The following is a 121,324-nucleotide window of genomic DNA, read 5'->3' as shown; positions in this document are numbered from 1 at the left end:
TCAAACACCAGTTTTGTTTAAGAAAAGAACCGCCCCCCCCCCCCCCAAAAAAAAAAAAAAAAAATCTAGACGCGAAGGACAGGGGGTAGGTGTTGTAATTGCAGCTCTCTGCAGAACAGGATCTGCAGCTTGGCACACACAAGTCTGTCATGGTGAGCAATTCTGAATGCAGCTCTTGAACTGGCGAATAAGGTTTGGTTTTCTGTCAGTTGGGTGTATAAAACTTGTTTCTGCTCATTGTTGGGTTAAGAGCCCTACTAGCAACAATACTTTAAGACATTTCATATAATTTGGCAGCCTCAAGTGGAGAATGTGGAAAGGAGAGTATGGATGGTCTATCTAAAAAAAAAACAAAAATTAAGTGATGGAGTCTCAGAAACATTAGGTTGAAGCTTTCAAGCTTGGCTGGACACTGTGGGTTTGTGTTGTGCACTGAGGCTGAGTGTGCTCATTTACATCTGTATGAGTTGAAACTATCTGGATGGGTTATGAACTCTTGTCTAGGTAAGAAAATCTCTTCCCAGAGAGCTTGCAGGTGTCTTGAGGTGTCTGCATCTGAACACAACTATATAGTTGTACGCAGCTGCAAGGCTTCAGAAAGGAATCCTACACTGAATGTCTCGTGTCCCTTTCCATGTAGGGTTCTTTCCTGTGACAAAGAAGTAATTTTATATTCTTCTGGCACAGGACTGATGGTAAGACACTGAATTCAGAGATAGAAACACTTGTTTTTCTTTCAACTTTCTGCTATTAAAAAAAAACCAAACCACCACCAAAAACCCCCTTGTTTGCTATACAGCAACCTTTGGGTTTTTCCAGTTTGTGCAGGAATAATAGTCTTCTGGGAGAGGATGACTAGACTGCAGTCTAACTGGCTTAATAGTTGAAAACTTTCCTGCTAGCGAGCCAAAACTACCTTGCTTGGTTTTGTTCTGTTCCTTTTCCAGTTCCTCTGTCTCCAAGCCTGTCCACAATGACTTTCCTCGCAGGTCAGGTTTCTAAGAAACTGTAATCATTTTATTGTTCACTCTCAGGATCCTATTTAGCTCTGCCAACAACCTTGGAGTGAGTGATTCCAACTGCAGGCTTTAAACCTATCTGCCTAGTGCTCCATGATGAGCAACAGAGCCAAATTATTAAAATGCTGACTGTTAATGCTAAGCTGCTTGATTATGGATATGAACGGGACAAACGTAAGCCACAAAAGGGGAGCCGTAAAACATGGCAAAATCTTGCAGTCTACTGGAAGTTTTCATGGAACAGTTTCTCCTTTGTAGACAGGCAGGTGATTTCAAGCTTGTTACTTGGGTACCAAATGCTTAAGAGTTTCCCTTTCTGCCTTGCAAAGACTGAAAAGAAAGCTACAAGCCTCCAGATCACTCTGAAACAGTTTACCCCTTTTTACAAAGGGTTGTAGAAAGCAGATTTAATCATCTCACAGTTGGACTAGATGATCATAGTAGGTCCCTTCCAACTGAAAATATTCTGTTCTGTCTCAAGAATGGCTTGTCCAACTGTTTATTCTTTCTTCCCTCCCATGGGAAATGGAGGTGTGTGGTGTTAAAGAGGGAGGAGGGGGAAAAAAAACCAAACCACACAACCAGTGAGGTGGTGTTTGGTGGTGGAGAAGGTGCAGATGGTTGTGCCCCAGCCTCAGCTAGGTAGAGCTGTTTGCGGACCTTCTGAGCTCCTGCAGAAGGTCTCTTGGCCTTGCTGGCAAGAAAGCTACGGCTTAACAGTTAGGAAAGCCCTGGTTCAACACATAGCTTGCGGTGGGATGGTGGGCTGAAATGCAAGGTCAAGAAGGAAGGCCCTGAGCTTTGAGTTAATGCCACCTACGCTTAAAATACAGCCTCGCAGCATGACTACTTGCATTAACCAACAGAAGAGAAATGCAAGTGTGTGCTTAAACAAGATGGCTATGTGTAATGCTTTCAGGCTCTTTCCTGCTTGGCCTTACGCTTTGTCACTATTCACAGAGGGAGTAGATAAGTCCCTGATGGCATCAGTAGTCTATGGCATTTAATGCAAAAATATAATTATATGCGTACTGAGCTGCTTCATAATAGCATCAAGGGCTTTATTTATCCTGTTCTCTAGGTGGTGGGAATGCTACTGGTCCAAACTAGTTTTAAGAACAAGTGTTATCTAATAGTGTGCATATTTGAGTCAGCTGATTTTTAACATGAAAAGAGCTTGGTTTTGTGTAGTTTAATGGTAGTAGGGAGAGGAACTCTCACTGTCTAGGAGGTGGATTACAAAATCTTGAATTTGCTGTTGAGAGGTGCTACTAGTGTTTAGGTTGGAGTGATGGCGAGGTCTGCGTACCAGTGTCCTAAACCATGCTAGGTGATGGTCCCTCTGCAACCACATCACCTACTGGCGTGTGGAAATGAGGCAAAACTGTGGCTGTATCTTCAGGCAGTGGCTCCTGCAGTCTATTATGCCACTTATCATCAAGCAGCTGATTAAGTTTTTGATTAACGAGAGCACTATTTAAGTGGTCTGTGCTTCAGTGTGCGCATACCCAGCTACTGTTTTTCATGCCCTAATTAGCCCTGAAAGGCTCACTCATAAATGGGAAAACTTCTATCCCATATCTGTAGGGCTGGAATAGGATGAAAGTCTTTTTGAATTATGAAACTTGAGTGATTTGGGTTTTTTTCTGAGATAAATGCTGCCTGGCTGCTCTGTGCTAGAGCATTTCTTACCAAGGAAAGTGGTGAAGGTGGCTAACACCTCCTTAGATGTGTCCTGTAAATGACCAAAGCGTGTTCCTCCATTCCCTAGTAGGGGTAAGGGACTGCAAGCTAGACAGCTCTACACATGTCCCTTGATGCCCCCAACCAAACTGAAACAGCTCTTAAAAGGGTTTTGTCCTTTCTGGGCCATTGGGGCACACTGGTATCTACTATGGGCTTTTACTTAAAAGTGAGAAAACGGATGCCCTCGTTGCTTCCTTACCGCAGACTGGAAGTTGTGTTTGTGCTACTGGTGGGGAGGTGAAGCCATGAAGCATTGCTTGGCTTAATCTGAGCATCTATTTCCAAGCTTAGTTCTAACATAACTTTATTGCTGGTGGGGCCTTCAGCTCACCATAAACTTCTGTATCTGGCTGGCCAAGAGGGTCTCCAGTCCCCAGAGGGACCAGGTATTGGCATCAGCATTCCCTTCCTAACAGATGAGCCGAGTCCGAAGTGTTGTTCCACTTTTGGGTTGTGCTGTTGCATTAGCTTTTACTGTCACTCTACTCATTTCAGAGGGCAGGTATCTCCTTAAAATTGATGTTGTTTTAAAGTGATGGGCTCTCGAACCTGAGCAGATGTGATAACCCATGGGTACGTGGAGACTGCTCTCGGTGAATCCACAGAGGGATAGCAATGCCTCTCCTCTAAGAGGACCTGAATAAGGATGCTGCATTTCTCAAACTCAACTCCAATTCTTTGCCGGCTACTGGGATTTGACAGGTTTCTTGAAATGCCTCTTCTACTGCATCTTCTTACCAAATATCCAGGTCTGATCCCGGTCTGCAGCATCAAAGCTAGAGGTATCTAATAGTAATCACTTAACATGGAAAACCAGTGCATCCCTGCTACTGGTACCCTACTGTCCCATTGCTGGGGGAGGGTGGCACTTCAAGGAGAGAAAAGCGAGAGGCTTTTCATGCAACTCCAAGTTAAACAAGCATAGCAAGCTGTGAATCCGTTTTAGCAGTGAATAAACCACTATGGGCTTTGAAGCTTGTTGTGGAGCTTGAGGGGCTTTTTTCTGTTCTTGCGTATTTGCTGCCAGCAATTTTATCTGCTCAGCGAGATGAAAGTCATCATCCCAAAGTGTGAAGAATCTTTACAAGCGCATCCCAGAATATGATCCCTTTTTGTGTTAGAAGTGGGGGGGTTTAGCTTGTGTGGAAACTGTTAAGAGTTGCTCCCAACTACCAGCTTCTCTGTGCAGCAAGTTCTCGTGAACCTGCTGCTGAGTCTGTTTAAAAACTACTCTTTGCCTGGAAAATGTTGGTCTTCATTAGGCTTGTTTTCACCTCTGCTGCTTCCTGTGTGTTTTTGCTTGGTATGAAACTGCACTGCTGCCTGGTGCCCTCCTCTTCTTGGTCATGAAGGTTTCAGGTAAATATTTATCTCCATGGATGTTGTGTGATCTAACTGGATGTGTTAGGCAAGGGGCTTCATAAGTATGCAGAGCTAAGATTTAAGGTTATTCCTTATTACATCTTTAGATGTTGCTGAGCGTTCCTGTTTTTATCTGTTGCCTTCAGTTGTGTAATTCTTTATTGCTCTATTACATGACATCATCTGGATCTGCTGCTCCAGTCTGTTCTTTGAGCACGTTCAGCTGAGTCTTGGGTAAGGACCATCACTTATTTCTAAATCCATTAGCATTCTGAAAATAAATAAATGCCATGCTAAACTCCTTATCGCCAGCACGCTGCCTCCAGCAGCAGTGAAAATATTCGCATTGTTTGAGTCGCTGCTAACTGAAGAAGAGGGGCTGGGTTGCCAGTGGCTGGACTAGTTACCGAGGTTTTTCCTTTAAATTGTACTCTTGCACAAAAAAAGGCTTGGAAGCGTGTTCTCTACTGGAATCAACAATCTCTTAATGCTCTGAGGCTAAACTAAGGCTGAAGTCAGCTATACAGCTGTGGCTCTGTGCAAATCTATTGTGTGTTTATCTCTACCTGAGACCTACTCATTAGGCTGGCAGGACTCTGTATAGCTGTAACATCGTTTTAGGATAGGCTTTTCCCGTGATCTTACCCATACAGAAACCAAAGTGATGGAAAACAGTGTTTTGCTGAATGTCACCTCTTGGGTGACTTCAGTGGCGCGGCTGGGTCTCGGCAGTCCTGCTGTACCGGTGTATGCTGTGTCCTGTAACGATGAGATGTGTTGGTTCTCAGGCACATGCTGACAGGAGGGAGATGGAGCCTGGGCTCTCTGGTCCTTGGTCGGCTGCCGCTACAGGGTCCAGGGAGCAACAATACAGGCAGAGAAACTGTGTCCTGTTGTTAATGAGCCATGAAATGGAGCCGTGCTTTGACGGGCTCCATGGAGATGTCCTCTGTTTAATTGTTGCAGAAAGGTAAACTGACACTCGGGTGTTAAAGTGGCAGGCTAGGGTTTAATCCATCTTTTTGGGGGATGGATTTCCATACCACACTCTCTTAGAAGTAACTTTTTCCTTTATACCAAAATAACCTTGAGCAATATTCCTTCAAACTCTGGTTCAAATCCTGCCCTTGGGTGGAATGTGCTCAGGAGCCTGAGGACAGAGCGTAGCTGTAAGAGCGATGAAGTCCACGTCCTATCACTCCTCTCTTGAGTTGCTCTCTCCACATCATCTCCCTTCTCTCTCTTCAGGTCCCCTACTCTATTCAGGTGTGACGCACCTCTCCTTTCCTACAAGAGGTGGGAAAGCTTGAGAAGGCATTTGGTGTGCTGCAGGACTCCAAGGTGTGGGTCAGATTTAGATTAGGCTTTGTGTTGGCACTTTCCTGGGGAAATCCCTCTCTCCTGCTTTCCACACCTACCTTGCAGGGATCCTGGGAGACCCTGGGATGGGCCGTACTGCACAGGATGCTTTAATCGGTCACCCAAGGCGAGTACGTGGGGTTGTGCTGTCTCGTGGAAGCTTTCAGTGGCCACAAGTCTGTGCCAAACTTACAGCTCGCTGGTTGCAGCCTGGAGAGACCTCCAGACAAATCTTCTGCAACTTAAGTTTTCAGCAGACCACCAAATGTCCCTCTTACTCCCTTTGTTTCCAAGATAAGCCCAGCTAGCAGGGACCTAAGTCTGACCAAGTCTTGTCTTGGTGTGTTGTGACACCACCTTTCTAGTAAGGTGTGACTTTGGCCAGTCTCAGACTGCCTGATCTCAAATGTTACTTGTGAAATGTCTGGTGAAAATAGATGGCTGGATGAGGAGCAACTCTTTTAATGTCCCTACTGAGGGGAAAGCCTGAGCATCTCCTGTTCCTGGACACGTGGGAAGGGTATGGCTTTCTCGCCCTGTGGTTTAGGCGGCTTCCAGGGATGGCCAAGTAGTCTCCGGTTAATGTTTTGGTCCTTAGGGCCCCAGACAAGAAGAACAGGGTTCATTCATTCCCTTCTAACCAACGTGGTCAGGAGACAAAAGTCTGGGCAGCATTGCTGTCCATCACACAAACCACAGCTTAGTATTGCAGGCGTCCAGCCGTGCTGGCTCCTGCTCTGCTGGCAGGTGGGATCTTCACCCTTAGGCATCGTGTCTGGAAGGTCTTTTAGCTTTTGCACAAGTTGGCTGCGTGGTCCTAGCCTAAAAAAACCTGCACGCTGGCGTGACTTTTGCCAGGAAGTTTCTGTCTCTAGCTCTGGCAGAGCACACCAAAGAGACTGCTTGCTTTCCCCAACTCCTACTGGTGCCAGGAGGAAATCACCGTCTGGGTGCAATCTGCACCTAAAGGACTCCGACCTGCCCAGCAGCCCTTGGTCTGAGCACCAGTCCTGGTCCTTGCTGGCCCTGCATAGCTCCAAGCAGCCGTGGGAGAGAGCCAGCAGTGCTTGAGGAGCTGTGGGAAGCTGTAGGTTAAAAAAAAAAGTCTACAGGAGGGAGACAAAGGAATGAGTATTTATGTGCCTCTTAATCAAATACAACTAATCTGTCCTTTTGTCAGACACGGCCAGCTCTCCCCTTCTTAGTTGTGAACATGAACAATGAGAAGCAGAATGTTGTCTTTGCCTTAAAGCATCAGGATTCTGGGTCAGCTCCTTGTGCTGCTGCCTCTTAAACTCCCCTGACCCCCCCCTTGTGCTAAAGGGACCGTTGTGCCTTTTCTTGGAGTTGTTTTGTGACTGTTTCTGTGGTCTTCTCTCTTATTTGGATGAGTTTCTTGGGTGGAGGACAACCCTAAAACATTTGACTCTTAAAGGGTAACTCAAGATGTGCTTCCTTGCATCTGGATGGACTGATACTGTGCTGTCTAATACTTATTTGTGCTTTTGCTGTGGGCTGGAGTACAGGCACCAAAAAAAAGGGGACAGTTGCTAAACTCACCCCAATGTCTCAATCTGCAGGCTCCAGCTGCTCAAATTGCAAGCTCACTAGTTACCTTGGTCTCTAATACTGAATTTACTTGATTCATAAAAGCAAATCTGGTGCCCCAAACTAGCCTGGGTCTCTGAAGAGCAACTTCTAATGCATGTCTTGAAATGGGATCCTTAGTGCTGTGGTTGAGACCTGTGGGATTCCACTTCAGGGGTAAGACCAAAGACCACTGAAGCAAATGGTGGGGGGATAAACAGTTAAACCCTTTCCAAATGACCAAAAAAAAAAAAAAAAAAAAAAAGAGTTGTTATCTGGTGGTTCCTCCCCCGGGAGGGGGGGTTCCCAGCAGGACACTGCTCCCTCTGCTGTGCTGCAGCATTTATTGCACTGTCCTGCAAACGGAGAGGGCTTCCTACAGCTGCTAGCACAAAGCAGGCTGTGCAACAGGAGCTGGATTTGGGAAGCAAACTGATGTTTCACTTGAGTTGCAGTCAAAGCAGCAGGAGGCAGGGGGGATTTAAGGAGTTCAGGGCGTGATTAAAACAGAATAAAACTGACTGCAGGTATGGTAGTACTTAATTTTTATTTTTTTTTTATCCCATGAACAACTTTGCTTTTGTTTAAAGTCTTGGCTGTGTCACAGGCATGGGAATCCCAGCAGTACTTCATGCATGAATATTGGAGAAGAGTTTCTCTGCAATGCTTGGGTCCACCTAGTGTTTCTTTCTGGGCTCCAAACTCTTGCAGTCTTCAGTGCTAGCCCACCTGAAAAATCAAGGTCTTGGCAAAAGTGTCCTGCTAAAAAGCAAATATACCTGGTATCTGTTCCTGGCTTGGAGGAAACCCAAGTATCTTCTGCTCAGGTACATGGCTGATCCTGATGGACCAGGCAATCGGGTCCTGTATGACCTGGATGTGAAGGCAAGCAAAAATCCACTTCCCGCTGGTTTCAAGCCACAAAACAGTCTAGGTACAAAGAGCTACTTAATGCCAGTCAGACAGTCGATAAGAAATAACTTGCGAAGAGAGGTTAATGAACATCTGCCTTGAAGGGAGGTTGTCTTTGTGCGTAAAGTTAGTAACCTGCTGGTGGGGAATACTCAGATGAGGGTCCTCAGAAGCTAAAGGGCTTTGGGTAGGGGGTAACTCCTGCTTCTTGGATCCAGCTCCTTCTGGGTGGCTGTGCTTAGCTGAGCCAGTGGAGACTGCTTGCAAAGAGCAGCTCTGGAGACACTGGGATAGACCAGATAGCGCCAGACAGAAGGCGATATCTTCTCTGGTGCCTGGCATCGTATCAGATAAGCTGATACCTTCCTGAAAACTGTATTGGTAGTGGGGCTAATATTTCTAGCAAGGGAGATCTCCTGCTATAGTATTTCTTCATCATCATAGTTTGGTTTGATGTATAAAAGGAGATTAATATGGGGCCTGGTGTTCCACCATTAGCTGTGTGCCCACAGGATGTAGGTCTTGAAGGAATCCTGCAAACCCCTGTAGGAGACTTGTATGAAATACAGTCCTGCAAAGCTGTCCTTGCATGCTCTCGCATGTATTCCCATAGTCCGCTTCTTTCAGGAGAAGCTGGCAAGGTCAGCACGTGAGAGACTGGGCTCCCATCATCTCATGTAACTGGATGCCACGCGTTCAACTTGTGCGAGGAGTTAGCCGTTGTATTAAATGTGTACAGTTTAAACCATTACAACAAGTATTAACTTCTGCAATGTATGCATCTTCCAAGGCAACGCAATCAGATTAAAACCAGATCTCCCCACTCTTCCCGTGATGATTTTTGGGTGGGAATGGGTTTCTCTTGTGAGCTAAAGGAGATGGTACTTAGCATTTGGAACTGGAAAACGAGTTGATTCCTTGAAATTAATATAGGTGCTAAACAAGGATGAATGCTCTTTTCTCCAGCACTTGCTGGATCTATACAGCAGTTTAAGCCTTCAGGTCTTGGCAGGGGGTTTCCCACCTCCAGCTGGAATGGTGTCAAATGGTTTTCTAGGTGTGTTTTTCTGGATGTGGTTTGCCGATTTAGAGGATGGAGAAGGTTCACAATGGATATGCTGCCTTGAGACCAAGATCTGTAGCAATCAAAAGCTAAGATGTCTTTAAGACTTCTTTAAACCCCCTTTACCCCTAACTTCCAAATTTCACAAACTGCTTTCTGCAGCTGGATCAGCTCAGAACCTTCTGGAGGAATGAAAGATTGGGAAATGGAGAAACAAAGCAGTCCAGCCTTTATGGTAGTATGGGTGTTTATCCTAATATGACACTGTATACACACTGGAGAAAATGCAAATATCCTCTTGCCAGGCTCTAATTGCTACCTTGCTTTTATTTCAGCAGGGGAGTATTAAGCTTCATTCATCACTTCCCCAACTGCTTTGTGTTCAGTGCTCTTGGTGTCGGTACCTACCTTGGTCTGAGGAGAGTGATTTGAGCAGGGAAGCAAAAAAAACCACCAAGGCTTGCTCAGGTTGTGAGCAAACAAGGTAGCAGCAGCTGGGGAAAACTCACCAAACAAAAAAAGGGGCAATGTTTGTAGGAACTTAAGAAATGTGCCTGTTTTTTCTTAAAGGAAAAGCTGCAGGTTGGGGACCATCACTCTGCACCTGCTTTTAAAATCTTTGTTCTTGTTGCTGCTTGATTTAGTAAAGAAACTCGAGGTATGTCAGTGTGCCGTGCCTGGGGGATTTCTTTTGAGTCCCAGCTGGCTGCTCTTGACTCAAACGTGTCTGTGCCAGGTTATTTCAGAGGAAGTTTCGAAGGGGCAGAGAAAACCAGTCTGGATGATGGGACCCTGTGGCGTACATCAGCGCGCTTCATGGGAGAAGCAAGACTTGTCAGCTCGATGCTTTTTCCCAGCTCTGAAGTTACTAGCAGCATCTCACCTGCCAATGCTTCTAGTAGCCTGGCGTCCCTAGAAAAGTGAAAACAGACTTTTTTTTTTTTTAATTGAAGCGACGGGCCTCAATATAGGTGCGCTGGGCAGGGGCTGCGGGGAGGGCGCTAGGACCCGGGCGGGGGTGTGACACCGCTCCGTCCCTTCCCCTCCCAGCCCGCACTCCTGCACGGCGAGTTGGGTTTATTTATTTATATACAATTTTTTTTTTTTTAGCTGAGCTGTGTCTCCTGTTTAGGTTTTGTGGGGTTTTTTTGGTTCGGTGGGGTTTTTTTTTGGATTTGTTTTTTTTTTTTTGGCGGAGGTGGGGGGGGCCCGAGGAAAAGAAAGAAATCAATAGAAACCCCTCGAAACCACAAGAAAGCCCGAAAAGTGTCGAAATGAAGACGGGATGAGAGGAAAAACCGAGGCAGCCATGGCAGCGAGACGGGTGTTTCACCTCCAGCCATGCGGTGAGAGGCAAAGCTGGCAGGGGGCCCGCGGGGGGGGGGGGGCACAAGTGTGATGAGTTTTGTCGGTACTTTGCGGGGTCTCAGCTTTGCCTTTTTGCAGGAGAAGAAGGGTCGGGGTTGGCGATGGGATGCGATGAAGAGGAGGGTGGTCTGGAGAGGGGATGAGGATGTATTCTGCTTTCCCTTCTTTGAGGGGTGAGGGTGCAGAAATCTGGGAAAACGCGGGGTTTGCATCATCGCTCAAGGGGTTTTGCTGGGTGTCTGCGGGGAGGTGGTGACCCCCCCCCAAAAAAAAGTCTTGGGCTCCTTGGGCAGCAGTGGGATGTTTCAGCCCAGGGAGCGCAAATGCAGTGTGGAAGAAGTACCAGGGGATGAAGGAGCGATGGCAGCTTCATGGCTGCTTGTTCTGGGGGTGTTTTTTCCCCTTACACCTCCCTTCTGGTACTTGTTTATACCTAATTATTGTCTCTATCTAATTAAGGGAGGAGGGCATGAGGTGGTGGTTAGCTCCGCTCCGGCGCTTTGCTTGCGGATGCGGTTGCCTGACTTCATGTTGATAATGGTGTAAAAGCTGCAATAAAAAGGAGGAAAAAAAAAAAAAAGGTGAAACTATATGGCTCAAGCTGAACTAGCGTAAAGGGCTCGGGCAGGGGTGTGCGTTGGCAAAAACCCCCACGATGTGGGTTGTTTTGCAAGGCAGGGAGAGGATGGGTTTAAATGTATTTTGTGGTTTACCCTAAACTTTAAAAGTTTGGGTATTTTTCTGAAGCTGTTTCCCCCCCTGCCTTACCAAAGGAAGCACTTCCTTAATCAGCATGGCTGCGTTAGCTCTGGTTTTGACACTAAATTAAATGACAGGGACTTGGGTTCGTGTAGGAAAGTTTTTTTTGTTCTGGAGTAAAAGCAACTGTAGGTGGCACAACAGCTTTGCTGCCTGCAAAACAGTGAGCGGGAGGTTGGTCCTCAAACTTCTGCGGATCTCTTCTTGAGGAGGATTGTGCCCGTGTTGGTTTGGGGTTTTTCCCCCCCCGCTTCCTCTCGGTTTAATTAAAGTTTGCTTCAGATCTGATGTTCTTCCTCAAAGCTGCTGGTTTTCATGTCCAGGACTGTCATTCTTCTTGAGACCTGATGGTGCAGGCTGGCTGTCCATCAGCAATATGCACGTCAACAATCTACTGGGAACATAAAACTTTTTTCCCCCCAAGTTGTTGCAGTGTGCAATGTTTGCAGGACTTCTCGTGTGGGTTTTTTCTAGGTGTGAACATAGCCTCGTCCCTCCCGTGAGGAGTTACTGCCCCTCAAACGCTGAAGCGTGGGATAAACTGCTTGACCCAGGGCTGGATAAATCCAGTGGTATTGCAGCTTTCTCACCTGGGTTGCTGTTGTTGGTTTTGTGGCTTGTCTTTTTTCTTTTTGGAGGCTGGAAGGAAACAGTGATGCAACTCTTGAGTCCTGTCTACGCTGCGACCTCAGTCATTGCAACCACCCCGTGAGCCGCGCGTCGCCGTTTCCCTGCTATAATCAAGATGTGTTGGCTAATCCATCTCTGTCGGAGCCCTCTAGTTTTGAAATATCTGTGGCTTTTATACAGTTACCACTCTGTAAGAATTATGTACCGCAGAGGAAGTTTCTCTCTGGCTCTCATGTTGTTCCTTGGCAATTGGAATGTTTCAGCTTGTTTAAATGAAGGCAGCTAAAAATACAAGTTGGGCTTTTGAGCGGAGCACTTGCTTGACTCCCCCAGTGGTATAAGATATCTGTATGTGAACTCGTAGTGCCTTGACTTCTAGTAAAGCTATAGTAAATCATTTAAGGCTGTAAACAGTTGTGACAGCAAGCTTTTGTTTTTATGTTGAGTCAATGTGGGGAAAAAAGATGTCCTGGTTTGAAAAGCACAAGGATTTGAAATGGAAGCTTGCTATATTGTCTTAAAAAAGTGTCAGTGAAAAATTTGATATTTCTTGCAGAAGGGAGCTTGAGGTTAGCTGCAAAGGTGGTGTTTTTTAGTCCACAGTTGGCTGACTTAGCCTGGTGCTGTTTTATTTGCCTCTCTAAGACTAAAAACTCAAACCTTGTCCCTGTGGAACCACAGCGATGCACCGCATATGTACTGTATGCCTAAAGGCATGTGCTAAATCACATCACCTGGGGGGAAAGCTGCTGTTCTTTTTAGTGAGTAATTCTGATGCTGTGATCTAGGTGTCTCTGGGAAGCCACAGCGATTGCTATCCCAGAGCTTTCTATTGCTGTAGTTTGGGTGGCAACTGAGTTACCTCGTCCTAATGCAAAACCACTTCTAGAAAAGTCCCGTTTCCTTATGTAGGATTTCTCTGGGAGTAAACAACTCTGGGACACTGTAATGACTCATCATCATGAAACTGTCATCTACCCTTGAAATATGCAAATTACTGCCAGGCACACCAGCAGATATCCAGCATATGTTAAATCCACGCTACCTTTGCCGCTAGCAGCAGCTGAGGCATGGCGTGGTGCCGTCGCTGCCGAAGGGGGTTAAGGAGTCCACTGTGAAAGATGCGGCGCAGTAAGGTTAAAAACTGGGAATGCTGAGGCAATTCCTTGAAGTTTGTGCTAATTTGAGTCTGAGCAGTGTTTTGTGATTGTGAAGTCTGCAAAGCAGGTCCTTCAGGAGTTTGTGCTGGGACCTGGTGAAACTGAAAAACTATTTTTATTTTTTTTAATGTAATATAACTTTCTAAATATGATCTAGTATAAACTCCCCGTAAAGCCTTTCTGCAGAGCATGGTGACATGCTGTCCTGGAGCAGAGCACTGCAGGCTTCTGCATCTGTCAGTGCTGGCTTTGATATCAAAGCACTTAGCTGTCACTTATAACTTCATGGGTTTTTCTGTTTCCCCTTTCTAAATTCATCCCTGGCTCTGACTTGCAATTTAAAAAAAGAAAAAGCAGTACGAAGGGCTTCAGTCTAACTCTGTTATTGAAGAAGGGTCTGCAAGCTCTGATGGACCCATGGGAGCTGTGATTTGGGTAGGGCACGGAGAGAATAGACTCTGATTTCATTCTTCATAAATGTCCTGCTGAGAAACTGCAAGAAGATGGGAAGAAAAGCATGAAAACCTGATACAAGCCACTGGAGTGCGTAACACTGACTTTATACTTGTGTTGAGCAGGAACTTTCTTCCCCACGGGTGCTCTTCAGCTCCTGAAGTTTGAAGGACCTGATGCAAACTGCAGGAGAAGGGCTCATGGGGCTGGGGCTGCCCTGGGGCCATCCCTGCAGCCATACCATGGTGGGATGGATGGATGGAGACTAGTGACAATGTGGGCTGTGGCAGGGGCAAAAACTCTGATTTGAAGCTGGTGGAGAGATGATGGCAGCTGGTCAGCGCTTGGAGCTGGGCAACCTTTGTTTCGAGATGCTGCGGGTGGGTTTTGAACAGCAAAGGCGATGGAGTGAGTTATTACTGGGTGCTACCCACTCACGGGGGCAGATAAAGAGTGGAAAACTAGGAGAACAGGGCAATCTGGGGGCTGAGGATGAAGTGGCCTTCCTCCCCTTCTGGTGTTGGGGCAGGTGCTGGCACCCTGCAGCGGTGGGAGCTGTTACTTGGGCTCACCCCTCTGGGGAAAAAGCACCCCACAGAGCACAGGGTCGGGCATCAGGTTTATTCTCCTTTTCCTCTCACCCGCTGCCATCTCCTTCTCCAGGAGTTAAATGCCTCTTCCCCCTGCTCTAAGCCTAATTGCGTCCCCAGGGTTTAACACGCGTGTGTTTGTTTTATTCAACGTGTTGGCTGTTCCCACCGGAACAGGCTGATTTTTTTATTTTTTTTTTTTAGGGATTGGGCTTTTTTTTTTGCTTATTGTGCACAACGAGCTACTGCACAAGATATTCGTTGGTGGGGGAGGAACTGTAGTAATGCCAATACTTCTTGAATATTATAAACCTGGCTTATCAGCCCGACGCAGAGCTGGAATTTGTCTCTTCCTGTGCTGCATCTCTGCTTTCTGAGAGGGGCGTTTAAATACAGGCTGGAGACGCAGCCTTTCCAGTGTGCTCTGCTGGGCTGTGACAGCAGCAGCGGGGCTGCTTGAGCAGCTTTTTCTTTTTCTTTTTTTTTTTTTTTTGCACTAATTCCTCTCCAAAAAGAAACTTCTTGGGGAGAAGGCTCCTGAGACTGCATGTCCCAACAGTACCCGCTGAAGGAGGTGAAGGGAGACACGGTTTGCTTCGTACCTGGCTCTCCTATCTTCTCTGTCCTAATGGAGCCGGCTTCTTTTTGTTACCCCCGGCTCACCTTTCTCCGCTCGCCTTATGGCCAGTTCGGGGCAAGCGCTGGCTCTTCGCAGGATTTGGCCCCGTGGCCGCAACGTTTGGTGACGCAGAGGTGGACCGGGCCAGTGGACGGTGCGTGACCGGGGACGAGAGGGTTGGGGACCGCAGAGGGGTGGTATATGGGGTAGTAGAGAAGCCCACCGAGATTTCGGGGGGTGGCTTTGGAGATGGTGGGTGAAGAGGGAGGCAACGCAGGTGGATGCATTGGCGTGGTTGTGTTGATGGACCTTCTTCTCCGACCTCTCCTGGTGGTGTTTGCTTGGCCGCCGTCGTCTCCACCAAGGTCCCTGCTACACCCTCACACCCAGGCAGGCTGGCCAGGGAGAGCTGATAAACAACCTCAGCATGGGAAAAAAAAATAAAAATAGAAACTGATCTTAGCCAGTCTTTTGTTTCATAAGCTCGTTCGCTTGCTGAAATGAATCCGGCAGTGTTTGAAACCTGAAATACCTGCTGGAGGCTAGGCAGGCTCGTTTCACCTTTAGGTTTGTGATGCTGTCAGCTCTGTCCTTTAAACTGTTATTAAAGGTATCAAGTGTGGGAATAGGGGAATGTATTAAGATTCTCTATATTGCAGATTTGTCTTGCTGTAAGGAAGTACCTTAAACGCGTCAGCTTGGTTCAAAATTTTACTTTTTTGCTTTACCCCAAAGAATCTGTATGGGGAATCTGAGTAAATCCTGCTGGTTTAGGAGCTGAGCTCTGCTGTAACTGCTGATTCCAAGGACAGCAGTCTTGACTTTCTGTAAAACTTTTTTGGGGAAGGTTTTGGGCTTGATGAGATGAGGTCCTGAGCAGGCTGATTTAGCTTTGAAGGTGGTCCAGCAAGGAGCAGGGCTAGAGACCTCCAAGCTTCTCTTCCATCCTCAAATACTTTATGAACCGTGGTATACTTGCTTTACATCTCCTTAACAGTCTGAATATGATGCGCCGTACCTGGGAAAGCTCGTCAGGTGGCATGCAAAAAAAAAAAAAAATGGAGACTGGATGAGCAGTCTCGGCAGAGAAAATGCGTAGGAGGTGTTTAAAAACATGCATTGCCTGTGGTTTCATGCAGCGGAAACAAGTCTGTAGCAGGGACCGAAAACGGGGGTATGTGGCTCTGACTGAAGCCCTCTGCTAAAAGTGATGCCTCTTCCCGAGCCGTGCCTTGCCTTGCCTTGCTTTGCACTGGGAAACATTTGCTGCCTCCTGGTAAATATGATTGCTGAGAAATTTTTACTTAAGTCACGGTAATTGTCAGAGTTACTGTAGGGGAGTGACCCAGTCTTGCCAGCATTTGGATAACTCGCTGTTCGTTTCTGTCTTTTTTTTTTTTTAAGGGTTCTGCCTTTTCTAAGGCTGAATTGATGTTGCTTTGGGGAGCTAGGGTTTTTTCTTTTTTTTTTTTTCTTTTTGGCTAGCATAGATCATTCCTCTGGGCTTTAAATATCCAGCTGGGGGAGACTTGGCTTATTGTTATGAAAATCTGAAATTGTAAGGAAAGTGAAGGAGTAGAATAGGCTGGAGGGGGGGGAGAGGATGTGGCATCTTCCCTCCAAAGCTTTTTAGGCACTGCGTGGTCGAGCGCTGGGCAGACAGGCTTGGATATAAGTCTCCTCGGATGAGGTGAGGTCTCTTCAGCTCTATTTTCTGCAACTTGCTGTTAGAACACAGACTTACTGCCCTGTTTCTCATTCCCTTATGCAGGCTCCTCGTTGCATGCATGTGTTAACCCTTGCACTGCTGCTGAACTGTCATGCTGGGTGGCGTGGAAAACCCATCAGAGCTCAGCCCTGCAATCGGGCAGGCACCGTGCTCGCAGAGCACAGCAGCTATATCTTTAAGAAATTTTGTTATCTACTTCTCAGCAGCAGGGTGTTTTCTTTTTTTCCCTCCCTCTCTTCTTCCTGCATCTTCACATCCTCTTGTTTTCCCTGTACTTCTGTCTGTAAGGTACAGTGTCTTCTCACTTCAGTTAAGCCTGGCTGCCACAAAGCTTTTCTTTTTTTTTTTTTTTTTTTAAGGAGGCACACAGGCTTTCTCGGTACAGCATCCAGCAAAACCCTCCCGCTCCGAAGCGCAGGGTCACTTTAATTCTTCTATTTTTCCTCCTTGCTACCAAAGGCAAATAGCTCCGAGAGGCAGGGAGATCTGGGTGGCTGGAGGAGACAACCCAAACCCCAGCCTCGGAGGGGCCGTGGCAGCATGCAGAGCGATGCTTCGTAGGTGCGAAGTTAGCGGCACGCCAGCATCGCTGCTCCGGTTGGGAGAACTGGGTTGGAAGTACCCATCTGGGAGCTAATGGGTCCCGCTCTCACTCCACCCATTTGCCACTCACCAATTGGAAGTGAGGGAGAAAGATGCTCTGGATGGATTAATATTGGAGCCGTTGAAAAAGCACGAGCCATTGCTGCCTCGGCCACCTGAGCGAAGCGGCATTTGGGAACACGAGTGTGGTGGTGGCTCGGGGGGAGCAGCCGGGAGGGGAGCGGAGGCTGTTTGAACAGCATCTCTATTAAAGAAGTAGTGCAGGTAAGTTGTGGTCTTCAAAAAAAAAAAAACAACCAACCCAAAAAACCAAACCCCAAACTGAAGCACTACTGTTGCTGGGCAATGCATTTGGACAGGAAATCTAGAAAACCAGCTCTGCCAGCTCTTTAATTATTTAATTCACTAAAGTAAGGCAGTACTTGATGTATTTTTCAATGGGCTTTGCTGCTTAGTGATGATATCTATTGCCTGTGCCGGATGTCTCTGTGCTGTTGTGTTTAAGGATGGAGAATACCTTTTGAATTCAATTTACATTAACCAGAGTGCTACCTTTCAGGGTTTGAATTTGGTTTCAAGATATGCATGGGGAGATGAGCACAACAGATCTTACCTGTTCTGGTTTTTCTCTAATTAATGGTAAAACATCCTAACAGCCTGTCTGTGAGGCTTTACATACTGATGTTTCACATGGGGAAAGTGGAGTGCTGAGTGAAAACAAAATGCATACATGTAATCTGTCTAAAATGCTAGCAAACATCATCCCTGTTGCTGTAGCCATGGAAGCCATGTAGACGAACCATAAACAGTGTCCTAATGAATAACACTCTATCATGGATTGTCAGTCTGCAATTATTTCACCACCGGACCAGGGCATTTTTATTTTGATGATGGTTGATGATGGACAGCAAAATCAGACCTGGTGCTGCTGGCTCTCCCCCCACCCGTGGTGGTGTCGCTGCTGTTGTTTCGTGGTTCCTCGACATAGAAACTGTATGAGGTGATTTGTGTTAGCCTGCCAAGCCTGTCGTGATCCGAAATCCCCGTTTCTGGGGGGGATGGTTGAGGCTGCGGAGGGCGGCTGGGCTGCCATTTGGGTATCCTTTGGACTCTTTTCACTTTGAATGGCAGGGGGGAGGTTTTGCTTTCTGTGTCTTGGCTGGAACCACAACTGAAAATGTGTTTGGTGATCAGGTGGCTGGGTTCACTGCTCTACTTCTGTGTCTTTCCATGTTTCCAGTACAGATCTCATTTTTGACCTAACTTCTGGTTTTGTGCAAATTAGAGCTGCTCTCATGTTCCATCCAGATGCCTTTTGGGGGGGATGTGTGGGAAGGGGTGCAAAAGCTTGGTCCAGCTGCTGCTGCTTCTTTAGCAGCTGTTTTCATCTCTGGTGGCAGTAAGATAGAGGATGAGAACTTTACAGCAACATACTTTGTTCTAAAACGTGATCCTGGTACCCTGGGGGGATGCTGTAATGTGAAACTGGTGGTGTTGGAGCATCTCTTCCACCTAACCCCAAAGAGGTCTTATAGTTATTAGTTTACACCTTGCTGCTGCTTAATTTAACACGGTTGAACCACTGCAGGGAACCGCTCCCTTCCTCTGAATAGCCACAAGCAAGTGAAATGTTGAGAGACTGTCTCTTAAGTATTTTTGCATGTTTTACACAGTACCACTGCAGATAAGTGGCAGGTGGTGGCCTCTGGAAGACCTGCCTGTACAAGGAAAGCATTTCAGCAAAGAAAAATATCTCGGGTCCCTTTTTGAATCCACATTCAGCCCTGACCAAGATTTGGGGCCAGTATCTTTTCTTTTTTGATTAAGAGTTATGGGGTTTTTGATAGGGCCCTGCAAGTGAAAGAGCTGTCTGAAAAGCTGTCAGTAAGAGTTAATGCTTTCTAAATTATTTAAATGTTTCAGGAAAAGTCTACTGAAAAGCCTCAACTGGTCTGTTCTTGGGCCTTTGCCAGCTTGTGGGATCTCTGGAGGTATTTGCTTTCGCTCCTCTCCATGTAGCACTTATGCAAGAAATCCTTGCAAGTCTTAAATCACTTTTTTTTTTTCAGAGGGGCCAACAAAATGAAATGTCCCCCTTCAACCTGGGGGGGGAAGGGGGAAGGCAAACAGCCCAAATTCTCTGTCCGTCAGCCAAATCCCAAAGTGTTGTCGTTCCCCTCCTTCTCAGCTTGTCCTGCTCACCTACAAAATGCTGGCCAAGAAACCCGGTGGAGGAGGAAAAGAGATCCTGTTAGCAAAGCAGCTGCATGGCTCTCAATTTACAGGGTCGCTTCGTCTTGCGGCTCACCTCTGGGAGGCACCCTTGGATATTAATTGCTTGGGTGGGCTAAATTGTGATGAGTCAACCTGGACAGTCTGGTGCTGCCGGTAAATCCAAGCACTGCTGACACCAACCTTTAGAGTGCATGGGTTGTTTTTTTTTTGGTTTAGGGGGGGGGGGGGGGTGTGGGTCTCTGGTAGCTGTCACTGCTGCAGCCAGTGATCTTCTATGAGATGGTTTTATTGCGATGGGTGTTCTGGAGGAAGATGGGGAGGGGATGAAGAGCGGAATTGTTCAATGCAGTGAGGAAAATGCTTTTAAAGCAGACATGTCTGATCCCTGAGCTTGTGTGTGGGTGTGTGTTTGCCTGGGACTGAGCAGACAGGAGGATGCTTCCTGCTTTATTCTTTCAATATGATGCTTTCTACTTTCATAGCCAGCAACTGTGAAAATTAGTTTTGGGGTTTTGTTTACCAGGGTGACCGTGGTATGCTTTAAGACCTTTTCACACCATTTCCCTTCATCAGAAGAATATCTAGCTCCTTGCATATAATCCCCGATTCAATACTTTAGTGCTTGCTAAGCCACGAAGCTATAAAGTTGTGTTTTCTGCCTGGATTGGGACTGGCATGATGGTCGCACTGTGATGGAGGACGCTGTTTAGATAGATCCATGGAGCAAAGCTTTTTGTCTAAGTGACTAATGCACCATCGATAGCCTGGGAAATGTCAGAGGGCTTGTTGCGTTCTCCAAAAATCAGAGAAATGGAACACTTCCCAGGAGTGTTAGAGATGTTTAGTTTTGGTAATCCAGACCTCTTCGTCCTAAAAAAACCCAGGAATTTTGGGGGAAATGAAACCCTTGTGGAAGCAATGAGATGGTGAAAATCTTTTAGGGTTACTTCTAGTAGGGGGGCAGAGGAGACAAGTGATGCATCTACGCAATTCTGTGGCAAGAAGAGTATGTTAAACGTACATAACTTTTTAAAAGTGTTCTTCACTAACAGAAACATCCTCTCCTGTAAGGATTGCTAGAGGACTTGCCTGTGTCTACACATAAGGAGGGCAAACTTGTGTCCCTGCAGGTCTGAGTCTCTTGGCTAAAGCAGCAATTTACCATTGGATTGGGCTACTTAAAAGCACCTTCCTTCTTGGTGTCTGCTCTGGCCAATGCTTTCTCATTTTCTAAAACCTTACCAAGGTGAAGGGGTTTGGAGTAGATTTAAATCTTCCTGGGTCACGGATGTCTTCTAGACTGTTTTCAAGACCTCAAAAGTTCACTTCTTGTAGGCGTTTGTGTGCAGACGATGTTTTAATCAACCCATTTAGGTAAAGGTCTCCAACAAAAGTCCCTGCTTTATTACATAGTGGTGCCAACGCCTGCTGGTACACCGTACTGCTGTCTGCATTGTCCCCACGTGGCATGCCTAGAGGTTTGAGTCCCTCATCTGTTCTTTGGTGTCTGGCTGTGTTTTTCAAAGGCTTGACAGCTTCACGAGGAGGAGGAGAAGCTGAGAAGGAAAGTGCGGGGCAGCAGCGCAGAAGGGGAACGTAGATAGAGGGGAGCCTGCCCTTTCCGTGGGTACTGGCTGGAGCGTACCCTTAGGCTTTCACTGTGATGACTGGTATGTTGCTAACTCTTTAAAAAGTGCTGGAGAAAGCAGTATTAGGAAGATATTTAGACATGAGCGATGGGCATGTGGATATAGCCGGGGGGAGGAGGAACACAGCTGGTCCGTTGTGGGGCTGGGTAGCTTGTTGTAAGGGCTGTGCGTAGCCCTTCCCTGCAGCTACGCCACTGGGATGAATAAAGGATAAGTTGAGGAGGGATAGGGCTCTGGTGTGCCTTGTGAAACAAAGGTTTATCCCCCTCAGGCTCTTCTGGGGATGAAATGTGGATGGATGTGTGTCCACACTGAGAAAGTACGTGTGGTACTTGCAGGGGGAGCGAGGCGGAAAAGCTGCAGTGAAGAAGAGTCCTTTAGTTGATCTTGACTCTTACGCCTTCAAGATAAAACTCCCTGCAACACAGCAGTCCTGGTATTTCCCACTTAATGACTTACAAAAGGTTTTTTTACTCCACTTGAGTTTTTTCTATTATGTTTTCCTTTGCCTCTATTGATGCAACCTTGTGCTTTTTGGGGAAAGGACGACATTTGGGCTTGCCACAGCCAGTTTTGCTCATAGACCCTATCTACCGGGCATTTTCCTGTCCAAGTATTAACAAGCATGCCTGACTTGTCTTACACTTCCTTGAATTACGGTGATTGGTTTTGCAACCCTGACTCGTGTGGTTTGTTTGGTTTTTTTGTCACACCTCTCTAGGTGTAGAGAAAAGCAAGTAAAATATTAAGCTTTTGTCCTGTATGTCAATTGTTGCTGCCCAGAACAGCAGCATAGGGGCATGCTTTTCATCTCTGATTCTGCCAGTATGAGCTGTGCTTTCCCCAGTGTTTTCCAGTTGAAGTATGCAGGGCTGGGGGAAGGGATCAGCTGCTTATGTAGCTAAGAAATGAAAAGTGGTAACTTAAGGCAAAATAGCGTTTTGCGTGCTGCTGTCCATTCATTCTTGCTGACTTGGATGGTTTTAAATAATTTGCAGCTAATGTCTCCACCAGGAGACCTTGCTGCTTGGTTCTTCCCTGAACACTGCCAAAATGGCATGTTTTAAGAGCACAAGCGATGCTCTGTGGGAGAATCCTGCAATATTGATATATTTGGAACTGATCAGCTAGTCAGTGTGATCAGATTTGCTGCCTGTTGAGCTCTTTCCCTATTCTTCTGCGGCGTGCAGTTGTGTTACAAAAGGAGTCTGAGGCTTCCTCATCCTCCTGCTGTTGAGCTCTTGCTGCGTACAGAGACTTTTAAACTCTCAGTTGCAGGGTCCTGTCAGTCAATGCTCCATGTAATTAGAAAGAAAAAAAAAAAAAGTCCTCTCCTGCAGGTTTCCCTTGGGATATTATCCCTTGTGTGTGTGGTTTTTCTCTTAAGTCAGTCTGGTTTTCTGCTGCCTTAGGGTGGAGGAGGGGAGCAGGATTGTTTGGTTATTAGGTATTTGAAGCACATAAATTGGCTCTCTCCCTGCCCCAAATGGCATGAACCTGGGTGCAGCTCCCTGGTCACTTGTGCAGCTGTGGACTCCCTTGTCCTGTGATGTTAATTCACGGTGGAGCAGAGAGAACAAAGAATAAGAAGCGAGCTCAACATTGAACACCAGGTCTGTTGGAGCCTTGGATAGGGCTAGCTTTGTCATCTTCCCCCAGATCTAAGCCTTAGATGAGACAATACATTTGTTCAATCTGGATTTGGCCGCAGATCTGTTTGAGGCGGTGCAACTAACTGCGATGTTCCCCATCATGTAGGGAAGCTGGTATCCAACTATTTAATCAACTTTAATGGTACTGATGGACGCTTTTAGCATTGACTGAGGAACTCTTGGAAGTAGCTTGAGATGGCCAAAACTTTGCTTCAAAGCTAAAACCCTATGTGTTATCTGGAAAGTAGATTTCTTTCCAGATAACTGGGCAGTCCAGTCTGTCACACTGAGAATTGGTAATTCCTCCTGGGAGGAAATTGGGAAAGTCTAAAGGCTTTTTCAGCTGAACAAGTGATTTTTGTTGTAACTTCTTGCTCAGAGCCTGAAGTGTTTTGCTTTATCAACTTTAAGGCAAAACACTGTATGTGCTGAGGAGTTTCAGAAATGTTCTTAAAACTCCAGCAAAACAGTGTTGAAGGCGATGGAAACTGGGATATTGGAGGACACCCTGAGTAAAAGGTGATGAAGGTACCTAATTTTTTCTGATCGATACTTACGGGGTAACTAAATGCTCCAGATGCACAGGCTGTCTGTGTTCAGAGACAACGCAAGAGCAGCCAATAATGAAGGGGCCTGTAAATGAAAAAGTACCTCTCCAGTAACTCTTTCAAAATGGTGTTGTCTCAAAGTAAACTCCAATTAAATATCAACACTAGAACTTGGAGAGATTTACTGGAGGGAAGTCATAAAAGCCAAAGTCTGCAGTACCACTTGTAGAAAGCTTGTTAGAGCTATGTTTTGCTTCAATATAAGGCATGTGCTGCAGAGGGCTGTTTACTTGGAAGATGCCAGCAGCAGAACATGGTAATTGAGTTACCGAAGTATCCAGAGAATGTGTTTTTATTCATAATCCACTAATATTGCAAGGCTCAAGAGAACTTATTACTAACCTTAAAACAAGAGAGTTAAAATGGGTTATTAGATCTGAGACACGTTTCCCACAGGAATTTAATAATGGAGGATGGCATGGTAGGGTTTTGTCTGTTTTTGTTGTTAAAGGTAAATGTAAAAATGGTAAGAATGTCAGAAATCGGGAAGTATACCCACTTCTTGTCTGTTCTTTGCACTGTGGATCATCTGATTTGTCCTAGTCCTAAGACCAAGCACCTTAAACTACACCAAACTTTTGACTGTCCCGCCAGTTAAGAAGTAAATGTCACATACCTCCCCCTTGGTGGCTTTAGGAGTCACTGCAGTTGCTTCAAAGTCAAAGGGCAGTGGCTTCTGAAATCGTAAGCTGTGTTCCGGAGTCTAGAGAAATAGGCTTTGTTTTCCATTTCGCAGCACTTCAGTGCTTCAGCTCTTCACTGTTACCGTTTGGATTCAATGATCATAAAGGGATGAGAAACTAGTCAGAAGATTTCCTTTGAAAAAGCAGCTAAGTGGTGACACTTTTAATGGCTGTCCAATTTGGTCTCATCTAATAGACATCCCTGTAGGGAATAAGGTGGGGTGGCAGTAGAAACTTATTTGCTGGAGTAAAATAACTCTTAAAAATGAAGAACACTGCTTAAATTGTCCAAAGAGCTATACCACGTGCTTTTTGGCAGATAATGGAAGATGCCATCTTGTTCTGCCTTTGGAAAGGGAGAGCAGTTGCGGAGTTTGCTTGTCCTTGTAGGTGTTGGATGAGAAAGCAGAGTCTGGGGAGTGGGGACATGGACCTCTCGGTGAGAGATACTAGAGGCATGAGAGTCAATTGCTGTGTTGTGTATCTTAGCTCCTTGGGGTTAATGCTTTCTAGCTCCGTCTCCAGAAGCCTGACCTCGTGTCTTGCTGAAATTGCTTTGCTTGGATTTTTTAATTGCTGAAGTCTCTGAAAGAAGAGCTGGGGGGAAGGAACTAGCAGCATGGGTTTGGTGGATCCGAGGGAAGTAGCCTGCTGGTGTGGAGAGGGGGAGCTCCCACCCTGTGGTAGGTAATAAAGTGCTCCCCAGCCTGTAGGTCTTTTCCTCCACCCTGCAAAGGCTGTGCGGGGACTGCTTTATACTTCATGGAAACACTTCTGCAACTTCAGGCAAACTCTGGAGCATTGTAATGTTGATCTCTAACATATTTGGAGACTCACATTCCTGCCCAGGCTTCCCTAAGCTAAACACTTGCATTGGTTACTGCAGTGTTTTATAACTGCCCCTTGGTTGAGCTCTTTTAATTTCAAGAGTGGAGGTGAGATGGGGAGAGGAGATGCAGGTCGGCGTGTGTGCGTCAGGCTGTGGGTATGTACCTTATTGCTAGAGAAAAGAGGACTCTGCCTTGCTGTCAGTTCTGCACAACTCGAACCCATTGGTCCTGTCTTCGGCAAAACGTGACTAAGGAGCCGAGACCCTGGATATTGAAATCCCATCAGCCTTGTGGAAGGAGAGGCACGTGGAGCCTGCTGATACGTTTGCCTTGCTGACCGCTGCTGAGTGTGCACTTAAGCACAGTCTAGCTGACCTTGTCCTTAGCTAGCATCCCATAAACACAAGTTATGCTTGCTTGTGCTGAACCGATTGGGGAAATATGGGGAAGAAGGGGGCTGATGCATAAGGAGGAAAGATACTCATCGCTTTCTCTCCCAAATCTCTCTCCTTTGTTGTGCTCAGTTAAAAAATCAGGTGGATGCTGCTTTCTCTAGATTCTCAGAGATGCAGATGATGTAGCCCCCAACTTACCCTTCCTACCTCCACTTTTGCTAATGCGTTGACCTTTAAGCTAGTCCCATAGCTCTGTGCTTGTGTCTGGACTTGTGTAAACACCCCATCACCTTTTACCGCCTGGGCATGTTACGCACCGTTCCTGATGTTAATGTGCGTAGCCCCTTCCGTGGGGGTTGCAACAACTTTTCAAAAGGCTCCAATGAGACTGTTTTGAAGTCTGAATCCCGTTGGTGCTATGGGACAGCTTTATGTAGGGAGAAGACAAATTACCAGGGCTGGACTTTAGCCAGGACATAATAGGGTGAACGCCTGACTTTTTTTCTTTTTTCCCAAACGTGCCATTGCATCTTTAATTACAAGGTTAAGACCTCTGTTTTATGACTCATCTGAAAAAACAGCACCTCCAACATAACTGCCTGAGCGTGTTGCCTAGGGGACTATTGCTCATTAGTGACTCAGAGGAACGAGTGCCACCTAATGAAATGGCACTGCCTGCTGTAATACCCCAGCCTTGCCCTTTTCATGCCTAGTCCAAGCAGTGGCCAAACCAGAGTCTCCCATAAAGGTGTGATGTCAACCCAGGTAATGCTGGAGTTAGAGGGTACTTCTAATGAAGAAACCAACTGACTCTGAATTCCCGTTCATTAGGCATTATCAACCCATAGAAATAGGTGTGTTCAGTTAAACAAAAAGCAAACAGTGTCTCATTTTGCCTAGTGAAGGATGAACATGTTCCTTCAGGCTCCCTCAGAAGCCATAACAGAAATGAGAAATTGATACACCATCCTGGTGGGAATGTCAGTTCCTTGGGTAATCCATCTGCCTAGGCGTATTTTGTTTGTTTCTCTGAAATACGTAAATGCAATCATTACACAATAAAAGCCTCTTTAAAAACCTTTCCTTTGATCATTAACATGCTAATCAGTCTGGATGGATCTTCTCCTTCCCTTCCAGGTGGTGGGAAACAATTGACTCGTGTAATGGGTGCCCCTTGGCCACTGTGCGTTTGTTCCTCCAACCCATTGTTCTGGGATGAACTCGGAACATCGTGTTTCTCTCTTGGACCAGACGCTTGAATTGCCCTTGGGTTTGTGTGGGTTTTTAAATGGTCATCAGGGTGTCCCTCCAGGAACCTGTGCAGCCAAATGCTGTCTGCGCTGAAAGGAGGTCTAAGCCATACCGGGCTGTGACAAACGTTAGGGCTGGAAGGTGCTGCCGTCACTGGTGTGACTGGTATCCGTCTGACGTGCAAAGGCTTCCGGTAGACCAGGATGAATTATGATGCTTGAAAACATGGCACACTGTAATGGGAAAAAAAAAAAAAGCACATAACCTGTAAGCCAAAATTTATGGGGTAGAGAAAGGGTCTTTGGGAAACAGTCTCACACCTCAAACGAAAAGCAGGAAGCCTAATCTGTAGAACAATAAAGCAGGCAAACCCTCTTTCCTTGTTGGCCCAAATTCATCCCAGGCTTGCGTAGGTAATGTTTGATTAGCCTAATGAAGTGGGGAAAGACAGAGCAAATCTATTCCTCTTTCTGATTGCATTTTGGCTGTGAAGAAGCATATAAAGAGGCAGCACCTAGTGACAGCTTTCTAAGGGACTGCTTGGGTGACTCTTGTTCAAGGCTTGGAATAAAGAGCTCTGTTAGCTCACTGTAAAATGGGGCCACACACCTGTATGGAAAAACTGGTGCTTCTAGCCCATGCAGTCCGAACTGTCAAATACTGGTAGTATTAAGAACAGCCAGGCTGGGTTTGGGTACCAGCCTTGGATCACACCTGAAAGCAGGTGCTCCTATGCTGTTTGAACATCTCTTTGCATGGTAAACATCCAGTTTGCCAGCAGTCAACTGTAGAAGTGACTCGCTAACAGATACAGTATGTTCCGTCATGAATTGTGGGGGTTCGGTCCTGGTGCTGCTGTGTTTGTGGGTTCGCTCTCGGTCAGCGTCATTTCCCATTTGTGGCTTCCTCGGGAGACCCAGTTGGTGCGGATGGTGTTTGCTGCAGGACCCCAGCTCAGGAAGCGGGCCAAGACAGGCTACAGTGTTCTGGGGCTTATCTTCAAGTGCCAAGCACTGTTTTGGGATATCCTAGTGATTAGGAGCAGCAGAATAGGATGTGAAATCCCCTTCTCGTCTAAATTAAGTTGTTTTTTTCTAAATTAAACTGGCTCTTTTTATCCAAGTATAAGCTGCAACCTGGATTTCATTACAGGTTTTTTTTTTATAAAAGCCTTGTAGATGCTCAGCTTGTATTATTTTTGGATGCACTTGTTCAGGTTTCATAGGTCACTGAGATGATAGTTCTTGTCCTGATCTTTAGACTTGCCGTTTTGTGGTCCCAGCCCAGGCCTAACTTTCTTCAAGCAGTGACGGTGTAGGATATTCTGATAAATGCTAAAGTCAATAAACAAAAGGTTAAAGTTGCCATGTTCAGGAGAATCTGATGCCTGCAGGATTTTGGGATTGGCTTTCTGCTGTAATCCAGGTTTACAGTGAGTTTAGCAGTAAGGTGAAGACATTCAGCGTCTTGATTCCCATGTTTCCTTTTTTCTCTCTTTTAGAGTCTCCACCAGCAGCGATGTCAAGAAATGGATACTTCTTTGAAGAGAGTGGCAAGTATTATTTGACTTCTTTGTGCATAGTATCACCTTATTGGAGGGAGAGCTGTGCTACGGGGTTAGCTGAGAACCTGAAACAGGTGATAAAAAATCCATTTAGCTTAAGCAGCATGCGAAGACAGTCTTGCATGGTGGTTGTGTAATCTTGTACTGCAAGCAGGCTCTGTGTTTTTAAATCCTGTAGATGTTCTAGATATCCAAAGCAGTAAATAATCATCTTCACGTTGTCATCAGTGACTATTCTGGGTGGCTCCTTGTTTTTCAAGTTCTTTCACGATGTTTTCCTGTAATACAGGCTGACAGGTGTATTTGCTTGTCTTTTTCCGGAGTGGAGATCGTGTGTAGGTGTCAGATCCCTTTGGAGACATCCTGCCAAGAGCATCAGGCAAATGTCGGATGGCTCTGGTAAACGCATTTTTTTAGTGCAAAATGCTCTGTAAGATTTTTCTTTGAAGCAAGATTGAGTTGTGGCATTTGAAAGCTCGTATCATCTGCCTCAACAAAGGTGGCTGAGCTCTCAAGATACTGTGCTGATAAAGGGCCAAGGTATTGTACAACCAAACTCGAGGTGCGGTGAAGTCCCAATGTCTCTACTAGTTTTGGAGAAATACCATGTGTGGGGTTGTTAGGGAGAGATCATACTGAGAGTGCAACTCAAGACCAGCCTCTTGAGGATGTAGTCTTGAAGGGCCTGGGGTTTCTTGCCCTAGAGAAGGTGGAATGCTTGGAGTATTCAGGACTTCCAAATGGTGAGAGTAGAAGCCTAAAATGCTCCAATTATTTAGGCCTGTAGATGCTTGTAGCTGTCACAAGGCTCATTTTTCTTGTTCCAGGGGGCCAGGTCTTAAGTTAACATCTGGGAAGGGGAAGTGGAATGTCTGCCAGATGTCAGCTGCAGTAGATCCAGCACTGCTATTGACAGTGCTTCCCTTGGCACTGGCTCGCTTGTCTTCTCTGGAAGTGTTATATGGAGCCAGTTTCTAGGAGTAAAAGGATGAAACTGGGAGCAAGTACTCTCATCTCTAGTAAGAGGTCTTTTCTAAAGGCCGGGTTGAGTTGCAGAAGGGCAGAAATTAATGCCTGACCTCAGGGAGGTTTTCTGAGGGCATGTGGGGCATGAGATCTGGGTAGCCCAGCTCTTACCTTCCCTGGCTTGCTTGTGGCCCCTTGGGATGTGGTTGGTGCTTTCATGAGGACTGGGAATGGAAGCAGGTGATCTAGTTTGGGATCTCAAGAGATGGCTAAGCCTCCAGCTTCTGGCTGATAGCAGTGTAAGGGCTTGGAGAAATGTTGCTGTATGAGTTGGAGGAAGGAAAAAGGTGGTTTGTCTTCTGGAGCCACCTACTTCATCCCAAGCCCACCTGCCACAGGGAACACCAGCACAGCTGTCTGTCCTAGTAGCTTGTGTGGAAAGGCTCTACATGCCCCCTTCCAGGACTCAATGTCTTGTCCTCCTCCAACTGTCCAAACAAAAAAAACAGATCTCCGGATGTTTTTAGAGCACGTGTTTCTAGTTGTGACATTCTCGGTGCGAAGCTCTGCTGTGAGATGTGCAACTTGGTGCCATGGCAGCGAGTGTTTATTTCTGCCCCGTTTGTGTTACTATTCGGCTTCCTCCTTTGTCTTAAGGAGATGGCACCTTAGAGCTACCATTAAGGACTTCATGAAACTGTGTATGCTTCTTTCCTGTTATGCTTCTGCATGGTTTGGGGGAAGGAGGGGAGGTTGCTTGCAAGTTCCTCTTCAGCCTGTGCGCGGTATTGAATGCTGTACTAATCGTGATTGAAAATAACAGCGGATTTCTCGGTTATTTCATACTCAAATCTGCTGCCATTCTTGTTCCTCATTACAAACTGACCTTTTTTAAAAGTTCAGTTGCTGTTGAGTGATGAGTCACCTCCTACCGCCTGATTTAACTGAGGGCTTGTGTGTTTTTGCACAGAATATACGGACAGCACATCTCGGGGGGGTGCCAGTGTGAATATTCACATCCCTCTGAGGCAGTGCTTTGGCTTTCTCTGTACAGAAGTTTCATGCGCTCAGATTCTCGAAGGCTTACCCAAAATCTTAATCAGGGCTGGAGGAAACCACAGAGAAAGAAGCTACCTTTTCACATAGTTTCAAAACTGCTTGTTTTGAAATGGAGCCACATAATCATTAAGCTGTTCCTTGGCACCACTTGTTTGGATCTGCCAGTTCATTATGGCGACCAAGAGATGCTCTTGCCCCACCTTGAAAATAAAAAAGCCAAACCACTAAGCTGTGTGTTGGGGAGGGAGCAAAGAAAAAAATCAAAACTCTTCCTTTGATTCCCTCAGCACTTACATTTTTCCCCTTTCTCAGTAGAGAAACATCTTTTGATACTATTGCTCTTTGCAGAGGATGAGCTTTTTCCTTATCTCCTCCTGAGATCTTGCATATACATATGGTTTTCTGTATCCTTAGTAATTAAGATGTTTTTGTTTCTGACTGTATCAGAGGCTCTGTTCAGTGACTGTGTCTGTCTTTGCCAGCTAACTTTTTTCTTACCCTTGTGTTCTCAATGGCAGCTGCAGCAATGTTAAAAGTTGAGATTTCAGTTTTAGTTCAAACTGTTGTAGTGAGGGTAATCTTGGCTGCAGCACCAAAGCAGTGTTTTGCAAGAAGTCTCCTGGATATTTACTGTTCATAAAAACTTACTGAAGTATTTAATAATTTGTAGCTCTGTTAATTATTGAGGAGCTGAGGAAAGCCCAGGAAGGATTTTCTAGTGAATGGATGCCAATATGTAACTACTCTGGAAGTTCAGAGGGTTGTTATGGTCCCAAACATGTAACAGATTATTTGATAACTTCTTAACTGGCTAAAAATCTGGAAAGTTAATCAAAGGAGCCCATGTCTTTAGCTACAAGTTCTAGTTTCCAGCATACTCTTGAGTTACCCCTATTGCTGGAAAAACTTGACTGAAAGCCACTTCTGTGGCCTTTAGTGCATTGCAGAAGGTAAATGCACATAGTATGACTGGGGGGGGAAAAAATCTGTTTAGTAGTTTGCTCTGTAGAGGCAACATTAAGAGGAAAAATAAGGAAATGAGTTTGTGCCTGCCTGGTGAGAAGTTTTTGATGAAGAGTGTGGTGGCAGCAGGTATGATGGCAGCTGTTGGCCATGTTCTGTTTTCAATCCATGTATATTGCCAGTTTTAATAGCTGTCCTCTGACACATCTTGCTGATGAAAATCCACGTGGTTTACTCCTTTTGAGTCTGTGGAACAAGCCACTTGCACAAGCAAATGAACAAAATCTGGCATGGCGCAGTAATACTTGGTGTCCCTCTACCTGCCCCATGAGCAGGCTGTGTGTTTAAGTCACTTGAATCTTCAGCCAGGTTGTGTAGTCAAATGAGTTTTCTTCCTGGCAGATTTAAGTGACTGAGATGACTGTGTAGACCCAATCCAAACCTGAAGATAATTGGAGTCCTGATGAAATGCAGCTGGCCATCAATGTTCAGAATAATTACTCATCGTTGTCTCTTGGCTGTCAGCCTCCTGTACCCTCCTCGGTGGTGGTGGGGAGTATCCAGTGCCTGCTACAAGTGGATTGGCTCTAAAGGCATTCGAATTAGCTGCAAGTGATGAAATTTTGCCAGTGGATAGTGAGCTTTTTAATTGACACAAGAACTTGCCCTGATAAGACATAAAACCAGAGGCTTTCTAGTTCCTCTTGCAAAATCCAAAGGAGGGAGTCCCAGTATAGCACTGGGGATATCTGAATTGTTGCATTGTTTTAGAGCTGGCTCAACAGATATTGCAGCATAAATTTTTGTCTTCCAGAGCAGATCCCTCACTACTTGGTCTCCTCTGACTTATTAATTGGTTTTGCTGGCACAATAAATTGTAGTTGTGTTGAAGGGCCCCAAGGCCCCAGTCTGGCTTGGGATCTTTGGATATATTTTATCTGCTTGTTTTTGTTGTTCAGTTTGGTATGTGTGCTGTGGGGTTTTTTCTTTTTTTAAATTTGTCTTTCTCTGTCTTGGAATTCTTTGCCTAACTAGGAGATTAATCTAAATGTCTTTGTGAAACAAATTCTTTTGCAATGGGTTTCCCCCATCGAGATGCCCAGTCTACCAGCAGGAGATGCACTACTGCTACCTATGGAGAGCTGGAGAGGGTGGCTTGCAGGTCTCTTGCAGGTTTTTATTTTGAAGAACTGTCTGTCAGGAGGCCTATGATAAAATGAACACTCCTGATTTCTGTGGGTTCTGGTGCAGAACTAAAATTCCACGTGCTGCTGTGTTTTGTAAAAACAAAACAAAAAATAAAAACAAAGCTCCACTGAATTACTTGGATTATTCACAACATTTCCTAGAAATCTGGCTGCAAAATACAATACTGGAATTAATTCAAAAGTGCCTGGGTGTGTGGAGTTTTTTTGTAGCAGATCGGTTCTTTCAGTTCTGTTACGAATTATTACTGAAGTGGCAGCGGAAGCTTTATGTTTCCATCTGGCTCTTCATGACAAAAGACTGACTCGAAGTAGGGTTGGAAACATGCGACTGAAGTTATGGCTGGCCAGTAGTGGAGGGATCTGTTACTTAAAGGATGCAGGTCTGGTCTTGGTGACTCACCTGCTAGATGCTTTCTACTTCTATTTTATTTTTTTTTTTTACAAGAGGAGGCTGTGGTTTAATTTGTGGTCTTGAAGCACTCTGAAAGCTTAGGTAATGGATTGACATCTCCATAGCAGCTGGCCATGACTCCAAAAGGTTGCAAACACTTGTCTGATGGGCTCTCAGTGACTGCTTGAGAGCCAAGAAGCATCACCCAATAGTTCCCAGCTCTTCTGCCCCTTAATCTACCCCTAGAGGAGCTGGGATTGGAGGACACTTTTCTAAATCCCATCTAGATGACCCAGAGAAGTCATTAGTCTCTCTGTGCCAAGCCATGATATTTGCCTTAATAAAGGAGGTGGTCTAACAAAAGCATGGGAGGTAAGCTCTGGACCCCTCTTGCTAATTAGTTGTCAGCAGCAAACCCTTAGCAGTCCAACAAAGCAGTCTGTGGACAACCCCTACCCTCCTAGTTGTCTTCTCCTGGGTTGGCATAAACCACATCCAGATGGCTGCCTGCCGCATGAAGGGTAGATCTCCTTAGGACAAAAATAGTAAGCCTTGCTAGGGAATCTCTTGACTGTGAACCAAAGGAAAAGCTTAAAATTCTAGCAAGCATCCAGCTGTACGCAGAACTGCTTTATTTAATCAGCGTGGCTTGAATTTTTAATTTTGAGGGAGACAGCTTTGCAAAATGTTGCTTGATAGCAGCCTTCAGAGGGTATTGCTGTGCGGCTACAGCACTGCAATTGTTCTTGTCTGTGACATGGAGTAATTTGTTAGGAAGGAAGGAATCTTTCACAACTGCTTTTCAGACTCTTGTGATTCGAAACAATAAGTAACCCCCTAACTTTGAAGTTTAATCTCAGCAGGAACATGTAAAATTTAGGGAAATACTTACCTGCAAGATGCTGTTCTAGCAAAATACAATTGCTCTTTTTTTTTTGTCTGAAAAAGAAGAGCTATTTTGATAAGTAGGTGATTATGCTGAAATCAGCATATGAGATGGGACCAAAAGCTTGCCTCTGGTTAGTGTGTGTGAGTAGGAATCTGTTTAAACCCTTTTTTCTACAACACTGAGCAGACTGGAGAACTGATAACACTTGTACAAAGTTCTTTCAAGTCTCTCCTGAATCTTTTGATTGTTTTATCCCTGCTAATATTAACTAACTGTAAGGTTATCTAACCTTTGGAGGCAACAGGAGTCTGTGTTTTTTGTGCAGAGTGTAAAGGTCAAAATGGAGGTGGAGGCTCTGTTATTAATTGAGTTTCCTTTTGCACCCAGTGTTGGGGATTTGCGTATTTTCAGTGATGCAATGAATCTGCAAGCCTGCAGTACTCGGGGAGCAAAGCAAGCCTTCTAATGGCTTAAAACTCGGGCTGATCGCTTTAGCTCAGGTTAATTAAAACTTCATGCCTTTCTTGAAAATTAGTGTCTGTTGTTGGTAAGAGCAAGTTGAAAATCCACAAATAGATAAATCAGATGAAGGTGACTTCTTTAACTTAATGCCAGTATCATGACTAGTGTTTAGGTAGATACAGGTCTTATTATCTCTCTTGAGTTCCTTGACGCTATATTACAGCTGAGCACTGGGATGCTCAAAGAAACAGACCTGATTTTTAGGGTAATGTCCATGTCCCAATTGATGGCCCCTTACCTTTAAAAGCTATTGAATATGTGTATTATTATTGCTTCTGTTGTCCTTCTGTACTTGACCCATAATTCTTCTGAGAAAGTGGATGCAAATAGCTCCTGGGCTGTTCCAAAACAAGAACTTGCAGACTCCTGCACTTGAACGTCTGACTGCAGCAGAGCTGGCTATTTGCCTGTGTGAGGTCTATGGCTTGAAATGCTAAGAGTGGGGCCAGCTGCTGGATTTCAGTTCTGAATCAGTCGGGATCAATGACAAAAATATCTAAAGCAGCGATATTAGAAGGAAAGCCTTTGCTTTTTCCCAGGTGTATTGGGTCTGGCTGAGATGGAGTTTGAGGCTGTTGAATCCAGCAGGAGCACAGTGCATACTGTTCCTCCTGTGTTTTGGCAAGGTGACTGCAAGTGCTCTTCTGCAAAACCAGTAAAAAGGACTGTCCTGCAATTTGCTGCCTTCTGTGCCTAAAAACTCATTTGAGCAATCTGAAATGGCTTTTAACATGGCTAGCTGATAGTGTTGGATTGCCAATCATAGGAGCTCAAAACTCTTTTACTGTAACTTGCTTTCTGGCTTCTCAAAGAGATTTTGTGGGAGCTGGGACGGGTCCTGAAGAAGAAGAGATGCCATTCCATCTGGAAGCTGGGGCTTGGATTTGGCTGAGGGAATAAGTGTTGCTGTGCAAACAGGTGCTATCAATGAGAACACTTTTCCAGACTTGTAGTGTAGACTACCTTGGAAGTTGAGGGTAAAAATCAGTGGTTTCCAGAAAACTGCTTTGAGTATTCAGAGTGTTAACGTAGCATATGTGGTCCTTCAGAAATAAAGCCAGCAATTTTTGCAGAGACTTGGCAGAGGTAGATAACTTCTGACAAGCTTTGATTTTAGCTTTCCTATTCTGCCCTGCAAATCTAGCTACAAGAATATGTACCTTAATCTCATCCGTGTAACTTTTGCTAAAACAGTAGCAGCAATATATCTGCCTAAACAAAAAATGTGTAGCATACACATGCCCAGAAGTGTGCAACATCTGGGTAATGCCAAAAGGAAAAATGCCCCATTTCCCCCCAAAATCTCCTTCTTGGATGTTTTGTCTGGCTTGCTGTGCTGAACTGAGTTGGCAGTAAAGTGTGGGTAGATGCAGCTGCACTCCTAACCTCCTGGTTAGTGTGCATGCTTGCAGATGCAGATGTTGATTAAAATACCGTGATTGGCTTTGTCTCCTCAGAGGTACACGGAGGGGTTACGCTGGGGCTGTGCCTGGCATAAATCTCAACCTGGGATGTGAGATGATGTTGTTAGTAATATAGCTGCTTTTCTCCCAGGAAATTGAGCCTGATGATTAAGATTTTGTCTGTCTTGGAGCAGTCTGCAGCCCCTGGGCTGTGAGTGCTGCTCCCACGGAGCAATTAAGCTTTCCTAGGGAACACATATGATGTGGCTGAAGTTGTGATTCCTGTTAACTACTACTCTGCTGATTTTTATTACCCCAGGTGCAGCTGCCAGGTGCTACTGAAGCAGTGGTGGGAGAGGTAATGCCACCTCCAATTGCTGCAGCTCGATTCACTGCTTTTCCCAACAGGGCACCGAGCTCTTAAAACTCAGCTCAGAAGCAAAATAGCTGCAGGGCAGGCACCTTGTCAGAGTTGCGAGAGGGTTGATAGCAGCAGGACTGGGGAGATGAAGCAGATCTGAGAAGATGGTGGGAGTAAGGAGAGAAAGCTGGGGATGGATATTGAGGGATTGGAGCAAGGCAGGCCTGGGCCAGGCATGAGTTACAAGGGAAGGGGTGATGCTTTAGAAGGGAATGGCTAGAGAAACTGTTTGTTTTTTTTCTTTTTCCCAGCACCTGCATAAAATGGGGGATGGCTTATTTTCATGTTGTATATGATGGGCTGAGGTACAGAAAGGCTTAGGGTTAAGGCATTGGCTATTTTTATGGCTGCGCAGGGTGAGAAGTGGATTTTGTCCCTGCAGCACTGAAGGATGGTACTCGCTGTCCTTGGCCTCCTGCACTTTTCATGCTTTTCCATTTCTCTTCGCTATGAGGTGAGTCCTGCAGGGTGGACTGAGGGGGATCGTCCTGACCACAAAGTGTTCTTCAAGGTGTGGGAAGGCTGCACTGATTTTTCTCAGTCAACTTTAACTCAGTTCCTGACTCTGGCCTGCTACTCAACAAAATCTTTCTTTCTTTGGGGCTTTTAGACCATATATCAGGCTGAAGTGGCACTTCTGTGCTCAGAGGTCTGACTCACCCTGTCATGTAGCTCATGGCGCTTCAGCAAATGGTGCCTTCGTATGAAGTGATAGAGATGGCTGGGTGAGGGGGGCACCATTTTGGAGATCTTAAACTCTTCAGCCAATCTGAGGTAGTACGTAAAGGTGTCTAACTCTGCCCTCCGCCTCACTGAAGCAACTGCTCGTAGCACAGGCTATAAAGTGTTACTGAGGCTGTGCTTCCATATGGAAACCTGATTGATATTCACACAGATTTGTGCGACAGCCACGTCAGATCCCGCTCTGAACTTCTGCAAAACACCAAAGAAACTTTCAGGGGAGCCGAACAGCTTCTGCTGTTGCTCGTGGCATCTGCTGCCCTTCAAGCAGTGGGGGTGATCATTAGGCGATGGGGGGAAAACAGCTGCCAGGGCTGGAGGCAGCTTTTGAGCTGTGCTCAGAGGGAAAGGAAGGTGCATCTGCCATGCCCACGGCTCCTCTTCTCACCTCGAGGTGACCCTGCGTTTGACAGGCATAAGTTGCTCATGTTTTAAAATGCCTGGCAGACTAATAGGCTGAAGGATTCAAAACAGGAGTGGTTTGAAGCCTTGAGGTGGTTTAGTGACAAAGCAGACACCTGCCCGGGAGTGCAGTTCCTGTACAGCCCAGGTTTGGGATTATTTGCAAGCCGAGTGTTTTGTCCGTCCCTTGCCCAAGGGACGTGAGGCTCGGCTGCCTTTTGTTCTGCTCTTTCCTCCCCTAAAGAGGGAGGAACAGAGGATGCTTCCCTTGCCAGAGTCCTCGCTGACCTCTGCCCAACCCTCCGATCCTACTCCACCCTTGCCCTTCTTCCAGCTCCTGTGCTGCTTCTCTCCTGTCTCCAGCCCTCTGCTTTCAGGGGCCACTGCTGCTGTGCTCTTACCGAGCCACTTTCAGTGGGTTTGGGAGGTGAATAAATAGTCTTCCCTGCTTGGCTTTTACCCACTTACCCATCTCTGTCTGAATTGCGTTAGGACAGCGGGGGAAAAAACCTTGTTCTCTGAGCTGTGTGCTCAAACTGTCTTGCCCCCATGTGCCTCCCATCCGACCCACTGAGTGGGGAGGACGGGGAAGCACAAACCTGTTGTGACAACTTCCCTGGGGCTGCAATCCTGGATGTGGCAGAGATGGAAAAGCCAGGATCGTGGATTTGAGCCTAACCCAGGCTAACTTTTTTGCTTTGCAGGGCTGCTCAAGCTCTCCTGGCACCAGGGGGCTGTCAGCACTGGTGGGTGCTCTGCTTTGCCGAGGAGAGGTTATGGTGTCCGTTGTGTATTTTGGAGGAGCCCAACCCCAAGTTTGGCACTTTGTTTGGGATTGAGATGCTCGCATGGTCTTCATAGTACTTCTGATGCTAGCAGGCACCCTGTCCGGCTGTTGTCCGTAGCTCCGGGACACAGGCTACCCCTCAATCCTGGCACATCTGCCAGCCCTTGTGCAGGTGTTTCATACCTGGGGGTTCCTGCGGTGCTGTGATACTCTGGGTATTGCCTTCAGGTTGTTTCCTATACTTTCCTCATCTCGCTTCTTTTTGTCTGTCTTCGGGCAAGTTTCCATTGTGCAGGGATGGAAACCCCCTCCTAAGCTGGACGGCACCCTTGGTGCGTTTTGCCGGCCATCTGGTTGGGGATGGCAGCACCTTTTCGAAGCCTTCAGAGCAATTCTGATAAGACCGATTCACGCTGATTCCCGTCCAGCACGTAGACGAAGGAGGCAGGGATCAGGAAGGGGATTAATCCGAGTTGTTTGTCGGGTTTCCCATGCCTCGGACAGGCAGCTCAAAAGTCACCCGAAGGCTTGAAGCCCCTGCAGCCCTCCGAGGGAGATGCGGAGCGCTCGGGACGAGAGCCTGCCGGCGCGTTGCTGGCGGCAGGAAGCTCTGCAGCCCCTGTTCTGTGTCACCGAGTTCCTGTTTGTGGCTGCCCTGCTCGGGGCTCGTTTTTTGCGGTGGCGAGCCGTCAGCTCGAGATCCCTCCGTAGACCGCGTGCGCTGCCTTCAGCTGCTGTCGCCTCTGCGTTTGCTTATACGGTGCTTTAAAAAGAGTCATCGATATTTTAGTTTCCATTCAAGCCTCTGCCTTGAAGTTCACCCTTTTCATTTTGCTGTAGTGCCTAAAGGAAGCTAATGAAATATATCCCTCCTGCTTCAAATTAGGCATAAAAGACTCGTCAGAGGATGGGTAGAAGCTGCTGAATAATCCTGGTAATGTAAAAATTGACGTTCTATAACGTCCCTAATTCTCCTAATTAAACATGATGCACGAGCATGCCACAAGAGTCCTCCAGCTGCTTCGTAATAAAATGCTGCAGTGAACTAGCTTGCAGTTGAATGAGGCTAGGTTAAACTCTAATTAGAAGCGTTGTGAAAGGCTAAGGAGTTGTCCACTGTAATTAAGAAACTTGTCTTGCTTTCTCGATGCTGCTGCCTCCTGTGACCTGCTCCTCTGCCCCACGGGGAGCTGCGGGTCTGTCCATCCATATCGGGTGTCTCCTTGGAAACCTTTTTTTCGTTTTTTTTCTTTTTTTTTTTCCCCTCCTCAGTTTCAAATTGCTGAATCGCAAGTGGAAAGGCTGTGCTGCTGGAGGCGAGCTGATGAGTGCCTTGGGTTTAGGGTGGGCTAGGGCTGTGGCGCAGCTCTCGCTTCTGCGCCGTGACTTGGTGCTTTTATCACTTACAGTCCAAGGTTTCGTCCTGTTTGGGGTTTTGTCTGGGTTTTTTTAACCGAGAGGAGTGAGGCGTTGACTCTTGGCTTTGCCCCTCGCGCCATTTTGACTCTGTAAGCAGGCTGGCGCGTGAAGCCCCTGCTGTCACCGGGCCAGGCTCCAGACCGTCCCTTGGGACGCACGCCCCAATCCGACCCAAAACGTGCCAGAGCAGATTATTGATAATTTTCAGCCCCTGCCAGTCGAGGGCATGAGAGAAGCCTCTCAGGAGGCCGCGGCTACTGCCGAGGCCTCGGCGGCTGTGACCGGTGGGGGTGCCCGCAGATCGGGCCGTTGCGGTTCTGGTCCGGCCCGGCTAACCGCCCTCCCCGTCTCGTCGGCAGGTTACCTCAAGTGCGACACGGACGATGGCTGCGAGGCCAAGGAGGAGACGGGGGGCGAGGAGCTCTTCGACGCGGTGAACTCCTCCATCGTCTCGGGGGACAGCATCCGCTTCTTCGTCAATGTCAACCTGGAGGTGCCGCCGAATGCCACCGGTGAGTGACAACCCCCTCCCTGGGTCGCGTTGGGAGCGATTTTTTTTGGGAAAAACAAATAAATTCTGGCCGCTGAGTGGGTCTTCAGCCATCTGCATGAAGTGTCCTGACTCCATACCCCCCCACCACCTCCTTCCTTTTTTTTATTTTTTCCTAAAAAGGCCTCGAGTTTGGGGCCTGGGGCCTCGCCGTTGCTCTCACTGCTGTGGCCTAGTGGCTGGAGGAGAGCCCTTTCTAGTGAGAAATCAGGGGGTTTTGGTGCATGTGGTCCCTGTAGATAATTCAGACATGGCTCTGGGGCTTTGGAGGCTTTTTTTTTTGATCACATTTTAATTGAAATGCTGGAGGTGAGTCGGAGCTGTGGATCGCCCGGGTCAGTCGCCGCTCTCTGCAGCAGCCGGTAAGGGTAGAAAGAGTCTAGAGGGATTTTTGGGGTAGGACATGTGCCTTTTGGGTTTAATCATCCTGGCTGGAGGCAAGCAATCCCTACACCTACTCTGTTGAGGCAGGTAGCAAAAATGAGGAGAAAACCAGCCTGTTAGACACCTCTGGAGGTCAGGCCCCCACAGCTGTATACTGGGAAGTGCTGTTGTGTGTCACGCTCTGTTTATAAATACGAACTACCTGCTTTAGGTGAGGGCCTGAGTGCCAAGGTCCCCAAAATATGCTTTAGTAGGATCTGTGCCTGTTTTGAGGCAGTTTCGTGCAGGGGAGGAGGACAGGGTTTGGTGCTGGGGGTGAACCCACCAGCAAAAAACACCCTTGGGGCTTCCACCCTCGGGCAACCACCATGTCAGCTTTGAGTGGTGGCTTGGTTCATAGAGGACAAGTGGCCACAGAGGAGGTTGAGCAGTCACATTGCAGATGGATATATGTGCCCCAAACTGTGCTCTTTGTGTACTCCCTGCCAAGCCAGCATCCTTTAGGAACTTTGCCCAGCATGGGGAGCAAGGTGGTGGGGACTTCCAAACAGCCTAGTTAACACAAATTGTGAAGAAATCCAAAATGCTTGCTACCAAGGAATAAAATTCCTAGATTGTTCTAGAGGTTGGTTTTGCCCGTAGCACACCATTTTAACATCCTCTGTAATGCACATGCTGAATGGTGAAGGTGGAGGACTAGCAAAACTTGGCTTTTATGCTGTGCACTTAGGAAAATAGAGCTCTAGGACACAGCAGTTGCCTGGGTTTTGTCCCAGCAGCTGGAGGCAGTTTGGAGCCTGCCTGTGTGGGCACTGACAATTTTGGGGATTAAATGCAAGGGCTCTGGATTATCCTTGGTGTCGCAGTACTCGAGAGTCCTTTAAGTTTGCTCAAAGTTATTTTTAGATTACAAGCAAATCCTATTTGATCTATAGTGAGCAATTATTGGAAAGAGTGATGCAGAATAGGCATGGCCCAGACCTCTGCTTGACTATCTTAAAGTCTACTTTTTGAATCAGAGCGGTGACTTTAACTTAGGAATAATATCTAGCAATTTTCAAGCCTGCAATTTTACAAATGCCATCTTAATTGAAAGATTTAAGTGGAACTGTACTCTGCTATGACAAGTCTGGGCTTAATGCCGTGGGGTGCATTGTTCGGGGATGAGGAATGCAAGTGCTGTGGATTCTTCTGTGTCTGAAGAAGCTGACTTTCCTTGTGTGTCCTCCTGGGCTTTTTATGAGTGTTTTCCCTTCCATTCAAAACAGGACAAAAAAGGCTTCCTTATTTCCCTCAAGCACTGATGTTTGTGATGGTGGTATTAGTTGTACCCTTTTTCTTCAGCTGAGATGTTTAGAATTTTTAAGGAAAAATGGATTTCTGATGTGCTGGAGTCCCCTTTCAGATGCAAGGATGGAGGTTTTACAAACGGGCTTCAGGCAGAGCAAAAGTCCAGACTTTCAGTATGGGCAGGTGTGAAGTCAGATTTATTTTTTTTTTTACCATGACAACATCGAAGTGGTCCATGTAGCCAAAATCCAGGTGGTTCTTCATCAGGCATAGGATTCCTCAGACTCCAGGTGTTTAAGTCATCTAGGCTGTCAACTCCTTCTCAGAGGTGGTTTTACTGAAGCATCTTCCAGAGTGGATTTTATACATACTAAATCAGTCTCTGGCTACAGAGGGCATAGCTGATCCTCCTGGAAAGCTGACTTCTCAGGTGCTTGAAAGTGGCTGAGATGAGCCCCTTAAGCTCTTCTAACAAAAGTAGCCTGAACTGCTGAAGAAAACCCCCTCTTTGCAAGCTTCCTAAGCTCTTTCCAGAAATGAGGTTTAACTATGCCATGGCTGAGGTATGTCCAGGAGCATACTGTTTCTTGTCTGACTCTGCAAGGGCATTTCTGAAAAGTGTCCCCTTGCATTGCTGCTGTTCTCTGGGAGTTTTGTTTTATACTCAGGTTTTGTGTTCCTGGAACAAAACCATGGAGCTGAGCACTTGCAGTGCTTGCCTCTAACAAGACAAGCTGAAAAGAAAGGAGGTTAAAAAAAAAAAAAGTTTTGTCCAGGCAATGCAAGATCCCCCAAACACCTCATTTCCAACCCCCAAGGGAGCTAGTGTGCCAGATACAAGATACTCTGGTGCTCTTTAAACATAGAGGAAAAGCAAGTGTGGGAATGACATCTTTCCCTCCCCATCCCATTTTTCTTGCTTTCTCCAAGCTGGGTGAAACCTTTGTTGAGCTGAAAGGCTTCCTTGTGCGAGAGGGCTCGATATTGCCCTCTTGTGTCGTGCAACCCATTGCAACACTTGCTGGGGCTGGGAGAGTTGCTGCCTGGCCAGAAAGGGACTGACCATGGGCCACCTTCTGCAAAGAGGGCTCTCTAGTTCTGCCTATGACTTGCTCCCTAGTGTCAGATGCACTTGCTGCATAAAATACATCTGCTTAATCTCCAGCAGGAAAAAAAAACCCTCTAAGGTGACTTGGCAAAAGATAAATAGCCGCTCTGTAATATCTGTGAATCTCTGTGTGCGTTTTCTGGTCGTCACAGTTCGGTCTCTTGGCTGAATGTGGTGTCCAGATTCTCTCCTGCTGGAGACCTTTTCTGGTGAGCTGCTGTGAGGTTGCTGCCCGCCTTAGTGTAGGGCTAAAAGATCCAAAAATCCCATCTGGGGAGGGGATGAGCTTGTAACGCAGGGTCTGGGTGCTGGCGGGCAATGTAAGTGGAATTACAGATGCGGTAACAGCTCTGCCATCATCCTGTCAAGCTGTTAATCTCTGTTTGATGGATGTACAGCTTGCTATGAGCATAATTGGATGCACTTTACTATAATTCTGTTTTAAAAAGATCGCTGTGTGGGATTGAATGTTGAGCCAACAAAACATAGCATGGCCCATAAAATTCTGACAATTAACCATTGTCATAAAATGCTGGGCTGTGTGCACAGATGTGTATAAAACAGGATAGCTTGAAGAAATGTAGGGTTTAAGGTATGGCTTATCTCATTTTTAATTAATACAGGCTGCTGTTCCATCGAATATTGAGCCCAAATCAGAACAGATGCCTAGGTGCTAATATGCCTCTTGGTCTTGACACTTTTGGTCCTTTCTCCTGGGTGTTTTATTACTTCCTTGTAATAGCTGATGAAAAGCTTTTTTAGTCTCTTCTGCCTCTCATGCTTCCAGCTTAGGTTTTGGTGGCAAGACTTCTGCTTTCAGCAAATGTTAATAGCTCCAACATGAAGGGTGGGTCTTTATCTGAAGCTGTGAATGCTTTTGGACCTGGGATCTGCATTTTAGGGGGAAGATCAGGATGGTTTTTAGAGACTGAGACTTGTTCTGAAGTCACAATAAAAGCATACAAGTAAAATGTTAGGTCTGCACCCTGCTGCATGTATTTTTGCCAGGAGTCAGTACTGCATTCCTGTCCCGAATGAAGTCCCTTTTCCCTGACACCCTTTGCCTGAGGTCGGAGAGGGACCCCCACCACAGGAGCAGGGATGTTACCGTTCCTGTGCTGCAAGTGAAAAATCCAGCTTGATGCTCTGTTCCCTGGGAATTTGTGCCAGAGAGGATGAGGAGCATCAGTGAGTTTGGTGTGCAGTGGGGGGGACCTCTTTCCAGACCAGTGTGCTACAAGCCCTGCTTATTTCATAGCTACCAGGTTAGCTGTCTATTGGCTTGCAGGCTCATATGTGGCTTTACAACTGCTTTCCTATTCTCTCACCTAGCTAGAATTGTATTAACCCTTCGGTCTTAGTGCTACGTGGGTGTGAATCTGACTGTCTCTTGGTATTTTACATATGGGCTTTTCCATAAATCCTTCTGGAGCCTGCGTTGCAAGCATTCATACCTGTGTCCCTTCAGCCTGTTTGAAGAAACATCAAGCTAGGGGATTCAACCACTTGCTGCTTTATTTGCAGCATGCTTGGAAATCCCTGCAAACGAATATGGCAATTTGGTTTAGGTAAAGCCTTAAAGACGGAGGACAGGCAATGAGAGCCTCGCTTAGTGCAGTGGGCCCGCAAAGCGTGCGGGGCCACAGCCTTGCTGTCAGTCACAGTGTTCTTACCTGCTTGAGAGCTCCCTTAAATCAGCCAGGCAAATATTTTCATCATTTGGACCTTGTTCTTGCAGTTTGGGGTTTTAAAACAATTCACCTTCTCCTCCTTTCCCCAGATTGCAGTAGAGGGGTTTGCACAGATTTTTTTTTTCTTAAACTTGGGCACAATTTTTCAGGGATTTGTGGAGCTGTAGCTGTTCAACTTTTGCAGTATGCATTGCCACTTACAGCTGATGCTCATACTGGTGGCTTTAGCTGCAGGTAGGTGCCTGAAGCATTTTTGGGGGGGAAGATGGCAAAATCCTGGTGGCAGCAAAAAGCCAATTGGAAAGCAGGATGTGGCTTTGTCGGGGTGTGTGGGGGAAATAACGGAACGTGATTTACGCTACATGAGAAATTAAAGCCTGTTCCACCCTCTGGACAATTGATCATTCCTAGATACGGAGAATCAACAGTTTCCTGTAATCCGCTCCAGAGGCACGCACGTGCACGCCTGCTGCTGCCGCTCCGAGCAAAACACAGCCCTCTAACTCATGGCCCAGCCCCTGCCGAGATGACTTTTTTTTTCTTTAAGGGGACGAGGAGAAATGCTAGATGCTGGCGCCAAGGATATTCCAGAGAGAGTAGCGTCCAGAGACAAGTGGTCTGGGCCTGAATGGGTATCATTCTGCACACAATAGTCACATTTCCTCACATTAATACCAAGGTCCTTTTTATGTCTCGAGGCACAATGCTGACCCACGCGTTCCATCTGATAACTCCTGTTTTAGCAGTTTGATGTCAGCGTGGGATGTTGGGCTCCCGAAGCTTCCTATACTCTATAATGGAAAGTGGATACACCGATTGTGTCGTGGGGGGGGAGATGGCCTCCCTCCGAATTTCCTGACGAGGGTGTTTTCAAAGCGGTGCTTACGAAGCCAAGGGAGGTGCGGGGGGGTTGGGTAATGCGAGTGGTTCTGCATGAAGGCAGTGTTCTCTCTTCTAGGTGCTTCACCTTGGGTTTGCTTCAGGGCAGCTTCCCCTGGCATTTTGAGCACCCTGTCCCTCCAGTTGGCATGGAAACCTTTTTTCCCCCCTGCCTCAACCTTAATGACAAAACCTAATGCAGCTTTTAAAAAAAAAAAACAAAAAACATTTTGCTTTTGTAGCGTGTGCATGTATGAGGAGTTGGAGGGTGTGACAAGTGACACAGCGCTCGGCGCTCTTATCTTGTCCCTGGCTCTGTGCAAGAGCCCTGGTCAGTCTATGCTGTCCACCTCTTTCCAATTCCCCTGCAATGGCCAGAGAGGAGTGTGAGGTGATAATCCTTCACCTGCCCAGCTGTTGTGATATCTGTGCTGAGCATTACTCAGGTGAGGTTTTCCTCCCCACCCTGCCTGCTCTTTTCCAGCCTGCTCCAGAAACTTGCAGCTAGTTGCGTATTCCCACCTACCTTTAACCTCGGTGTTGGTTTAAGAAGGATGAACCCAGCTGATTTTTAGGCTTTCTGCTGCAGCTCAGCCCACCACCCTATCGTGGAAATGTGGGACAGTTGGGGCACAATTATTTATCTAACGATATTTAACGAAAATTGCTCAAGTCTGATGGGGATGAGTCCGGACTTGGCATAGCCGCGGCAGGACAGCAAAACAGAGGATCCCCTTGAGATCCTGCTTGTGCAAGCCCTCACTGCCAGTGGTGAGTTAGAGGTATCTCCACTGCTCCTAACAAGCTCCTGTCATGCCATGTGCTGATGTGTTTTTATTTATTTTTTTAAGGCAACAGATTCTAAAAGCAGAACAGTTTTTGCTGCTTGCAGTGTGGCTCAACAGAAGTGAATGAGGCTTAGATTTGCTCAGACCGCAGAAGAAAGCCCAGATAGAAAAGGGGATTTTATAATAAAAACCCTCAAACCTTAAATAGTTCCACTTACACAAGATCCTTGGTATTTTCTGAGAAAATTGGCTGAGAAAAACCATGGTAGTGCTAATGCAGTATTCTGCTCTGATTTAGTAGCCTATTTACTGTGCTGGTAGATCTAAAGTAACATGCACTGACACCTGTACAGCCAAAAAGTTCCTGCTCTCTAATTTCTGCTCCTTTATCACCAAGAAAAATATGGTCTTAAGATGCTATAGACATCCAGTGGTGGCTTCACTTCAAAGACTTTTGGGTCTTCTCAGGTGTTAAGGGCAGCACTGGGGGCCTGTACAAGAGAAGGGATGGAAAGGAGATCTTAAGTGAAAGGAGATCTCTTAAGGCAAAAGGTGAAAAGCCTTAAACTTTGGCATATGACTTTCATGGGTTTGTTTTCAGGGTTGTCTTTGCATAGATGTCATTATCTAAACAGGGGTGGAGGGGAAGCAAGTAAGGGATTTCATTTCTCTGGGTTGCTATCAGGGATGTTATGTAAAGGGCAGCTGGAATGAAACAGCTCTGGAGTATAGGAAATAAATTTCCTGCTACAGTTCTCGCTTGCAAGTATTAAATCTCCTTGTTCATGTCGAGAAGCTGGATGGGTCCTGTTCTTTTGCAAATGGTGGGAGATAAAAAATGGAGGCATGCCACAGTGCCCTGGCAGGGCTTTGAATGTGCTGACACGAGACCACAAGTGTAAGTCTGATGTTGATAATTCATCAGTGTTGCTAAAACTGAAGTGAACTCCCAGCGAGTCACTTGTAGCGTATTCAGTAATGCTGCGTGTTTGTGTGCATGCATCCTAGAAATTCGGGATATGCGTGTCGCCTTGATGTGGCTGCCAGGGGATGTCGGAGATGCGTTGCTGACTTTTTTGGTTTTCCCCTGGGCAGGACCTGGAGCGCAGCCTAACAGATAAGGTCGGCCACCCCTGGCAGCTCTCCTTTAACTCTGTACGAGGACAGAGACAATAATGTCTCTAGCTAGCTAGCTTGCTGAAAATAGGCTTTTGCAGCCTCATTTGTCCAGCAAGGAGGACCACAAAAATAGAAATGAAAATTTTATGTGTCCCTGACCTTTCTGTTTAAGTAAGCTTAATCCTGACATTGAGGTATGAGATCTAGTTATCACTCCTGGTAGTGAGATGTAGTTGATGATCAATGGGTAGTTTCTTCCCTCTCAGCAGAGGGTGAATCCATGGTTTTCTGTATCCATTTTGTCCTTGTGAAGGGCTCCTCTGTGGAGGTGCAAGGGTCAAGCGTGTTGCATCTTTTCAGCCCTGCATGACTGGAGGGAAGCAGCGATAATGCCGTGAAGGAGGAGGAGATGAGTGGCAGGCTGGTGGTGGTTGGTCTTGGGCTTTAGCCAAGCTATTTCCCGCTGGATGTGTCACAGGCAACCTCATGTTTTATCCCACACTGCCTAGTGGGTTCCCCTGCGGTAAGGAAACGGGTGGTTCCTAAGCCAGGCAGAAGAGCACTTGGGAAGTGTCTGCATATTTTTTTCCCCCCTATTTTTCATGTTCCACTGGATTTGCTGCTATCCCCGAGTAATGTTATAGCACTCCAGTGAGCCTTTTAGATAACAGCCCGGAACTGGGATGGCCGTATGCAGCTGTCTCCTTTCCCTAGATGAAGTCTGAGTGACGTATTGCTTGGATGAAATGATGAATGAGGTCCTGGGCCTTACAAAGCATCTTCTCCATACCCAAAACAGCTTTTTTGAGAAGTTTGAAAGATCCCGGTCTGACAGATGTAATTAGATGGTTTTGCTTGTGTTGATAAAGCAACACTTTGCTCATCTGAGATGAGTACCTGAGAGAGCTGTCAGTGCAGAAGATTGATACGTGCTTGAAACCGATAAGAGGAACCAAGAGTTGCTGCGTGATGAAAGGACAGCATGAATTTCTGTTGCGTTCGCGTGCATCCTTAAGAACAGACTGCGGATACGCAGATATCTTTTTAGCACCTGCTTGCTGTTGTTCAGGGTTGTGGGCATTTTTTGTCTTTCTAGAACTATTTCTTGCAAGAGCAGAAAAACCAAAACATGTTTTCTCCTCCGTGAATATTTATGGCTCCCAAATCTTCCAGCATGCTTTTGCATGTGTAATTAGGCTGTAAGCTGAATAAGTGAGCATTGGAGAACTACAAATGTAAGAGCCTGGGGAAAACGCTTGATGTTTCTGGTTTATTTGGGTGCTTGCTTTTTAATAATAAATAGCATTTTTTAGATGAAACAGTTTTTCTCTTCCAAAGGATGTGTCAAAACCACTAATAATTGGGACTGTTGTACCAACAGACTTGTCTAGTTAAGTGCTGCTTTTAATCTCACGTACAGCATCCGAGTGAACTTTGGGAGAAGTTGGGTGAGGTAGCCAAAGCCTCTGAACCAGCTTATTTTGTTTAGTGGAGGATGAAGGTAATCCTTCCCCTCTTCTCTACTGCAGTCAACTCTGTTCCCAGTTTGAGTTGCAGCCTTTTAACCCCACTGTGGACATGACTTGAATTCCTGTTTGATCAGGGATGGTTTTGGTTAAAGCAGCTTTCTGTGTGCAAAAAAAATGATGTGCTTTTTTGGAGTTCTGGTGTTTTCATGTGAATTGCGTCCTCAGCTTATTTTTTGGAGGGGTAGTAGGTCTGGGCTTAAAGGTGCCTGTGTGTGTGGTCAGCCTGTGAAATGGCATTGCAGGAGTTCTTATGGGTTAGGATTTGGAAGTCCAGATCTGGAAAGGAAGCAAAAACCTCATCTGAATAGCTGTAACTCTGTGTTACATCTCTGTACTTTTCCACAGCTTGGTCTCTCTGGAAAAGTTTTTGGTCTTCAGTGGGTTTTTTCCATGCTGTCACTACTCTCATTTGAATGAAAACTGTTCACGTGTTTCATGTATAATTTTGGTAGCAGCTCAGTCTTGTGGGTTTTGGGGGGAGTGTGAAGATGAGGACTTAAGGAGAAGGATGCATGGACAGTACCTGTGGTACTAGTGATGCTGCAGAGAAGCTGCCTTGGATGTAAGCAGTATGGAGTGGTCTTGTGGCAAAAAAAACCCCTGAGTTTTATTTGGTTTTTTAGCTTATACCCCAAAAATTGCTTCATAGGTACCCGAAGAAAATGTTAATGTTGGCACTTGGAAGTTTGAACTGGGAACTTCCCGGGTACCCTTGTCCCTGTATCTCAGCTGCATATTAAGTGACATTTATAGTCTCTAAACAGCAGTTTTCTTTCCCAAGAACTCTGTTGCTTTACGCTTAGATTTATGGAGGCAGCGTGGTGAGTTGACAGGACATTAATGTGCTCATCTTCAAGTCACTGCGTGTGATCTCTCACAGCCTGCTCCCTTGGAAGTGCCTGGGTGTTATTGTTGACTCTTTAATGAGGACAAGAATGGTTTCCAAATGAGCGTGACTCGTGCAATCTTAGCCTCAATCTATCAAACAATGATGCATTGGATTAAATGATTACCTAAAGGATTAGGAGTTAGATTTTTTTGGAGGAGGCAGGGGGTAGGGGGAGAAGCGAAGAGTAGAAATACATAGGGAATCTGAAAAAAACCAAACCTCAAAACAAAAAAAGCTGTAAGACACAAACCCCAACTGATCAGATAATGCCAAAGGCTGCTCCTACACTTGGTTTACACTTCCAGAATGCAAAATGTTGTAAAAATTGATTCTCTGCTTTTCTCCAGAGATCATTCTCTGCCAAGAAAGTGATACTTCACCTTGTTCTGAGCCTTCTGCTTGGTTCTTGTTGCCTGTCAGGTACCTGTGATAGTACACTCTTCTGATTTTATTTTATTTTTTTCCCCTTTCCAGCTGAAAGTGAAAGTGCTGGCTGCGTGTTACTGCACACATCAAGGAAGGTAAGTAGGCATGCTGTGTGATCAATTTATTTTTTTGATCATCTAGAAGCAGAGAAAAGAATCTTGAAATGCTGGGGGGGGGGTGTGAGGAGGTGGTTTCTACTGGCCTAAACAGAAGGCATGTTAATGCCTCTCTCCTTGAATTCCTCTGTCTTTCTTTAAACCTAAAAAGCCATGTGCTGCTCGTTCTCCAAACAATTTCTCTGTAATACTGATTGTTCCACTGCTTTTTGTCCCAGACAATTCCTTGACATGTTAATTCATCACTTTCTCTTCTGCAGCTGCCTGCAAAGGGATCCAAGCATACACCACAGAGATTCAGGCTGCTGAGCTCCTCTTGAGCCGAAAGCAGAAACACCCAATAGACATTGCTGTGATTTGGTTTCCTGTTTATTCCAGCTAAGCAGGTCTGCCTTCACGAGGTTCAGCAGGAGTGAATTCCCTGGAAACATGTAGTCTAGGAGGACGATTAGGAAACAACACTTAGTTTACACTTGCTCTTGAGACCCTAACTCAATAATGATAAGGTGAAAATACAAAAAAACCCTCATGTAGGCTGTATTACTACAAACCTCTGACTGTGAAAGTACGCAGAAAGTATGCAGAGAGGAAATGGGTTGATATTTAATACCACGTGAAGTCTTGGTCTTTGGGGCTGTGAGGCATGGCTCCTAGTACTTTAAGTTGTCTTGACTCTTGCCTCGTCTGCTGGTTGGAGGGGCTGGCTGGCTGCATGAAAACTTGTAGTGTTGCTGATCCTGGTAAATCATGTAGTGCAGGCTTTGTTGAAGGTTGTAACTTGGGTTCCTAAATCTGTGTAACAAAGCCTTGGGGGCTTTTTAGGGAATACCAGAGAGCTCTCTAACTCTGCTTTTCTTTAGGCCTCTGAGACAGCTCAAGTCCTGAAAAGGTATTTCAGCAGGCTGAATTAGTAGGGGGATGAAAAATAGTGTGAAGAATAGCTGAATTAGTAGAAGAAACCTTGCCAAAAGAAAAAAAAAAAACCAACAACAAAAAAAACCCCACAAAACCCCAAACAAACTCAAAACCCCCAATCAAACAAAAAAAACCCCAAACCAAACCCAGCACCAACAAAAAAATTAAATGTAACTTGATATTAAGTCATAGAAGTTAAAATAAGCTATTCTGTGCTCAGGAATGGAAATGTCTCTGTCAGTAGTTTGTCTTGTCTAATACTAGTGCCAAGGTTCTCTGAGTTGTATGCACTTGACTGAAAGTAACCTAAGAACTTAATCACTTAAAAGTGCAAATTCTAAGCCCAAATGCAGGATCTACCTCTGATAAGAAATAGTTGGAAGCTGCTAACACATAAGTGTCTCTTCTATTTTATTTTTTCTTTTTAGAGCTGTAAGATTCCTGCTTTTCTGGCCTATAGTTCATGCTTGAACATTTTAGTGTGCTGTTGAGCAACAAATGCCAGAGAGCTAGCATGCTTTAGCAGGGCTTGAGAAAAGATACTATTGCTAGTTTTTTGCTTCCAGGGAGGACGAGTGGCAATTTTGCACTTCAAATAAAAAGGAAATTGGGACCTGAGTCATGGAGGAGATGGCTTTGAGTGTCTGGGAGGGGGGAATTGCTAGCAGAAAAGTGGTCAGGTCAGAAGCTTTGTCTGGAGATGTTTCCCTGCTAGGTTCTCCCTGTCTCTAGTGGTAGCCTGTAGTTCTTGTGCCCCCTCAGGAATGCTGGAAGAGCAATCTGTGTCTTGGGCAAGTTGCTATCTGGCATGGCAGTTGGTAGGCATAAATAAGGAGAAGCTCCTTGACATGGTTTGAACTATTTAATCACCATCACAGTGTGTTTGAGGGAATTGGCCCAAGTGACCATGGCAAGAGCATAGGTAGAGCTCTGCTCAGGACAATATGCTGCTTGGACACTCCTTCTTGTAAGGTTCTTGCAGTGTCTGTAAGTGGAGGTGGCCTCCAGAGCAGCCACCCAGCAGAGAAATTGTGTTTTGGGCCTTCTTGATGAATGTTGAGAGCTCTTTTTTGTACGGATAGCGTGTGACTTTGGCCAAGAGACCTTCTTGAAGTTAAGGGAGGTTGTTTCAGTGTGTTTCCCCTTTGGCACAACAGCCTCTGTTCTTGCCATGATGCAATGTGCAGCTTTGCAATCAAGGATACTCAGTGCTATTAAAGCAGCTATTAGGTAGCTGTCTTGGGTTTCTTGCTAAGCAGTTTCGGCATCAAGTCTCCAGCATCAAGTATCCTGGTGTGGCTTGACTATCTAGCTAAAAATATTTGTGAAGGAGCAATCATTAATCTTACTGGAAACCACCAGGTGTCCTGACTGGAACAGTTCTGTTTGAGCTATCTTTTGAGGCATTGCTGTACCAGTGCTTTTGCTAATTTGATTTTGGTTTGTCTCAGGGAGTGATGTATTTATATCCTTCCATGGTGGTTAGTTGCCTTGTGATGTTTGATGTGCATATCTTCCCCAATGTTACGGGAGTAATAATAAGGATGGGTATTGCCCCTATTTCCCATGAGGGACCAGGAGGAGGGGAGTAAAACAGGACTGGCATGGAAAATTATTTACCCAAGGCATTGCCTGAAGCCTCTGGCAGAGCTGGAGCTGAATCCTTCTGACTTGCAGTAAGCTGCTGACAGTGCTGTCCTGCCACAACAAACAAATGATGCTGTCATGCACAGCTTGCTGGAGGATCAGTGTTGATGGAGATGTGGGCAGATAATAGCCCTCTTCTGAATGCCTTTGATTCATTTCTGCTGTCCCTCAGCTATCCCTCAACTTTCTGCTTCCACTGTTCTGCTTCTGGTGGCTTCTGTCATGCATGGGAGAAGTTGGTGATACGAAGCCACTCTTGCTGTTTTGAAAGCTCCTCAGCGCTGATGCTCCTAACCTTCCTCATGCCTCCCTGGGTGCCTCCTCTGCCATCCACCTTGTTAAATCATGTCTAGGTCATTTGGCCTCTTTGCTGTTTGAACCTACCTCCTAGGTTGGACTCTGCATGCCAGACAAGCTGGAATGAGTTACGTTTGGGAGGCGGTTGCTGGTCATCTGGTGACCCCATGAACACCAGTGTTACGGATGGTGTTAGGTGTTTTAACCTGCTCTCATGCAGTGATAATTTGAGACTGACTTGGCCACTTGCAGTTAGGTGGTCTCTTTTAGGTGGAGTTGTGATGTAGTTGTGTCACTGTCTCCTCTCCTAAGAGCAGATGGCAACAAAGCCTTTGGGGTGGGAGCTGAAATCCTTCAGAGGATCCTCCCTCTCAAGGATGCTATGTAAGAAGTGATTGATGTGAAGTAAAACAGTGCTAATTGCAATGGATGTGTACTGACAACTTGATAGTTGCTGTGATAATTACAGTAATTAGTGAGATACTAGCATTTTTCCCTGTGTCTAGGCTATAAATGGAAAACGTAGAGAGGGTACGTGTGAGAGGAGGGTATCCATGACTCAGGCTCTGGGGTGGTCCCATAACTTGGGGGAGAATGTGCCAAGGTCCTGGTTGTGGAGGTAACTTGGTGTCAGACTTGTAAAGCAATTCAGAGCTTGATTCTTACTGAGCTTAAGGGGAGCTGAGGCTTTAAATGTATCTTGACAATCTGGTCCTCAACATGCATTCAAGCCTGGCTGGTTTCCCATTGGAAGGAAGATCCATATAACAAAGCGCAGTTCCCATTTCCTTACTCAATCTTAAGCTGTTGAAGGAGAGGACGGGACTGTCAGTCCTTGACTGGTACTGGGAGTGCTAACTCTGTGTGTGGATTTCCAAGGACTGTGAAATGGCAACGATGCATTTGGAGTTTGATTCCTCAATTAACAAACGTCACAGCTGACAAATACAGAAAAGAGTTGAGGTTCTGTAATATAGCATGGCTGTTTCTTCCATCTCAAGGCCAACAAGTGTGGGACAGCGGAGGAAACCAGCAGGTAGTTGAGACAGTTTCAGCCGCTGCTGGTTTTTTTTGTTGTTTAGTTGTTTTTGTTTTTTTTTTTAATTGATTCAAAGCTAAATGTTATGCACAAAGGAATAAAACTTTCTTGGGAGTGGGAACAATAGAAATTTAGGAAGTGTTGAAAAAGGTGATGGGCTGGATGGCATTCCCCATCTCCCATTTCAGGCTTCCTGACTGGGAGCACTGGGGAGAGATGGTTCCCGGTTTGAGAAAAACTGCGTTAGGTTGCACCGAGATGTATACTGGTAACTTTTCATGCTGTTGAGAACAGAGTCCACTTCTTCCAAATAACTTTTCCCATGTTTCTGCAAACTTCTTGAACTATTTAAACCTGAAGAGGATTTTAAAGGCTACCTTAAGAATTTTGCTTTTAGGCTGGCTTATGTACTTTAACCTAGGTAAAAGACCTAATTTTTTAAAATTCTGCTTTCTATGTCAGGGTATATATATGGTGCATAGGCATTCACCTATAAGCACTCTGTTAGGATAAGCCTTGAAAATGCAAACCTTCAATGCATTAATGTGTAATGCATAAAACTCCTTTTCTTCTATAATGTGATCTGAATGGTCAAAGTGATTCCAGAATCACTGGTTGGGTGGCAGTAAGTAACCTCTGCAAAACTGCTTGTGAACTACACAGATCCAAGATCTTTGCCATTAGGTATTGCATATAGCTGTCTAATGCTCTGACCTCTTCTTAACACAGTACCTGAAATTAAAGAATTTTGAGGAGGAAGTCAGAGCCCACCGAGACCTGGATGGGTTCTTGGCCAGAGCCAGCATCATCCTTGATGAAACAGCCACCTCCTTGGACGATGTTCTTCGAGAGATGTTGAAACACTTTGCTGAAGATCCTGAGAACATGGAGCCAAGCTGCAACTTTGAAAAAATCATGAGCACTTTATTCACGGATTCAGGGACCCCACGAGAAGGGAACGGTAATCAACTCTTGATTTGCTTTTACCTGTGGGTTACTGTTAAGTTGTTAGCCTTTCCATTGGTGGTGTGTTGAACACTCACTACTGCATGGTCTCCAGACTTGCATGTTGCATGTGACACTAGGGGTTTATTTTTCCATGTCACTCAGACTGAAGGGGTCTTATTTCTCCAGGATTTTTATGGGTTTTTTTTTTTGTGGAGTCTTGCCCCTATTTCATTAAGATGACACACAGTGGTGTTCTCTGGGGTAAGAATTCTGCAGCACTGGAGTGTCTTGTCTGTTTGGACCCCTTAGGTGTGCTTGTCCTCAGACAAGTGTCTGATGCTCTTCAGCAGAGACACGCTTGCTGGTGTCTCTTCAGAAATGGCTCCTTAGCCTTGTGATTCTGCATCTGAATTCACACAGGCTGGGGAATTTTGCCAGCTTTGGCTGAGTAATTGGTTGGGGAGGGCTGAGCCTTCACATTGCTCCCAGCCTACTGGAAGGGCTGAGAGGCGCTTTGTTTTTCTCCAGAAACTCAACTAGGGCAGCCCTAGCCAACGTTGTTGGCTCACGTGTCATCTTAAGCTATCAACAAATGTCATAGCGTAGTCTAAAACACTACCTTGTAGCCCAAGATGTAAAGAAGCTTAACTAAGCGTTGTTTCTCTGTAGGCACCCATGATGTTTCAGAGTCAACAGGAATGAATATACAAACATGTACATCGCACCTCAAATGTAACTGTCACAGCCTGAGTGAATTTGTTTAACAGATATGTCAAGTCCTGAGCATGTAGTAAGCATGTTCATGCTTTGGTTACTTCTTGCTACCTATCTTAGAGCTTTGCATTTATAATCTCTTTAATTTAGGCTTTCTGCCAATAAAGAAAAATTAAGCAGTGCCATAAAATAATGAGAACAGTAATTAGGAAGAGGGGGAGAGAGGGCAGGGGATTCAGAAGGCGATGCCTCTTCCAGTCCTGTCTCTTTGTGTGTGCGTGAGTAATGCTAATCTAATAACCTAATATTGCAGTAGGTTGATGTTGGGAGGAGAAAACAGCTGCCTTTCCGAGCTGTGAATAGTTTAAGGACAGAATTCAAAAGCATCAGAACAAATGTTTCCATCTTTCTTTGTTGTCACCCCCCACCCTTGCATCAATCCACTGTGCAGATAAATAAGTATGCTTGGTATTAGTACTCAGCTTCCATTTGAAAGCAAATATTATTTGCAGTTGCAAACCAAGTATGGACAGCCTGTAATGTTTCCCTCTCTTCTTTTCCTAGTTCATCTCTTATCAGACACAATTCAAGGGGTCACAGCAACAGTCACAGGGGTGCAGTATCAGCAGTCCTGGCTCTGTATCATGTAAGTACCTGGGTTAGATTAGCAGAATCCACTGGCTGCTCAAAACTCATAACTTTTCCTGCTGCTAGGAAGAATAGCAGTTTAGAACGTGCCCTTGTAAGTCAAGACGGTGATGCCCTCTCCATCCATCCTGGCCTATGGGATCTTAGCCTCAGCATCGGGCTATTCTTTTTTGCAAATGAACAAGCAGTGACTGCAGTCTCTACAGGTCATTAAACTCTTGGATGCTATCAAAATCTGGTGTTAACAAGCTAAGAATGCTGAAAAAAAATCTGAGCCAGAAAATGCAAATTACTGAGAAATGTTAATGAGAGGAACTTCTGAAAGGGACAAGCAAACTGGTTCATGGACTACAGTGCCTGCCAAAGTCTGGGAACTTGTACCAAAAGATTTCTTAGGTCCTTTGATGAAAACATCTAAACTTTGTAGCTGAAAAACGAAGTCCAATTCTGACACTATTTAGACACTGGTTACTTTGGCTGACAATTAATTCAGACACTGATTAATTGTCAACACTGTTAAACATTGGAACAGACACTTAAGACAGTAAGGACTCTGTCACCTGGGATTTATGAGACATGGTGGCTTCACCCCAGCTTCTACTTGACCAAAACTGGGTTTTGAAATTGTCTCAAAGTCAAGCATGTTGGGTGATCCAAGCTGTCCCTTCACAGAGAAAGGCCAGAGCCTGAGTCACTGAGCCAACCAGAGCAATGTGATTTGACTGTTGTCTGTTCCCTTATGCATATGCAGTCTCTAAGTCAAGTTGTCAAGAAATATGTTAATTCCCAGAGAAATTACAAGGATATGTGGGATAGTTGCCTAAAGGCTTGGGGAGTGCATGCACATATTTTAGCCTTCACAGGCAGTTTGCTAGGACAACTGTCACAATAGCTTTCCTTCTGCTAGCAGTTCTTTTCTCCTACCCTCTGCTTATGGCTGGAAAAAATGTAGAGTGTTCTGCCTTGGAAACAGATGATTTAAAAAAAAAAAAAAAAAAAAACAAACCAAACCAAAACCCAAACAAACAAAAAAAAACAGCAACAAAAATTTCTACCTTCTTTTTAATCTCTTGTGAAAGAGAAAGATGTGATCTCTATGTAAAAACATAACTATTGCCTATCAGGGCTCTGTTCCATGAAGTGAACTGGATAATGTCTGTGCTGCATGCGCTAATGTCAGCTCTAGTCTTACACCTGGCATGTACAGAGCAGCTTGCACAAAGAAAATGAGTTTATACAGTAAAATGGTCTTTCTGCGCTGATCAACCAAGAGGGCTTTTGAGCAGTTTTGTCCACTTTGGATGCCATAGGTAGTATAGGGGCAATAAGGGTATGTACATCCTACTCTAGGAAAGGTAGAGGGGGAGAGTTTCTACCGTTGCATGTGACGCGGCTCTGTGGAGGGCTTTGGAGACCGTTGACTTATCAAAGCATTTCTAGAGTTCATGATATAAATGCTGTGATTATATACACGAAACTGAAAAGGGTATGTTCAGCCTTTCCGTAGAAAGTGTGCCAAGGCTTTAAATGCATCCATGTGAGTAATACTAGCTTCCATGACAAGACATGATTTGAAAAATAAGCTTACAAGCCTGAAGGTGTCTTGTGTAAAACTTTCCTTGTTTCTTCCTTTCATTACTCTGAAGAGGGAGAAGAAAGTGGTGGGAAAGTAGTGATGAGTTATTAACTATAATTATCTAATTATTGCACTGTATTTCTTCTGTAGCTATTGTGCAACAGATTGTGAACATATTTTTAGATCTTACATTTTTCTTGAAGTCAGATTGCAAAACAACTTCCAAAACTCTGAAGTAAAAGGAATTTGTTGATGAAAAAGTTTTCCATGTGAGTGGGAAGAACCTTTAAGATATCTGCTGTTCTTAATCCTTGCATTTAATCTATACTCTTTGTAAATTTTAAATTAACACTGCTGGGTTTTGTGCACATTAACTTTTTATTCCTAGTGGATGAAATAGGCTTAAGTATCATGGTAGGATTATATTAATGAGGAAGAGCAGCTCAGAGAGATGGTTTTGGTAGTGTTGCTTCTGCATTGATTTTGAGGGGAAGTATTAAAGCTGAAATTAGCTTAGAGTCAGAAAAAAGAATCTTGTGTAGGATTTTCACTGTGTTGCGGAGAGCCTGGCTGCAGAATAGCATTGCTAATGGACACAAAAATTTGGTTCTCTCTCTATTCTGTGCTGGACAGAGGGCTGCTCTTTATCTGACTTATCCTCACTGGGAAGAGCAGTGGGGAAAACCTAGGGTGAAATAGCTATTCTGTTTCTGTGGGAATTGGTGCTTTCCTGACAGTTTCAGGTCTATTGAACTGCCCGCAAGGTCAGATGTACCATATGGATCTGGGCTATAGTCACGTGACAGAACAAACCATTGAGGAATTGAAGATATCAAGGTTTGAATGTTCCACTGAAGTCCAGGAAAACAACTGTTTTTTCTGATTCACAACAGGCTTTAGGGCTTTTTTTGACAAGAATGACCAAAACCTGATCTTGCTGAAGCCATGCCAGGGTACCTAAGCTTATGGAAACCTTGAGACTCCCTCATTAAAATTCTGTGTAGCTGAGAGCAGCACAGTACTGCATGCCCCACTAACCAGGAGTCTTCAGCTCTAGAAGAATGAAGGTTCCTAGGTATTTCTGTACGTGATGGCTTTCTAACTAGAAAGCAAATCTTCAGAGTTACTGATTAGTTTCATTAGTCAAGGACACGATCTCATACCTTGGAAACCATGGACACAACTCTTTCTCCTATTCATAGCACTTGCCAGAACAACAAGACACAAACTGGCATGGAGATCTCTTGCTACTTCACTGTGAAGCTGCTGGTTGATTGTTCGTTAAAGAACTTTGGAATGAGGGATAGCCAGACCTGTCCCAGAATGGGGACTGCTGAACTGCTATCCTCAGACTTACTCAGTTATTTAGCAGGAGGAAGTTCTGCTGTTAGTAGGAGTTTGGGGAGGTACTTTGGTACCCCTCCAGCACGCAATGACTGCAGCAGGTAGATGTACTGCCAGGAGGGTGCTCAGGGCCCCATGAACCACCCAGACCTACCATGACCCACAGTCTGGAGGGGGTAAACTGGATGCTTTGTATGTCTAGATCAGGAAGAGGTGGGGAAGAAGCCTCTGTGAGAGCTATTGGGTTTGGTGTTGCACAGTTTTGGGGCTCAAAAGCCCAAGGCAGGCCCCCCCCACTTATCCAATGGAGAGTATATGGAGAAGTGGCTCTCATCACAAGCCAAGTCCTATCACACCCAGTTGCTTCCTTTACTCTCTGACAAATGGAGATGCAAATGCCTATTTTTTAATTTTTTTTTTTTCCTTTGGAGTGAAGGATACCTAATGCTAAGGATGTTAAAGTAACTGTGGTGGATCTCTTTTCTTGATGTGCTCCTAGGAGGAATACCAGCTGTGGGGGTTATTTGAACAAATGCTCCCTGAGCTGAATGGAATTCCCCAGGCATCACAACTTCCAGGCTATGTTCTTCTTGCCAGGAGATAGATATAATTGCTTTCTTCCAGAGCTGAATCCTTAGAAAAACATGCAAGTAAGCTGCTTCATAGTCTGGATTGTGTTGTTGAAGAGCCATTTCCTTTGGCTGCATTGATAAGGCACATGGATTGGTGAAGGACTTAATTTTCAGTGCATTCAACTGATTTGCTAAAGCTGTTTTAACAGGCAAAGCAGAGGAAAAAAGCCTCTCTGCAAGCAAAGAGTGGTTTAGTGGTGTGTGTGCTCTGTGTTGCTATGAAATTACTCTTGATACAGCGTGTCATTGCAATGATTCCTGTGAAGGAGTTTAACTCAGAAGAATCCAGGTAGCCTTTCAAAAACAGGTATTGTGAGGTTATTTTTGGATATCAAGCAAGACTGCCATTCAAACAGAGGAAAGTTTAAGAGTAGTAACTTCTCAGATTTAATCTGTAACTGATGGTTTTGTGAAATGTGTTACTAAGGCTTTGCATTACTTTTGAGAGAACCATATTTCAAGTATTCAAGGATTTGTCCGGACCCAGGGGTTTGTGGGTCTATAGAAGAGCTGCGTTGCTTCTGATTTAGCTGTTGAATAGATTTCAAATAGACATGCTTCAGTTACTGTGTATTCCTCAGAATATTGCCCCTTCTTTCAAAGAGCAAAATGGGATGCTATGGGAAATTAAACAGTTCAACTGTTTAAAACTAATATTATCCTTTAGAGGAATGGTTACGAGATTTGGAGTCTTGTAAACAAGAGCCTCTTCTCCAAAACTTACAACCATCATCTCTCAAGTGTTCTTTGTGTTTGAAGAACTGATTAATTTTAAGTGCCTAGCCACCCGTGTTGGGCTGTTCCGGGTTATGCTGGAGAGCTGAAATTCTTGCAGGTGCTGTGTTTTGAAAAGGAGTTCTCAAATTCAAACCTTTTATTAGAAATTTGGGTCCCGAAGGGGATCTGTTGGAGAGAAGGATGACTCATTTCAGTGCCTGCAGCATGTGTACAGGGAGGCGGAAATGTCTCCTGATGCATTGACCTGTAAGAAATACTTTCCCCTGGAGAAATAAGTAGCTAGAGAGGATGGGTCTTCCTGGAGCCCAGCAAAATGTGCTTACCGGTCCAAAACGATATCCAGCTTGGAGCAACTTTATTGCTGAAACAAACCTGTGCCAAGCTGTGGGTGAGCTGCCTTGCTGGTCACGGCTTCATTCCTCACTTGCAAATTCTGGTTTCTGAAAGCTTGTGCCTGGAGCTGCTCCGCAGAGGAAGATTTATTTGCAGTGGATGAGAACAAGAAGTGTCATTGTTGTTCAGAATTGGGACAGGAAAAGGCTGGCTAGCTGATTACCTCTGCTGGGCACTTTTTCTTACTGCAGGGGATAATTTGTTTCTGAATTAACTTCCTTTCTTGCCCTGTTTAAAGAGGGTTTCTGTTTCTCTTGGGTCTCCATAGTTTGACCCTTTTTATGATTTGGTTGAGAAATGTGTTATTACTCTGATAACATCTTGGGTGTGGGGCAGACCTGCGGCATGTGTGACTCGGTATATCAGTGATTCTGGTGGAGCGTTGCCAGTTCTCGCCATCAGTGCCACACTCAACGCTGCTAGATACGCAGCCTGGAAAGAGGAGGACAGCGAAGCAGGAATGTGTGCTATAATTTAAATGCCCTTTTTATGAGCTCAATTATTGGAGGATCAAGATAAAATTGCTGAGAACACAACCTGGCATCTCATTAAATCATAACCCAACATTTCCTTGTGTGACTAATACTGGGTGAAAATAGATTTTTCAGCTTTCTGGCCAAACCAAAGGAGAATCAAATTTAGCTCAACCCAAAGCAAGAGGGAACTTGGAGGCTTTGGCCAAACCAGACTTGATTTAGAGTCAGCTGAAAATGCCTTGCTAGTTCTCAGGGGTTTTGGGGGCTTTGGCTATTTACCCTTCAGAATTTTTTTCTTAGTGGGAATTTACTTAAGTGCTAATTGAAAAAAGTTACTTCATTTTGAAAGTGACTCTCTTCTTGGCCTGAACTATGCTGAGTATTACCTGCAGTCTTGTGTAACTTGGGATTTCTCCACATGAACCAAATAACTTTTTTGTCCTTTACAAATATTTGCACAAGTCTAATAGGGACTGCAGTTTTGGTTTATATTGTATTTCTATCTGGATTCTGGAATTAAAACAAAAATGGGAGCTGTAATTTCTACAGCACGGAATAGGATTTGAGTCAGCTAAATAGTGGCTTGAATTTGAAGAAAAGCTTGAGATGCTGAATGATGCGTGGGCAGAAGTGACTTGGCCTTGCACTAAAAGTGAGTGAGACACCTTTTTTTTTTTTTTCCCACCCCCCAAATGATATAACAGAGCAAGAGCAGGCTCAGTGCAGGTGCCTTTGTGCAGAATGCACCCTCGCTGTTTCTCCCCTTCATGCAGCAATGCTCGGGTGCATCAGACCTTCTCTGTGGCACCTGTTTAAATCTGGTTTTACTCTGGTTTACCCTCACTAAACCAACTCAGCCTGATTTGTAAGGGTATTATTGACTTAAATTGTGTCCATACATTGACCTAAATGATGTTGGAAGTTCTTCAGTAGTCCACTCTTGGTTTTACTGGTATAAGTGATACTGGGATGCAGATGCACATGTCAGTGTCAACAGAGCTCTTTACAGAAGAGTTGGAAGAAACTGTCTCATAGGTGTGAGAAGGCTCAAACTCTAGCACTGTGGATAAAACTAATTTGGATAAAAATGGGTAATGACGACAGTGGGTTTCTTGGTGTCTTGTGAAATGTGCTCAGTTTTGCTAAATCTTCCAGTACCGCTTAAGCGCTGCGAGATTCTCATGTTGCGTGCTTTCCCAGTCCCTCAAGGTAAGGAAACAGTGGACTCCTGATTTAAAGAAACACAAGGTTTTGGTGTGGCTGCCAGGAAAACCAGCTTGTATGTGACAGCTATCCAATAACAAAGAGCAGCCTTTTAGAGTCAAATTTTCCCCTTCATACCCTGCTCAAGAAGCTCTTGAGCTGAAGTGATGTAGCCCTATGGATTGGCACTGTTGGCAGGACAGTCATCTCTGGAAAGCACAGCCTTAGAGGCAAGTTACTGGAGCTGAAACATAACCCTGTCCCTTCAGGGAGAAAGCTAGTTAGAGAAGAACTGGCTTGGTTAATTATTGCATTATGTAATAGATTTTTCAAATTACTTCCTATAATGCAACATGACTTCATGTATTGCAGCTAGGGGATCAGGGCTCTTGCACATTGGCTTTCCTGCCTTGGGTAGAAGCAAGTTGAAATTCTGGGTTTTGTGAGGTTTCAATTCTTGGATTTATTCAAATGGGGTGGGAGCAGGCAAGCAGGTACTGCTGAGCAGCACTGCTGAGAGAGAGATGGCTTGTAACTTTTGTACCTCCACAACATGTACAAACTTATGTTCACATGCATGCTTTAGTGTCCTGCCCCACTTCAGACATCAAGGCATGTGCTGGTGTGATCAGTCCTTGCCTCGTAATTAGTCTTCTCTGGCCATACTTTGTACTTCAGTAGTTTCTTGCTAGGTCAGGTACTGCTTGATAGTCGTGGTTGGAAAGGGATGATGTCTGGAAAGTGTTAGTACAGCTCTGAGCTATAGGTATCTGATATCTGCTTCTGGCCATCTCTGGAATAGAAATGATGTTCAGAATGCCCAGAAAGCCTTCCTCTTCAAAACAAATTAATTGATGAGCTCAACAGCTGAGGTATAAAAATACTGATAACAGAGCTCAAAATAAGGGCCATCCTTGCTGTAATGGTGCATTAACCATTCACTGTTGCTGACCAGTTCAGGTGGATGAAGGTGAGAGAACTGAAGGTGTTGGACCACTTGAAGGTTCCTGTTAGTCTAAAGCCCAGAGGTTGTGTATCTTCCCCATTGATATGTTGAACTATAACACAAGGAGACTTGTATGCTGTCCAGCCACAGCGGGATTGCTACTGAGGGCTTTGATTGGCTTGTGAAAACCAGTGTTGTCTGTGGTCATTTGATCCCTTTGGAGGGAAGGACAAGGGTTGTTGCAGATCCAAACCATGGGTTTAATTGAAAAGATAGCTTGCACTCTATTTTCAATTACTTTAGAAGAGATTTATTCCTAACCTTAGGACCTGCTGTGATCTTTCTCCCTGTCAAAGCTGACTCAAGTAGAAAAAGGACAAGAGGCTGTGGTGGAGGGGAGCTAGGAAATAAATGAAATACTGTCATCTTACTCATGACCTATATTCTTCTAATTAAGCTGTTTGGTTGCTCTCAGACTTGTGCCTTTGTCAGATTAATTTGTGTAAGTAGGCTGCTTCCAATCTGTGATCAGGAAGTCAAACTCAATAAGAAAATACTTGGTGGTGTGATTTTTGTATGCAAGTTATTAAGAACTTAATAGAAAACATTATGTGCTCCTGACTAGTACATCTGTAGCCAAAGATCTTCAGGAACCATTACTGGAACAACCTTTGGGGTGTGAGAATGCATCTTAAAAGGAAAGAAATGGGCTAGGATTATGAAAGAGGAGTTAAAGGAGCGATGAATCCTCCTATTACAGAGGACTGTGGTAGGTGCTTGCTAGATGAATAAAAGAGAGCAAGCAATCCAAGTGACTTTGAACCAGGAAAAAAAAGGGGGGGGGGGAATCACTGAGGTAGGAAAACACACTTCCCTATCTCTTTCAGTGTCAATAGGCAAACCCTGTGTACATATTTCACCAGCGCTTGTCAGAAGACTCAGGTAGTAAGTGGCTTTAATGGGAACAGGAGAGCTGCCATCCAGGCTGGTGTTAGCCTCCTCCTGTCACTCCACCAAGCCACTTTGCTGTTTTTGCAGTTTCCCAGCAGGAAAAATGATGGCTACCCAGATCACAGCTCTGTTTAAATATCCCAGGATAGACACAGACCTGGTCTTTCATGGCCTCCAAAGATGATCTCTGTGTTTATTTCAAACAACTTGTTATGGGAGTCCAACAGCCATCACATGCCCAGCAGGGCTGGCTGGATTGCAGCCAAGGATTTCCCTCTGAGCAGTAATTCTGCCTGCTACAGCCTTTGTAGATCTTGAGCAAGGAGGTCAGCTTGGTTTCTATAACACACCTGTACCAGAAAGGGAAAAAATAACAGCTGAGAGCAAATAGGGAAAGCCATTCAAACAGAGAGATCTGCCCAAAGCAAAAGTGGAAATATGTTGGTTTGGCACCTTGCCTTAATGTTTCCAAAAGCACTTTGGGAGATCAGGTGAAATGAAATGAAGTGTAAACTGCTCTCCAATAATGGTGCTCTTCTTCTAAGAGGGCTTTTTTGTAGAAGCTTCTGTAGTGGTGCAAGTGCTAGGTATGTTACCAGGTAATCAAAAGAGTGCTGTTAAAAAGCAGATGGGGGAATAGGGAGAATACATCTTGAAATCTTTAAAGTTATTTCCCATAAAAACATGGATGTCAAATTCTATGAAAGAGTTAGCAGAACTGGGCTAATGGTAACTTAAAGTCACTGCTTAAGACTTCAGAAGTGACCCTTTCATAACCAGCAACATTTTGTGTTTCTTTAAGTTGAAATGTGTGTTTATAAACCTTGTGCACCTGGAGAGAGCATGCCATGTGTCACAATGCCAAGTATAACAATGCCATCTTCCTTGACAGTTGCACTATAAAGTCTCTTCAGCGACGTCATGTTTGCATCAGCCGCCTGGAGAGGCCTCAGAATTGGGGTGAAAACTCCTGCGAAGTCAGATTTGTGATACTAGTGCTGGCTCCTCCTAAAATGGTGAGTATTGTGTACTCGTTTGCCCTGGTGCTTCAGAGGGTTCTCCCAAGATCGCTTTGCCTTGGTCGTCTTCTAGGGTTAATAACAACATTTTATTTTTAAAACACAAGGGGATGTGAAAAGGATGTCTTCTCAGCAGTTGTCAAGATGGTTTATACTAACAGCGTCTGTGAGGGGTAGATTAGTCAGCTGTGTCCTCATCTCATACTGGAGAATGGCCTCTAGCCTGACTAGGAGGAGAACGCTGCAGATCAAGTGTGTCTGTAGTCCCCATATGATTTTTTTTTTTAGAGCTACAGCTATGATGCGTGTATTACTCCACAGATTTCCCCCTGTGCATCTTTACCAGTTCAGCTACTATTTTTCAAGGTAAGGAATGCTGTTCCTGGTTAAAGCCATGCTTGTGAAGGGCTCTTGTTAGTCTGCAGCTGATGCCCCACTGTAAAGGTCTGGGTTGCTTCCCAGCAAACTCTTGATGGGACTGATAGTTACACTGCAGATGTGGTTGCAGCAGTTGTAGATGGACTGAGGTAACTAAGAAGACGACGTAGTTTTGTGAGCTCTGTTGCAGTATGGGCGAGACTATTTGGGAGCTGGGGTGCTTGTAAGGTCAGACTCTCCCGAGGTCCTTTGGGATGCGTTTTCATAGCTTTTGGCACTTGAAGCAGCAAGGTTACACTTGCTCAACTGTACTTAATGGTTCTTCGGTGTAGACAAGGCCAACAAATGGCACAGTAGTACGTATTTACTGCAATATCATGGGGGGCATCAAGGTTAATTGGGGATCCCTGTCCTGTCTTCCTCGAAAGCATTGGCTTGATCAAGATGGTGTGTTCTTCCAGCTAATGGTTGAACGGTTCAAAGCTCAAGACCTTTTCACACCTAAGCTGGCTGTTTACACCTTGGGGCTACTAGGTCTGTGCTTCTGGGAGGTGCTGGAGAGACTGGGGACCTTGTCTGGAACAGGACATATCCTGATTCAATTTCCTGGTCTTCAATGCTATCTGTGTGACCTTGGGACCCTCTAATCTGGTCTGTCTCCTCCCCCCCCCTCCACCACCACCGTTGTTTAAATGGAAATACTGGTGTTTCCTTATTTCCCAGGATTTCTGGCAGATCTTTCCCAACTGAGCAGTTCAATGCTTTTGGCATAGATCTCAAATACAACAGGCTGAAAACATATTGATGTTCCTTACGAAAAGCAGCAGGCAAACAACTAAACCCGTGTGCAACTGCATTGATCTCCCTTTCATTGTATGGCAGTTTGCTTATCTCTGGCCAGCTACGTGCAAAGCACCCAGCGAACAGCTCTGCATCCGCTTATATCCTGAAAGTTTGCAATTCCAATGGACAGCATCAAATTAAGGAAAGGGAGTGGAGGCCAAGCAGAGCTGCAGTTGCCAATAGGCTTTTTATTTTAAATGAGTTTATCTAGCCAGCTCTAAGTACGCATTTCTGGTACAGCAGTTAAAATAATTAACCTGCTGACAGTAACAGATTAAATGAGCCTTGCTTGGGGAGGAAAAAAAAAAAAGCCCAGAAAATGGGCATCTGTTGTGCTGAAGAATCCAGATCCTTGGCCTTCGCCAATACGGAGGATGGAAAAAACTTGTTCTGTTGCAGATCTCTGCACACTCTTCCTCTAAATTGTTCATCTCTCTCTCTGGAAAAGCAAAGAAAGGGAGCAGCATTGGGCAGCTTAAAGTAACCCCTTGCCACATCTAGCCCAAAGACCACTGCTTCTTAGAAGGGAAAGGAGAAGCCTCCCCTGTGATGGCAAGTCCAGGCTGGTTCAGTCTGCAATGACCAAGTTTACAAACTCTAAAAGCAACTCCCAGAGCAGATTATCTTCACTTAAATCCAAACACTTCCCTAGAAACTTAAATTGAACATGTCCTAGCAGGTGTGTCTGAAGGGATGTTACCTGTGATGGAGAGAGGGTGATGGAGGAGAGGTGGAGGCAGGGCAGTGTGAATGATGGAGCAAATATAGTGTTAGTGATGACTTTGGGACTAGTGCAGTGCCGCCCACATGTCCATGCCTCTGTGTCAAGCAACACTGAATTATTTGGTTGTGTTCATGAAGAAATTGTTCATCTGCTTTGTTATGAATCATGAAAACTAATTCAGATCAAACGCATATGCTTGCTACTGCTTTTCACAACACCGTGAGGAGGTTGGAGGCTGTCCAAAGGAGGGTGGTTGTTTGGGTGTCTCTAGCCATTGCTGCATGATGAGTGTTGAGTGTAGCTAAGGTGGGTGCGTTAAAACTTCGCATCAAAAGGAGCCCTTAACAAGCTATGGTTTTACATAACTTTTGCCTTGGCAAGTATCTTATCTGTCCTGACTAAAGTGGCACAAACAGTTGAGCCAGTTGGGGTTTGTAGAACTTGGGTTTGTGCAGGGCTGGGGAGCTCAGTGTCCTTTACTGTTCCCTTTGTATCTAATTTCCAAGGTGCTTGGAGCAATACAAAAGCGGGCTTGGATACTTTTGAAGCTGGACCCTCAAAAGATTAGGCCTGTGTCTCACAGAAATGTTAAAGCCTGCAAATAGGCACTTGTTCCTTTTTCATGTTTGCAGGTCTCCCATCCCTTCCAGGCATTTAGTGAAGATAGACAGTGCTGCTTGTGTGTGTGCTCAGCTGCTTCTTTCATATGCTTTCCTCCATGCTGGTAGTTACTTTAGCTAAGAGCTCTAAATCTCCACTTGTGCTGCCAGAATTGCCCTAGAGAGGCCAGCTGAATTGAGTTTTAATGCCCAGAAAATAGGAATCTGATGAAGCAGATGTGCACAATAATATCAGTCTTCTGGAAAAGACATCAGGGCACTCCTACCTGCAGGAACCTTGAATACACCATCTTTCCAACCCAGTAGCAGTAATGCTGAGATGCTGTAGGATAGCAAAAACTCTTTATTTGTTTAGTCTTAGCAGCCTTGAAGGGAGACTGGGGATAAAAATGCATACTCAGCATAATTCAGCTTTGGATCAAGTCCTGGGAAGTTGATTAAGTAAGACTGATCAGTGCTTCTGGTCAGGGCCTGTATATTGATGCCTTGACAGGATCCTGCTGTGGTTGGTTTGTCCGTCTGCAACAGCTTCCACACGTGCCCTTCTTCATCGGGTGTTTCTGGGGTCCTGGAAGCCAGGCAGCTTGCTCTTCAGATGGTGCCCAGTGGGGTACATCAGTGATTTTACCTTTCAGAAGTGAAAGAAAATAGTTTTACAAGGTTTTTTTTTCCTGTCTCTTTTCTGCTCAGAAAAGTACCAAAACAGCCACAGAAGTGGGCAGGACCTTTGCCACAATGTTTTCGGACATAACCTTTCGGCAGAAACTCCTAGAAACCAAAACGGAAGAGGAGTTCAAGGAGGCCTTAGTCCACCAACGCCACTTGTTGACGGTGGTGAATCAGAGACCCTCAGCGATGAGCGATGGGCACAAGTCACATGGTCCTAAGCCACTCAAGGTAAGGTTGGCCAACATCTGCCATGCCCCTGCTTCAGTGGTGTCCAAATGCATAAATGCAAGGGGTTTGGGGTAAGGAGATGGAGCAGTTGTCCTGCTTACATCCATTGGGCTCTCCTAGCAAGCTCTCGGCACTGAGGTTTCCACAAATGGCTGCTGTGTGTATGTCCCTCTTTCTCAGCTCCTGCTGTAAATCTGAAAAAAAAAAAAAATCAAACCCCAAAACACTTCAAAGAGGCAGGTGCTGAAGGGATGCAGAGCAGTAGGGGGTTGAAATGGTTGCAAGGCTTTGATTCCAGATGCTTAGTCAAGGGTGGGATTAATGGATCACTGTGCGTTGTCAGTCCAAGGTACTTAATCCTTAGAATCAGAAGTCTCTGAAGGAAGCTGCTGCTTGTCTTTCCCGCAGCCAAAAGACTTCTTGGCCATCTCTGCATGGTAATTTCACTTAAAAGTTGCCTGTCAGTATTTGGCCTGACTTCTTACTGTTTGATCTGTAGATCTGTAAAATGTTACTTGCTTTGTACTTTAAAGTTTGAGGGAAATGCTGTAACTCAGCTTTCTTTTCTGGAATTTCCTGTGTATTGGTCACTGCTTTGCTTTTCCGTTCAGAAATTCATTCTTTAACCAGACAGCATACCTGAAAAATAAACTGTGCCATCTCTAGCTTGCTGCTCCTGTCTCTGAATTACAAATAACCTTAAAGCTTTGGGTTGCCTACAGTGCAGAAGCCTGTTAACTTATCACTTCCCTGCCCCCCCCGGAATAGACTTAAGGGGTTTTGATCTGCACATCTGGAAATGGGCAAAGCTCATGTATTTCCTGCAGAATCCCCTTGCTTATAGGTAGCGCTCTGAACTTTCCTAGACCCCATACCTGCTCTTAAGTTTGCAGAACAAGTCCTGAAACCCTCTTTAAACCTAGGTCATTCAGAGCGGTGGTATTCAGAGTAGCTGCAGTAATGTAATTTAGGTAAAGTAGGTTTAACCCTTTGCACTTGTTCTTTCAAAGGAGTTTTTGTTAAAGCAGTTGAAGCTTCTGGCTCTATCTTCTGCTAAAACTAGCCCTTTTTAAATGTCTGCAGAGGATTTTCTGCTCTGTGGTTTGGTGAGCAGGAGGGCTGGATGCAACACTGAGCTTGTAGGTGTTGGCCCTGAGAAGTGGTGGTTCCTATCTGCCTCGCTGGGTAAGCAGCCTTTGCCAGGCAGATTTTCAACAGCTCTGAGCCAGTGCTGTCGATAGTGATGCTTGTTTCTTTAGCGCCTGCTCTTGGCATTGACCATTCTTGGTCTGGATTTGGTAAATGGTTGTTTTTAAAATGTTTTATCCTTCAGCTCTCAGGAGATGCAGCCTGTATAGTAGTAACTCTGCTCTCTCATGTCACTTGGAAGCAGCTGTCCCCCATGCTGTCTTGCCAGCATAGACCTTAAGAGCTGGGATGGAGATTTCTTTTTCTGGCAAGCAAAGATTTGTCTGGATAAGTGAGGTTGATTTGAGATCATAGCCTGCATTCCTCGCTTCCTATGAGAGCTATCTCCAGCAGCATCTTCTCCCCCTCTGCCTGCCCTGTGCATAGCCTTCTAGAAAGGAAGCGTTTAATATGAGCACAAACTCATATGAGACCAGGGCTGTAATTTCAACCTGTGAACCACCCCCAGTGAAATAAATATGCTAATCCAGAGCCACTGTATTATTAAAGTGAGCCCTCGGGAGGGTAAAGTCTCTTGGTAGTATAAAAATCTGCTTCCTGCCTCTTCTTCCCTTGGTCCTGCAGCGATGGGAGAAAAATGGTCCTCAAATGCTCTGTGTGTCACTGGGGTTTCTGCAAGTGCTTATTTTTACCTCTGCTAAAATACTAAAGGGGACATGACAGTTGCACACCATGCTGTGCCTACAGCACAGTCAGTTTGCTTTGGCTCATCTCAGAGAATTATTTAGGCAAGGCTAAATACTCAGTCATAATTAAGTCAGCCTGAAATCCTCTTGTTTACTGAAGCATCTAATTGTAATTTTGTTCATGCAGGAACCCCTAACAGTTGTGATGCTTTCTAGCTGTGATTTTGTATCTGATACCTGTGTGGATTTGCTGAGAGGGCTGGGCTATGCTTGCTCAGCATCTGCAGGAGGGAGGATAGTATGTGTCCCTGGTCTGTATAAAATAGTCGTGCAGCCCTCCCCAGTATTTTAGGGAAGGACTGAGAAAGGGGTGGCATTGTTGGAGTAGGTATTTTCTGTTTGGCTGTGTAAGTGCTGGCTTAGCCTCTTCCTCTAACCCAAACAATGGTTGCTTATGGCAAGAGACTTGGAAGGATTTGTAAAATGGATAGTGGAAAATTCAAGAACTTCATCTAGGATTTTTTTCTGTCTGTGTTCCTTTTGCTGCTCTTTCCTTCCTTGTGTATTAGGAGCAGCATGGGCAAAGCACTGGAAGTACTTGCAGAAGAGGAGAATAAGGAGACTGAAGGAGAATTTGGTGCTGGGTACCTGAGCTGCCATTCCTAAAGGCTAATAAACCTTGAGCTTGGGGGGGAGGGAATGCAGCTCTGGTCTCCTGGATAAGACCACCTAGTATCAGGATATTAAATCAAAAAGACAACAGGGCCATGAGAGAGGTGCCACCACAAATGGGAGTGGAAAGCCAATGGGTCAGCCAGACTCGACCCACTAAAGGAGAAAGAAGCAGGGAATGGCAGTCCAAGAAATTCCCAACACTGGCGTGTATGAGGAAGTAGATCAAAAAGGGCAAGAATGGAGTGTCAGCACTGTTCCTCCCAAGGTTTTTGGAAACCTCACAAGGTGCAAGCTCGGAAGATGGCAGGAGGCATAAGCCAGACTGAAACATGTCTGGAGTAGTTAGACCATAAAAATGCATGGTGGATAGGTTGGGGGATAAAAGTAAAACCAAAAAGGGGAGTAACTTCAGAGGTCAGTAAACTTGGTTGTTCATCTCCTCACTGCAACCCAAGTTGAGTATGAGGTTAGTAGAGCAGAGAAGAAAGCAGGAGGATTAGCCATAAAGAAGAAACAGCTTTCCCCATACTTCCCCCTAATGAGGTTTAGCTTGACATCCCCATGCCCCACCCTAGGCTAAACTTGCACATGTGCAAGAAATAAATGCATGAAGGGAATTGGGTGTCTCAAACATAAGCCATCGGCTCCCCCTTCTCTCAAATTTGCCTCATTGTGTGTTGCAGGACCAAAAGTTAGGCAGTGCTTTGCTTTTCTGCACACTCACCGCTGCCTACAAACAGGCATCATGCATGAGTGCCCCTTCCCTCCCCACCTCCCGCTCAGCCCCAGGCCAGCAGCAAGTGTGTGGCTTCTTCCCTGGAAGATGAGATACCCCGAGTATCGTTTTCCCCGGACTCACTGCAGTGAGACGAGTAAACATATTAGTCATTAAAGCTATTGTGATTCTCTGGATGACTTGTGCCTTCAGGAATGTCTTTCTGGGGGGAAAAATTAAATTGCTTTTCAAGTGCATATGGCTTTCATGTCCAAATATGCCTCCAAATATGTTTTAAGCTCATAGCTTTTTCAGAGGTGCTTAAAATGCAGATGTTATGTTGGTGTCTGCCATCTTTTCATCCTGATCTGTTCAGGTTATAGAGTTGAAACCGTCCTAAAGTAATAGAGGTGTATTGGCAAAATGGAACAGAATTGACTTAAGTAGCTGAAATGTGAGATGTCATAGTCGCTGATAAAGGAGCTGGTCCTCTGAGGTATCTTTTGCACCCCAAACCCTAGTGTTTGCTGTGCCCAGTGTATTCCTTCTAAAGGAGAGGTTTCCTTGTGTTTTACTTATGGTTCTGATCTTCCAGGTGCTGCAAAGCTGTGTGTAGTCTGTTAAACAAGCACTACAGTGTCAAGTCCTTTCTAAAGCAGTAGTTTTTATCAGTTTCCAGCCAAAGGAAGATGTCTGTGCTGTTTTGAGATGATCTGTTGGTGTAAATTTTGGACTTGTGATTCCCCCCCAATACTTCCTAGCAGAGGTTATAAGTCTTCTGTATCTAATTCTACAACAAACATGAAATGTTCTAGATGAGACAGCTGGGGTAATTAGCACTGTATAAAGGTGCATTTGATTTTGAGTAGTATGTGTACATTGAGTTGAGGATAACAGGAAAAAAAATATCTGACAGGTGCCTCATTTGCAAGTGTTGCCTACTCTGATGCTTTCCATGTGCTTTCTGTAAGGATGTAGTTGTGAGAATTGGGAGGCTGTAAGTCAATAGCAGCTGTCAACATATTTCTGAAAAGCTCCTTATTGCCTGTGATGAGCATCAGATCATATAAACAATCGTACTGCACCTTGCAGGCCCCCAAACCAGAAATGAAAAGGAGTATATTGGGGTTTTGGAACCCTTTCACAATGATCTTATTGTCTTTCAATGGGTGCAAATTATGGCTTGGTTATGTGAAGTTAGTCAAGCTTGTTCACTTTTGGTGGAGTTTGAGGTGTACACAGTCTTAGTTCCCTTACTACATCTATTTGAGGTCTCCCTTTCACATGGCAGTGCCAAGGAAGGGGGCACTTGCTGGGGATCCCCTTTCAGAGGCTTCATGTGGCTTTGGGGAAAGAGGTTGGTTTTTTTTTTTGTGGTGGCATCTAAAGAAAAAGAAGTTGGCTAGAGGGATGGGAAAGGCATCTCTGACCTGATGTTTAACCCCAGGGTACCCAAGGTCTAATCCTGCTGTTGGCCAGGGTGTTTTCAGTGGGTCACACTGCATCGGCTCCCTCACCTGCAAAGCAGAGATGCAGATATGAATGGGAGGGGGAAAAGGGAAGGAAGGGGAGGAAAACAGGGTGGTCTGGGGGAATTTTCTCTTTTACAATGCTTTTGAGGATATAAATTGAAGTGCGAAGAGTTTATTTTTATTATCGTTACAAAATCTGATTTGAATGCCCTATTCAAAATGACCAGTTTTGCTCCTATCAGTATTGAATAAGGAGGTTAATCTCTTTAACAATACATGAGCCTTTAAACTGACACAGCACTTCCTTCCTTTCTTTAGTTGCATGAGTTTCTCAATGTTGGCAAGGGGATTTCTGATGACATTGCACGAAGATTTCCAGTGTACGCTTTGGACTTCACTGACGGTATGTTGGCCAATGTTTATGAAAGCATTGGCCTGATTTTTAATTTTTGTGATGTGATGTCCTGTTTACAGTGTGCATTGAATGTGTTCTTTGATACGTGTAATAGCGCTTTTATTTCTTATTTAAAAGAATATTTTGGCCAAAGCCTGTGAATAGGCAGCGTGGCACATTATAAATGAGAATCTTGCAGTGTTCCCCTAATGAAGATGCTAGCTGTATGTAGATGAGGATTTTAATTTTTATTAAGCAATGAGGCGATTAAATGGATTGATTATTGTCGTGTGTAGACACAGATCAACTCGTTGCAACCTAATTAGTCAGCACTGGCCTAATAAGCCCTTTCTGCTGTCTTTGCAAGCCAGCATCAATAGCAATTATGGTGATGCTGTGGGAGTTGAGAATGCTTAAACAAAATCTGAGCTGCAGTAACTTCAGCTCGGTGCTTTTAAAAACAGGATATAGCTTGTCTGCTGTAGCCACTCCATAGGAGCAGTGATACGGTGTTTATATTGAGCCTCAGGTTTCGGGCTTTACATAAAACCAACAAGGCTGTTGTGGGAGCTGAGTGTTGCTTTCTCCCTCTTCACTTTCAAACTTTCACTTTCAAAGATTCTTAAAGGCTGTGAAAAGTCTTCAGGGCAAACCATGCTTAGAGAGCCTCAGCCTGACATCAAAACATGTTCAGTTTCTTACAGCTTGTTAGGGAGTTGGTTAATATATTCAAGTAGCAAACTCGGAAAGTTTCCATAAATAGTAGGCAGGGAGAATCTTGGGGCTCTATCAGCCACCTTCCTGCTGTTAAATCCTCCTTAGCTCAAGCCACAGTGTCCCAGCCTTCCCCACTGCACCTCTGCTGAGGACAATCTTCCTCGGAGTTTGCATAAGAAAAGAAGATACATACCGGAGCCCCATTTTGCAGTCAAGTATTCTAGTGCAAAGCCACCTTCCACAGCAGCTGAAGCTTGAGAGCAAGCACGGGCAGGGTATGGATGTGTGTCCTCCACTACATTTCAGCAAGGATGGTCACCACTAGCAGAGGAACAGAGACATCAGCTGTTGGCTGCTTGGCTGAAGGAGATGCCATGTGTCTGGGGGAGTTGCCAAGTAGTTGCTTCCCATGAAGATCCGGCTTTCTTGACTAGGAGTGCTTCACCCACCGCAATGTGTTTTGCAGTTGTTGGTATCCCCTTTGCTGGGAAGAATAAAATGGGGTGAAGTGCTGGCTTAGCGCAGTGGCTGAGTGCTGGGTGCTTTGTAACTGCTGGGATGAAACTGTTTTCAGGAGGCTTGGGGTGATAGGAGGGCAGGCTCTGTTTGAAGTCAAGCTAATGCTATATTCGCTGCGGGGTTGAGGGTATGTTGAGGAGGAAGGCAGACAAGAAATTATTTTCAGGATAGCAGCAATGAGTCTGATAGAAAAAAATATTTTTTGGCATGTGCATCATTGGCACCAGATCTGGCAGGGGACTTAAGCTCCTAATCTGGACACCTCTGGAGTAGGTTCAGGACACTTCATCTCTCTGGTTGCTGCTTTCTAGGGCTGTCAGTCTAACTTCTCATTATAAAGGGATATTGAAGCACTTCAGAAGGGAAGCGCTGCAGAAGCACCTCGTGGGGACCCATGTGCATCTCGAGACAGAGCAGTGTCTGCTGTGGCTGTCGGTGTTCTGAGTGCGGTAGGTTTACAGGTGCAAAAGCATCATATGATGGTCCTGCAGCCAATTTTGGCTGACAGCAGATTTGGAAATCCGTTTCAGGGTCTATGTTCTGGTTCTGCCTGTGTCCAAATTAACCTGTGCCTGCTGCCTCTCAGCCCTGGGGCTGTCAGGTATGGCCAGGTGCTTAAGCTTTCCATGAACTGATGTACACAGCAGATCAGGCTTGGCCTAAACAAGGTGCTGGGATTGACTAGCTTGAAAGAATGGTTCCCTTGGGTGCATCTGCCCTGAGTGATGAAATACTGTCATAATAAGAATCCAGCATTACAAATACACCAAAACCATTTTTTTTCTGGAATAAAAAGCAAGTATATGTTAAAAAGCATCAGTGCATTGCTATACAATTTTTGGAGAGTGGAAGATGCAGAAATGAGCCAACTGAAACTCAAGAACTACTGCAGCTCAAATGTGAAGTACTTGCCTTAGGAGCCGTTGTGCTCTTTCAAGTAGGATATGGGGAAAAGAGGGTTTTTAAAAAAACCTATATATATTAGTATGTGCCATTTCTTCCCAGAAACCAGAAATTAGGATGAATTCTTTAAGGATCTGCGTGGAATGAAAACCAGATGGAGCATAAAGCATCTGCCATAAACCACCGAGACCGAAGGTGATCAGGAATGTGAAATTCCTGGACCATCTCAAAGCAGCAGTGTACCAGAACATTGGGGATTTGAGCTATCCAAGTATCTGCACTCCAGACAGCCACACGTGCATCATCAAAGAGCTCTGAATTACAAAGATGCCTTTTTTGAATGGTTGGAGTCTCTAAATCCTCAATCTGAGAAGCATCCTGGGGTTTTGGTTTAGACAGATAAACCGATTAAGGGCAGGGTGATAAATAATAAGGCTTTTCTAGGGCCAGCAAATGTTTTGTCGGTTGGACTTTTGTGGGATTGATTGGTCATCTTCACACGCTGCACAAAGCTGGCCTTTAAATTATCCTTAACCATCATGATTTGGGAGAGGAAAGAAAGGAATCATCTTTTTCTTTTTTTTGGTCCAGATTAGGAACTTGTCTGCTTTGGATTGTGAGGTCTTGTGCATTTTACTGAACGTGCAAGGATCAAGGAAGAGTTTTCTAAACTTTTGGTCCAGGACTTTAGCGATGTGGATGGCTTGTAATAGGTGTCTTCCAGCAGGAGCATCTGAAGATGAACAGTTAGATTATGCTGAACCTAAGAACACCTGTAACTTTTCTTTTAAGTTAGGATTAACAAAATTTGGCACGTAGTCTCCTCTTAATGACTACAACATTTGTTCATGGGATTCTGGTTTCTTAAAAAAAAGTTTGTACAGAACTTTATCCTGATCTTGTCAAATAGGCTCAAAACGTGTGTGTATCAATACTATTACTCTTTAAGACTCAGTTGAACTGTAGGAGCTTCCTGAATATTTTTTTATGTTGAGGCTGGTTTGAATGAAGGAGGGAATTCTGCCTGGACTTAGCTAAGGGGTTTCCTGAAACCCCTTAAAGTTGCTACTCTTATTCTTCAGTGTGTATTTTCTGGTACAACATGGAGGAATAAACACTTAAGAATGTAGCATCTGGAGTGCCCGGGGAGAAATTTGAGGTGCCTGAGATTTTTATGGTGAGCTTTCATGCTGTGTTCTGCTGTATCCCTTCACCTGTTGAGGAGGGAGGGTGAAGGGAAGAGAGGAGAGCTGAGACTTATTCTGTTTCCCCCTGTTTTCCTGGACCCGTGTCCTCAGCACACGGCCGTGGTGGGTGGATAGTTCAGCTGGAGATGTGGATTCCTCCCTGTCCTTGGTCCTGCAGAAGGTCCCTCACCAGCTCCTGAGAGTAAGGCGAGCGCATCTGCAGGCAGCATCCTCAGGATTCGGTGGCCGTGGTTTGCAGGAGGGAGATCTCCAAAGCTCCCTATAATGCAGGCATGCTTAGAAGGAAGACTTGAAAGCACTGGAAAAATGGGATTTGAAAGGGAAGCTTTGTATTCCTGGTTGTCTAAGACAGCACAGAGCTTAAACCTGCTAAAACATTGACTGTGGATTGAAGATTTGGCACATGCCGTAGCCATCAACTCTCCCATGTGGTTGCTTGCACTGGCCACCTTGTTTGGCAGGATTGCGTTCTCGAGGGAGAAGGAAAAGTAAAGGGATTGCAGATAGGCTTTTCCCCTTCCCTTTAGTGCTTCTGCTGCCCTAGATTAGATGATGGGGTAGCTCCTGCATCACTCTGCAGCCCTTCACTCCTAAATATCACCTGGGTGTAAAAGTTCAATGGCCACTTGAAGACTGGCTTATTGGATGCTTTGGGGCATCGTGACCTGGATTGCTTTTGGAGCCTCACTTTGAGCCAGTGGTGGATGGGAATGCATTAAAGATGCATAAAAGCATCTTGTTTTGTCTGAGTGTTTCCTTCCAAGAGACTAGCACTTCATGGGAAATGGGCTGAAAGAAACAAGAGAAAAAGGGAAAGCTCTAAGCCCTAGATTTGTTTCTTCGTATTTCTCTAGTCTGAGCCTATACTTGGCTTCTCTGTTCCAAAATCAGTAAGAGTGGATTTCATTTTCCAGTTAAGTTCTTAGTCTCACTTGTACTGTGATTTACTCTTCACAGGACTTTAGGGAAGATTCATCTTCTGTTCATCTTGAGAAAATTGGGTGGAGTCCAGCAGCTACTAACATAAGTGAAAGACCAGCTTGAGGGCATTAGCAGAAGTTTGTAATGCTTTGAGTTTTTATGGCTCAAAACCTTTCAACAGATATCCTTACTGTGTGTTTTTACCAATGAAAAGTGATTTATTTATTTTTTTAAATCAGGGCTTTAATAGACACATCCTTGCTGCTGTGCTGCAGATCAGTATAATTAAACTTGTTTTGCATTGGATATTTCAGAGAATTGGGAAAGAACATTAATAGTCAGACATTTCATAGAATGTCCATCTGCCTTTTGATTTTTGATTCAGTAAATGTACAATTAGTAGACTTAAGAAGCTCTAGTCCCAGTCTCTGGGTCTTTTGGTCATTAAGTTATTGATGCAGAATACCAAGCAAAGTGAGGCCAGCAATGCTGTAGTTTTCTCTGAAACTCTAACCTTGTCTTTAAAAACTATGACACTTCAGAAATTCAAACAAGTAAAATAGAACTGTCATGTTGATGAACATAATTGCTTCCCATTTCAATGTGTAGATGTACCTTAATTTCAATGGATTGCTTCTGTAATAGTCAGCTACTCAAATTTCACAGCTGAACTGAGAGCTGATTTTTCTGCTACAAATTTACATTGTGCAGTTGGAGTGACACATTTTTCAATGGCTTTATGAGCCTGCTGCAGATGAAATGCCATCATAATGCAGCCCACCTTCTTTTAAATGAAGTAATGTCAGTCTCTGGGTTGCAAATAGACCCTGAAAATGTTTAGCCAGATGTTGACTTTAAAAAGGCAAAAGGTAAATTGTGGTTAATGCTGGATTTTAGTGCTTGTCTCGGGTGAATATCTGTACAAGGAGGCAGTATTTGCTCATGATTTTAACTGTAATTAATGAGTGATTAATCATGTTTGTGAAAGGGTATGTTTAATCTGATGTAGTTACTGTGTCCATTATGAAGTGAATTTTGCTGCCCACCAGAAGGGATTCTTTGCTTCTTGGATCTCATCTGGCTGATTATGGACTGAAGTGCTGCTTTGTACTGGAAGTCTTGGACCCAGCCACGATGTGGCATAAGGACTGCCGTGATCAGCAAGGACTCCTGCTGCTTGCTTTGCAAGGATTGAAGCTGAAACTAAAAGCCATGCATGAGCGTTTTGTGATGCTCTTCAAGGCTTCTTCCTTCTTTCTGTCCTCTCATGCTATGGTTTATCTACCTGAAAGGTTTTTTTAGAAAGCATCTCTTATCACTTCTGTAGCTTTCCCTGCTCAGCAAATGAGCCTTTTCTTTTTTAATGTTAGTTGTTTCTCTGGTCCTGGCTGCCTGTCTTTTCATGAATGATTTCAAAGCTTTTGGGCATTGTTGACTCTGACTGTTCATGTTAGAAAGACTTTTTTTTGTCCAAAAAGCAGTATTCTAGAGTGGTGCAGAGTCCTCTGAACAAGGATGTGACCATCTCTACTTAGAAAACTACCGCTCGGTCCGCTGTTTGCCCTGCCAAGTCTTTCCTTTTCTCTAGAGGTCTTGGCCACTTGAGAGTGTGAGGTAGGAGCCTGCAGCTGGAGATCACATGAGCAAGCTTCATCTGCAAAAAGTAAATTTCAGGCCCTTTGGTTGCCAAGAGTGGTCAGGAATGTGGTCTGTGGTTTCTGAATCTTCACAATAAATTGAAAGGAATCTGCCTTGAAACAGCTGGTCCGATGACTCCTGGAAGGTCAGGCTCATATTTGCATGCTTGAGAAGTCTCTTGTCAAGTTTTATGCCCTGCCCTTTTTTTGAGGATGCTGAGCATCAGAAGTCCTATTTATGTCTGTTCCTCTTGGGTCTGCAAACAGGAACCCTCACAAGGTGTCCTTTATTCATGTGGCTGCCTGTTCATTATGCATCATCTTTGATTTTTGGTTTTTGCATCCTCCTCCTGTCCTTATCTCTGCGCTGCAAATGGTGCAGAAAACAGACGTTAGATAAGATTCCCAAAGCCATTGAGCGATTTTCTTTTTTTCATTCCAGCGATACAGTTAGTCTGTTGTGGCGATGTCCAGATTTTCTCAGTGTTGCGGCAACAGCCTCTAACGCGAAGCCCTCCCTTCTCCCATTCAGCTTGTTGGCTTGTAGCTCCCTCAGCAAGGGACTGATGCTAGCAAAGGTGTAGATGGGCATCTGGGAGCTTAGGGGCAGATGCCTGTGTGGGAGTTCACTGCTCAGGAAGCTTCCAGAAAGGGGAATTGGGCAACTCCCAAGCTTGTCTAAGTGTCTCACAGCAGGACCGTCATCAAGGATGGTGGCACAGGCAGGTTGAAGGCTGTGTCAAGGTTTTCTTTGAAAAGATCCTCTCTGTATCTTCTCTGAAGAGGTTGTTCGTGGAAAAACTTCTGTTCTTGAGCAATATCAGCTGTTGTCATCTCTCATCCTTTCTCCTATGTGATATGAGCTCACTGGGGATGGACATCAGCCTGAAAACAGGAAAGGGAAGGGAAAATACTTCAGAGGCCCTTAAATTCATATTATGACACTTTAATTCTCTTTCTGGCTGCTTTTGTTTTGGCCTGGTGTGTTTTTTCCGATGGTGATGAGAGGGGTGAGTGGATAGAAAAGAAAGAAGCCATTCTTTCAGAAGGGCTTTTTTTTTTTTAAAGCAAAACTCTTAATGTACGCATTGCTGACCCCTTGTGCTATTTGTTTTTGTAAGTCTGCTAGCACTAATTGGCTCGGCATAGCATATTATTGATTCAAGCCTATAACCTCAGGTTTTTTGCCTAGGGAAAAATGAAGTGCTTCATGTTTTCCTGCCCAAGGCGTCATGAGTTGTGAAGACGAGTGATCATCATGAAGCTCGTTAGGGGCATAGTCCAGAATACCTATAAAGTTGGTATTAAAAAGGCAGGGGGTGGGGGGGCTTATAAACCCTAAACTTAGAGTTTCTGCTTTGATCCTCTTCCAAGTTTTGAGGGCTGGCAAAACTGAACAAAAGGCTTCCAGTATTTCCTGTTTTGACGATGCCAGAAATGTCTGTTGGAGCAGTCTGGTGGCATGTTGGTGCTTCTGCTTCTAGTGCCAGATGAACAGAAGAGCATGGTTGTACAAAAGCAAACGTTAAAGACCTATCTATACATTTAAAGTGTGGACTGAATTTCTACTTCTGTCTTTCAGCATTAAACGAACTAATAGTACATACGGCTGATGCAAGTAGGGTTTCAATGCTTTACAAGTGGGCAGTACTAACACGACTTTTGTTATGGTTTACACTAGGTGTTATTGGAAACAACAAAGCTATAGGAAAATACATCACAACTATGATCTTTCTGTATTTTGCCTGCCTCCTTCCATCTATTGCGTTTGGGTCACTCAATGATGAAAATACCCGAGGAGCTATTGGTAAGTTTATCAGTTTTGTGCATCTGTTGTAGGATCCCACGTATTCAAGCTGAGTAGCTCTGGTCACAGGAAATTTTGGTAGTTTTAATTTGACTAGTAGAACACTGTTGAAGGCTTTTCTAATTGTTATGTTTATGACTTTCCTGAGAAGACTAGAAAAATTGAAGACTACTTCAGATAGTATCATCTGACTTGGACTGACACAGATATATGCTACTGTACTTCTAAATGATGCTCACCTTATAACTGTGTAGTTATCTGCACATTTTTCCTAGTACAAGTCCCTGTGCTTTCGATCTGAATTTGATTGCCAGTATCCAGACCACTGGTATAGTGGATGATGCTTTGTCTGTCCCAGTTATGGCCTTGAAGCAGTTCATACTGCTCTTACAGTTCATAGAAGTCTTAGTTGAAATCTTGTCCTGAAGACCTCCACAAATACTGGCTATGTTTTTATAGCTGTTTAAAATAAAATTTTGAAAAACAAAACACAACAACAACAAAACCTGCAAACTGAACAAAAAAAACCCCACCCAGCTTCCATAGTTCAACATCTGGAAACCTGATGGCATCCTAAATTATTGGTACAAGTTTGCTGGCTAAGGGTCGCTTCTTGCTTTCACAACGTCTCACCTCTGTACCCTCTAAGCATTGCTCTTGCTCATTAGCAATTGGCTTCTATGCCCCATGAATGTTCCTTGGTCAGGGAGGTGTTGGTTAAAAGCCCTGTTTGTTTCCATCCTTCCTAATTACTCATAGATGTGCAGAAGACGATCGTCGGCCAGTGTATTGGAGGGCTGCTTTACGCGCTCTTTTCGGGGCAACCTCTAGTTGTACTCCTAACTACGGCTCCTTTAGCACTCTACATTAATGGTAAGTCTGTTAAACTTGTACGTTGGGACCGATGTGATTGTGATTGGTGTAATGGGACTTTGTACAAGAACCTTGCAATTCTAGTAGAGCTTTAGTTGCATTTGTTTAATAAATTAATATTAAAGGGCTGCTTCTGGTGCTGAGGGAGAGGGGAGGAATTCGATTCAGCTTTCTAAAGGAATCATCTTGCATAGAAAAAACACTTTGTGAGAAGAAGCATTCCTTTTGCTTCAAAGACAAAATCTTTTTAATCTGATGGTTTTCTCGTGTGGCTACATTAAACCAACTTGAGGATAAGAGCCTGAGAAAGCTTTTTGTTGGTTGTTTTTTTTATTTTTTATTATTGGTCTGTTAAGGTGTGATTAATAGTTTTCCAGTTACAGCTGCAAGCTGATATTACTGGGCTAGAGGCGTAAAGGAGCAAACTCAATATCTATAGGAACAACCAGATGGGCTATGAGTAGCTCGAAAGGTTTAAGACATGAAGTTTTGTTCACAATGTGGTGACTGAGTAAACATGGTGCAAAAGCATGTATGAGATCCCTTCCTCAGCAGCATCCCAAAACGTCAGCAAGAGCAAATTCCAAGGGCTGATTTTTATGGTCTTGATCCCTAGGAAAGATGCTTTGAGCAGTGTGGGAGAATATTCTTCCAAGTGCTTCTCCCCATTTCTAGTGAAGGAAGGTGATGGGAAAGGGGAAAACAGTTTAAACTGATCCAGTGTTCATCCAGGAGTGTAAGAACAGGGGTTTAATGGTATCTGCTGTAAGCGTGTTGGGGCGTAGTCTTGAAATTGGTTCTTTTTGCCATCAAGCAGGTGGGAATCACAGGGTGGTAATGATAAGAGTTTAACCTGATGTGTGAATGCTTCATTTTTGCAGTCATCCGAGGAATCTGTGATGACTACAACTTGGATTTCAGTGCTTTCTATGCCTGGACAGGACTGTGGAACAGTTTTTTCCTTGTGATGTACTCCCTCTTTAATTTCAGTCTTCTGATGAAGCTCTTTAAAAGGTAGCTATTTTCAAGAAGTCATATTTTGATCAGATTATTCAGCAAATGGAAAAATTATACATTCCCCAAGCTCCTTAATTACAAATTTGCCGCAAAATGTATTTCGCAAGATGAGGCTAGTATCATATCAGCTTATTGTTTCAGCTTGAAAGAAGCTTTTAAAGATTCACTGGGTTTTGTTTCCTGAGTTGGAGTCTAACTAAAATTGGTATATTTTCATGTAAATGCATGAATATGCTGATTTTCCTTTGAATGGAGTTGAATGCAGACTCTGCTAATGGTTATGTTAATTCCTGGTTTTTTTTCCACAGGTCAACAGAAGAAATAATTGCACTTTTTATATCCATCACGTTTGTGCTTGATGCCTTCAAAGGCATTATTAAAGGTAAGCCTTGCAACAAAGTTTTTCAGTGCAGATCTCTGCTTTGCTTCCTTGTAAAAGGGAAATACAAGGCTGCGAATATGCATGATGTTTGCTTGTTCCATGTTCGTTCAGGGTCTTCAGGAAAAAAAGAAATGCATGTGAGATTGAAGCAGCCCTGTGTCAGCAGTTTACCTGGATAGGAATTCTGCATATCAGCTCAAATTTCAGTTCGCTGAGAAAAAATTAGTGTCTGCACTCAACAAATGGAGAAACCATATTAATGTTGCTGTGAAAGTCTTCCCCTGCTACCAGTCTCTTTGGTCCTGGCCAAAAAAAAAAAAAAAGTCCAATTTAAATGCAGTGCATCTAGATCTCTTTCCTTGCTGCGTTATTAAAAACCACACGGAGGGGAGCTGAAAGATGAGTTGAGATTGCCCATTCTTACGTGAGCTCTGAGACCCTTCTTAAATGGCGACATGAGGGCTGCAGTGCCTTCCAGCATGCTCCTAAAGCTTTTCTGCCCTTTCCAGCCACTTGGTCCCCATTTCTGTGTTAAGTTTTAGGTGAGTATCCATGAGCAGCCTTGGGGTTTAATCAATTTCTCTGGTACCTTGCCCTCCTGATCAGGATTGGCAGGAGGCCTTTGTGAAGGTGAAAGGTGTTGGCAGAAATGCCATGTGAATGGCAACCTTTCTCTTCATCCCAGTGAGGAGCTGGCCAAGTCTGCATTCCTTGTTTTTTATGACCTATTGTCCAACAGCCCCAACTTTGGGCTGTTCTTCGAAATCCTTCATGACATACCTAAGCACACTGAGTACATCCCTTTTTCTCAAGATTCTGAGGCTTGGCTTATTATGGTATCTTGACATGCAAGGAGAACACCTTCAAAGAGCAGGTTTGACACTGCAAAGCAATTTGAAGTGAGATACTTCCTCACTTCATTGGAATCCCTGATTTGGCTCCTTGGGCATATGCTTTGATTGTGCGTTCAGAGTGGTTTTTTTCTCTGCAGAACACCTGCATCTTTCAAATATCCTGCTTAGACAAAGCTTCATGAAGGGGAAGCTGTTCTGGGATCCTTTGCTTTCTCCTTGCTTGCTATGTGGCTGTGAGCTTTGCTTAATGGGTACTGCTAGTGCCTTGTTCCGGAGGCATGAGATAGTCTCTCTGTGGCACTTAAGGTGTTCCTCAACAGAACATTCAGTTGCTCTGGAGAAATTAGCAAATGCGAATGTTCACAGTGCTGCTGCAGTAGAGAACTGAGGGGAATGGGGTGCAGGTTAAAGATACAGAAAGCATCTGTTGATCTTGGCTGCCAGACTTTCAGGAATATGGAAGCAATACCTCAGAGTATTGCAGTGGGGACAGCAGAAGATCCTGGAAGTTTATTAGTGTAATTAGCAAATTAGGGTAACTGTCCCTTGTACTTGAAGGGCTGAATTTATAGGAACAATGATAATAAAATCAAACCAATGCTCCACTTGTTTGCCAGCTCATGTTGGCTTCAGCTGAACCTGGGAGTGTTGAATGCATCAACAGATGGGATCTCGGGTCCAGCCGTGTTCCCAGATGCAGAAGGGCACTGATGCTGACAGGCACAGACTTTATCCTTAACCCTCTCAGTGCTCATATTTAAACACAACACCAGTGCAGCTCATGGCTGCATGCTCATCTTTCTTCTTCCACTCCTGTTTTGTAGCAGGAGGTGATGGTTCCTGCTGCCACCTCCTCCTCCCACTCAAAACTTCAGTTGAGCAGTTAAGTAGGAAGAGAAAGCTGGTATCTGCTCCAGGCTGTTAAACATGTCCTGGTGATGGCTAGCCAGGTGACCATGACTTTGGGCTTCCTTAGTGCCAGGGGACATGCTGCTCTTGCTCTGATATATTTTCCTCAGTCTGTTCATAGCCTTGATTTTTTGCAAGGTACTCGTACATGTGCAGGAAAGAAGGGGGGAGGGATGCGATACTGTACAGAGGAATCAAGCAGTGTGCGTTCACGCTATCCTGGTGACGCTTTGTTTTTGCCATGTGGCCCAGCCACCGAAGCTGTGTTTGTTTGATCTTGACATCTGCACTCTGCAGGAAACAGCGGTGAACTGGCTGGAGCAAACAAAGTGAGTTAATGTTGTTGGAGGGAACTTGAGTGCGCACTAAGCTCGAGAACGGCTCTGTTTCAGCAAGGGCACCACCTGCTTTGCTGCTCTCTGAATGTGGGCAACAAGATTCACTTAGCTCTGTTAAAAACAAACTATAAATCTGCAGGAATCAAATACTTTATAGCAAGTACGTGGTGCAGGACGAAGGCCTCCGCTGGCCATCATGGCACATTCTTTTTGCTTTAAGTAAAATACAAGAGTAAAGTCAAGATTTCTTCCCCTATATCCAGGATTGAGTGGAGCAATCCTACCTAGTTTTGAGGTGGGTGCAAACTGAATTGCAGCCTAAGTAGTGTACATAGATGTGATCAGGCTGAATGCAGGTCACCAAAGATGTGCTCAGCCATAATTGTATTATTGCAATATAGCCAGGTGTGGGAAACAGAGAAAATCCCCAAGACCACCGAAAAAGTAACTTCTTACTCGTTCAAGTCCAAATCTAAATACAGAGGCATGTAAATACATTCTGCATAGTTGCTGAGTTGTGTGTGCTGTGGGTTTATCACATGCTCAGTAATTGTGTGTGTCTCTAGGACTTAGGGTCAGCTGAGATGGTGAACAGGCTTTTAGCCCTGGCCAGCTGCTAATCCCCAGGAAATACTGCCATAATCATTTTTATTACGACAAAAGTGTCCTTCAACATTCAAAGCTGCAAACGGCAAGTCCTCCAACAACCTGTTCTGTGCTTGTTTGCAGGTCATGGCAGTGCTCTGTGCCTCAGTTTACCTGTTTGCAAAGCAGGTGTGGGTGTCCTGCCTGGGCTGGACACAGCTGTGAGGATGGAGGGAGGAAATGATAGCAGAGCTTCTTCCGGAGCACGCGATGCAAAAATACGCAGTGCTAACGGAGATCGTAATGAGATTGCCCCTTATTTGGGGGAGAACCTTTCTTGTGCTTTAGAAGTGCAATGATGTCCTCATTTCTGGCTACTGCTGAAGGCAAATTGAAAGGTTAAATCTTGAACTGTAAACCTTCTATGATCTTTAATTTTATATGCAGAAGTACTGAATGTGAAGTATCTGGTCTTTTCTCTTGTGACCTACATGTCCTACTGACCCCATCCACTTGTCGAATGCCCGGACTCCTTTTAAAACATAAGGGTGGTACAAGACAGATTATTACTGCTGTTAAAATGGCAGCATGGCTAAATGTGGGGCATTTTACACCAGGGTGAGCTCCAAACCGGCAGTAACAGAAACTGTGCTTCGGCCAAATTCATGGTGGTTGCAAATACTAATTGTGCTTTGCAAGAATGTTTAAAGTTTGGCTTGCTTGTTTTCAAATATTTAGAATTACAGTTTGTTTTGCCTGCTTTCCCTGTAGCTGCTGCAGGTGGAAAAGCTGAGGTGCTTGGGGTTTTCAGAAACTTGATTAGTATTTGGGGGTGGGGGCAAATGTTACAAGGAACATTATAGCCTAAGCTTCAGATTGTTATATTTTTGTCTAAAGAGGATGGTCCTGCTGTAACTTTTGAGTTTCCCTATGCAAAGTTTAAAGGGATATTTTGACTAAAGTGAAGAAAGGGACTGCAAAGCTCTGATGTGGTGGTTTCCATCCTCCTGTATCTCCCAGTTGGTATGAGGGAGAGTGGGTGCTGCCATCTGATCCCATAAAATGGGAGTACCAGGGCTGTAAAGCCCAACTCCCATCTTCTGGTTTTACTTGCTCCTTGTGGCACCTCAGGCTCTTGTTCCCCAAAGAGGTGAAATCATCCCCAAACCACATTTATATGCTCAGAGCCAGCGAGTGCCATAGAAATGGGAACACAGCTATCTAAATGTTCAAGAGCAAGAGTCTATTTACAACTGTTAATTACTTATATTAATGCTTCTGAGCTAACCTAATACATTTACGGACAGTTCCAGAGGCATTACTGGGTGTTTCACTTGTACAGGTTTACTTCAGGTGCTCTGTAACTCTATTTCAATTTGCAGTGTAAACTTAAGTGTTCTGCCAGGTTTTGCATATCGTCAACACTTGTCTTTAAAATCTGGACCAGCCTTGGAGGAAAAGTAATTACTGTACAATTTGTAGTCTGTGCAGCCTGGCTGCTCTTAAGTTTTTCGGAGATCCTGATAGAATTTGTTTACCAGGCTGCTGAAAGTATACGTGTGTGTATGTATTCATATATTTTTAAGAGCAGTGATTCTAGTGCTAGAAACAAAATCATATAAATAATTAGCACTGGAAGTCTTTACAGTTCAAACATGTTGCTTTAGATCAATTTAACTTTTACCCGTTAAAATAAGTGAAAAATAAATTTGTAAAGTGCTGGCTTTGTAAGAGAAGCAGCTCTCCTGATCTCTTTTCACTGGTTTGAGGGGTAGAGCTATAAACCTGGTGAAGCATAATGTTAATCCTGCATGATCAAGCAAGAACAAACCACTTTATTTTACTTGCTTTGATTGTCACAAACCTATCCTAATGCTTGCCTGTTGGTTGTTTGTACAGTTTTTAAGAAATATTACTACCATGGGCGCGCAGGAGACAGTTACTTGGAAAAAGCACGAACTGATGCTATTCCAAGCCTCGGCATCAATACCACCTTCTTGATGAATTCATCAGTGAGCAGATCCATGTCCCTAGAGAATCAAACAGGCACGCATGATGTGCATTATGGACGTGAAACTGCCGTCCTTAGTCTCATGTTGATGTTGGGTACCCTTTGGCTTGGTCATACGCTCTATCAGTTTAAGAAAAGGTGAGTTACTTCAGTCTTAGAGCTCAGACTACTGATTATTTCATATTACCTCTGAGGAATCGCTAATGGTTTAGATCTTAATTTTGTAACCCAGAAAACTCAGGTGGAACTCTTCCATTAGTGGTGGTGGAAGCCAAAGCCAGAGATGAACTTGGCTGGCCACCTGGAAAATGTTAGCAGCAGAACAAAATGTTCGGTCACTGGACAATGCCCTTCCGTATTTGGTTTGGCGTTGCAAGTGACTTTTCAGAAAGCTTTGGGTGAACCCTGTATTTCTTGTTGGAACTCCTGTAACTCCCCCCAAATAGGCATTGAACTGTTTTGGTGGGCAAAAATCCCTGATGGTGCTGGAAGGTCTACTGGGAACATACCTTCAGTGTGCTCTTGGGATTCAAATGCCCAGCTCTAACTTGGGTTTTACTCCCGTTGCCCTTAAAATTCTTCATTTGAAATGCTTGAGTAAGCAATTAAACTAAAGTGGAAATGAGACACAAATTGGTGCTTGGAGGATGTTTTTCTAGCTTGCATCTTAGTTTCTTGTTTCTTTGTGGGTTTTGCTTATGCATTCATCAACCTTCAAAGGCTATAGATTCCAGAGGATTTAAGGCTGAATTAAAGACTAATTCTTCACTCCGCGTATCTCTTTAGAATTGCGAGATTGGACTGAATTTTCACTTGTTAAAGCATTAATGCTCTCTGGATTGAGTGATTGTCCCTACTGTGTGCGGTTGATGGAAATTTTTTGTCTTTAAATTGCAGCCCATATTTGCATGCGAGAGTACGTGAAATTCTGTCCGACTGTGCCTTACCAATTTCAGTTCTGACTTTCTCTGCTGTGGGTTCCTATATCTTCAAGGAAATTGAAAGTAAGTTATATTTTTATTCTCTGGAATACTGGGGTGTATGAAAAAGAGAAATGAAATCCTAGGAAGGTTTTGCTAAAAAACGGCAAAGTTCTTCAACATAATTTCACAAATACTGCGTGTACCTCCCACGGCCTCAAGAGCTCAGATTTCCTCAATATTAGGTTTAATTCATTCAAAACCGTAATCAAATGAGGCTGAGTGACATTTTTTCTCTAGATAAATTATTCCAGTGTGTCTTTTCATTTCCATGTAATTTAAAGTACGTATCTCTTACAATAAAGAGGATCAACAATTTCTGGCAAAGAACAAAGGGCAGAGTAATTAGCAGGCAGGAAGGGTTGTTGCCTGTCATACAGACGTAGAGTTGATGATCCCAGTCTACCCTCTTTGTCTCCAGTTTACGTTTTCCTAATTTAGGTGAAATGGTGCAGAGCATCTGGGCAGTTCGAAGTTATACAAGGAAATCTAAAAATGAGACACCATTCATTGGCCAAATAGATCAGCTTTTCCATATCAGGAAGCGATAATGGGGACAGGAATTGCATTGTCCTGTGATGACGTGAATGGGTGATGTGAGGAAATGTATGGAAACAAATAAGAAATGGGCTTTTTTCTGTGATGGCCATTCCATCCAGTTGGATTGTAAAATGATGTGTGGCCATGTGTGATTTATCCCTAGTCATGGATTTCTTCCAATGGCAGAAGAGGAGGGGCATTTATACTAAAATGCCTTGCACAGCTTGTTGGGTATGAGGAAGTTTTAAACTACCTCTGTCAGTTGATTAACTGAGCAGGAGGAATATGCTGCTAGGTAGAAATAAGGTTTTCTAATCTAAAATCGCCTTGCATCTGTGGAAAACAAGTTTCCCTCTTTTGTTTTGCTCAAATACATGTAATGCCTCACTAGAACTAGCAGTAGTCTGTCAAATCAGGATGGCAGCCAAGTCCTAAGAGGATGGAGGAAAAAAAATAAACTAAAACAGCCAGACGAGCCTGTCTTGTATGGCCTTCTGGCTCCCACATGCCAGAGCATCGCGCCTGGTTTGCTGCCTCGGTTCCCGATAATTCATGGTGTGGGTAAAACATTACTTGAGTCCATGTGGATGACTGGACAAGAAGGTGCCTCCTAACATCGTTCCCTTTCTCTTTCCAGTGTCCAAATTTAACTACAACCCATCTGAGAGCTTGTTCGTGCTGGCCCCCGTCCAGTCCCTCTCCATCGGGTCAGTGATGAGCGCCATGGGTCTGGGGTTCCTCCTGTCAATGCTCTTCTTCATAGAGCAGAACATCGTGGCGTCACTCACAAATGCCCCAGAGAACAGGTAATACTTTTGGTACTCCTCTTACTCTGTGGAGGGACATCCTCAAGTCTTTTCCCAGCACTGCTTGTCCAAAGCTTGCCCGAGTATCAGAAAAAATATTCAGGACGTGTTCTTCAGAACTTCTCTTGTCACAGATGAAAGTAACTCTACTGCCTAAGTCCTCACCACCCCCCAAACCCAATATTGTGGCAGAGAGTCAAAAGTGTAAAGTGTCAATGAGCTCATCACATCAGCCTGTTTCTTCTTTGCCCACGTGTGAATGTTACATAGATATTTTTTTATAGTTTGAGGTCTGTGGATGTACCTCCAGATATTTAGGGAGTGTCTGACACGTGTGGATGCTTGCACTGCTCTTGCAGTACAGAGAATTTTTTGAAAATGAAAAGTCAATGACCTGCAAAAATGTCATAGTGTGATATGCTGCAGCTGAGCATCAGAAAAGAAGTGTTTGGAGCTGTTAGTCTCCAACTGAAAGGGTGGAAGTGAAGTAAAACACTACTTCTAAAGTCTGATAGGTCTGATTTATGTGCAAGCTTGAGTTGAGATGTTGCACTATTAAAATATTCCCTCTGATGTTTTTTGTGCCAACTGCAATCAGATGTGATATCAAGAATGAACGCATATGACTTTTCCAGGGAAACTACCATGTCTCAGAGGACTCTTTGCTAATGTAATGTGTGGGAGGGTTCTCTCCTTGCATAACGTACATTAGCATTCTCCATGTTGTAGCTGGAGTGACACTGAATTAGGGGAGAGAAGACAAGCCTAAATTCAGTTACGCTAATTTGGTTTTTTTCGACCACAGAATTTTTTTCCTCTTATCTTTATTATATCCCTTTAAGTGTTGCATGAATCTGTAATGTAAGTGGGTCATCTCTTTCCTAATATGAGTTTCTTCTAAACTTTTGGTGTTTTCCACTACAGTGTCTTTAAGGAATGTAAAATATTCTTTGGAGTTCTTCATAATGCCTTGTTACAGGGCTGAGCTTAGGTATGAGGGCATGGGTTTTTAGAGACGGAAGAAATAGGACTTGACACCTTCTGTTTGTGGTACCATCACAAAATAAAAATACTGTCGTCTATACCAGCTGAATGGAGAATGTGTTGTCTTGGTGTCTTACCAAATGTAGTGATTTCTTCCTGTAGGAAAAACAGTGAGAAGATGATGCTGTTGTGCCTTGCTAAAGAATAATCAAAGCAAGCGTATAGGAAGGGCCAAGGAATACTGAGCTGACTGGGCAGCATGAAGATAACCTAGGATAAGGCATCTAGATCTTTGTATGTGTGTTGAGCTAGACAAGCTCAGTGGAGCCTATCCATTGGTCAAAGCAGGTATAGACCATGCACAGTGCTGCAAGACTGCTGAGACCAAACAGTGTCCCAAGGGGACTAAAATGGTGCTGCCGTTAGATGTATGGCCTTTGTACATAGAAAGCTCTCTGAAAAGGGCAAGCAAGACAATCAAATGATAAGCCTGGGGATGCTGGAGATGTCTTTGTTCTGAGAAAGCAGCACATGAGCATGGGTCTGTGCTTTTAAAATGTGAGCCAACAGAGGAAGCGTGTTTACAATCCCACCCTTCCTGCCAGCACCTTCCAGCTTCAGAGGCATTGAAATGTAGACATCTACCTGACCTAGTCACCCCAGGGCTGCCTCAGTCAATGGAGGTGAGCACTTCCAGTGAGACGAGTCTTTTTGTTCCAAAACCGAACCCCACCCAAGATTTCTGCTGCCCAAACAATGGCCTCTGCTGCCCTTTGCGACAGATGTTAGGTATAGATCTTCATGTGCTGGGTCATGTCTACTATCTCCAGGCTCCTCATGTCCTAGAGCATCTGAGATGGCTCCAAGCCTCTGCTTAGGTATTGAACAGAGCTTGCTTGGGTGGCATAAAGACACCTAAATGGTGCACCCTTTCCAGTTGATGGTGCCTGGAGAGCAATTTAGCTGATCCCTTGTGTCAGGGTGACAACTGCTGTCCGCTCTGATGTCCAGGCAGAAACACAGCTATAGACTTTTAAGTTAGGTATCAAAGTCTGAGAGCTGAATCCTTCCCCAGCATTTTTCTAAACTTTACTCATAGTATCTGAGCAGTTGGCACCAGATGGGTATAGTGAGGAAAGGTCCACACCTTGCAAAAAATGGCAAGGTTAAACTAGATGCGAGTTCAGTGTTAGCAGTTGCTCTCTGTGTACTCCTTGCAAAGCGAATGTGGTCAGCTTCCTTGGTGAAGGCTGCCAGTTTCCCCCTCCCCTAACAAACAAAATGGGGACGCTACCCTGCATTCATCAAAGTTAGGAGCGTATCTCCTTGGCTGACTGCTAAGGAGGAGCTGAAGCTTAATGAATTCACGTCCCATTTTTTTTTATCTTGCAGTAGCAATTACATAATTAGGGGATTACTGCAGCATACCGAGCACACGTTCTGCTCGCGGGGAAGGAGGGAGATCAGGGTTAAAAACAAGGCAGGTGGGAAACTTCAGTGACAGTATCTTGGCAACACGTGCCCAGGTTTCTAACTTCTCCCCATGGGACTCTGCTAGCAGATATGCGTGTATATTTTGATTGGATTCTGCAATAACTGTAGTGGCAAAACACTGATGAAACTTTGATGGGCTGTTATTTTAGTGGGTTGCCTTTCTGCTCAGCGTTGTTCTTTCCGGGAGATGACTGTTTTGGGAGTAAACTATTGCGTTTCATTACCTTTTGTGTTCTTGCCACGCAGACTGTAAAGCAGGAGGAGTGTGAAATAACTCTGTGCGTGGAAGTGCGCTTTGGTATTTAGCATTCGAGCTCAGGTTCAGCAAGAGTAGCCTATTACGGTTTGCACTGGGTGTAACTGCTGTCAACAAAAACCTCGTTTCAGGTTGGTGAAGGGAACAGCTTATCACTGGGACCTCCTGCTCGTTGCGCTGATTAACACGGGGCTGTCCATCTTCGGCCTCCCGTGGATCCATGCTGCCTTCCCTCACTCCCCAATGCACGTCCGTGCCCTGGCCTACGTGGAGGAGAGGGTTGAAAATGGACACATCTATGAGACGTAAGTAGGAACTGCAGAGCTGTTCTGGATGTCTTTGGTTTCATTTGTGGTTTCCTAATCTTTTGGGTACAGTGGGTTACGTGGTTGGGCAGTTAGCTGTCATCTTGAAGACCTGCAATATATGAAGGTGTGAGGGGAGATGCACCAAAAGAAGTCACCTCAGCCAGCATGGCCTGTGACCTGGCTTCATCCCTCTTCACCAAAGCGCTTGCTTTAAGACAGCCAAAAATTTATGTTCTTGTCAGTGGCTGGCAGCAGCCTGCAGGGATTCCACCCACTCTGTTGCAAATTGCTCCCTGGAAGAGTCGGCCAAGGCCTTTTTCAGGTTTATCCTTGTGGAAACTGAGGAGATGCTTTGGCCAGATCTTTCCAGATGTCTTCACCAGAAAGTATCCAGTCTGATTCATTGCCTGAAACCTGTCTGGTGGTTATTACAAAGGGTAGGAAAAATGCAGTATTTCAGAGCTCCCATAGCATCTTCCACCACGTTTCAGGAAAGTGAGATGCTTATTAAACTTTCTTGTTTTTAACCATAAGTGACTGTGAAGCCATGCCCGGGTCATGGCTTTGTATTTAAGACTAGCTTTTTTGCTGTTCTGAGTTGTCCAACATGCTCTTATCAGAGACCTGTTTAAAAAAAAACAAAACAAAAGCACCTAATTTCTCATGAAACCTGCTCCAGAATAGAGATGATCTGGTCTGTTTAATCTCGGTATGTTACAGTTGAGTGCTTTTACCTCAGAAGTGGTAATTTCCACTCACATGCTGTTAGTTTTAATTATCCTGTCTTGGTTTCCATTTTCAGAGTTGCCACTTGTCAAAAGTGAGGCTAAGTGGTCATTTACTGTGGGGGGTGGAGTAGTTCTGCTTTAATTTCAGTCTCGCCTTCGTGCTGTTCTTGGTGCCAGCTGGCCCGGCCCAGCCCAACCTGGCACAGCTGCTTTTTGGGTCAGTGATGGACAGATTTCACCTTCCACATCTGGAAATTGCTGAGTCCTGCTGCTCCCTGTAATGCTTTTACAGACCTTTCCTGGGAGATCAGTCCCTTGAGCTCGTATTCCCATTAGTGTGTGTTGGTGTTGGCTGTTCCCACAACTGTATCTGTCTTGAATAAATGCAAAAGCCTATTTCAAAAAGAGCAACTTCGTAATTCGAGTTCTGTAGGGTTTTAATCCATGCCCCTGCTCCTGGTGTCCGTGATCTGTTCTGGGATACCTCTGCTCTCCATTTCTTGGTGAGATGCAGAATTTACACTTTGAAACCCGTGTGCCAAGCCGCCTTCCTGTGTCTTCTGTTGTCAATTTTAATACCTGGTGCCTTTTTTCCTGTTTTACCACCCACTGTCTTGATTCCACGTTCTGGCTTCTCCTTGACAAAGTCAAGTTCCCTGCCTGAATTAAGAGCTACCTTCTGCCCTTGTCCTCTGCTCCTTCACCCAGCTGCCCCAAAAGAGCATCGGAGAGCACTCTTTGGCCGTGCTAACCTAGGTGCATCTCCAGTGATTATCCTGAAAGGGCTGAGGGATGTTCTAAACTCACTAAGCATGTTCCCTCGTGACACAGTTCTTCCTCTGGAGGCAATTTGGTAGGTAAATGAGTGCTGTGAACTGCATGTTGGGAGTGAAAAAGGGAACAAGGATTTCCTAGTTGTTTGAACTTCCTTTGAGACTGAAGCTTTTTTCTCTGCAAAGTATTGAGCTATAAACAGGAGGCTCTGAGCAATGCCTTTTTATTATTATTATTTTTTATTTTTCCTCTTAGCCAGCTCTGCTGAAAAAGAAACATACTGAAGCCCTGTTGGAAAATCAGGAGTTCTTTCAGTGCTGGCTCCCTTTGCAGGCTCCTTTCCTGCACTCAAATCAAAGCTCTCAGTGAGGATGATGATATAAACAAGACTAAAGATCTACCACAATGAAAGCAAATTCTTCTTCTCCCCTGTAGAGTAACCACTTGAGTTTCATGTGGCAATCTGCAAATAGGCTCTCATTACTCATACAGAGGAGGTCAGGAATGGCTAATCCTGTGCTAGCCATATTTAAAGGATTCTGGGGAAACGAGCCTGGATTATGCTCTTTAATCTCCGTTAATTACTTCATTTCCATTGCAGCACAGACTTTCTGGAGCTGTTTCCTCAAGGGCCAAACCAGATTCTGAACATATGCAAATTACAGGGTTTCTTCTGTTGACTTAATGTGATGTCCTTACCCTGGAAATAAGAAAGGTGCTAGAATTGGTAGGAGACTAATTTGAGGCTGGGGACTTCAGCTTTAAAGATCTCCTGTTTGGCCAATTATGAGCAATTTTAACTATGTTCTGATAAGAACTTCCAAACTACTTTACCTGGCATTAGAAGGAGCTGGCAGTAGTAGCTGCAGTACATCTTGAATGTGATCAAACATTTCAGTGCTGTGATTGCTGCATCCCCAAGAGATGACAGCAGAAAATTTCATGAACTTCAAAAATCCAGTACCAAAGGGCTGCTACTTTGAGCTATTCCGTATGTGCAGACTTGCATCCAGTTGAAATGTGGTGGCTTCATATCTCATTTTGATCCTGAGCTCTTTGGTTTGCATGACTTCACTTGCAAGGAACCTAGCAGACTTGTGCGTGCTCAGACTGACGCTTGCAGGTCACGAGCATACCCAGCAGTGGGCTAGATCTTTGCCTGAAATAGCAGAAACGCTTCTGTAGCTTGCCCAATGATGAAGCCAGGGGAACCCTTGCTGTACCTGAATGAGGCTAAATCAGTTAGTGCATCCTTTCACTCCTGCTTTACTGGGCCACTTGAGAGGCTCGTAGTGGTTCTGGTAGCTCTGAGTTAGTCTGACCACTCCTTATTGGACTATCAAATTACTCTGAATTAGCACTTGCAGTTGCACTTCAAGCTGCTTGGCTCTGTTCATCTCCAAGACTTCTGTGGTGGTCCAGACCTGGAGGCAATGGGAAAGGCTGCCAAATTATATTCACCTAGGTGATGTCCCAGTTCTTTTAGAGCCGACAAGAGCAGTCTGCAGATAAGAGTGAAGTGCTCTACTCTCCCTCAGCTTCTCAAGGCATTGGCAGGGGCCTCTTGACATAGGAGACTTGCAAGAGGATCTGAACAAAATCTGTGGTTTCTTTTCTCTATTTATAAGTAGTCTTGAAACATGAGGGTTTTCTTTCCTCCTATTGTTTCTGGTAAATTTTTTTTCCAAACTAGGAGATGCTCAGAGGTTTAGTTGAAGTGAAAAAGCAAAGCAACCTCCCCTCACCCCCCAAGTAGGCTCTGAAAGTTGCTGCGTGCTTTCCTGTCAATCTTCCCTTCCCCATTTAAAAAAAAAAAAATCAATCTGTGGTCTGTCAGCTCTAGAAAATTTGCATTAATTAATTACATGTTTTGCATGGTAATAGGCAATTTGCAGTGCAACTGCTATTATCCACAGCAGAATTAAGTTTCTAGCTCTCTGTGTAGTGCTCTTGGCATTCCCTTCCATATAAACAAGGAGATCCTCATATACATCAAAAATGCTGACTCGCAGTCAAGAGTGTGCAGACTTTTTTTTTTCTTGCAAGAGGTTCATTAGTTCCCATAGAAGTCAATGAGTTTTCTTTTGGATAGAAGCCAATTGCATATGCACGGGGTAAATCGAGGAAAGGATTACTGCCCAGAAAGAGGATTCTTGCCTGGGTTGGTTTTCATTTTCTTTCTTTTTTTTTTTTTTTTTTTAATGTGCTAAACAGAATTAGTTCAGAGGGCAATTTAGCTCAGGATAGGATCTGTGGAGCTTTGTAGAAGGGGAACTTGGCATTTTTCCAGCTGCTCTGTTTGAGCTGTGGATTAAGTGCCTGGCCTGGATCCAGCAGAGCTCTGCCTTCTCAGTGTCAGCACGGGGCCAGAAGTGCTGATCTCAGTGCAGTGGAGATGAGTTTCCCTTTCCCGAGTGGCACGTGTCCTGCGCCTACCCAGAGTAGTGAGCCCCAGCGATAAGCTTACGTGGATACTGGGGCACTATCCTACTCCCCTAATCCCTGGTTTCTTGCTTCCAGGATTGTGAGCGTGAAGGAGACCCGGCTGACGAGTCTAGTAGCAAACTTCTTGGTTGGCCTCTCGCTCCTGCTCCTCCCTTTCCCTCTCCAGTGGATCCCAAAGCCAGTCCTCTACGGCCTCTTCCTCTACATCGCGTTGACCTCCATCGATGGGAACCAGCTCTTTGAAAGGGTGGCTCTCCTGCTCAAAGAACAGGTACGCAGACTGGGCAACCAGCCTGGTGGAACAGAGAAGGAAATTGTATTTACAACCTTAGCACTAAACTGTGTCAGGAGCCGATGTGTCAAGCTGCTGGTGTTGGGAAGGGTGTTACCCCCAAAACTCGTGTTCTCAAGAGGCTGATTTTCAGCTCCAACCTGCGCTTCGTGTATCCCTTTCACCTTTCTCTGCAAAGTGGCAGTGAAACTTGATGTCTGTAGTTTAGCCTGGCTGCTACTGAGACATGAGCAAGACAAGTCTTTTCCATGAAAGCAGACAGATGGGTGGGAGAATAATGCAGTGTCAAACAACAAGTGGCATGGTTCTTGTTGGGTTAAAAAAAGGTGGTAGCTGAATTGTTCATAGAACGGTACTGCATCTTGTCTGTCTTTCAAATTTCTGCATAAATTGCTTTCTCCATTTTCTTGCGACAAAAGAGTTTGAGCTTTCTTGTTCAGAGTGATGTCTTGGATATAATCCTTCTCTTCTTAGTCTGCTAAGAATTGCTCTGGATCCCCTGTCTCCAGGAGGGAAAAATGAGTGCATGAATGGAGCCAGGATAGCTGCTACAAGTGAAGACGCCCTCTAAACTGTGTAGAGTGCAAACCAAAAATGCATTCACACAATTGCACAAACCATTGCTCGCTGAATGTAGAGTGTTTGTAAATTTTAAAAACCCACTGTGATGTTGTGTCAGCTGCAGAGTACACGCATTTTTAAAATAATAATAAAAAACACTTTAAAGCATGTGCATAATGTTAGTAAATGGTGATCTTTGATCTCCCCAACAAAGCTTCAGAACAGGTAATTTTTTGCTATATTTTACGCTTTCATTTTGACTTGTGAAATACCACAAGATGGGATTTTTAACTCAAAATGAAATGACTTGCATTATTGAAACTCTTCTGATGTGGGCTGAAAACAAATCTGAAAGATGTGTTTTCGAGCCGTCTCTATTCCAAGTGTTGAGAAGGTGTTCGTTTGCAGTGTAGGCGGTACCTGGGAGCAACAGCGAGTCTCCAGCTCACCTTCCCTTATGTAACAAGGGTCAAGGGCTTAATAAGCCAAACATTTGGCTCTGTGTCTCTGCTAATCCATCTTGATCTCTAATATAACAATCCCAGAGGTTAAAACTGTAAAATCCGGGTAAAGATTACATTTGTCATGTCAATTTTCAAATGAGGATTGAATAGTTACTGATGTATGTGTAATATTACTTCTGGTTTTAGTACAAATTACGTGTGGAATTTTCCAAGCTTTGGTTTGGAAAATTAAAAAGTATTCTGAAATATGGAGATCTCCCTTTTCTGGAAACCTTTTAATGAGTCATGGCACAATCTGAAATCCATCGAGCCTGTATTGGTGCCAGCAGACAGTCGCTCATACTCTTCATTGATGTATAGACAGTGAGTCAAAGCCTGTGCTCAGACATGAGCAAGTAACTGTCAAAAGAAACCATGAGCGATATTTAGCCTATTAATGTCACTTTTTTCCCCTTCTTTCTCAAAAATGAATAGCTTGTATGAGTTGAGAAAATAACTGCAATCTGAGTACAGCCTCTTCCCGCACCTCCCCAGTCTCATCTCCTGGTCTTCCCCTGCGGGGGTTCAGCCAAGAAATGGGACCACCAGGGCCAAGCGTGGAGTCTGATCAGTAGAGGACAGGAGGCTACAAAATAAGGAGGAGCTGGGTTTCAGGCGGAGAAACCATCCAGTGGTAACAATACCCAAATGCATCTGCTTACCGTCACTCCCCCCGCACACCCCAACAGGCACTTCACATATTGCTGCAAAGCCCTGATAATCCTATTCAGGGGCATCTCATTACTGTACTTATCAAGATATTTGATTGCACTCCAGATGCTCCCAAAGGCAATTTTAGCTGTGGTGTGTCTCTTCTTCTCCAGGTTTCTAGTGCCCAGTTATCTTCTTTGTTTTGCTGCCAATGCTGTGGTTTAAGGCACTTGCTTTAACCTTATAAATCCTGCGTTCAGCTGTTGAACCTATTAAGGAGTTAAGGACTCTGATGCTGATGCACTTTGTGTGTGTTTGTGTGTAGATCGATGACCTCCTTAAAACCCTGGTGTTCAAAAGCCTGTACCATGTTCTGTAGTCACAAGGCCAGGTCGCTGCATGGCTAACGTGTAATTCTTCTCTTCCCAGACTGCTTATCCTCCGACACATTACATCCGCAGAGTGCCCCAGAGGAAGATCCACTATTTCACCGGCTTGCAGGTCCTGCAGCTCCTCATCCTCTGTGGTTTTGGCATGTCACCGTTGCCCTACATGAAGATGATCTTCCCGCTCATCATGATAGGGATGATCCCAATCAGGTACAATGCTTGGCTGCCTCTTTTTTTTTTTTTTTTTTTCCTGTCTCCCATGCCTTTTGTCCTTAGGCTTAAACTGCAGGACAACTGGGCAGTCTAGAAGAGCAGCTGGTACTTTCCTGAGTAGCCAGATCCTGGAAGTGGGTGATGGTGACCTCTTTTTCACCAACTGCTCAGGCTTGAGGAGGAGCAGTGCAGAGAACCTGTGATTTCACTGACTCTGGGTGTTGTGGAAAGGGTTCTGGGCTGGCAGGTACTCTTTTTTCAGCTAGTGGAGGGGCAAATAAGTCATCTTTTGCAGTGCCTGTGAGATGCCTGATCTTCCTGAGAAGTCATAGTCTGAGTCTTCCCTCTAGGTGGTGTTTGATAATGTTGCTTTTTGCTTTGCAATTTGATTTCCTAAGGCCTGTGCTCAGGGCAGAGCTAGAAACTTTTCCTAAGAGGAATCCTTATCTCTTACCCAGTGCTGTGGTGACCTTACAGACCTCCAGCACTGCTGAATGTCATTGCCAACGATCAGTTAGGTCAAACTGGCCACATTTAGTCTTAAAGTGTATCTTTAAAACTGGGAGGACTGCACAATATCTTGCAGTCTTGAGAGAGAATCGCTGAGAAATTTAACTAATTTCTTCCTTAATGTTCATTAACAGTGACTGCCCATCATTCTCCAGTTAAATCATTCATGCTCTCCATCCTTTGGTTATAATGAGAAGCCATAATAAGATCTTGGAAGGAACAGATCTCTTTCCAGTCCGCTTGATTATTTTTAGGCCAGCATGGCATCCAGAGATATCTGGTTGTCTTTGAGCTTGCAGTCTCAGAGATTTTCTGTCTGATCTCAAAGTTCAGGGCTACCAATGTGTGATCATCTGCCAAGGCAGCTATTGTGGTGTTTTCCTTGGGTGATAAAGATGGGTCCAGTTCTTTCTAGAACAAAAGCAAATGTCAGAAGTACCATGGCTTTCAACAGGATCAGGTTAGAGCTATTTGGGCTGGATTTTTAAAGATAAACAAAATTTTGGAAAACACTGAACTTATTGTTCCTGTGGTGACAGTCTCTCACCCACCCTTTACATAGGTGTCACTTTGGATGACTAGCTAAGTGGCTGCTACATACTTCAACTGTGTGCAGTGCTGGATGATTGACTCTTGTGGGAATTGCAAGTCTCGCCACAGAGCAGCTAAATACAGAAAAGAAAGCATGGGACACTCTTTGCCAAACATTCAAGTATCAGACACAGTGTAATAAGCCAAATTAGTGTGGAGAGAGTGCTGTCAAAGAACCCGATTTTTGTAATAAGAGCTAGATAATTTAGTGGTGCAAACTTATCTTCTTTTGAGTAAATAAGATACTGTGATCTTATACTAGCTCTGTTGCTAACTTGTTTCTCTTTCCAGAGCAGCTTTTTCTCAGAGCTGGATAATCAGCCCTGCTGCTAAGGGGGAGATGGCGCTACCTGGCACAACACAGAAATTTGCCCTTGGCTTTCCTTTCTGTGATTTCTTTTGCCTTCATGTGGTTTCTGTGGAGTCCAGCTGAGAAGGGAGCACCACGATGCATGAGCTCTGTAGTTAACAATGACTTTTTCACAAAGATTTGGCACTCTAAATAGATGAGGCAGAGTAGAAGAAATGAAATATCGAAATATCTTTTCTCTTTTTTTAAGAAGTGAAGGGAAGAGGAGGAGATGGGACAGTAGCCAGGGGTCAAAGTCAAGAATCAAACCCAGATGAGTGAGTTATGGCTCAGTGTCCCATCCAGAAAACCAGCCATGTTACTTGTCTGTCTTAAAGCCACATTTCCAGCTGTCCGATAGCGTTAGATGCATGATTTGCATTGTCAGTGGTGAGGGACCATCTTTTTCCACTGGTGTGGTGTTGATATGAAAGATAATGGATTACAATGGCTTCTCATTATTGCAGTGGAGAACAGCCTGTTGGGAGATAATGGGATCTCTTTGGGTATCCCCAGTTCCTGGCTTTGATTCAAAACTTTGGTATGACTAGTTTTTGGTCGCTCAGAGAGGAAGAATCTTCTTTCCGAGTTCTCTGTGATGCTTATCTGTGCTCCCATGCCTCTCAAGCATTTTATTTCATGTCAGGTCTATTTAAGCAGATCCTGGTATTTCTCAGTAGTAAGTGCTGTTTGGGGTCTGTTGCATAGCTGTTGAAAAGCCCTTCCAAGTCTTAAACTGCCTTTCTAGTGCTTTGTGCCTTATTTTAACAGCTGAAGAATAGCTTCCTTGTTAAGCAAGGAAAAGTGTCAAAATAAATATGCAGTAGGACTTAATAAGAGCACCTTCACAGCATATTGTTACACAGCCTTTCTCACCCAAATACGTTAATTCATGAGGATGTTCTCACAAACAAAAAAACCAGACCCCAAAAGCAAGGGAATCCCTGTCTCGATGGTTCAATGGAGAATCCAGACACCAGATAGGATGGAGGCTTACCAGCAGCTGGAGGAATGAATGTCACAGCCCTTCTTAGCCTTTTGCCACGGTCTCAAGCCTTGCTGATATATTTGGTGCTTCTCTAAGGACCAAAGCTTCTGGGCTGTCTCTTAAAACTTCTTTGTGGCGAGAGCTGAAAGGAGTGACCTGGGGTACCTGGGGAGCTGATTAAGTGCAAGACAAATAACCCTCGTATGCAGGTCTTTGAGCCAACATTCCCACTATAGGGAAAGTGGTGAGGAAAGTAGAAATTAGAAAGAAATGGGTTACTTCACCAAGAATCACCATCCACTAGCAAACTGGAGGCAGCAGGAAGCTACTACTTGCCTCCCCAGCACAAACTGGGAGTGTAGCTGTGGGTCGGGTGAGATGGTACATTTTTGGCACCTTGAAGACTCTGTGGTGACAGTGGGCTCTAAGAAAGCGACTTTTCTCCTGTGAGGATGAGGATGCTCTCTTTCCTCTTCAGCTGGAATGAGGAAGCTTCTTCCAGGAGGAGCTCTGCACTGTTATTCCTATAAGTGCTGTATTTGCTTGCAGGATTGGTTGTTTTTACTTTCCCCTGCTTCATCTCTGCTTCAGTCAGCTGGCTTATGTGCATGGCCACGGACAAACTCAACTTGAGAGTCTTGGGATGGACAAAATGTTACATGATTATAAACAAGCACTAATGCTATCTCTCTGGTTCAATCTTAGGTATAACCTGCTCCCTAGGATCATCGAAGCCAAGTACTTGGATGCTATGGATGCAGAGCATTAAGCGGGGTCCTCCATACATGGAGCAGCGAGGACAGCTCTTTCGGAGTTGGAAGGCGGCTTTGTCGAGGCGTAGAACAATCTATCTGCAGTTCTTTCTTTCACCACTTTCTTTCTGCTCTAATATGGCGTTGGTAATGCACACATATCAAAGACCAACTGAGCGTTGAAGTGTCAGACCAAAACAGCCTTGGACTTGGGAGGCCGATGCTCTTTGGAGCTGTGAGGCAAGCAAGCTTTATGGAAAATGCTACTTTCCACATCCCAAAATTGGAAACCCCAAAGATCAGCCTGTCTGTACAGTTGGGAGTATACGTTCTCAGAGTTGTCACGTGTTCCCTTGTTTGAGGGTGGAAGGAATCTGGTTTTTTTTTTTATGCACCATGCCCCTTTCTTCCAAAACAGTATAAGGACAGCAACCAGCCCTTCTTTTACAGAATGACAGTGCTGTTCTGGCCTTTGAATTTAATTTCCCATGCATCTAGTATTTCCAAATTGGTATTCAGGGTGGGAAGGCCTTGTGCTAAACCACTGATGTCAGGAGAGATGTCTGGCCATCTCTTCAGATTAGCAGGGTTGGAAACAGATATAATTTGTACTGATACAATCCACAGCTTTGGATGAATATTGAATTCCTACAAAAAGGGTTGGAAAAGTTCAGAGGTTGGGCTCGCATGGCGATGTTGATGAAACCGCATCTGGGTCTAAGCTATTTGGGAATTTTGGATCTTTCTACCATTACTTCTCGGTAATCAAACACAGAAGTGTAGTTTTGCACAACTGCAACATTCTTGCTTGCACCCAGAGTCAGATGCTGAAACTTGTTAAAGGGCAGTTCTGTTAATGATTGCATATACATATGTACAGTAGTGCCTATGTGTACATATATACATATGGATTTGTGTATATATTTTGCATAGATATACAAATAGGCCTGATTCTTTCAAAATATCAGAAGTGTTTTGTGCAGTCAGTGTTACCTGTGATGTCTTGACCATATACTTGTGTTCTGCTTCAGTGCTGCTTTTTCTCATTTGAGATATGGTCACTTTTTTCCTTTTGAAGCTGCTCGGTTGCTGGTTTTGTTCATGTGTTGCTTTTATTCAAGGTGTTCCTTTGCTGCTTTCTTCCCATGGCTTGAGACCTTCATCATTCTGTCGTGATGCTCCAACATGTGAATTTTGCATTTAATTTTTATGTACAGCATGCAATGAAAGTTGTCCTCTTTCGCCTCATCAATATTTGTTGGTCATTTCATTGTTTCTGTTTTGTAGCTAATCTCTGGTTTTCCCCACTCCCAGACGTTACATTATATTTCTGGATGAATCTAACTTCTGCTGTCTCTTTGTATTTCTGTTTATTTAATTTTGCTTGTGCTATGGACAGTTTTCTTATTTGGAGTACTGTGAAACAAGCTGCCCTTTAGTTCAGTGCTTGCCCTTTGCTGCACACTACAGATCACAGGTAAAGTGTGAAGAAAAATGTGGACCCCTGAAGATAATGAACTTTCAAAACAGTAGAAATGAGGGAAGAAGAGTAATATAAAATGGAACACATATATTATTAGCACAGAGAAGTGTTTCTTACCAATTGCTTGCCCAGTAAACGGTGCAGAGTTTATATCAGCACATGCCCTACCTATTGGGTGTTCCTCTGCACGATGAGGAAGACCAACTCTGTAATGAGGGAGGAAGGCATCAGGTAAAAAGCACCTATGCTGAAACTAAGCCAGACTCAAGCCACTGAAGATTCAGTGTATTTGCACTAAATATCAGATAGTATTTCATGCTAATGTAGCTGCCTACAGCTTTAAAACAGGTATGAAAACCTAAATTTTTGCTTTCTTATTAAACCCTTCATCTTTGTATTGATACTTGATGGAGGGGAGCAGTAAGAGTGTTCCCAAGAATGTGGCCATGGTTTATATATCCCTGAGCAATCGCAGGGGAAAGCCCTCAGCTTAGCAAGCAAAAAACAGTGTCGCGTGACCTTGAAAGCATGACCTTCGTGTTGCACCAACCAACTCTTGTGGGACTGCTGAGAAGTCTCAGGGTCAGGATGACCACCCCCGTATATCAAAGCAGGTAATGCCATGTATTTGGCTTTCAGTCGGTCTTGGAGGCAGCAGGGGTAACTCATGCCATGTCTGGCAAGTGGCGTGGCAGCAGGTGTAAATCCGTGCGTGGTTTCTGACCGCTTTCGTCAATATTTCCTGGCTTTTGAGTAATTTCTGTGGTGAGATCGCTAATAGCTGCTACTAAGGTCTGCATGTAGAAACGGGGCAAACAGTCACCAAAGAGGATTTTGGGGCAGCGTAAAGGCGGAGATGGTGAAAGCATGTCTGATCTTCAGTCAACGGAAAAAAAGAGCAGGTGACAGCAAACAGTTCGGTTCCTGTTGTAAGGCAGGGATTGCAAAGGCCTGATGATGCTTAAATAACATGTTTTTCCCACAGATGTCAAAAGATTTAACCAAAACTAGAATCAAAAGTGTCATCCTCTGGTTGAGTAAGATATTAAACACACATGTCCTGGGGTTGTGTTTCTGGTGTCTCAGCTCTTGGCAGGAAGAAGGCACCTTGTGGGATGGATTAAATCAGATTGTGGATGCTGTGGCTAGAGGAAGGAGAGGATGTGCCCAAGGGAATGTGACTCTTTGAGGAAGAGCAGGGGCCCTGGGTGAAATTTCCTCCAGCATAGAGCATAGTGGGGTGAGCTGGCATGCAGGTCTTGCCAGCAGAAATAGTTTTGACATATATCCTCCATCCACCTACTTAAAAGGACCAAAAATGTCCCTATTCAAAGCCTCTCTGAAAGCACTGATTTCAGATAGTGTCAAATGTTGCTAACTGAGACTGCTTAACATCCAGATAGCTTGAGGGGGTTAAATATCCATCACAGCTCTTGTTTATGTCTTTTATTGCTGTTGCTTTACCAGTATGACTTCAGTGTTTGTATTTTCTTTGTAGCATCAGTAGGATTCTGTTTTGCAGCTTTTTCTTTCTACAGAAGTCAGGGGCAAAGAATCAACTGATGGGAAATCAGCACAACTCGGGAAAAGAAGTTGTGCTGGCTTAGACTGGTCAAACATTTGAACCCATGTTTCAATATGTGGGTAGAAGGGAGATGTGAGACTCAAGGCCTCTTGTCTCATAAAGGGTTGTAACGATCCTGCGGACGACTTCTTTTCAGACAAGTACCTTTTCTCTTCTTGTTTGCTTCTGGTTTTGCTGACTTAAGTGCAGGCGTTTCCAGGAAGTAGGCTACCTAAGGAAGGAGAGTTTGTTCAGAGTTGATTGAGCACTTTAATACTTCTGTGAAGGTTAAGACAATTAGAATGTAAAAGAAGTTTTATTATAAGCTCTTTATATACGCACAATGCTATGTATAACTGTTGCCAAAGAACTGGGGTTTGAAAGATGTTCGTAGCTATTAAGAGAGTCCATGATGTTCACCTGGAACCGCAAGGTAGTAAAAAGCTTCTGAAACAAGTGGATATTGGAAATTACCTTTTGACAGCTGCCAAAACGATCAGAAATGGGGGATAGAATAAACTTCTTCTCTCAAACTTGTAGTTTTTGATCCTTGCATTGAATGTAGGAGCTAGAAGTTAGCTTGACAATTAAAATTGGATTTATACCTGAATAGTTTTGTTGGTCTGAAACTTATTTTGTTGCCTTCAAAAATACTGTTGACATGCTATGTATGGAAATAGATGTGTTTCTCCATGTAAATTAAGGAAAGTTGGTGTAAACATGGACTGCTGAACAGGCAGCATAGCACTTTCTAGATTGCTTAGGAGGCGAATCTGACAACTTCACTAGCAACAATCCTCAAATTCTCTGGCATCAACATTTGAAGCTATTAATAAATGTCAAGCTCTACTTGGATATGCATCGGTGCGTTGCTGTGAAAGGATGGGGATGGAGTAGATGATTTCAGCTGGTTTGCTTCAGAGCTGCCATCTGGTGAAATGCTTCAAGATGAGCCCAATGACTGTGGGATGTGATACGTGCTTCCTGATGACCTGTGTGAACTGGGATGCTCTGAAAAGAAATACAGTAGATGGTCACGTTTCCGTATACTGTAGGTCAAACAACTCTCACCAAAAGGTCCGCATCCCCAGCTGTACCAAAAGACTGAAACTTCGTAAACTTTTGTATATCTTATTTGGCTGCTCTAGAAGCTGCTGCTGAACTGCGTTCTGCGGACACTCTTTGAAGAAACATGAAGTTGGCCAAAGCTGGATATAGCTGGAGAATGCTTGGGGCTGGGAGGGAAGGGTTGTTGGGGTTGGTTTGGTTTTTTGTGGAGTTCTAAGCAACAAAAAAGGGACTTGAGACATGCCATGTCACCAAAAGAACCTACCATTTTCCAGTCTGTGTCCCACTAAGCATGTATCTACACTATCTGTTGACAAATGCTACTCCTCGATCAAACTTTTTTCTTGTTCGTCATGTTCTGTATCTGCCCCTTGTAGTGTTTCTACCTGCCTGGAAGATTGACAGGTAGAAGCAGGGTTGGCTCAAGCTCATCTCTTGTGTCTGTCCCCCCCAAACTTCAGTGCAAGCTGTTTTCTGTCATCTCCTGACCCAGCTCTCATCTTCCCCAGCCATTCTCTGGAAGTTGGCTCTGGCATCCCCTCTGTGGAAATGCTGCCAGGGTGCCGAGTGGGAATTTTTCTCTGGAGAACTTGAGCCTGTGTCTGAGCAGCAGTGTAGCAGCGGCTGCTCCCTTGGGGCTCGCTTTGCCATAATAAGCAATTATGATGGATTCATAATTGTCCTATGGTTGTACTGCCTTTTGCATCTCTTTAGATGATTACTTTATGGTGCAGTGTTCCAGTTGGGCTGTCCTCCTTTTATCTGTCAAGCTTCCAAAACAACTTAGACATAATGGGATGGGTTTGCCCCATTTTCTCTGTGCTGAGGCCTGTGGATGTTAGAAGAGAATAGTCTTCTCTAATTGTTTTCATATCTAATTAAGGCATTTAAGTACCAAACTCTGTCCGTTACACTACTGGCTGCAGATCTGGTTGCAAAGAGCAAACCATCAATATTGTGTAAAGAGCAGACAGATGAGGGAGTTGCCGGAGTACATGCTTTAGAAATACAAATTAGCACTTTCCTCTTCAGCTTTTGTGTGTTTTCCTTTCAAACTAAGACAATCCTTGGCTGTGTCTGTCTTTCCCTTGTAGAAAACCCTCCGTGAGCTTGGATCGTTTGGCACTGTTCTGATGTCGCATTAAATATTAAGAGCCTGTCCTGGGGGAGATGCTGCCTTCTGCTCCCCATCTGCATCTCTGCTGCAAAGAGCTGCTTGCTTGGAGAGCTGAAGTCTGCTCTTGGAGCAGAAGAGGGGGTGCATGCGGCATCTCAGTTGGTCATCTGTGTGACAAATTCTTGCTGCTGCAAGAGCTATCAGTATCTCTTATTTAGCCGCAGGTGGGAATCCAAAAGGTGAATAAAATGGCAAAGAGTAGGAAAAAACAGTTTGCAATTAAATTCTCTTCCTCTTGACCTGAGCTATGCTGGCTCTTAGCATGAAAAAAAAAAAAAAAGCTCTCTAGCAGTAAAGTATTTGTTATGTGATCAGGGTTTTGCAGAAAATCAGCATATCAAATTCAGCAGCTGGAGTATCAGTTTCAGTGCTTGGGAGGCTTGCTGAAGGGATGAGATCAGTTCTTGCTCTGCCTATCAGCAACAATCGGTGTCTTGGCACGCTTTTTCCAGGCATTGAGTTTAGGTAAGTTTCACGTGATTGGATGACTTAGATGGTTTCTGCCAGTGTCCATACGAGCGATGGCAGGGTAACATGGCTGTGCTGGTTTCTGCCAGATGTGGCTGGAGCAGAAGGTGCAGCCCTTGGTGGTGTGAGTGGTGGCATCTCCAGTTTTGCAGGTGATCCTTTTTCGGGAGGTGGTTGATTGACATCTGAGTGACATGAGTGAGCTCATGCTGTGTACCCTCCTCTCCATCAACTGCTTACCTTGGGAACATGGTTAGCCACCTTTCTATTATTTAAAGCATCACCTATTTCTGAACCTCTCAAACTCGGGACCAGTGTCACTTTATTTCAAACTGCATCCCCAGCAGAGTCCCAGCCTGCATAAACAGGTTTTTAAGTGATTCCCATCTTTATCGAGGAGCTTCCTTTGCCTGCCCAGGTGTTAGCAGCTACCTCCCATCTCCAAGACTGCTGGTGCCAAAGCGTAAGTAGGACCGTGGTTTTAAGTGCCTGTGTCTGGAAGCTGTGGCCGTTGGGATGCGTGTTGGATGTGTCCATCCCCGGCAGGTGCTGGGCTGTGCCCTGAAGTGCCCAGCAGCTCTAGGTGGATCTGTTCCCATGGGAGAAAAAGCATGATTCAGCTTCAAAGCACAGCAGCTGCTGGGAAGTGAGAAGCTTACTGCGCTGTTGACCCTCCGAGGATTTTAGTCTCTTGTGTTTGGTGGAGCCACTCTGATTGAATAAGTGAGGTGGCTTAGTGCTCTGTTATTTTCAGAAGTGTTTAGCCCCTCTGTCCTCCCTGTCCTCTTTATTGATGCGAAGTTGTACCTTGTTCCCACATAGATGTTACTCCAGAAAACAGGAATCGTCTTACTAAAGGAAAAAAAAAAAAAAAAACAAAAACCAAAATCCTTCTCCAAAGTATGTGCTCCTGACCTTTACTGCAAACCAAACCCCCTTCCCCTTGGTCTGACCTGGGAAAGGGGCTGTATCTTAAATACTCCCTCATTTCCCCTCCTGCTTTCCTTGGAGGGAGCGTGAATGCAGGATAAGCTCCGAGGAGGTGATTTAAGAGGGAAAAGCTTCCTGAGGCAGAGCTGGCTCATCGTAAATCCCGCATCCCGTTTCCGCGCAAGCCAGTGCTAGCAGAGCCGCTTGCCTGGGGTGGTCTGCAGCGTACCAGGAGAAGACCACCGGTGCGTTTATTTTCCAATGTGTCACATGGCTTGTAACTGGTTAAATATTTCTGGGTTTGGTGACCAGGAGGTTTCTGTCACAGATTGCTGGGGAACTATTTTAAGTGAGGGAAAGCACATGTTCCTAGTTAGGGAGATATGGCCTATAGATACTGCACTTGCTAAATATGCTCTTAAAGTGCATGCCTCTATCTAGTGTTGATTTTACAGTGAATGATTTCTTTTGATAAGAGTTGCTTGGGGTGGGGGGTGGGGAGGGAGAGGGAATTCCTTTATTGTGTAAGGGAACTCTGTATTTAAAAACAAAATAAAAAGAAATATACTGTTTATATATTTCTACTTTGTGCCTAATCAGTGTCCTTTATTTAACCTTAAGCTCCCAGCATAGTTTGGACTTCTCTCCTAGTGTTGACGTACGTACTTCTCTGGTGACTGGTGGGGATCCCTGTAGCTGAGATACTTCTGTAATCCCCAGCACTTGGAGCATTTGAGCATCTCCTGTGAATGTAAGGACATGCGTTGTCTTACGTTCAAGTAACTGAATGAGTCTGGGGAGTCAAAAATGGGACTCCTTCATGCTTTAATGGGGATATGTAAGAAATAACTGCACTGCTTACCTGATATGGTGCACTGAGAGTACCTGGATTTGCCTGGGGTTTCCCTTGTGCCTCTCACTTCCTTGGCATCAGCCAAACCAGAGATGAGCCCAAAACGTAGTGAATTTTGTGTCATATGGGAGCCTTGAGCCTGATCAGCTTCTCTAAGGAGTAAATTCAGTAGTTACCTGTCATGGGACTCAGGCTTGGATAGTTGCCCTCCAGCTCCCTCTAGCCCATCAGGATCCTTGAGGAGCTCACTTTGCAGAAAGAGGGACTTTTTGCATGCGAACACAAGCTGAGGTTGAGGTAAGGGTAAGACTGAGAATAGCATCATCGGAGAGGAGCCGGAGTCTGCAAATTTGCTCCTTGCCTCTAGCCACTGCATCTCTCCAGGTCCTGTGGGATTCCTCTTCCACGGGGGTGACCAGTTCTGGCCTCCATCAGCATGAGCTTCCCTGGAAGCAATGTTGGTCACCATCTTAATATATAAAATATATATGCGGACAGGCTATCGGGAAAAGGGAGAAACAGTCCTTGCGGTGTTAACGTCAGAGGGCTGTTGAGCATGTGGGCAGCCTCAAATTTTTGGGTCCTGAGCTGCATCGTGCTCTGGCATGGGGACCTTTGAGATGTGCCAGTCTTTGGGGAAGCGAAGGAGCGCTGAGACTGTGTTTGGTGCACCGGTGCGATACCATCCTCTTCTGCAGAAGAGTGAAGGGGGAGCAGGGCTGGGGGGGCTCACAAGCACTTTTGCAGCTCAGCGTTGCCTTTGGGCAGGTAGATTGCAGCCCCCCTTTGCAGCAAGGTCCCAAAAGGGACCTCCAAAACGAGCCAAATACGGAGCTCCTCAAATTGGTGTGCGAGGACTAAGACCTTGGCAGCGAGAAGAACCTTGGGGTGGGAGGGGAGTGGGGTGTGTGACAAATGTCTTTCCCTTTTGGGGTCTCAGTCTGTGCTGAAGAATTGCATATGTGGGTTGATTGTCCCAAACACCTGGGGATCTTTTTGCAAGATGGCTGGAGAGTGAGGAGGTGTTCCTACCCAAGACGGAGCCCTCCTGGACAGGCAGAAGGTCCCACAAATGGATGCAGAATGGGTAAGAAGTGGTTCTGCACCCATCAGGGAAATCTTCCTGGGAGCCATGGGGTCACCTGGACTCGTGCTCGCTCTCTCTCATAGCTGTCATTCCCCAGTCCGTGAGGCTGTTTCCCCAGGACAGCCCCCAGATCCTTGCTTGGTGCCCAGGAGTAGCCTTGGAAAGCTGGGAGGGCTGTACAAGCTTAGTGCTACACCAAGACCGTAAATGCACGGGGATGCAGTGAGCCCCTCGGGATGGGTGCTGGGGAGCAGGGAGCAGGGTGGGCAGGAGGTGTTTGTCACCTTCTGGCTGTCACTGCGTGGAGTTTTAGCCGATGGGCATCTGCCTGCAACCGCAGGCAGCCTGGCAAGGCCGTAACCCTGCGAGGTGCAAAGTGTCCCCGTTCAAAGCAGATGTCTAATAATAGTCGGTTTAAATGTCGGTGGCATTTGGTGCAGATCTGAGCTGGGGAAGGAAAGGGTCAGATGGGGACAGGTCCGTTCCCCCCCCACCGTGTCCTTCCCCACCAAGGACGCACATGCGATGCCAGGAGCTTTGCAGGAGGAGTTTAAATATCCGTCGGCCAAAAATTACATGGATAAACTGTTCAAAGAGGAGCCAGGCCCCAGGGATATGATCTGCGGTTTTGCCCTGTACCATGTCTTGGTATGGAGGGCATGGAAAAAGGGATTATTCAGAGTGGCTGCATCTGGGCAGGAGTTTGTCAGCACATTTTCCTTCTCAATGTCCTGCTTTGATTTAAACCGAAATGGGAGTTGGCATGTTCCTCCCTATACAGGACTGAAATACCTTGCCAGAGAGATGCAGGTCTGGTGGAGTCTGTCACTGTCCCCATCTCACTGCAGCAAAGCTGGTGAGAAAGGACCCGTTAGCCCGTCCACTGCATTTTGGGGGGATTGGGGACTCAGAGATGTACGAAAAGAGAAAGCAGCAAATGTTGCAGCCAGCAAGGGGTCAGGTATCTTGAGTTTTTGTGTGAGAGCCAAAAAAGCCATTAATTGTAGCTTGCGCTTTTTTTTTTATGTTTGGGGTGGGGTTTTTTTGTTTGTTTTCTGGCAAGCAGTTTGCAGCCCTGAGCCTTCCCAAGCACCAAAACCTGCTGTTGTTCATCAGGGATTTAATCTGCTGAGAGCAGGTGCCATCTAGGGGACAGACAAAAGAAGACAAGGAGGGGTTTCATTTCCAAACCTGTAATATTTGCTCCACCACCCCAACCCACCTGCAACCTCCAAAGAACCTCAGCCCACCTCCACTTCCAGTTACTTCGACACTGAGCGTGGAGCATCCCCGGCTCAAAGTGGGGAGCTGGTGGGCCCATGGCATGATGCAAGCTTAGCCAGCCCCCAATCCCGAGTGGAAAACATCTGCCTTTGTGCAGCACTCGTCCCTAAAACCATGGACCAGAGAAGCCTTCACCGAGGTTGTTTTTCGGTGGTTTGCTCTAAGCCTATGGAGAAACCATAAGCGAGCCAGAGCACTGCGAGCTCAACCCTCTGTAGGCACAGCTCATGTTTCCAGCTCTAGGTTTGCCATGATGTCCTGAAGCAACCTTCCCTCTTTCTGCTGCTCTCCAGAGGGCCGTATCCTGCTGGCTTTTAGAAAAGATTTGGCCAGGAGTGCTGCTTCTCCATCATCCACTTCTCTCCCTCTCCAATTTGGATGGTCCGGAGGTGTAACACCAGGACCACGCATCAAGCGGAGTTGGTTTGGCGCTGCATGACTCTTTATCTGAGCCCAAAAAACTAAATCAGCACCTACCTCACTGCATATAATTAAAATCAGGCTCTAGCCAAATCCTTGGAGATGGTGGATGGGAGAGCGGTAGGTGGAAATGTTGCACATCCATACTTTGAATAAATAATGAGCACTAATGACATCAGCTCGCTAATAAAAGGCTGGCAAATGGGTGACTACAGCTGTGAGCCAGAGCTGCAGGCTGAAGGGCTTGTGTTGGCAACTTCAGCTAAATCACTCTTTTTTCACCCTTTCCTATTTCAGGCTTTTTGATTTTTCTCTGCTAGCTCCATCAATCCCCCTGGAAATCCTTCTAGCACCCACCATAGGCAGCGTCAGAGCAGACAGCAGGGTCTGCAAGCCAAAAGTTTGCTGTCAGGGGCTCCTCTCCCTCCACCTCATCCCCATCCTGCGGCAAATGTCCCTCCAGCTCGTCCCCATCCTCCACTTGGGGAGTCCCACTTTTGCAGGACATCGGGATGAGGTGTTGGGGCTGCCAGCACCAGGCTTGCCCTGGCCTTAGCTGCGATGGAGCACAGAGAGAATTTTTGGAGAGCCCTCCCAGATAACCCAAATTTGCAAATCATGGGAGATTTTAAACACTAAAAGCTGCTTGCTGTCTGTGCAGACTCCAGCAGAGGGAGTGTGGCTGCCTCTAAAGACGTTAATACCTGCTTCTCTTCAGCAAATGCACCTTTTGGAGATGACGTATTGGGACATCTCCTTTGGATGGCGTTTTCCCATGAGGTTCCCAATTGCTCCCCATCTGCTCAACCAGCAAAATGCATGGAGTGCCTTTATAAATAGATGAAAAGTTTCTCTTCTTTTTCCCCTATTTTGGGGAGATACAATAAGAAAAAAACAAACCAAAGACCCAACTTTGAGAGTTTTAAGTCACAGGTAGGTCGTTAGCTTATCAATGCTGCGTTGGCTTTTCCCTTCAGGGGAAAAGGTTTTTAGGCAGAAAGCCCTTTGCTGGTTGGATCCCTTTGCTGAAATCTTTCAGCTACTGCTGTCACGGCTACGGGACCGGACCCCTGGTCCCCACGGGGCACTCTGAGCAGCATCCCCCAGCCGTGCTCCTGCTATTTGCCTCTGTCCTGGAGGATGGGTTTCTGCAAGGGGCGAACCTCTTTATTGCTGCTGTGGTGCAGAGGGCAGCTAAAGAGACGGGACGATGCAGGGATGCTCAGCTGGGCTGAGGGCTTCATGCTATGGAAGAGGGACAGGGAGGAGATCTTGTCCTAGTCCAACCAAAACTGTTCCACTTCAACACTATCGTGTCTTATTTAGGGATTCTTCTTCAAACACATTTTGTCCTGTTTAAAATTGTGGGTTGATTTTTAAAGGACGCGTGTGGTTTTAAAGTTTAAATGCAGAGCTTTGCTGCCCCCTTGGGCCTTTCAAGTGCCTCAGTTTCCCCCTAAGCTCCGGTTCATTTGCTGCAGACCTCTACCAGCCCCATTCCCCAGCCCACGGCACTGATGGGCTGAAACTGGCCGCCCAAGTCAAGGGGTCCATGTCTGGAAGACCCAACCATCTCTTGGGTACCACATTCCCAACCCCACTGAGATGGTGTTTGCTGGGTGACCGCCTCTGGGGAGCTAGGCTTCAGTGCTCATCAGGAGGAGATGGGGCTGTCTTTGGGAGGGAAGAGCCTCAGAGGGAAAACAGGACACAGGCCCACAGGGAGGAGGTGATGCTTTGAGCAATTTGGGTCCCTGAAACACCGCGGTCATCATTATTCCTGAACAGAACCACTGGAGAAGCACCATGGTCATAGAATCATAGAAAGTTTGGGGTTGGAAGGGACCTTAAAGATCACCTAGTTCCAACCCCTCCTGCCACGGGCAGGGACACCTTCCACCAGACCAGGTTGCTCCAAGCCCCATCCAGCCTGGCCTTGAACACTGCCAGGGATGGGGCAGCCACAACCTCTCTGGGCAACCTGCTCCATGGTATCTGCACGTGGTCAGGTTATTGGCCACCTTAAGTGGGTCAAGCCCCTCTGTTTCCAAATCAGAGAGGGTTTAGCTACCCCAGACCAGTTCATCGTGAACTTTTCTGGAGGCAAGAGCAGTCCTTAGTGATGCTCCTTGAAAGCTGATAGCGTTGAGTGATTAATTTTATCTGTTGGGACAGGCTCTGCCTGCTCGGAGGGAGAAATGTCAACATGTGCGATACTGGGAAGATTGCTGTGGGATGCTAGTCCTGAAAATATTGAGAGGTTGAGGACCTTGGAGTTAATGAGATTTCTCAGAATTTGCATATTAATAACTGTGCCTATTACCTTGCCATTAGAGTTAATAGGGTGTAATATTAACAATTAATAGTTAATAAAATAGCCACTTTAACGGTCATTTGTACATGAAGACGGAAGAATGTATCTGGGCACTGCCTTCATGAAACAGTGGGAGGACTTTGTTTATCTCTTGCCTGCTTCAGGTGGAGGGGGGGGAACTTTGGCTATTTTGCATCTTCAACTTCTCAGATTTATTTTGCAAGGACAATTTTCTTTGGGGTTCATCCATCTCACACCAGCAACATCCCTGCTCCTCCAAACCTGTGGTCTCTTCTCGGGCAAAGAGAGAAAGCTATAGTTAGTGGCTAAGCTAAGGCATGCTGGCCATTTCCTCCCTTAATGGCTATTAAATGCAATTAACACTTCCTAGCATGCCCCAGGAGCAAGTGCCTTAACAAGGTCATCATGGCCTGCAGCTGGAGAAGTGCTTCACTAAGAGTTTTAGGGAGCAGAAGAATTATTATTTTTAATCCTTCCTTTACACAAAAATTGGCATTTTCCCTTCTGTCCTCCCAGAAAATCAGCCTGTGCAGAGAACGTGCCCTCCAGCCGCCCAGTGCATGTCCCATGAGCTGGCCAGCAGCTCGCTGCCCTTGTTTTTCCAGGGATTTTGCTGCACCCCAAATTATCAGAGCAGCTCATTCCCCCTAGAAAGGGGAGAAAAAACCCTCCTCTGGAGTCCCCATCCCTACAGGCATTTTGGAAGGGAGAAGGTATAATTTGTATCCTACAAAAATGGGGTTGGGATGGGAGACAGGGAGGGTAAATCTGCTCCCTGAAGCTACTGCAGGGTTTTGAGGGTCTGCCATAAGTAGTGTAAGTGGTTGGCCAGAGCAAAGGGCCCATGAAGTTCATCACCTTTATAAGCACCTTCTCTGTTTTCTTCCTCTGCCAGGACATGAATTTGGCTGCTGCACATAAGCCGGCTGATTCCCAGCAGCGCATCGAGAGAAAAACAAATCCCTCCCTGTCTCTCCTTGCTAATGCACGGGAGCTGCTCGCCATGTTACTCTCCCAAAGGCAACCTCCAGAGAAGATAGAAAAAAACCTCCTGCTCATCTTCCACCCTGTATCCTTCCAGCCAAACCCCGGTCCCAGAGGTGAAAAGCAGGGCAGGATTTTGCAGCTCGTGCGCAAATGGTTTTCCTGAAACTCTCCGGGCATCTGGCGACAGACTGCCTTGGCATGTAAGAGCTGGTCCTTAGGGAATGGTTTTCTTCTTGGGTGAATTTGTCTGGGGTTTGAGACTGCAGAATCCTCTGGTCCTGCAGCAAGGAGTTCTGCAGATCCTCCTTTCTACTTGGAAATACCGGGTGTATTTTTCTGCCAAATATTGGGGAGTTCAGACTGGCTATGGAAGCAGCCCCCGCTCCCCAGGTAGCACAGGGACTGGGCTTTGCAGGTTGTGTTTGTGTATCATCAGCTCCATCCCATCTTGGCATGTCATCGCACTCGAGGGGCTGAAAAAAACCCATTTATAATGCAAAGAGTAAAAAAGCCAGAGCTTCAGCACACCCTGCCCTGGCGAGGAAGCTATTTTAGCCAGCCTCCCACGCACGCTGTGATGCTTGAGCAGCAAAGAAGAAACCCTGGTGTTAAGTACAGCCTTAACAGCCCTGTTTTAGGTCGCCAGCGCCTTCCTTACAGGTGTATTTTGCAGGGAACATCTGCCTCCAAAAAAGAAAATCTCTTGGGTTTGGTGCTGACCCTGACCCAAGGTAATGCAGGGCTCTGCATCTCAGAGATTTAAAGATGGGTGGGGGTTTTTTTTTCCCATAATCAGCCCTCCGTGCTGTTCCTAGGAGGGCTGGAGGGTGCCAGGGTGTTTGCACAGCCCTGGGATGGGTGATGGAGCTGGTGGCACCAGGGATGGAGGTCCTTATCTCACTCCCAAAGTGCTTAGCAAGGGACAGGGTGGTGGGATACACTTTCCAAGCCTGCAAACAGCTCCGAAGCCGCTTGCCTGCACCCTTCCTGGCTGAACACCCATCACCCCAAGGGACACAGGATGCAGAAGATGGCTCTGCTCCGCTTCTTTCGCCCCGGGAGGAGCGAAGAGCGGCTGTCTGATGCCCCGGGTTGAAGTGCAATCCCAGCACCAAAGCACCTGTGAAACGTTTGGCTGAGAGGGAAATGGAGATGGATCTCTGCATGCTTTTGCTTGGTTTGTTTAGTCTCTCTGTTTCGATTTTATTAGGGTAAGGGAAAGGCTCATCTTTAGGGATCTGCCTCTCCCTGGCTGTTTGCTGCTCTTTAATGCGGAGCTGAATGAATATGGGACCTCCTCTAAGCGGGGGGGGGGGGGAAAAATACATGAAGCAGGGAAAGAAACCCTTTCCTGTAAAAAAAAAAAAAAAAAGGGCGGGAGGGGAAGAGCACTCTGGAAATAGCCTTTCTCTGTACCCCTCTTCTTTACCCTGCCTGCTGGGTTTCAGCCTGCTCCTCCTGCGCCTGCACCGCAGGACTGCCTCCAAAAGCATCTTCGCAACTTCCAGCCTTTCCCTCGACATCCTCGCACACATCCCACCCCCTCCAACCCATCACTGCAGGGCTGGGGTGGCTGCAGGACCCGACCTGGACCCTTCCAATCCCTCCTCCCTGCTTTTTGCTTTTCCCTGGGGCTCTGAGGGAGCCAGGGACCAGCTGGGTCCCTGCCCGGGGGGAGGCGAGGGGAGGGGGAGAGGAGGGACCGGGGAGGGGACAAGGATGCTCCGGGGGTGGCTCTTTGCTTTCTTGCCTGCCCGGAGCTCGCAGGGGCTTGCTTGGAGGATGTCTCACCCCCTAAGCACAGGTAAATTTGGGAGCCACATCACCCCAGCCTGGGGTGGATGGGGGGGAGCTGCAAAAGGGAAGGGGGGGGGTGGAGGGGTTGCAATCCTGCTTTGATTTAAAGACAACTCCCTTCAAGGGGAAAAAAGGGCTTTGAAAGAGAAAGAAGAGGATGCAGGTTGTGCGTGATGCTTGGAGCCCTGCATAGGGGTGAGCCTTGCCCTAAAGTTTCCCTGTTGATGGCTGGGAAATACTTACAGGGGTGAATACCCGGGGGGGTGGGAGCGCGGTAGCTGCCTTCCGTGTATCTCTGCGATGTGTGCGGTGGTGATACTCCCAGCTCCGGGCATGGGTTGGGATGCCCTGACCGTGCGTGGTATACCCTGGGGGTGCTGCATGGGATGGATACGCTCCCACTGGGATCCGCAGCTCCGCACCGCGCTCCTGTGGGTACGTACGGTCGCGTGTTGCCGTTACACACCGTGTGCGTGGATTTACAGCCACAGCTTTGAAGTTTATGCGTTAACGCATGCGGGAGATGCGGCGGGTGATGCGTGCGCTGGCGTTTGTGGCTTGTGTTGTCACATACTCCGCTGCGATAGCCACATACGAGAACACGCGTGTGGTTGCATGGGATTTAAAGGTACGGACGCACGGGAGAAGTGCGAGAGCAGCAGCGCAGCTTGGCAGCGACGCATAATAACATGGGCAGTTACGATCCGCTGCTGTTATCCGTGCTCGTGGAAAAGCACGCAGGCGATGAGGAGCCGTTGCAGGCGGACTGAGCAGCTTGTGCCCCTATAAAAGTGGAGAGGAGCTTTCTCTGAGCATCCTCCAGCAAACTGCATGTCTTTAAGCAGACTTGGGAAGCGGCTTCTTGCTAAGCACGTGAGATCCAGCCACAGCTTTGGGAGGCAAGAGCCGGGGGGGGGGGGGGGGGGATGTTTGATTTTCTTAGCCTGTTTGTAACAAAATGTTCCGGTTTGTCACTGGAGGTGTCATCGCCAGGAGAAAACTCGTGCCGTTGCCCGCCGCGGTGAGCTCGGAGCATGTTGCTAAGGGTCAGCCCCAGGCGATTTCTGGAGCACCATCTTCTCTTCGTGGAGAACGCAGAGCAGCAGCACCCGGCTCAGAAATTGCTCACGAATCCATTCATGACTGAGGAACCCTCCGTCCCAGCCGAGCCAGACCTGCCGTCCTCCAACCTCACCAACGCGACGGACTGCGGCGAGGAGATCTTGCTCTATGGGGACACCGAGAAGATCGTCATCGGAGCGGTGCTCTCCATCATCATCCTCATGACCATCGCCGGCAACGGGCTGGTCATCATCTCTGTGTGCATCGTCAAGAAGCTCCGTCAGCCTTCCAACTACCTGGTGGTGTCCCTCGCAGCTGCCGATCTGTCGGTGGCCTTCGCTGTCATGCCCTTCGTGACCATCACAGACCTGGTGGGGGGAGAGTGGCTCTTTGGGAAGGTTTTTTGCAACGTGTTTATCGCCATGGACGTTATGTGTTGCACCGCCTCCATCATGACCTTGTGCATCATCAGCGTGGACAGGTAAGGGAGGACAAGGCACCTGCCATGTATTCGGGTGGTCTTGAATATAAGGGTGTTTCTGGAGGTTGAGGGCCACTAGAATCATGTTCCCAGTCGGATCAATGCTTCTGCATGTCTCTTTCGGGTGCGGAGGGCTTTCTGTAGGAATTAGGTGCCTCAGTTTCTTTGGAAGAGCTGGGCTTAAGGTGCGTTCTCAAGTAACTTCTCTAAGTTACTTGTTTAGTCCTCCCCCTCTAGGCAGCCGCTTCACATTGCTCTTCCTCGGCTTGAGGAACAGAGCCCAGAGGACAGACCCGTGACCTGACCTTCTCCATGGAAGGAGGCTGGACCATAAAATCATTCAAGAAAACAAACAAAAAAATCCTACCCCATGTGCACTTTGAAAATCCAGGTTATGGGGCTTCTGGAGCCTATTCCTATGGGATGCTCTGCTGCTCCCTAGACTTGTGCCTTGGCTAAGGGTGTTGGCAACTCCCCGACCCCATCCCGAGTCCCCAGAAACCCTGGTTTTGCACAAGGCATGCATTTGTGAGGATTTGCTGGCTTCAACTCCCACACCCGGGGTTGGGAGGGAAAGGCTAAGCCCGTCTGGCAAACTGGCAAGACTCGGGCAAGTCAGCACCTCCGTGGGTCTAATTATAGCAGCCTGCGTCATTAGGGACATTGCGCTGATGAGCCGGTGGGCCAGATCCAGATCTGCGGGGCCCGCGGGCTTTCCCGGGGGGGGG

General features: G+C 45.3%; 2 protein-coding genes across 2 annotated transcripts in view; both read left to right on the top strand.

The window, feature by feature from the left end:
- Positions 1–39,223: 39,223 nt before the first annotated feature.
- SLC4A11 (solute carrier family 4, sodium borate transporter, member 11) lies at positions 39,224–105,326 on the top strand. The gene is made up of 18 exons (XM_010580825.1): positions 39,224–39,509; positions 49,699–49,745; positions 54,394–54,625; positions 55,891–55,972; positions 65,126–65,249; positions 68,508–68,714; positions 73,730–73,814; positions 81,392–81,517; positions 82,277–82,390; positions 83,272–83,404; positions 83,716–83,789; positions 88,375–88,624; positions 89,384–89,490; positions 90,644–90,812; positions 93,678–93,851; positions 97,877–98,072; positions 100,238–100,407; positions 103,554–105,326. The coding sequence occupies exons 1-18, from the start codon at positions 39,224–39,226 to the stop codon at positions 103,615–103,617; spliced, it is 2,640 nt and encodes an 879-aa protein (XP_010579127.1). The 3' UTR covers positions 103,618–105,326.
- A 14,760-nt stretch (positions 105,327–120,086) lies between these two features.
- The window catches only part of LOC104840082 (5-hydroxytryptamine receptor 7-like), an 8,448-nt gene continuing 7,210 nt past the window's right edge, over positions 120,087–121,324 (top strand). The window contains exon 1 of the mRNA XM_010580785.1: positions 120,087–120,596. Coding sequence (XP_010579087.1) covers positions 120,088–120,596 — 509 coding nt within the window. The 5' untranslated portion in view covers position 120,087. The remainder of the gene's footprint in view (positions 120,597–121,324) is intronic.

Source organism: Haliaeetus leucocephalus, unplaced genomic scaffold, assembly GCF_000737465.1.
Source record: "Haliaeetus leucocephalus isolate CR32 unplaced genomic scaffold, Haliaeetus_leucocephalus-4.0 Scaffold741, whole genome shotgun sequence".
Lineage (NCBI taxonomy): Eukaryota > Metazoa > Chordata > Aves > Accipitriformes > Accipitridae > Haliaeetus > Haliaeetus leucocephalus.
This window is presented reverse-complemented; position numbering and strand designations above follow the sequence as displayed.

Excerpts from the sequence above, each read along its gene's own strand:
- SLC4A11 (XM_010580825.1), top strand. The coding sequence starts at position 39,224 with ATGAGAGAAGCCTCTCAGGAGGCCGCGGCTACTGCCGAGGCCTCGGCG. Across the intron at positions 54,626-55,890 it reads GACCCCACGAGAAGGGAACG|TTCATCTCTTATCAGACACA; the intron begins GTAATCAACTCT and ends TTCTTTTCCTAG. Across the intron at positions 89,491-90,643 it reads TATCTTCAAGGAAATTGAAA|TGTCCAAATTTAACTACAAC; the intron begins GTAAGTTATATT and ends TTCTCTTTCCAG.